Raw genomic sequence first — 111368 nt, forward strand, 5'->3', positions numbered from 1 at the left:
CTTTCTTTCTTTCTTTCTTTCTCCCTTTCCTTCCTTCCTTCCTTCCTTCCTTCCTTCCTTCCTTCCCTTCTTTCTTTCTTTCTTTCTTTCTTTCTTTCTTTCTTTCTTTCTTTCTTTTTCTTCTTTCTCTTTCAAGAGAGAATCTTTAGCAGGCTCCATGGCTCAGTGTGGAGCCTGACAAGGGGTTTAATCCCATTACCCTGGGATCATGACCTGAGCCAAAATCAGTAGTTGAACCCTCCACTGACTAAGCCACCCAAGGGTTTCTTTTTCTTCACATCCTTGCCAACACTTACTGTTTCTTGTCTTTTTTATTCTAGCCATACTGACAGGTGTAAGGTGATACCACATTGTGGTTTTGAGTTGCATTTCCCTAATGATTAGTGATGTTGAGGAACTTTTCAGGTACCTGTTGGTCATTTGTATGTCTTCTTTGGAGAAACATCTATTCAGATCCTCTGCCCATTTTAAGACTGGATTACTTGCTTTTTTTGCTATTGAGTTGTACAAGTTCCTTATATATTTTGGATGGTAAGCCTTTATCAGATAGATGGTTTGCAAATATTTTCTCTCATTCCATAGGTTGATTTTTCATTTCGTTGATTATTTCTTTTGCTAGGCAGAAGCTTCCAATGTGATGTGCTGGTCTATTTTTGCTTTTGTTGTTTGTGCTTTGGGTGACATATCCAAAAAAATCATTCCCAAGACCAGTGTCAAGGGGCTTTTTTCCTCCGTTTTCTTCCAAGAGTTTTATCATTTCAGGTCTTACATTTTAATTAATTAATTAATTAATTAATTAATACAAGTTTTTTTATTTATTTTGATAGAGACAGAGACACACACAGAGAGAAACCACATGCAAGTGGGGCAGGGGCAGAGAGGGGGAGAGAGAGAGAATCCCAAGCAGGCTCCTCACCGACACAGGTGTTGAACTCACGAACCATGAGACCATAACCTGGGTGGAAGTTAAGAGTCAGACATTCAGCTGACTGAGTCACCCAGGTGCCCCTCTGGTCTTACATTTAAGTCCTTAATTCATTTTAAGTAAACTGGCTTTGTCCTGTTCTTCCATTTGGGACAGATTCCTCTGTCCTCTCATTTTGTCTAAGTCTCTGTGCCTGTGTCTGTGTGTTAGGAGAGTCAGCTGTGTCTCCTCCTCTTGAGGGTAATGGCTTTATGAACAGGCGGTCCTGCGGTGCCCTGCTGTGTAGTGTCCCCTTGTTCCCCAGAGTGTGGCACTTCTGGGAACGTCTCCGATGTGTGCTCTGTGTGCTAGCGGATCCTGGCTGCTTTATCCTTCAGGCCGGTTGTCTGCAGAGGCTCTCCGCCTGTTGTGGGCAGTGTTTGTTTCCTGGCCGGAAGGTGGCACGGCGTAGCGAGGTGCGCTCCGGTCTGCTTGCGAAGTGAGACCTGCTGCCGCCACCCGAACCGAGGCCTCGCAAAACTCCTGGGTCAGGAGATGTGGCGTTGGCAGGGGTTTGGGCCAGTCTTCTGGGGGGAGGGGCCGATGTACTGGGACTGAGGGAAGAGTTGCTGGGAAGCGTGGTTCTTCGGGAGTGCAGAGCAGGGAGTGTGCGGGGCTTGATGTAGGCAAGTTAGGTGCATAGTGATGTCAGTGCTGCGCTGGTTCCCTTAGGTGGCTCTGTGTTTCTGGAAGGGTGGGGGAGGGAAATGGCTCCGGCCAGTTCCCTTGTTCTCGGCGGGGTCTCTCCGTGAATGCTGCCTTTCTGGGATGTGCTCTGAGATGAGCAAACGACCTTTCCGCACTGTATGTCCATAGGCGGTTTGTCTACCTTTCCTCCAAGAGCGGCCCCAGTGTCCTCTGATTTCTCCCAGAGCCAGACATGCTGACTCCAGTCTGTAAGCCTGGCTGGTTGCGAGAACACAAAACTTGGGTCCTCTTGCTTTCCAAGCGAATTGCTACGGGCAGTCATTTACCCCAATGTGCCCCCCCTGTGTGCTGATTTGTCTCTTCCCTTCTCCGCATCCTTGGCAGTTCCCTTCCTGCAGCCCAAGCTGTGTCTCCACGCTTCCTCTTCCATGTGGCCTCTTCTCTGCCTTTACTTGTGGTGTTTGCTCTGCCAGTCTTCAGATCAATTTCTGGGATATTTAGGATGATTTGGTAGTCATCTATTCTATTCGTGGGACAAGGTGAGCTTAGGGTCCTTCTACTCTGCCATTATCTTCCCCTCCAATCCTAGCACCAGTTTGTTTCGAATACTATAGATTTCTGATATAGTTTTAAATCAGGAAGTGTAATGACTCCAGCTTTGTTATTCTCAAGATTGCTTTTGGGCAGCCTGGGTAGCTTAGTCGGTTGAGTGTCCAATTCTCGATCTTGTCTCAGGTCATGGTCCCCGGGTCCCAAGGTCCCAGGGTTCCAGGGTAGTAGGATCAAGCCTTGCATTGTCAGGCTCAACGCTGAGCCTGGAGCCTGAGTTTCTCTCTCTCTCTCTCCCTCTCCCCAGTTCTGTCTGTGCATGCTCTCTCTCTCTCTCTCTCTCTCTCCCTCTCAAAAAAAAAAAAAAAAAAAAAAAAAAGCTTTGGCTATTTAAGGACTTTTGTGGTTTCATATGAATTTTAGGGTTTATTTTTCTATTTCTATGAAAAAAGTACCACTGGATTTTTGGTAGAGATTGCGTTGAGTCTATAGATTACTTTGGATAATATGAACATTTTGACAGTATTAATTCTTCTGATCCATAAATTTGAGATATCTTTCTACTTATTTGTGCCTTCTTCAGTTTTTTTATTAATGTCTTATATTTTCTACATGTACAGAACTTTCACCTCCTCAGTTAAATTTATTCTTGGGGTGCCTGGGTGGCTCAGTCAGTTAGGCATCCGACTTCGGCTCAGGTCATGGTCTCATGGTTTGTGAATTCGAGCCCCGTGTCAGGCTCTGTGCTGACAACTCAGACCCTGGAGCCTGCTAAGGATTCTGTGTCTCCCTCTCTCTCTGTCCCTCCCCCGCTCATGCTCTATCTCTGCCTCTGAAAAATAAAGAAACACTGAAAAAAATTTTTAATTTATTCTTAAGTATTTTATTGTTTTAGTTTTTAAATATTTATTTATTTTTGAGAGAGAGAGAGACAGCAGGAGTTGGGGAGGGGCAGAGAGGAGAAGGAGACACAGAATCCAAAGCAGGCTCCAGGCTCTGAGCCCTCAGCACAGAGCCCAAGAAGGGGCTCGAACTCACGAACTGCAAGATCATGGCCTGAGCTGAAGTCGGATGCCTGACTGAGAGCCACGCAGCCACCCCAGTGTTTTACTGGTTTTAATGCAATGTAGTATAAATGGGAATTTTAAAAGTTTCTTTTTCAGATAGTTTGCTGTTTGAAGTGTCTATAAGGCAGGACTGACACTGACCCTTCATGGTCACTTCAGGGGGAGACAGACAGAAACGAGAGGGAAGATAGAGACTAGAACCATGTATTTAAAGACAAGTAGTCATTAATAATAGAAAGAAAATGGAATCTAATTTGGAATATTTCAAAACCCTGGCTTTCATGTGTCTCTAAATTGGTATTCATCTTGGGGCGCCTGGGTGGCTCAGTCGGTTAAGCAGCCGACTTCGGCTCAGGTCATGATCTCGCGGTCCGTGAGTTCAAGCCCCGCGTCGGGCTCTGGGCTGACAGCTCGGATCCTGGAGCCTGTTTCGGATTCTGTGTCTCCCTCTCTCTGACCCTCCCCTGTTCATGCTCTGTCTCTCCCTGTCTCAAAAATAAATAAAACGTTAAAAAAAAAATTAAAAAAAATTGGTATTCATCTTTACGTACGCTTTCTGTAGACTATGACTATATAGTGTAATAAAATGGATTATTTACATAAGAATTTGTTTGATGTAGACTAAAACTGAAATTGGGCATGCTGGTTTTCCCTTGTGTCCGTAGCAATCAGAACCTCCAGAGGCAACCACAAAGTGTTCCAAACCTAAATAAGAACTCTGCTCTGTGCATGCGTATGTGTGCTTACTGTGCGTGTTTGCTGTGGGAATGAGAGAAGCATGCAGGGAATATTTTAACCTGTAGAAACAAGTTTCCTAGCGTATTCCTAACAAGGCTCTGATGCGATATTTGTGGAAGATCTAATCCTGACCTTGCCAGTACTCACCAGTGTTGACAGATTGAAAGCTTCCTAGGTGCCAGGTACTATATTAAATGTAGAGATATGATATTTAGCAAAACGGAGTTCCTGTCCTCAGGTTATATCGTCTGTGCACATCAGAGAGATTTCCAGATGAATGTAGATGTGAATCTATATCCTGGGCCTTCCAGTGCTAACTAACTACTCCACGGTGCAGACTAAATTTAACATTCACTGTTCTACTTACTCGTGACTGTTTATATGGGTCTATTTTAACGAAAATTATAGACAATAAAACACAGAGGCAGCCCCTCATTTTTTCTGAACAACTCGCCTTTCCTATCAAGGGAGAGTTCATCTGGATTCGTTCCACGGAGAGCTCGTTAGTGTTGGCATCTTATTTCTTCTACCAGATGTGGTTACTATTTTCATTTTATTCCAGGTAGCAGAGTACCAAACTAAAATTGCTAATGCTAAGTTCAGAGAAGTCCTGGGAAGAACTGACTGCAAGAGAACAAGAACAAAGAGGGAAAGGTAGGCAGTTTCATGACCTCTTTCTATTGGACATTGGTGGAGGAAATGCAGAAGAGAGTTGACATTCTGAACCTTTATTGTCAGAACTTTGCTCTAAACTCCAGGAAGCCTTTCTGACTACTCTTAGATCTAGCATTACAGCAGCTGTTCTCGAAGTACGGTCTCTGGACCGGGAAATCAGCCTCACCTTAGAACTTGTTCAAAATGCAAATTCTCGGGGGCGCCTGGGTGACTCAGTCGGTTCAGCGTCCGACTTCGGCTCAGGTCATGATCTCACGGTTGGTGGGTTCCAGCCCCGCGTCGGGCTCTGGGCTGACAGCTCAGAGCCTGGAGCCTGCTTCAGATTCTGTGTCTCCCTCTCTCTCTGCCCCTCCCCCACTCGTGCTCTGTCTCCCTCTGTCTCAAAAATAAATAAACATTTTTTTAAAAAATGCAAATTCTCGGGCACCTAGGTGGCTCAGTTGGTTAAACATCCGACTTCAGCTCAGGTCATGAGCTCACGGTTCTTGAGTTTGAGCCCTGCGTCACGCTCTATGTTGACAGCTCAGAGCCTGGAGACTGTCTTCAGACTCTGTCTCCCTCTCTCTCTGTCCCTCCCCTGGTTGTGCTGTATCTCTCTCTCTCTCTCAAAAATAAATAAAATATTAACAAAAAAATGTTAAAAAATGCAAATTCTCAGGCCCCACCAGAGACCAAGGAGTCAGAAACTCTGGGACAGGGTCCCAACAAACATTTTGCCATGTCTCTCTTATTAATAAATCAATTGAGACAGAAGATAGATTCTTCAGGGATTCCTGGATGTCTCAGTCGGTAGAGCGTGTGACTCTTGACCTCAGTGTTGTGAATTCCAGCCCCAGGTTGGGTGTGGAGCCTATTTAAAAAAAAATAAAAGGTGGATCCTTCTTCCTGGATCCTAACTTCCTTCTTCCTGAGGTTAGCTATAGGAAAGAGTGAATGGTGCCATTAATCATAAAATTATACCAAGCAAACAGGGAAGGAACATTGAAAGAGTTTGGAGAGCAGAAGCAGAGGGAATTAATTTGGAGGTACTTAACCGATGCACAAAATGGGGGTGCCTGAGTGGCTTAGTCAGTTAAGCGTCGACTTCGGCCCAGGTCATGGTTTCGGTTTGTGAGTTCGAGCCCCACCTTGCACTCTGTGCTCACAGCTCCGAGCCTGGAGCCTGCTTCAGATTCTGCGTCTCCCTCTCTCTCTGCTCCTCCCCCGCTCACATTCTGTCTCTCTCTCTCCCTCAAAATAAATAAACATTAAAAAAAATTTTTTCTTGGGGCGCCTGGGTGGCGCAGTCGGTTAAGCGTCCGACTTCAGCCGAGTCACGATCTCGCGGTCCGGGAGTTCGAGCCCCGCGTCAGGCTCTGGGCTGATGGCTCAGAGCCTGGAGCCTGTTTCCGATTCTGTGTCTCCTTCTCTTTCTCTGCCCTTGCCCCGTTCATGCTCTGTCTCTCTCTGTCCCAAAAATAAATAAACGTTGAAAAAAAATTAAAAAAAAAATTTTTTTTTTTGATGTCTTTTATATTTATTTGATCCCGTTTCCAGAGATCTTCATTTATTTGGGCAGTTTCTGTCTGGTATCTTATGAGAGGAGTTAGCAAACTTTCTAGAAATGATCAGAGAGTAAATCATGAGGGTTTGCAAGACAAATGGTCTCTTGGAATTCCTCAAGTCTATCATGGTAGCACAGGAGCAAATGAGTGTTACCGTGCTCCAACAAAACTTTATTTACAAAACCTGTGGGGGGCGGGATTTAACCTGCAGGCTATATAGTTTGTCACCCCTGTCATATCTGCTGCTGTAAGACTCCCTTTAATATTGCCAGTAGCACAGGTCTGGCACGCACCTTTGGTTTCTCTGAAAAAGTCTTTTTTTCCCCTTCCTTGACAAGACGTTTTTGTTGGCTAACAGAATACTGGATTTTGTGGGTTTTTTTTTTTTTTTTTCCTTTCCTTTCAGTATTTTGAAGACGCCAAGTCATTGTCTTCTGGCTAACATTGCTTCTCATGAAGTTCGCTGTAACTCTCACCTTTGCTTTTCTATATATGATGAGTTTTTTATTCCTCTGGCCCTCTTCAAGACTTCTTTTTTTTTTTTTTTAATGTTTTTATTTATTTTTGAAGGAGAGAGAGAGAGAGAGAGACAGAACATGAGCGGGGGAGGAGCAGAGAGAGAGAGGGAAGCCCGGAATCCGAAGCAGGCTCCAGGCTCTGAGCTGTCAGCACAGAGCCCGACGTGGGGCTGGAACTCACAGACCGTGAGATCGTGACCCTAGAAAGGGACGCATCTCTTCTCGGGCAGTTTATCACGGCGGATGAAGTCATGCTAGTTAAAAGATGGGGTGGATTTAGGGTTTGCTCTTGCCAAGGTTATTTTCAGTGCACCAGAGGCTTTGGACTCCTCTCAGGATGCCTGATGCTTAGGGTCGGGTCTGGAATGCTGGAGACCTCGGTGTTTATTCACCACTTTCTCCTCTCGGCCTTCCCCATACACGTTATAGGTGCCACAGAGCTGGTCTCTCTCCGTATTTTGCCCCTCTGCCGGTGGTGGACTGCTTCTACTCATTATGTTTTTGCTTCGAGTGCTGGTGACAGGGTTCAGTGGCTCTGTTGATAGGTAGTTGATATGCCTGGGCCCTGGAGGGTGAGATTTTCTTAGGATTCCTGCCTCTACTCCCAACCAAACTCTCCTTTGTATCTGTGGCAGGTCTTGTGTGGAAAAGATTTTCCTGCTGTTCTTTCAGTCTTAGGAAACTTCTGAGAGCATTGGTATAGCCTTCTGGGCTGAGGTCTGTTTCTTTTCCCTCCCTCTGGGGTAGGTTTCTTCTTCTTCTTCTCCTTCTCCTTCTCCTTCCTCTATCCATCCCCTGACAACTACGGGTATTTACCTGTGCACCAGAAGGGGCAACGGTATTTACTGCTTCTACCCAGAGGCTTAAGCTTTTTTTTTTTTTAATTTTTTTTTTAACGTTTATTTATTTTTTTTATTTTTTTATTTTTTTTTTTATAAAAAAAATTTTTTTTTCAACGTTTATTTATTTTTGGGACAGAGAGAGACAGAGCATGAACGGGGGAGGGGCAGAGAGAGAGGGAGACACAGAATCGGAAACAGGCTCCATCAGCCCAGAGCCTGACGCGGGGCTCGAACTCACGGACCGCGAGATCGTGACCTGGCTGAAGTCGGACGCTTCACCGACTGCGCCACCCAGGCGCCCCATAACGTTTATTTATTTTTGAGACAGAGAGAGACAGAGCATGAACGGGGGAGGGGCAGAGAGAGAGGGAGACACAGAATCGGAAACAGGCTCCAGGCTCTGAGCCATCAGCCCAGAGCCCGACGCGGGGCTCGAACTCACGGACCGCGAGATCGTGACCTGAGCCGAAGTTGGACGCTTAACCGACTGAGCCACCCAGGCGCCCCTGAGGCTTAAGCTTTTCTAAAAGGACTCTGGGCAGCTGGGGCTTTTCCTATGGAATAGATAATACTGGTCTCTCTGTCTACACTACTAAGGGAAGCTCTTTTCGGTCTTATTCTGTATCCATTCTTTCTTGTGAGCACTTGGTAAAGGTCACGGAAAAGACCTTTGAGGACAGAACTGTAAGTGAATATAAGCCCCCCCTTGTGGCACACAGAGCGTCCTTGTAGTTACTCTAGTCCACGCTAGACTTTTAGTAAATCATTGAAATTTTAGCTGCGTTCGTACTGGCTTGCGTGAGGGCCCAAACACCTCCCATGTTCTGGCATAGATGAGACCATTCAACACTCAGTCTCCTCTCCGGAGGAGCTGTGCCTCCTTGGATTTCAGGCTACTTAGTTGACCAGCAACCTTGGCTTGGCTCTTAGGTTCAACTTTTTGGTTCAAGAAAGCTTGGCATTTTGGACTTCATCTGGCTTTTTCTCACTATCAGGTAGGGAAAAATGCTCTTTTCAGGGTTTTTTTTTTACATCCTAAATGGAAATGACACTTCCTTCATGTTGTTTTGTAGCATGTTCCCCCTTCCCTCCCTGCCGTTCAACTGGCATTGCAAACAGTTCCCCTTGTCATGAAAATATTGTTATTTTTTTAAAGTTTATGTATTTATTTTGAGAGAAACAGAGAGAGTGCGGGTGGGGGAAGGGCAGAGAGAGGGAGAGAGAGAGAGGATCCCAAGCAGGCTCCATGCTGTCAGCACAGAGCCCAGCGCGGGGTTGGAACCCAAGAAACCGCGAGATCACGACCGGAGCCAAAACCAAGAGTCGGACACTTAATCGACCGAACCGCCCAGGTGCCCCATGAGAAGATTATTTGTAGCGGCTGTTTATTGTTGTTTTATATTAATCTAGCAATTGTTTCAACCAAATTAAAACGATGGGGCACTGTAATAGACCTAACATTTGATTTTCCCGGCATCTTTACCCTGACATAGCGGTGGAAGAGAACTTCCTTTGGTCAATGCCACATGTCTCTTTGGGGTTGCTTCATCCTGCTGGCCTTTGGGTGGTAAGAAGGACCCAGGTCCTCCCCCTCGTAGTATTTTGGCTACAATGATTGATTCAGAGGTGAGCGTGTGAGAGAACGAGGAACAAAATCCTTCTTCAGAAATTTCCCTAACGGAGATGAAAAATTTCTGTCTCTTGGGATCATAGAGCTGGAAGGATTCTCCCTCTTCTCCACTGCTTGAAGGAAATCCTGTGTGTGGCGGGACTGAGAGATTGGGAGAAGCGAGTCCTGGCAGCATCAGTTCTCTGACTTCGGGCCATGACATGTTCAGTTTCTCTGGTTCCTTCAGTTCTCTGTGTGTGATCCACCCCAGTTACCAACAATCCTGTTTTGTTTAAGTTGGTTTGATTTGGGTTGTTCAGTGCTCCAGAAAGTATCCCTACTGATTTATGCTGTAGGCGGCATTCAAGTCTTGCCATTTTAGGGGTGGCCGGGTGGCTCAGTAGGTTAAGCATCTGACTTCCGCTCAGGTCATAATCTTGCCGCCTGTGAGTTCAAGCCCCACATTGGGCTCGGCACTGGTGGTATGGAGTCTGCTTGGGATTTTCTCTCTCTCTCTCTCTCTCTCTCTGTCCCTCCTCTACTTGCGCTCTCTCTCTCTCAAAATAAATACACTTAAAAAATTTTTTTTAAAGTCTTGCCATTATAAAGAACACTGTGAAGCAAATTAGTAACTACATCTTTTGCATACATGCATGCTTTCTGTCCGCATTAAGAAACATTTCCAAAGTAGGAATTGCTGAGTCATAGAACACGCAGATCTGAAAGGCTTTTGATGTGTGTGAAATTGCCTTCAGAAAGGTTGTCCATTTATACTTTTGTAAGGAGTGTATATGTCCCTATTTCCTTACAGTCACGGGAATACTGAGTATTATTATTTTTTTAAATTCCCAAGTAGATAGACTGCTTTTCTATACCTGTGTATAGAACACCCATACCTGTGTTCCCAAATAATGTCAAAGATCAAACATGGACGGAAATTTGGAATGACACCAGAAAAAAAGGGAGGAGTCCAAAATTTGTTCCAAGAGCATTACCACTATGAATACTCAGCCCTGGGTTTTCCCCCAGAACAGGTATTACGAACTGGCTGAGCCAGTATGAATATTTCAGGGAGAAATAAACTTGAGGAAGTGACAGAGGTCCTACCCTGGGTTACCACCTTAGCCTGGGGCTCCAGTAGATTATTGGCTGGAGCATTAATAAAAACTCCACACCCTGTGGGGTTAATATATATGCTATAGCGGGGACCCAGATTTCTGGTTCCTGCTCTTGAGGAGTCTGTCTCACCCGCAAAGATGTGGGCTCGACTCCTTCTAGGAATATTGGCCCTGTCACCAGCCATTGCAGAAAAATCTCTCCCGTAAGTGCTCGGTGTCAGAGGTGAGGTAGGGCAGGTGGCTTCTTTGTCTATTTTTCTCAAATGTTAATATGTGGGAGAAGAGATAACCTTTGACTTATTTTAATTTCCTTCTCATCTGTTCCTTCTTTGGTTTCATTTCTCCTTTACCCAGAGAGAAAGGCTGAGGCATCAAAAGGGAGCCTTAGGAAAGATAATGTTAAAAAAAAAAAAAAAAGATAATGTTAAAATACAATAGAGTCCTAATACCCTGTTCTCTGTAATAGAATTAATTTCCTTCTTGGTACCCTAGGCATAGGTTCTCAGTGATGGTCTCCTAGTGATTGTGGGAGGTTTAAGGCTATGCACTGAGTTATTTGTTACTCATCTGTTTCTCCATTATAGAAAATAAGATTCCTAAAGGCAAGGGCTCAGTCTGCTTAATTCGCTGCTATATGCTGAGTTCTTACGAGAGAGCTTAAGTTTTCAGTGACTGAATATATCATCACTGCCCTGAAACCCTTATATTTCCTTAATAGAAACTACCTGGTGACCTTACCAGCCCAGCTTAACTTCCCCTCTACCCAGAAAGTTTGTCTGGATCTGAGCCCTGGGAACCATGATGTAAAATTCACTATTACTCTGGAGACCAAAGACAAGACCCAGAAGTTGCTAGAAACCTCTGGGTTGAAGAAGAGACACTTCCATTGCACCTCCTTTCTGGTAAGCACAGATTCAACCCTGAATCTGCTTCCTTCCTTTCTTATCCTTCTTTGGAGACACTTGGCGCAATCTGATTGTAAGTACGATTTCTGTTGCCTTACTTTTGCCACGGTCTTTAAACTTATCTCCCCTAAACGTACACTCAGCTCCTGGCCATAACTCATTCACCATTTCCTTGACCTTGGATTTCTTCCTTTAGTTTTTGACCTTAACCTCTGAATACTGTTTCCCTTCTTTTTCCGGGCAATGTGTCTTACGGCCCTAACTTTGCTACCCGCATCTAACTCAGCTCTTTCCTTCCACCCTCCCACTCTGGGGTTGAGACCAGTTGATTCATTCCCCAACATCCTGCTCCTCCAGAGCCCCTTTCTCTTGTCCAGGTACCACCTCCTGCTGGTGGCACAGAAGAAGTGGCTACAATCTGGGTGTCGGGAACTGGAAATAGCATCAATTTTGTGGAGAAGAAAAAGGTTCTGATTCAGAGGCAGGAGAACGGCCTCTTTATACAAACTGACAAGCCCATCTACAACCCGGGGCACAAAGGTAAGAGGCATACATAGGGGATTCGACAAAAGACTGGAGAAACCACCGCACATATTCCATAAAGAGGGGCTTTGTGGTTTGGGGGTAGGCCTATGGGGCAGGAGGGAGAAAGTTCTGGAGGGATGAAGCGTGACAAGTGTGGAATGCCTGCTGTGTTACGGAAGCAGAGAAAAGTGGGTGGAGTTGCGCGCGCGCGCGCGTGTGTGTGTGTGTGTGTGTGTGTGTGTGTCTGAAACAAAAGTATACATTTTCCGGGAATGGCGTTTGATCAGTGTAGCTGGGCTGCTGTGTCTCATGGCCAGCTGCTTGTCTATGAATAAGAAAGCATCAAAAGCAGTTGGCTTAAGCTCCTGATATTTGTACTTTGTGCCTTCTTCCCTAGAAGGGCATTCCATTATGATGTTTCCAAGTCAGGGGCTTTTATCTGTCTGTCAGTTTAGGTTGTTTGTTGTGTTTGTTTGTTTGTTTGTTTGTTTTTTAAAAGTAAACCCTGACCAGGTTTTGCTGACTCAGAAGTGGGGGGGGGGGTGCGGCAGGGAGTGGAAAGAGTGGAAGAAAGACTGGAGAGGGGGAAATCCCTTTGCCAATGATGCCTATTCTATTCTAGTGCATTTCCGCATCGTCACCCTGAACAGCAGCTTTCTTCCCGTGAATGACAAGGTGAGAATTCAGTTGGGAAGAGGGAAGGGGAGAGGGGTAGGGCAGACCGAGATAGAGCAGGGAGAAGGAGAAGAGATTCTTCCTAAGAGCGTGAAGAGGTGAAGTCCTCTGAGGAGCAGAATGCTTGTGCTAGCCTCAGGGCACAGGTCGAAAGCCTGCCAGTCCCCAGCAGCCGAAAAACAGCCAGAGGTGCCAGTTCTTAAGCTGATAGCTGCGAACATCCGTTAGGTTAATATGCCTGAGACGTGCTTGTATCCACTGCCCGTTTTAAATGTTTTCCACGTTATTTTATTTTTTATTTTTTAAAAATTTTTGAGAGAGGGGGCGCCTGGGTGGCGCAGTCGGTGAAGCGTCCGACTTCAGCCAGGTCACGATCTCGCGGTCCGGGAGTTCGAGCCCCGCGTCAGGCTCTGGGCTGATGGCTCAGAGCCTGGAGCCTGTTTCCCATTCTGTGTCTCCCTCTCTCTCTGCCCCTCCCCCATTCATGCTCTGTCTCTCTCTGTCCCAAAAATAAATAAACGTTGAAAAAAAAAGAAAAAAAATTTTTTTTGAGAGAGAGAGAGCATGCGAGTGCCCGTGGGGGAGAGCAGCAGGGTGGGAGGGGGAGAGAGAGAGAGAGAGAGAGGGAGAGACTTCCAAGAATCTCAGGCTCATGACCTGAGCCCAAATCAAGTGATGGATGTTCAATTGACTGAGCCCCCCCAGGAGCCCCTCCACTGTCGTTTTAAGAGTTTCTACAGGGGTGCTGGGTGGCTCGGTAGGTTGAGCGTCTGACTCGATTTCGGCTCAGGTCATGATTCCAGGGTTGTGGGATCGAGCCTCACATCAGGCTCCGCGTGCTGATGGTGGAGACTGCTTGGGATTCTCTCTCTTTGTCTCTTTCTGCCCGCCCCCCCCCCTTGTTCGCGTGTGCGCATGCACACTCTCTCTTCCTCTCTCAAATATAAACAAACAAACAAACAAATAAATAACACAGAAGAGTTTTTGAAAACTTCAAGATTTTCTCTCCAGGGGTGATACCACATGACTTTGCAGTTCAAAAATTAGAAATAGTTCAGGAGGGGATGCCTGAGTGGCTCAGGCGGTTGAACATCCGACTGAGGCTCAGGTAGTGATCTCATGGTTCGTGGGTATGAGCCCTACATCGGGCTCTGTGCTGACAGCTCAGAGCCTGGAGCCTCTTCAGATTCTGTGTCTCCCTCTCTCTCTGCCTCTCCCCCGCTTGCACTCTGTCTCTGTCAAATAAACACTGGAAAAAAAAAAGAAATAATTCAGGAGTATTCCTAACAAAAATTAGAAATAAGAATATCCAATCCCACCATCTTTTTTTTTTTTTTTTTTTTTTTTTACTACAAGGCAAGGTGATTTATAAAGTAGGCAATTCTCCGAAGGCTACATTACGTGCCTAAGGTAAAAAAATGTGGTAACACTTGGCAATTACTTAAAGGTTCCTTAAACAACTCAGTCCCTGGAATCATAAGCCTTTTGATAGGTTTGATCTCAATTTAGGGCTTGTGTCATTTTTATATTTCTGAAACACTTACCTCACCTCTCAGACATTTCTGCTGCTTTCTTTGCCCTTCATTCACAGCCCATGATACATGATGTGTCATGAAGCTTTTAAAGATAATCATAGGGCAGCATTATTGTTATTTCCATCTCCGCTTCTCAGAGTTTCTTTCCTCTCCGTGCAGTGAAGCTATGAGCTTTTTTTTTTTTTTAACCATTATCCTCATATTTCATTTTTAGGCTCTTTTCACTTTTTTTATTTTTTAATTTTTAATTAAAAAAATTTTTTTTCACTTATATCCAAGTTAGTTAGCATATAGTGCAACAGTGATTTCAGGAGTAGATTCCTTAATGCCCTTTACCCATTGAGACCATCCCCCCACCCACAACCCCTCCAGTAACCCTCCGTTTGTTCTCCATATTCAAGAGTCTCTTCTGTTTTGTCCCCCTCCCTGTTTTTACATGATTTTTGTTTCCCTTCCCTTGTGTTCATCTGTTTTGTATCTTAAAGTCCTCATATGAGTGAAGCCATATGATATTTGTCTTTCTCTAATTTCCCTTAGCATAATGCCCTCCAGTTCCGTCCACGTAGTTGCAAATGGCAAGATTTCATTCTTTTTGATGGCTGAGTAATACTCCATTGTATATATTTATCACATCTTCTTTATCCATTCATCCATCCATGGACATTTGGGCTCTTTCCAGACTTTGGCTATTGTTGATAGTGCTGCTATAAACATGGGGGTGCATGTATCCCTTCGAAACAGCACCCCCATATCCCTTGGATAAATCCCTAGTAGTGCAATTGCTGGATGGTAGAAGCTATGAGCTTGTTGATGAGTAGCTTCCTCTGCCATTACTTTCTTTCCCATTTGGAATTCTTTTTAGCTTCTCCTTCCTGTCACCTGTATCCTTTCTGTGTCAATCGGGTTTAATATTGACTAGTTATTTCTTAACAGACTGTTAATTCCAGAGCAGAGAGGAAAGGCTAGGGGAAAATGTGACCACAGCCAAGTATTATTTTAGACTCCACTGGCCCCTGAAGGTGCCTGAAGGTTAAGGGTCCCATTAACTACCCTTCTTCTATGATCTCTCCTCTGCTCAAATTAGACCCCATTACTGAGAGTTGTTCTGATTTCCATAGTTATTCTCTCTTTCTATCTTAAAATTACTCCTTCTCCCCTACACCATTTCTTTAGCCAGCCCCCTACTCCAAGTTCCAAATTTGAAACTCCTGTTTGAAACACTGAAATCAACTAAAGGAATTTTACTAAGAAACTGAGGGACAAAAATTGTGAAGTTAAGCGACTGAAGTATACTTGAGATTAACCGAGCTTATCTACTTTGGTGGCAACACCCATTTATCCAGAAACCTCAGCCTACTTCCAGGGGGAAACGCTGTCTTCTTACTTGAACACTTGTTTTCCAGAGCCTGCTTCTAAGTAATTGGTGTTCTTCCCGCCTCTTGACTCTCCGTGTGAGGAAAGTACTTTGTTATCTGAGAAGTGTTCTTTTTCTCTAATTTGTAGCCATCCATAGTAATTTCATTTTTGTCTCCTTATTGTCTGTATAGCTCTGGTTTGTGAAAGTCTCAAGCCTCTCCTTTGACCCCGAAGGGGAATGGAATGTGCCACCTCAAAATGGGCCACTGTGGCATGTGGATTGTTTTGAACTGCGGGTAATCAAGAGCCAGCATACTCAGGAAACTTTTTTTTTTTTTTTTTTACCTCTCTCTTAACTGACTTAGAGAACTGAAATAGGAGGCCTGGCCCAGTTACCAGATATAACTTTTTTTATCTAAAGGATTTATCTGGGGGCACCTCGGTAGCTCAGTCGGTTGAGCGTGTCGACTCTTGATTTCGGTACAGGTCATGATCCCAGGGTCAAGGAATCGAGCCCCAAGTCAGGCTCCATATTGAGCCTGGAGACTGATTAAGATTCTCTCTCTGTCTCCTTCTGCCCGTCTCCCCCTGCTCCTGTGCTCTCTCGCACATGTTCTCTCTCTCTCAAAAAAAAAAAAAAAAAATTTATCTACATGGTAAGGCAAAGATTTGATTACCAACCATTTGTTCTTCTGCTCTCCCTGTGACTTGCCCGGTGTCCCTTTGAAACCCCAGGCACCTTTGCCATTCCTTAGCTCAGGATGGTGCAGAAGCCTCAATCGCCTGACTGCCTTGGGGTCTCATTGTCTTTGCGGGGCTCCCAAATGCCAGTAATCAAATGTTTTTCTCCTGCTAATCTGTCTTTGGATTACTAGACTAGCCAAAGAAACTAGAAGGGGGAAATTTTTCTGTCCCTCTAATCCTTACCTCTCATTTTTTTGGTTTTTCTGAAGAACTGCCATGATCCTTGATATCCAGGCTGACAGCTGCCTTGACACGATGTGGTGCTTGGCCCAAGAATCAAAGGCAAACACCACCTTGACTTCATTTCCGTTTCCTTCCAAGTGAGATGCAGACCTTGAACCCTCTCTGAGACCGCACATCTAAATTCCAGCTTTCAATCCCATTTAGTTTTTAAGTGTATGTAATACTACTTGGAATGCCCTGAACTTAATAGGTGTGCAGTCTTTAATCAGAGTTTTATTTTTATTTATTTATTTTTTTCCCAACGTTTATTTATTTTTGGGACAGAGAGAGACAGAGCATGAACGGGGGAGGGGCAGAGAGAGAGAGGGAGACACAGAATCGGAAACAGGCTCCAGGCTCCGAGCCATCAGCCCAGAGCCCGACGCGGGGCTCGAACTCACGGACCGCGAGATCGTGACCTGGCTGAAGTCGGACGCTTAACCGACTGCGCCACCCAGGCACCCCCTTAATCAGAGTTTTAATTGCATTAACGTTCATGTATGTATGTATGTATGTATTTCACATTTATTGATTTTGAGAAATGTACGAGCACATGAGCAGAGGAGGTGCAGAGAGAGAGAGAGGGAGAGAGAGAATCCCAGGCAGGCTCCACGCTCAGCACGGAGCCCGACTCTGGGCTTGACCCTAGGATCCTGTGATCACGACCTGGTGTAAATCATGAGCCGGATGCTCAACCGAATGAGCCACGCAGGCGCCCCTGCGTGTATCTCTTAAAAAGCATATCTCAGGGGCACCTGGCTGGCTCAGTCTGTAGGTCATGCGACTCTTGATCTCGGGGATGTGAGTTTGAGCCCCATGATGCGTGTACAGATTGCTTGAAATCGTTAGGGGTGCCTGTGTGGCTCAACTGGTTAAGCGTCCAACTCTTGATTTTGGCTCGGGTCATGATCTCACGGTTGGTGAGATCGAGCCCCATGTCCAGCTCCGCACTGACAAGGCAGAGTGTGCTTGGGATTCTCTCTCTCCCTCTCTCGCTGCCCCTTTCCCCTGTGTGGGCGCGTGCACACACACACTCTCTCTCAAAATAACTAAAGAAACCATAAAAAAATTTTTTTTAATCTTAAAAAGAAAAGAAAAAGTACATCTTAAATAATCATGATCTCATTATCAAACCTAAGGAAATTAATAAGAATCATTTACTATCATGTAACACCTGTCTTAAGTTAGGGTTTTTTCAAATGGCTGATTTTTTTTTTTCAAACTAGGATCTGATTAAATTCATGCATTACATTTGATTGTTATATCTTTCAAATCTCTCATAATTTAAAATAATCTTATTTTTTCATTGTCACCTTATATATTTTTTAGGAGAGAGAGTGAGAGACGTGATCAGGCTAAATGACTTGTAGAATGTCCCCATTCCAGAAAATGACATTGACTTTTGAGGAAGCCTACTTGTCTTATAGAATATTCAACGTTCTTTATTTTTTATTAAAAAAAATTTTTTTTTAACGTTTATTTATTTTTGAGACAGAGAGAGAGAGCATGGACAGGGGAGGGTCAGAGAAAGAGGGAGGCACAGAATCTGAAACAGGCTACAGGCTGTGAGCTGTCAGCACAGAGCCCGATGCGGGGCTCGAACTCACGGACCGCGAGATCATGACCTGAGCCCAAGTCGGCCGCTTAACCGACTGAGCCACCCAGGCGCCCCTCAACGTTCTTTTTTAAAAAAACTGTTTAGGGGCCCCTGGGTGGCGCAGTCGGTTAAGCGTCCGACTTCAGCCAGGTCACGATCTCGCGCTCCGTGAGTTCGAGCCCCGCGTCGGGCTCTGGGCTGCCGGCTCGGAGCCTGGAGCCTGTTTCCGATTCTGTGTCTCCCTCTCTCTCTGCCCCTCCCCCGTTCATGCTCTGTCTCTCTCTGTCCCAAAAATAAATAAACGTTGAAAAAATAAATAAATAAATAAATAAATAAATAAACTGTTTATTTATTGTGAGAGACAATGAGAAGGGCAGAGAGAGGGGGAGAAAGAGAATCCCAAGCAGTCTCCATGCCCAACACAGGACTCTGATCCCCACCAACCATGAGATCATGACCTGAGCTGAAACCAAGGGTCAGACCCTCACCTGACTGAGCCGCCCACGTGCTCCAAAATATCTGACATTCTTCATTCATCTGATTATGTCTTTCTTTGTAGTCTAACTTGCTCCCCTATGTTCTGGAAGTAGTTCTGAGGTCTTCATTAGATTTAAACTGAACCTTTTTGGCTAAAATATTTATCAGGAAATGCTGTGAACACCCAATGTATCTCTTCGGAAGATACCTAATGTCAGATTGTCCCGTTATTAGTGATGATGAGTTTGATTACTTATTTAAGGTGGTGATAGCCTAATTTCTCCAGGTAAACGTATGTCTTCTGTTTAAAATTTTTTAAATTTTATTTATTTATTTATTTATTTATTTATTTATTTAAATGTGAGCTGCATGCCCAACCTGTGGCTTGAATTCATGACCTCAAGGTCAAGAGTCGCATGCTGTACTGACCGAGCCAGCCAGGCACCCCTGTCTTTTTTTTTTTTTTTTTTAATTAGCAAGTAATTTTGGTGACACTTTGACACTTAGCCCAATAACCTGTTCACCATGAACTTAGTGGTTTTAGCGTCCATTTTCTTGAAGAAACTATACATGGTCCTTTGATGGAACTCTTTTAAACAAAGTATTTTTTAGCGGTACTTGGGTGAGTCAATTGGTTAAGCGGCTGACTTCAGGTCATTATCTTGCGGTTCCTGGGTTTGAGCCCCACTTCAGGCTCTCTGCTGTCAGCACGGAGCCTGCTTCGGATCCTCTGCCTGCCTCTCTCTCTGCCCCTCCCCTGCTCATGCTGTCTTTCTCATTCTCTTTCTCTCTCTCTCTCTCAAAAATAAATAAACCATTAAAAAAATTAAAAATTAAAATTTTTTTTAATGGTTTATTTATTTTTGAGACAGAGCATGAGCAGGGGAGGGGCAGAGACAGAGTGAGACACAGAATCGGAAGCAGGCTCCAGGCTCTGAGCTGTCAACACGGAGCCTGACGTGGGGCTCGAACTCACGAACAGCGAGATCATGACCTGAGCCGAAGTCGGACGCTCAACCGACTGAACCACCCAGGCGCCCCAACATTAAACATTTTTTTAAACAAAGCATTTAAAAAAATTTTTTTTCAATGTTTATTTATTTTTGAGAAACAGAGAGAGACAGAGCATGGGCAGGGGAGGGGCAGAGAGAGGAGGAGACACAGAATCTGAAGCAGGCTCCAGGCTCCCAGCTGTCAGCACAGAGCCTGACGCAGGGCTCCAACTCTTGAACCATGAGATTATGACCTGAGCCAAAGTCTGCACTTAACTGACTGAGCCACCCAGGCGCCCCCAATACTTTCTTTTAAGGCATGTGGTGTAGAGTTCAGTCCCAGACCACTAAGGGATGCAAAAGCATCAGAAGCTTCATTTCTTCCGTTTCTGGAGACTGGCAATCCCTTTGAGGAAATCTCTTCTCTCTCCTCCCCCAGCCAATAAGCTTTTGCTCATTGTTACCCTTATGGGGGCACCAAAGAGCCATTTAGAAAGGCTCAGAGAAAGACAGACCTTGTGAATTTCTTTTTTTTTTTTTTTAGAGAGAGGGCACAAGTGAGAGAGGGTGGAGAGACAGAATCCCATGAGGGGCAGAGAGAGGGAGAGAGAAGCAGGGCTCACCCGAAGTGGGGCTCAAACTCACCAACCGTAAGATCATGACCCGAGCCTCAGCCAGATAGATGCTTAACCGACTGAGCCACCCAGGTGCCCCCTCGTGAACCTTTTGCTTTCGGCCCATCCTTATTGCGTATCCTGCTTTAACCCACGTTGTCTGGTTTTCCTTTTCAGTACGCCATGGTGGAACTGCAGGTAGGTAGAAGTTTCCTTTCCTTTTCTGTCAGCTGTGGAAAAGGGGAGATGATTTCGGTGCTCAAACCCCAGGCCAGAAACCACTCTGAGATGTTGGCCCAGTGCCCAAGATGGAGTCCGCGGCCCAGCACCCACAATTCCCCCCAAGCCTTGCCTGCTCTCTGGCCTGTGCTCTCCCACCCTCTCAGGCCTGAACCTCTGTCGTTAAGGACACACTGCCCTGCGGCCACCAGCCTTCCCACTCTGATTCCCGTGACTTCTCTGCTCCGTGCGAGTTCCACCGGGCTCAGTTCTGTACTCCTCTTGTTGTCATGGCCGTTCTTGTAGACGCTCAGCGGTTGGCTAGGACGTGAATACCTGTGGGCAGTGCCGAGAAGGACAGGGACCAGAAAGTTGGAATATCTCATGGCATCGCCTCCATTGTTCTGTTACCTTATCTGTCAGGTAGCTTACGATAAATTCCCTCAGCATTACCCCTACATAGGCACCGAGAACAAACGACTCTCTGTAAAGGCCATCCTAAAGCCCACTTTCTGAAACTGACAGTAACACCTTAGAGGACTCGATCTGACTCTTTGAATCCACAAGGTTGGTTTTCTTCCCCAGTGGGGTCCGGCCCTATAGGAAAATTTATTTAGCAACAAGAAAACTATAAATGAAAACTTAGCCACAAAGAAAATTATGAATGAAACAGGGGGCCCTTCTTCCTGGATGCAGACCACGGAGGTCATGAATCCCAGGGAGTGGGATTCTTTACCTGCGCTCTGTGTCTCTACCTGCTTTTTGTAGCGCAGAGCGAGAGACGGGCAGGTACGTCACGAGGTTTCTTTTTAATGAACGCAGGACCCAAATAGCAACAGGATTGCCCAGTGGCTGGAAGTGATGCCGGAGCAAGGCATTGCGGACCTGTCCTTCCAACTGGCCCCAGAGGCGACGCTGGGCACCTATACCGTGGCAGTGGCTGGGGGCAAGACCTTTGGCACCTTCCTTGTGGAAGAATATGGTAGGTGGGAGAATCAGCAGGTCAGAGCGTTGGACAGAATCTTGCCCCCAAGTCAGCAAAGGTACAGTAAAATATGCTACGGGGAGGGATTCTTGATTCGTTTTTGAATCCTGGCTAAGCCAGCTAATAACGTTAGGAGCATTTTTGCCTTGCTCGTCCCCTCCCTTAACTTAATTCATTTAATTATCACTGTTTCTATATCCCTCTGTCTGCTGTCGGTAGGGGCCAAATCCTTTTTCTTGCCCATTTTTGTTTCCACTCTCCCCAGTGCTGCCTAAGTTTCAGGTGGATGTGGTGGAACCCAAGCAGTTGTCGACCGTGGAGGAGTCCTTCTTAGTGAAAATTTGTTGTAGGTGAGACTAGAGCTCTGGATCTGGTGGAGATTACAGCTATATGGAGAAGAGTGACAGGGGAGAGTGGTTATGGAGGCGGTGGTTAAGACTCGAGACATTTTATGCGGTCCAGAGCCGTGACTTCTCCCAGAACACATTTTCTTTTTTTGTTTTGTTTTGTTGGGGGGGGGGGTTGGGTTGTTTGTGTTTTGTTTTAGAAAGAGAGAGAGTGAGAGGGCACTCAAGCGGGGGAGGGGGGAGGAGACAGAGAGAGAGAGAGAGAGAGGGAGAGACTCTTAACCAGGGTCCACAGTCCACGCTCAGCACAGTGTCTGACATGGGGTTCGATCCCATGACCCTGGGATCATGATCTGAGCTGAAATCAAGAGTTGGACAGTCAACCGGCTGAGCTACCCAGGTGCCCCTACATTTTCTTTTTTTTTTTTTCTTATTTATTTATTTATTTTTGAGGGAGAAAGTGTGCATGAGCGGGGGAGGGGCAGAGAGAGAGAGAGGGAGGCAGACGATCCAAAGCAGGTTCAGCCCTGTCAGCAGCCAGTAAGCCCACCGTGGGACTCAGACTCACGAACGGTGAGATCATGGCCTGAGCGGAAGTCAGACGCTCCACTGACTATGCCACCCAGGTGCCCCTCAGCATTATTAGCTAGTGTCCGCTTTGGGCGGAACACAACAGTGAATCCGATGAGAAATCGGGGTAAGGAGAAAGAAAAGCATCGATCTCGGTCCTTCGGGTGGTGTTTGCTGTGTGGTGGCCGACACCCTAAGGCTTTGGGTAAAGCAGGGAAGTGGACCAGACCAGTGAAGGGTAGGACAGTCCGTGCTTCCAGAGGCTGGAGTACGGAAAAGACGGAAAAGTGGTGTCTCGGAAGAGGAGGGCTAGATCTCAAGTGGAATCTCCCAACCCTGACTTGTCATGCTTCTCTGGGTTAGGTACACCTACGGAAAGCCCATGCGAGGGGCAGCACAGGTATCCGTGTGTCAAAAGGCGTATACCCACCATTTTCCAGAGGCAGAATGGGAACAGCTACCCGACAGATGCAAGAACCTTTCTGGACAGGTGAGTAAAGGGGATGTAGCAAGGGAGACTTATTCCTGTGTCCGAAAGTAACTAAGCACCAATATACCGATACAGAAAAGTAGTAAAAACCCCAGAGTAGGAACCTTTTCACACAATCGTCGTCCCAGATCCAAAGCACAAGGCAGTCTTCTTTATTCTGAACAGGTGAAGTCTTTTAGAATCTGCCCTGGAGTCGAGAAATTACGCTAAATCCTTGCGAGGCACGATTTTCCTGCCCTGCAGTTGGTTCTTTCTCCCCCTTCTCCGATCTTGGAGCTTCAACGTTGCTTCATGATTATCTGTGTCGGAGGAGAGTTTTTCTTTCTTAAACGTGGCGAAACTAAAGTATGGAGATCAGAATTTCTGTCTACGGTATATTATCAAGTGGGAGTAGAAGTTAGGTGATTCATCCTCCCTTTCTCTCTCCCTGATTGCCTCACTAGACTGACAAGTCAGGATGCTTCTCAGCTTCCGTGGATATGTCCACCTTCAACCTCACTGGTTACACGTACAGCCACAGCATCAATATTGTGGCTACCATGGTGGAGGAAGGAACAGGTAAGTTGGACACTTCATTAAGAAAAGAGACAGGAGAAGGGCTGTCCTAGGAACAGAACCATCGACAGGGCTCAAGACCTACCCTCATTAGTGTTTGCGAACGAGTCTGTTCCTAGTTCACCGTCAAAGGGAAATGCCGGATTCCAATCTGTCATTCACTACCTATTTCCCCAAGAGTTGGGGGAGGAGGAGTTCGTTTGGGTCTTTGGCCGGAAATATGTTCAGTTTCATACGTCCAAGGTCGCACTGTCCTTTCAGGGATTTTACGTTACACACACCAGGCGTTTAGGTCATCAGACGTCTGGTTTCCCTCTTCAGGAGCAGAGGCCAATACCACTCAGGATATCTACATTTCTTCAGAAATGGGATCGATAACCTTTGAAGACACCAAAAATTTTTATTACCCCAATTTCCCCTTCACCGGGAAGGTATGTTGAAACCTGTCTCTACACCCAAAAGGTGCTTAACCATCCGCTGTTGCCTTCTTCCCGGAGACATATAATAATAGCTCATTTAACATGTTTTCTCAGTCCTTTACGTGTATTCGCCTGTCTAAGCCTCACAACGATCCAATGAGGTAGACGCTACTATTGGCCCCGTGTTACCGATGAGGAGACTGAGGCACAGAGAGGTTAAATGATTTTCCAAAAGTTATACAGCTAGTAAGTGGCACCTAGGATCAAACCCAGGCAGACTGCATCCAGAGTATATAGTCTTAATTCCTTGGGTTGTGCTGCCTTTAGTCTCCCATGAGATGTGCCTTGAATATTAATGTGACTTCGTTGCCTTTCCCAATGCCCGGGACTCGTACTCTAATGTCCAAATCTTTGAATTTTAGACCTGCACGGTATCTGGAGAAATCATCTAGTCTGGCTCCTCATCTAAGCAAGATTAAACGTGGCTTAACAGGGAGCCAATTATCGCTCCTTAAGCAGTTGCTTCAGAGATTTAAAAATTTCCTTTGTTGGAGTCTTCTTTCTGAAGACTCTCTAAAAAAAAAAAAATAATAATAATGTACAGAGAGGGGCGCCTGGGTGGCTTGGTCGATTAAGCGTCCGACTTCGGCTCAGGTCATGATCTCACGGTCCGTGAGTTCGAGCCCCGCGTCGGGCTCTGTGCCGACAGCTCAGAGCCTGGAGCCCGTTTCAGATTCTGTGTCTCCCTCTCTCTCTGCCCCTCCCCTGTTCATGCTCTGTCTCTCTCTGTCTCAAAAATAAACGTTAAAAAAAATTAAAAAAAAAATAATGTACAGAGAGCCTTGGAGGGGGGCAACCTGTGTAAATGAAGGGTCCTGAAGCTTCATTAGCTACGTGACAAATCTATTCCTGCTCCAGGCTGAGCTGCTTCTGTTTGCTTCTCACTTCCCCACAGATGTCAGGTTCCAATGCTTGAATCGCATCTACTTGTTTCTGGACTCTTTCGTGAAATGTATTCTTAGAGTTTCTTTTCTCACCTCACTTCACCTCATACTTGAACCGACTCCAGACCTAACCCTAACTCATGCCCTCATAACCTTCACCCTTTAGATAAGAGTTAGGGGCCATGACGGCTCCCCCCTCAAGAATCATTCAGCATTTCTGGTGATTTCTGGCATAAATGGAACCACCAACCAGACCCTAACTACTGACAACGATGGCCTTGCTCCCTTCGAGCTGGATACAGTCAGTTGGAATGGGAGAGATATTTCTCTGGAGGTAAGCACCGAAGAGGACACGCTTTCCGGTAAGGCTTCCCTGGAGGAAAACCTCAAACTTTTCCTGTTCTCTCCCCTCCTCCCTCACTTGTCATTCTGTCAGCATCATTCACCAGTCCTGCTTCCCAGTTGACAAAAACTTTTGTTGGTCTTTAATATCAACCGAATAAATTTTCCTTCAGGTAAACAATGTTATTTCTACTAATTCATCGTACGACTTATCCTCATCTCTACTTGATCCCATATTTAAAATCAGAGTAGGGGGGGGCGCCTGGGTGGCTCAGTCGGTTGAGCGGCCAACTTCGGCCCAGGTCACGAGCTCACGGTCCGTGAGTTCGAGCCCCGCGTCAGGCTCTGTGCTGACAGCTCGGAGCCTGGGGCCTGTTTCGGATTCTGTGTCTCCCTCTCTCTCTGCCCTCCCCTATTCATGCTCTGTCTCTCTCTGTCTCAAAAATAAATAAACGTTAAAATCAGAGTAGGGAGAGGGCACCTGGGTGGCTCAGTTGGTTGAGCATCCAAATTCGGCTCAGGTCACGATCTCAAGGTTTGTGAGTTCAAACCCCACGTCGGGCTCTCTGCTGTCAGTGTAGAGCCCGCTTCAGATCCTTTGTCCCCTTCTCTCTCTCTCTCTCTCTGCCCCTCCCCTGCTTGCTATCTCTCTCTCAATAATAAATAAACATGAAAAAATAAATAAAATAAAAGTAGAGTAGGGAGGACAAGATAATTCAGAGTCATTTTCTTCCCTCTATGTCCCTCCCTCCACCCGCTCTGAGGCCATTACTCATAAACATGGCAAAGAAGGAAACTGTGTTTTGGATAACTTCCAGGGAAGGCAACTCATACCAGTTATCAACTGTGACACGATGCTGCGCAACAAACAACCACAAAACTTTGGTATTATACAACCACAAGTGTGTCCCTCTGGGGGACTTCTTGTCCCTCTGGGGTAGTCAGGCAGCTCTGCTGGTCTTGAGGGGGGGGTGGTTCTTACATGCTGTGGCTCAACCGGCTGATGAAGGCCAGGCTCCCACGTCCCAGCAAACTAGTTCGGGTACATTCTTACAGCCACCACGGGGAGCGAGAGCAAAGGTCGACACGCAAGGGCTCTTCCAGGCCTCTCCCTCTCTTGCATATGCTCACATCCCGTTCCCGACAAGTCACATGGTGGGTCTGCAGTTAGACTAACAAACAGGGCAACACAAGACTATGTGGCAGAGGGCATTAATACCGGAGGGATGGATTGGGCCCATGAGTGCCATCGTTCACCATGCTGCTTAAGCAAACACATACAATTTGTGTGGTGGCTCATTTAAGTAATTGTTTATATAAGGCCTCACTCAGTCACTCTACTTAGAAATAATCTTCATTTTTTCCCCCTCTTTTTTTTTTTTATTTTTTATGTGAATTCTAGCTAGGTAACCTACAGTACAATATTGGTTTCAGGAGTAGAGTTTAGTGATTCATCACTTACAGACAATGCCCAGTGCTCATCCCAGCGAGTGCCCTCCTCAATGCCCATCACCCATTTAGCCCATCCTCTACTCACCTCCCTCCATCAACCCTCAGTTTGCTCCCTGTTGTTAAGAAGCTCTTATGGTTTGGGGCCCCCGGGTGGCTCAGTCGGTTAAGCGTCCGACTTTGGCTCAGGTCCTGATCTCACAGTTCGTGGGTTTGAGCCCCACGTCTGTCTCCGTGCTGACAGCTCAGAGCCTGGAACCTGCTTCGGATTCTGTGTCTCCCTCTCTCTCTGCCCCACCCCCACTCGCACTCTGCCTCTCTCTCTCTGAAAAATAAATAAACATTTAAAAAAATTAAAAAAAAAAGAAACTCTTATGGTTTGTTTCCCTCTCTCTCTCTTTTTTCCTTCCCCCCCTTCTCATATGTTCATCTCTTTCGTTCCTTAATAGAAATGATTATTTAAAAAAATTTTTTTAACGTTTATTAAAAAAAAATTTTTTTTAACGTTTATTTATTTATTTTTTTTTATTTTTAAAAAATTTTTTTTTGTTTGTTTGTTTCAACGTTTATTTATTTTTGGGACAGAGAGAGACAGAGCATGAACGGGGGAGGGGCAGAGAGAGAGGGAGACACAGAATCGGAAACAGGCTCCAGGCTCCGAGCCATCATCAGCCCAGAGCCCGACGCGGGGCTCGAACTCACGGACCGCGAGATCGTGACCTGGCTGAAGTCGGACGCTTAACCGACTGCGCCACCCAGGCGCCCCTAACGTTTATTTATTTTTGAGACAGAGAGAGACAGAGCATGAACAGGGGAGGGTCAGAGAGAGGGAGACACAGAATCTGAAACAGGCTCCAGGCTCCGAGCTGTCAGCACAGAGCCCGACGCGGGGCTCGAACTCACAGACTGTGAGATCATGACCTGAGCTGAAGTCGACTGCTTAACCGACTGAGCCACCCAGGCGCCCCTAGAAATGATTTTTTTTTTTTTAACGTTTTTTTTAATTTTTTATTTTTGAGACAGAGAGAGACAGAGCATGAACGGGGGAGGGGCAGAGAGAGAGGGAGACACAGAATCGGAAACAGGCTCCAGGCTCTGAGCCATCAGCCCAGAGCCTGACGCGGGGCTCGAACTCACGGACCGGAGATCGTGACCTGGCTGAAGTTGGACGCTTAACCGACTGCGCCACCCAGGCGCCCCTAGAAATGATTATTTTTAACCTTACTATCCTTTACACCTGGTTTTCTTATCCCTAGGATGTATTCTTTGATTTCTGTGTAATCTTAGTCATGCTTATCTACATCTCTTGCATCAGTCCGTGAAGGTTTATCACCCACAATTGAGCATCACTTGAAAACTATAATTTCACTCGTCTACATACCAAAGTGCTGCTGCACATAACCACTGTTACGGATTCCTCAATCATCCTTAGCTGGACCTCTAGTAAAACATCCACAGGCCATTCTTAGGCAGTGAAGATTGGAGAGAGATGGTTTTGAAAACCGTAAGAAGTCCATGGGGTTACTATGGTGGGGGCATGGGTTAAAGCCTTTTTCTTTCTCTTTTCTTAGGGCAGATTCCAAATGGAAGATCTGGTATATAAGCCAGAACAGGTGCCTCATTACTACCGGAACGACTATCTGCGCCTGCAGGCCTTCTACAACACAACTCGTAGCTTCCTTGGCATCCGCCAGCCAAACGGAGTCTTGGCATGTGGCCAGCCCCAGGAAGTGCTGGTGGATTATTACATTGATCCCGCTGATGCGATCCCTGCCCAGGAAGTCATCTTCTCCTACTATGTGAGACAGGGCAAGGAGGGCTGGGGAAAGTGCACGAGGGAAGGAAAGGAAATGAGGAGAGTGAGACGGAGAGGGTGATTTATGTCGAGAGACACAGTGCAAGTCACGTGGGTAATTTCAAAATGTTTAGAAGCCGTAGTTAAAAGAATGAAAGGAATAGGTCACACTAATTTAAAAAATACATTTTAGGGGCACCTGGCTGGCTCAGTCAGGGGAAGAGGCAGCTCTTGCTCTTAGGGTCATGAGTTCAAGCCCCACACTGGGTGTAGAGATTATATATATATAAAATATTATGTATATGTGTGTATGTAATATATGTATATATACATATACACACACATATATACATAATATATAATATATACATGTATGTAATATACATGTATGTATTATACATGTAATATACATGTAATATATGTGTGTGTATGTAATATATGTATATATACATATACACACACATATATACATAATATATAATATATACATGTATGTAATATACATGTATTACATATATATGTATATGTAATATACATAATACATAATATATACGTATATATAATATACATAATATATAATATATACATGTATGTATATATGTATATAATGTGTATGTGTATATATGTATATATGTATGTATGTGTATATGTATAATAATACATATATATGTATGTACACATATGTATGTATAATAATACATATATATGTATATATACACATATATACATAATATATAATACATACATATATGTATAATAATACATATATGTATATACACACATATATACATAATATATAATCATACATATATGCATAACAATACATATATGCATATATGCATAATATATAATACATACATATATGTATAATAATACATATCTATATGTGTATATATACAGAATATATAATACATACATATATGTACGTATATATGTGTATATACACACATATGTATATATACACACACACATACACACGTGTATACATGTATATATGTATACATTTAACCCAGTATATCCAACATATGATCGTGTCAACCTGAAATCAACACCAAAATTATTAATAGATATTTTACACTTCTTGTTGCAGCTGAGTTCCAAGTCTCTGAAACTCAAAGTGTGTATTTTCTAGTAGCCACCTTTCAAGGGCTCCAGCAGTCACATGTGGCTCGTGCTACTGTATTGCACAGTGTCGGTGTAAAGAATGGGGGTGGATGTGAAAAAAAAGAGATTTTAGAAAGGAGCCCAGGGAAACTGGGACGATAAAACGAAGAATTAAGGAGAACACGTTGCTGGTCAGGGCTGAATGGGAGCTGGGTGCGTGAACGGGGGAGAGGGTGCGGAGGGGCTGGGACTCAGGACAAATTTCATTCTGTGATTCATTGGTCAGTAATTTAAAAATAGATGATAAAGGTTAAAATTAACATTGATAGCAGCTTTGTGGTGTGAGTAAAATCACAACTTGTGGCTTGATAGGCGGCTTTACTGGTCACCTTGGTGATAGCGGGGAATTAGATTTGTGTAAAGCCCGGGTTTGCCGGGGCCCAGAGTCTCTATTCTCTTATCACCCTCTCCAAGTTTCTGAGGGATTTTCTCCCCATTGATTCATTTCAGTGTCTTCGCGCAGAAACAATCATCCTGACCAAACAGGATGAGGAGGGGTAGACAACATGAGGAGTCAGAGTGCTAACACGGGCACTGTCTTCGGGACAGGAGTGTGGGGACAGCCGGGCGGCGGGTGGATGGGCTGATCAGTGTGGAAGGGCTGAGGGCCAGCTGAGAGTCTGAAGAGCCGGCCCTAGAGCCCTTGAATACAGTCTGAGCTGACAGCCTGCTCAGAAACAGTTTCACTGAATTTGGTTTCAAGTGAGTGAACAGGGAGAGTTCGAGGAGGGGATTTCTCCCCCGAAGAGTCAAATGTCAGAAGGGCTCAAGGCAGTTTAAAGTGCACTTGTTTCCATTGAATTCTGAATCAAGCGATTAAAAAAAAAGTTATGAAGACGGATGGATTTTGGGTTAACTTCATGTTACAAGGAGTATAAGAGAATCAAACCTGGAGACCCTCAAGAATCGGTGGACAGCTCTCTATTGTGAAGAATGGCTTCTGTTCCGTTTGGCCCCGAAGTAATGATGACCTTTGTCTCCTCCCATCCTTGGCCGTGGTTCTCGGGAGCGCCTCCAAGAGGAAGGGTCATCAAGGCTCATGGTGCCATCCGACATTTGACAAACTGACGGATGCGGCATGAAGCACTGAGCCAGGCTCTGGAACTAAGAAAGGAGACTTTCCTTATGCAGAGAGGCAGGGATGCTCCACAAGTAGGGTCCCATAACTTCTGTGCGGTTGATGATTTTTTTTTTTTTCTTTTCTCTTTTTTAGGTAGTGGGGAAAGGGCGTTTGGAGATAGAGGGGCAGAAACACCTGAATTCTGAGAAGGAAGGTGAGTGTTTAGGCTTCCACTGAAAGATGAAAGGATATCTTCAACTTCCAGGAAGCTCTTGTTATCCCAGAAGCAACAGAGAAGAAGCAATGAGAGAATACCACTGATCACCACAGGGCAGGAGAATGGGGGGGGGGGGGGGCGCAGCTAGGGCAACGAGAGGCGTAGACTTGTGGTTGGAGGTCATGGGTAGACGAGCGCGCATTCTCATCCCTGTGTATCCCCTCTTCTTTTCCAGGAATGAAAGGCTCCTTCTCCATCTCCCTGACCTTCACTTCCAGACTAGCCCCTCATCCTTCTCTGGTGATCTATGCCATTTTTCCCAGCGGAGCGGTTATAGCCGACAAAATTCAGTTCTCAGTAGAGATGTGTTTTGACAATCAGGTAAAATGGCAGTTGAGGAAGGTGAAGAAAAGGTCTGGGCAGAGAGAGAGAGAGAGAGAGAGAGAGAGATCTTGTGTATGCTGGGGCTGGAGATCAGGCAGGGACAGAGGAATAGGAAGATAATAGGGAGGCGGATGTCATTATCGTATTTATATCTTCAGGATGTTTTGTTGAAATCGCTCTCTTTCTTTTTAGAAAGTCATGCCGGGGAAACTGTGTATTCTACCCAGGTCTTCTTTCTTTTTAGTTTCTGCCTCGTAAACTTCCTGTGTTATTCTGTGCCGTGCTGCTCGCTTTTTCCAGCTGTACCGCAAGGGCACTAGTTCTAAAAGGGCCAGACTTTAAAAAAAAAAAAAAAAAATCAGTATAAAAGCGAAGGAATGGGCCCCGATGCCAGAACTGGGGCATATTGGCAGATGAGGCAAATTATGTTGTTTCTCCCCGTCTCCGGGCTGACCTGATCCCCAAGTTATACTTTTCCCTTCCCCAGGTTTCCCTTGGCTTCTCACCTTCCCAGCAGCTTCCAGGAGCAGATGTGGAAATACAGCTGCAGGCAACTCCTGGGTCCCTGTGTGCCGTCCGGGCGGTGGATAAGAGTGTCTCACTGCTGAGGCCAGAGAGAGAGCTGAGCAACAATTCTGTGAGTAGTCTGCTACTGGGGCGGGAAGAGAAGACAGTGTGTGACTGCATTCGAACAAAAGATGGATTTCAGGGGGTGAGAAAGAAAGGCTGAGGGAAAGCCTTATGGTAGAAAAGCTGGTGGGGAAACAGAGGTAAACTGATGGCATGAAAGGCAGGGCTCACGTGGGCATAGAAGTAGGAAAGATGTAATAGGAGTTAAGGGTGACAGATTATTGAGGAAGGTGAGAAAGGGGGGGGGGGCCTGGGTGGCTCAGTCGGTTCAGTGTCTGACTCTTGATTTTGGCTCAGGTCACGATCTCGTGGTTCGTAAGTCCGAGCGCCCCGAGCTCTGTGCTGTCAGCACAGAGCCTGCTTGGAATCTTCTCTCTCTCTCTCTCTCTCTCTGCCCCTCCCCCATTCACATACATTTCTCTCTCTCTCAAAATAAAGAAATGAGCTTTAAAAAACCTTTAGAAAATGGTGAAAAAGGGGTCAAAACTGTAGAGGTAGGGGAGATTTTGTGATGCAGTAAATACAGGAAGATTTCGGGAGTAACGAAGAGAAATAACACGAGGGCGGTGAGCTGTGGCACCACAGTCCGAGAGAAGTTTCTCTACTGATTTCACTGTGTCAATAGTTTATTTCCTTTTCCCTTCCTGTTTCAGATCTATAGGATGTTCTCATTCTGGTATGGTCACTACCCCCATCAGGTGGCTGAATATGATGAGTGTCCAATGTCTGGCTTCTGGAACTCTCCACAAACCCTCTCGGTTATGTGGAGGCCTTGGTTCTCTGAACGTGTGGACCTTTTCCATTTTTTCCAGGTAGATGTTCTTACCCGTTTTGTTCTTGTAGAAACAATGGTGGTGGTGGGCGGAGGAAATTTCTTACCTAAAAAAAGCAGAGAGACTCATGTGGGCACTGAGGGGATAAAACCTTGGAAGAAACTCCTAATACGTGAGGTAGCCTCTCCTGGTCCTTATCCTGGGAGAAGGTACCCAACTGCCCAAGTGCATTGGAAGAGGGCCACCGTGAGAGGCTGTGTGCAGCCTCTTTCCATCATTATAAACAACACATGAGTAGAAGTTAAGTACTTTGTGAGTAGGAGTTGGGGACGCCGAGGCCTCAGTCTGACCGGAAGTCTCTGAAGTCAGGAACCATGTCTTGTTCATCTTTGTATTCTCTCTCATGACTGATCCTTCATAATACTCAATGGGTTTTTGTTGAATTGACTGAGCCGATATGGTTCCTGCCCTCAGACAGTTCAGGCTAAATCAAATAATGAGGGCACAGTGACTAACGTTTGGAAGAAGCATGAAATATATTTGACAATGAAATAAGTGGCTTACTATTCAGTGATAAAAAGAAGGATGAGATCTTGTCATTTGCGTCCACATGGGTGGATCTTGAGGGCGTTATGCTCAATGACATACGTCAGTCAGAGAAAGGCAGATACCATGTGATCTCACTTCTATGTGGAACCTAAACGACAAGAACAACAAGCTCATAGAATAATTTGGTGGCTGCCAGAGACAGTGGGCATGGGGTGTGCAAAATGAGTAAGGGTTGTCAAAAGGCACAGACATCTGGTTTAAAAGAAGTCCTGGGGATGTAACATATAGTATGGCGACCGCATGGCTAATAATATTGTATTACATATTTGAAAGTTGCTGAAAGAATAGATCTTGAAAGTTCTCATCGCAAGAAAAAAACATCTTTTTTGTACCCAGGTGTGGTGATGGATGTCAACTAGGCTTATTCTGGTGATCATTATGCAGAGTATATATTTAAAACATTGAAATTTTTAAAATTTCTGGCTGACGGAAGTGAACAAAACTTGGCGGCTGAGTGTTGGGGAATAAACACCTGTATCACAGTTAACAGGAAAAGAAGGCTTGGTTCAACCCTTTGAGGATAGACTGCCTAGGCAGTAGCCCACATAGTAAGGGAGGGGACCACTTTAACTCTTCGTCCTCCGGTTTCTTTGGTGCCTATCAGGACATGGGCCTGAAAATACTGTCCAATGCCCAGATTAAGAAGCCAGTAGATTGCAGTCACCAGTCTCTAAAGCACAGCATTGCGGTGGCGGAAGGTAAGCTACCTGTGTAGCTTAAATCGTGGAACTCCGGAAGTGCACTCTTTGCTTCCTGTTCCTGTTGCCTCCGGTCCGAGTGATAATGGCTTGCCGGTCATGGATGCAGGCAGCCAGATCTCTCTCTGGGGAGCACTTTTGAAGCTTGAAGCCCTTACCTATTCATCCCCTGGCCAAACCTCCTCATCTGTCACTTCCCCCTGATGGCCTTGAGACTAGTCGGTTCCTCGGTACTCCCTCCTCCTTGTCTCTGACTTGTTCTCCATTTCCCTCTAAATTTCTTGGTCGTAGTTCCTCTGCCTCAGCTTATCGTACAACAGAAGTCTTTGGGGAGAGCCCGCGTGGCTCAATTGGTTAAGCATTCGACTCTTGATATCGGCTCGGGTCATGATCTCAGGGTCGTGGGACTGAGCCTCACCTTGGGCTCCACATTGAACATGGAGCCTGCTTGAGATTCTCTCTCTCCCTCTGTCTCTCTTCCCCGCCCCTACTCGCACGTGTGAGAGGTCTCTCTCCCTCTCTCTCTCTCTCTCCCAAAAGTCTTCTGTTTTCCCAAATTCCCTTATTCTTGTTCTCCTCAGCAAATTATGGTAATCGTCTAGTGAGTTTTGAATCATCATCATCTTCATCACTTCAGTCAGAGGATCCTCAGATCCGCCAGTATTTCCCAGAGACTTGGCTCTGGGATCTGTTTCCTGTTGGGTAAGTGATGCCTCAAAGATATAGCAAGATTGTACCTTGTGGAGTCAGCAGCGAATTCAGAGTCAGATCATTTTTTTTTTTAATTTTTTGTTTTTTACATGTATTTATTTTTGAGAGACAGAAAGAGATGGAGCACAAGTCAGGGAGGGGCAGAGAGAGAAGGAGACAGAGAATCCAAAGCAGGCTCCAGGCTCTGAGCCATCAGCACAGAGCCCGACATGGAGCTCGAACTCACAAGCCATGAGATCATGACCTGATCCAAAGTCAGACTGAGCCAACCGACTGAGCCACCCAGGCACCCCAGAGATAATGTGTTTTTTTTTTTTTAAGACATGGATTTACTTATTTATTTTTAAAATTTATTATTTTTTTAAATTTTAATTTAGAGAGAAAGTGCAATGGGGCGCCTGGGTGGCGCAGTCGGCTAAGCGTCCGACTTCAGCCAGGTCACGATCTCGCGGTCTGTGAGTTCGAGCCCCGCGTCAGGCTCTGGGCTGATGGCTCGGAGCCTGGAGCCTGTTTCCGATTCTGTGTCTCCCTCTCTCTCTGCCCCTCCCCCATTCATGCTCTGTCTCTCTCTGTCCCAAAAATAAATAAACGTTGAAAAAAAAAAATAGAGAGAGAGTGCAAGCAGGAGAGGGGCAGAGGGCGAGAGGGAATCTTACGCAGGCTCCACGCTCAGCACAGAGCCCGGCCCGGGGCTCATGACAAGCTCATCTCAAGGCTCCTGTGTCCAAAAAGTACATGAAAAGATGCTCCATATCGCTAATCAGAGAAATGCAAGTGAGAACCCCGACGAGATCGCACCTCACAGATTCAGGGGCACTGGCTCTTTTAGATACGTGGGTCCACACGTGCCCACCTGCTCTTACCCCCTCCTCTACGCAGCCACCCCCTTCTCCCATATTTGTACATCCTCACTCCCCCCCGAAGGGTCACACTCTGAGGCTGGCATGTTCCTCAGTTCGGCTGCCTTTTTTACCTTCCCCCCACCTCCGTGACAACAACAAATGACTTCTGCAGGTGAACTGATAGCTTCCTCCACAGTGTTCTCCTTGTCCTGCTGTGTGTGCGTGCCTCACCTGGGTTCTGTGTTCTCACAGTAACTCAGGGAAGGAGGCTGTCCACGTCACGGTTCCTGACACTATCACCGAGTGGAAGGCCATGACTTTCTGCACCTCCCAGACTAGCGGCTTTGGTCTGTCACCCACTGTTGGACTGACTGCTTTCAAACCATTCTTTGTTGATCTGACTCTCCCTTACTCAGTAGTTCGAGGGGAATCTTTTCGCCTTACTGCCACCATCTTCAATTATCTAAAGGACTGCATCAGGGTAAGAGCCGAGATACGGGAATCTCTGACCCCGGGAAAGAGATGGGACGCGATTCCCCGTTTTCCTAAGCCTCTGTGCGTGGCTTCCTGTACTCAGACCCTTTATATTTCCTAAACATCTTTAGGTTCACACTCACCTGGCTAAATCCGATGAGTACCAGGTGGAATCGTGGACAGGTCCTCAGGACTCCAGCTGTCTCTGTGCTGATGAAGCAAAAAGCTATCACTGGAATATCACAGCTATCAAGTTGGGTAAGAGGAGGAGGGGGTGGAGGGAGCAAGAGAAGCATAGAGCAAAGCTCAGTCATTGAGAACGTTACCCTTTCCTCTCCTGCGTTCGCTTTGTTCTTGCTTTTTCCTTTTATTTGCCTCTATTTTTGCCCTCTAAGCCTATGCCATCAATAAATAAGCAAATGCTCTTTGATCGACGACCAGAAAGTTGGGGCGCCTGGGTGGCGCAGTCGGTTAAGCGTCCGACTTCAGCCAGGTCACGATCTCGCGGTCCGGGAGTTCGAGCCCCGCGTCGGGCTCTGGGCTGATGGCTCAGAGCCTGGAGCCTGTTTCCGATTCTGTGTCTCCCTCTCTCTCTGCCCCTCCCCCGTTCATGCTCTGTCTCTCTCTGTCCCAAAAATAAATAAAAAACAAAAAAAAAAAAAAAAAAAAAAAAAAACAAAAAACAAAAAATGTTGATCGATGACCAAAAAGTTATCCAAACGAGACTATTTTGAGTGCGTAAAGGGGAGCTTTTGATATTTATGGCAGGACAAGGGCTATAGAGTCTTGTTATTAATCAAGTACTTACTAAGGGCCAGCCTCTGTTCTAACTGCTTGACCTGTACGAATTCATCTAACCGTCACAATAGCCCTAAGAGATGTCATTTGCTCTTAAGATAAGATCCTGACGACTTAAAGTATGGTCTTCTGATGTATTAGTTACCTAATACATTAGTTATCTAATACCTATCTGATACAACCACCCTGAAAACTCAGAGGCTTAAAAGAATAAACATTTCTCATCACCCAGTTTCCGTGGGCCAGTAATCTAGGTACTGTTTAGCAGGGTGCCTCTGTCTCAAGGTCTCTCATCAAATACCAATCAAATCGTTACCCAGGGCTATGTTTTCATTTGGAGACTTGACTAGAGGAGGATCCGCTTCCAAGCTCCTCCCAAAGCCTCTGTCCCACACAGGCTGCGGTTCTTGGCCTCAGCTATGGGCTGGTGGCCTCCCTCAGTTTCTTGTCACATGAATCTGTCCACCGGGCTGCCTCATGACAGGACAGCTGGCCACCTGCAGAGTAAGGGGCCCAAGAGAAAGAGTGCCCCTGAGATAGGAGCTATAGTCTTTTGTAACTTAATCTCAGAAGTGGCATCTCATTGCTTCTGTCCTATCCTCCTCTTTGGAAGCCAGTCACTTAATCCAGCCCACGCTTTGAGAGGAACTGACACAGCAGTATGAATACCGGGATGCAGAGATAATTGGGGACCCTTAGAGGCGGCCTACCACACTGGACCCGCATTATTGACATCACCCGGAAATTTGTGAGAAATGTGATATAGGCCCCACCCCAGATCTACTTAGTTTGTGTCGTAACAAGATCCACTGGTCTTTGAACGCCATTAAGTTTAAGAAGCACTGGTCTGGAGGGGAAGAGACCTCCTTGGACCTCCGGCAACAGGGCTGATGCCTTCCTTTCTCCTTCTTTCTTGTCAGGTCATGTAAACTTTACTGTTACTACCAAGATTCTGGACAGCGATGAACTCTGTGGGAGGCAGAAGGGGTTTGTTCCAGAAAAGGGCCAAAGTGACACACTCATCAAACCAGTTCTGGTCAAGGTGAGTTTTCTGCAGGCTTAGCTTCACGAGGTAGAGACAGCAGGCACCCCGGGGGTGCTCTGTGTGTGTCTAGCCGTACGGTTGGTCTCCCACGGCTGTCTGACTCCAAGTGCAGTCAGGTAGCTCATTTGCCTTCTTCTGTGACCCCTTTCTGCCCTTAATCATTTGCCTACCCCATACCAATGCTCTCTGACAGTGCCTAGTACAGCGCCGGGTATAGACCCTCAACGAATGTTAGTTTCTCTTATTAAAAATCTCTACTATCAGCATTTGCTGCTTTTTTTTATCCCCTCAGGAACCCCATTGCCAATCATGCCTCTTAGAAGTGTCCTAAACTTGCCCTTAGTTCTAGCCCTTGCACAGAAAGAATTTTACTGGTAGCTCCATCCCCGTGTTGAAATGGAGTTCTCAGGGTGCCCGGGTGGCTCAGTCGGTGAAGCGTCCCACTCTTGACGTTGGCTCAGGTCATGATTTCACAGTTTGTGAGTTCGAGCTCCACATCGGGCTCTGAGCTGGCAGTGTGGAGCCTACTTGGGATTCTCTCTCTCCCTCTTTCTCTGCCCCTCCCTGGCTCATGCGCTCTCTCTCTCTCTCTCTCAAAATAAATAAATAAGCATTAAAAAAATTAAAAAAAGGAAAGAAAAGAAAAGAAATGGAGTTCTCCTGAGCTTCAAGGAGAAGCTCTGTTTTCTCTTGTTGGGAGAAACCCTGGGGGCACAGGGAGGGGCTTTTCTCCCCATTTCCCATCCACTTCCTGTTCCTTCAGGGCCACCTGCCCTGACATTCACCTTCATTGTTTTCACCCTATGTCTCTCTTCATGTCAGCCTGAAGGAGTCCTCGTGGAGAAGACACACAGCTCATTGCTTTGCCCAAAAGGTGGGTGAGTGCAGAGAGGGGTTGGTACTGAGAATTCCCGTAGCCAATGGGAGACTTTCTTGGGCCAAAGGAGGAATATAAAGGACAGGAAAGGGTAGGAGAGTCTAAGGGTGCTGTCCCTAATAGGACCAATTAGCTGAGAGACAGGATGAAGAAAAAATGTACAACACAATTGTGTGTTGTTGTTTTTTTTAAGTTTATTTTCAGCAAAGAGCACTATGAATAGGTTAAAAGAAATTTGCCTCCATCCCAGAGCAAGGACCGGGTACAGACAACCGTGGATTATAGAAAGGTTTTCTATGGTTTGGACTTGAACTCCCACTGTTTTGACCTTCTATGCTTTCCCCTTTTCTCTGCCTCTCACAGGACAAGTGGTTTCAGAATCCATTTCCTTGGAGCTCCCTGTGGATGTGGTTCCTGATTCAGCCAAGGCTTATGTTGCGGCTCTGGGTAAATAGCCAGAGATTCTTGCTCAAAAGGACAAAAAAAAAAATGGGGCTGAAAGTTGCTGAAAGTGTGGAGTGGGTTGGGGCATGTGGACCTATCCGAGGGAAGATGTGTTAAATTAGAAGGGACAGAAGAAGAGCTTATTCTATGTAGTGGGCAAATACAGCCTCTAGATAACAGTACATGTGGGATTAGATGTCTATGGTAGTTAAAAACAGAAAGGAGCCTGGATAGGAAGAAGTTAAAGGTCAGGGAAGCTTCATATGCGTTTAGGTTCAGGTGGTCTATAAACTGAGTGGAGGAGAGACATAATGTTTGTAGCAACCTTTAAAAAAATGAGGAATTTATCTAGTTGAGTATAGCTGAGGGGAAATAACACCATATTTACACAGACAGGACACTTCTCTGGGCAAGGAGAGGGATTGAGTAGAAAAGCATGAGGTTGACAATCATATCAAACCAGGTTGGGATCCCAGTTCTGCCATTTAATAGCCACATGACCTTGGATAAGTAAACAATTCCGATCCTTCCCCCCCTCCCCCCCTTTCTGCGAGACTGTGATGATAACCCACCCCTCTGGATTGGTGTAAAAATGAAATATAGGGGCGCCTGGGTGGCGCAGTCGGTTAAGCGTCCGACTTCAGCCAGGTCACGATCTCGCCGTCCGGGAGTTCGAGCCCCGCGTCAGGCTCTGGGCTGATGGCTCGGAGCCTGGAGCCTGTTTCCGATTCTGTGTCTCCCTCTCTCTCTGCCCCTCTCCCGTTCATGCTCTGTCTCTCTCTGTCCCAAAAATAAATAAAAAAACGTTGAAAAAAAATTAAATATAAAGTTTCCACCACAATATCTAGCATATACTAGGAGCCCTGTGTATGTTAGATCATTTCTTTACTCTGATCCCCTACTAAGATCCTTTCCAGGATAAAATTTCTCTATTTTGACTGTAGTTGAGTCAGACCTCTAGTGTAACACTCACTTTTATTGTAGGATGTAGCTCACTGTCTATGTCTGTCTTTCACGCTGCATTGTGGGCTCCTTGAGGACAAGGGTGACCCCCCCCCTTTTTTTTTGAAAGAGAGAGAGAGAGAGAGAAAGAGAGAGAGAGCATGCAAGGCAGAGAGAGAGGGAGAGAAAGAATCCCAAGTAGGCTTTGGCTGTCAGCATGGAACACGATGTGGGGCTCCATCTAAGGAACTGTGAGATCGTGACCTGAGCTGAAATCAAGAGTCGGACGTCTAATGGACTGAGCCACCCAGGCGCCCCACCTCTTTTTTTATTTGATTCTAGCACAGTTATTGCCACATAGTTGACATTCAGTATGTATTTATAGATTTGAATTGAACTTAATGGCTAAAAGTGCAGATGTTAATGGGTCACTTAGATCAGGCTTACGGGTGTATAAAATATATGGCTAGGTCAGTAGGTATAACTTGGAAAAGGGGATCAGGATTGTGTTCGCTTTGGCAGGAACATGGTGAGTTGGAGGACAATGCATTTATACGCAGGGGAGGAACTTAGAGATTGAGTCTAAGTATTGTAGGTTTTGTTATGTTACTCACCAGCCCGTGACGTGTCTTCTTACAACCCTCCACGCCCTTAGGTAACCCATGTACTTCTTCTCTGTGTGCTCCAGCACCTTGTGTGCACCCAAAATGATCGCACTGTATTATAATTGTTCATAATGAATTCTATTTGTAATGTTTTGTAATTGTTTGCCCCTCGGATTATGATCTTTTGAGATAAAGACTGTACTTGACTTACTGTCTCCCAGGCCACAGCATAGGTACTCAACTAAATGATAGCTGATACGTGTTTGTTAAATGAATGACAATATGGGGCGCCTGGGTGGCTCAGTCGGTTGAGTGTCCGACTTTGGCTCAGGTCATGATCTCGCGGTCTGGAGTTCGAGCCCCGCGTCGGGCTCTGTGCTGACAGCTCGGAGCCTGGAGTCTGCTTCGGATTCTGTGTCTCCCTCTCTCTCTGCCCCTCCCCCACTCATGCTCTGTCTCTCTCTCTCTCTCTCTGTCTCTCTCTGTCCAAAATTAATAAACTGTAAAAAAAAATTAAATGAATGACAATAAATCAGAAGGCTTCTTTCTTCTCTCTACCATCACTCTCTCTCTTCTTTTGGATCTCAGGAGACATTATGGGCACAGCCCTCCAGAACCTAGACAATCTGGTACAGATGCCAAGGGGCTGTGGGGAGCAGAACATGGTATTGTTTGCTCCCATAATCTACGTCTTGCAGTATCTGAAGAGGGCAAGGCTGCTGACTGAGGAAATCAGGTCTCGGGCAGTGGGTTTCCTGGAGCTCGGTGAGTTGGTTCAATTTTTCTTCTTGAACGCATTCTCTAGGGGCTATGATAGGCTAATAAGATATAGGGAGGTTCCCTCCAAAGTGGCCCACGTCCCTGAAAGTCTTGAAAGCCATGTTTTTTTGAAGTTGGTCCTGTGATCTAACCCCGTATCTGGCTTCCCAGGGTACCAGAAGGAGCTACTGTACAAACACAGCAATGGCTCATACAGTGCCTTTGGGGAGCAGGATGAAAATGGAAACACCTGGTAATATTGCCCAATTCTCAGTGGATCCCAGAGCGTCATTTCTGGGCCTGTGGAACTATTCCTTTCTACCTCTTCCCTCAACCCCATTCCTTCTTACATCCGTCCTCTACTCCTTTAATACTGATTATTTCAGCCTCGTGGAGGGTCAAGCCCCTCACCCTTCTCCTTGAACTTGTGCCTCCCCCGTTCTTGTCCCCATTAATACCCATTCATACGTCCCTTTTCTAGGCTCCTATGGCATTGTGTTTCCTCAATCCCCTTCTGGAACCATACGCCAGAGTAAATGACGGAACTGTTGCACCCTCACTGGGGAATCCCCCCCTTCACGCCACATGTCTCTCTTTACCCACGTAGGTTGACAGCGTTTGTCACCAAGTGCTTTGGCCAAGCTCAGGAATTCATCTTCATTGATGAGAAGAATATCCAGGATGCTCTCAAGTGGATGGCGGAAAACCAGCTCCCCAGCGGCTGCTATGCCAATGTGGGAAAGCTCTTACACACAGCTATGAAGGTGCAAATCCACCCCAGGGCTCTCAGCCCATCACCACATCTGGGAGGAGCTTGCACCTCTGACTGAGCAGAATCAAAAGGGCATAGGCCTGGGAGTCAGTGTTCTTCAGGTCTGAGCCCTGGCTCTGGGTGACCCCGGTCAATGTACTCAACCAGTCTGAGCCACAGCTTCCACGTCTGTAGAAAACGAGAACATGTACTAGCACAAGGCTCTCAACTTGTGGTCCTCAGATCAGCAGCAGCAGCAGCACCTGAGAACTTGTTAGAAATACAAATTCCAGTTCCTACCCCGCCTACTCTGAGAAACTCTGGAGGGCGTGGGCCAGAAATTTGTATTTCTAACAAGCCCTCGAGGTGATTCCGATATTCCCGAAGGCGTGAGCAAACCACTGGACTAGACGTTCGCTGCGTCTTTTACTAGCTCCCTGAATCGGAAGCGAAGCCACTTTCTCTGGTGACGACCCATAGGCAGTCCAGTGTTTTCTGTAAGAGGTTCACTCTGTGCCACGCACTGTTCCGAGCACTTCGTTTATTTGATATTATTTAATGTTTACAGCCAATTAATCAGCTAGGTGCCGGTATACCACTATCACTCCCATTTTACAGATGTAGGTGCAGAGATTAAGTAAACCGCCCAAGGTGAATGATAATTAGTGGTAGGACTCTGTTTTGAACCATAGCCGCTGGACTCCATTCACTACATTGCCTGTACCCCTCCCAAACACAGGCTGAGGTGTTGATGCTTCAGGAGAATTTGTTCAATTCGGAATATACCCAGTGAAGGAAAGATGTGTATGGACGTCGCTAGGGAAATCATTTACATTGCCATTCTGGGGCCTCAATTAAAACATTTTGAGTATTAAACAAAAAAAAAAAGTCTCTGTATAGGATTCACTAGTACATTCCTTATGCCAGATTTTATCAGTGTCTCCAAATCTCTGTCCCCTTATACACTGAAATACACGTGGCAGTAGCACAAGCCAGGGCTTGACTTGGACAAGATGGCGGAGATGTTTCCTCTTCCTGCCCACCAGCCCCGGCCAGGCTCTTAAGAAGCCCATCACCTGTCTACGTAGCAAGCTTTAGTGATTTGGTGCAGGAGCTCCATAATTAAACTCCCTGGGTTTAACTCCTGCTGCTTATTAGCTGTGTAATCTCCAGCAAGCCATTTAGCCTTTTAAGGGTTTATTTTCTTATCTCCCGAATGAGGAGAGCGATTGTGATTAGCTATTTTTAAAAACTTGCTAATATCTTTCCATGAAAGGCATTAAATGGGGTGGGTGCCATCTGATCTCCCCCCTGGAGAAGAGGCTGGACCTTTTTTTTTTTTTTTTTAAATTTATTTTCTTTATTTTGAGGCAGAGAGTGAGCACGAAGGGGAGGGGGTGGTGCAGAGAGAGGGGGAGAGAGAAAATCCCAAGCTGTCGGCCCAGACTTGGGGTCTGGTCCGTGAGCTCGTGATCTGAACTGAAATCAAGAGTCAGACGCTAACCAACTGAGCCACCCAGGCGCCCCCGGGGCCTTCTGCTTCTTGAGAGGATGTCTGTTTGAGGAGGCTCAGATTCAGGAAGAACCCGAGAATAAGAGATTTTTCTCCATATCCCTTCCCCTGTGATTGTCTGTATGCTTGTTTAAATAATCCACCCATTCAGAGGGGATACTTTTTTGCAATCTGCGCACGAGCCATACAACGCGCTGTGCTGCCTGTGGCCCTGACCTCGTCTCCCTGCATCCTCTAGGGTGGCGTTGATGATGAGACTTCCCTGACTGCATACATCACAGCCGCGTTGCTGGAGATGAGCAAAACCATACAGGTGCGTGTCTCTAGGGCCTCCTCTGTCTATCCTTCCTATTATGCCTACTTCTAGAGACATTGCACCTACCGTTCACCCCTGTAGACTCAAAAAAGGATACGATGACTTCCTTATCACTTCCCGTTTTCAAAGGAATGCCTTATAAACTCAGTTCTTCATTGTACCTTTTAGGACCCGATGGTGAGTCGGGGCCTACGGTGCCTCAGGAGTTCTGTTTCCTCCACTAACAGCCTCTACACACAGGCCCTACTAGCTTATACTTTCTCTCTGGCTGGGGAGATGGACATCAGAAACACTCTTCTTGAAAAGTTAGACCAGCAGGCTATCATCACAGGTATGTTGGCCATGTTAGGAGTGTTTTGTCGAAATTGTGGAAATGCGCTGTGAGTTATCTGTGATTGTTCCTAGTCCCCGTAGTCCCACATATATTCAGTCTTAGAGAGGATTCCTTTTAGCACAAGGTGTGAAGTCATTAGGTCACTGTTGAGGGTTTTATAAGAAAGCCCATGGAAGTCCTTAAAAGGCGTTGTTATATTTTTAACACAAAGAGAAAACAAACGGTGGGAGCTAGTCAAAGGACCCCTTGGTGTTGTAGAATCCCCCCTTTTGCCCGTCTTTGACAATTCTTTGCTATGAGTTCACTGAGGTTGACGGGATAAGAGAGACTTCTCAAGGTCCTTTAAAAATTTTATGGACTGGGGTGCCTGGGTGGCGCAGTCGGTTAAGCGTCCGACTTCAGCCAGGTCACGATCTCGCGGTCCGGGAGTTCGAGCCCCGTGTCAGGCTCTGGGCTGAGGGCTCAGAGCCTGGAGCCTGTTTCTGATTCTGTGTCTCCCTCTCTCTCTGCCCCTCCCCCGTTCATGCTCTGTCTCTCTCTGTCCCAAAAAAAATAAATAAACGTTGAAAAAAAAAAAAAAAACAAAAAACAAAAAAACTTTGTGGACATAATCTCTACACCCAATGTGGGGCTCGAACCCATGACCCCGAGACGAAGAGTCTCATGCTCTTCTGGTTGAGCCAACCAGGCACCCTAAAAACTTTTGGATGTATTTGGAATACTATTTGATGTTCTAACAAGCATTTTATTGGTCTAGCTGTGGGGTTAAAATCAGACTTCCAGGTAAAAGCTTAATCTTGGCCTTCATTTGTATGAATGCCATTACTAAGTTGTCCTCTCCTGGGTTCTGGGTAGTTCTTTGACTGGTACATAAGCGACTCTAGTCATGAAATGAGTGTCTCAGACCGTGGGTTGCACATACCTGTTCCAGTGTATATTGATTTAATGAGATTATCTCTTCTCCATTATCTTGCATTGCCGGCTCACATGATTTCTCTTATGTTTTTCCAATTAGATTGCCTCCTGTGGGCTATTTATTATCTTTAAATGGATAATTAATTAAACTTCTAGATTTCACTCTTCTTTTTTTTTAATTTAATTTTTTTTTAATTTACATCCAAATTAGTTAGCATACAGTGCAACAATGATTTCAGGAATCGATTTCTTAGTGCCCCTTACCCATTTAGCCCTTCCCCCCTCCCACAACCCCTCCCATAACCCTCAGTTTGTTCTCCATATTTATGAGTCTCTTCTGTTTTGTCCCGCTCCCTGTTTTTTATATTATTTTTGCCCCCCTTCCCTTATGTTCATCTGTTTTGTCTCAAAGTCCTCGTATGAGTGAAGTCATATGATTTTTGTCTTTCTCTGACTGACTAATTTCACTTAGCGTAATACCTTCCAGTTCCATCCACGTGGTGGCAAATGGCAAGATTTCGTTCTTTTTGATGGCTGAGTAATACTCCATTGTATATAAATACTACATCTTCTTTATCCATTCATCCCTCGATGGACATTTGGGCTCTTTCCATACTTTGGCTATTGTTGATAGTGCTGCTATAATCATGGGGGTGCATGTGTCCCTTCGAAACAGCACCCCTGTATCCCTTGGATAAATGCCTAGTAGTATAATTGCTGGGTCCCAGGGTAGTTCTATTTTTACTTTTTTGAGGAAGCTCCATCCTGTTTTCCAGAGTGGCTGCACCAGATTGCATTCCCATAGCTTTCATTCTTTTTATTTCCATTTGCTCATCCCTTTCTTTGAGTTGTCTGTCATCTTGGTTGTCCTAGAGTTCTGTTTTAGTCTCATATTCTATTTGCTCACCCTCATTAGCATTTTTCTATGATTTCTCAGAGTTCTTACGCATATCCTTTCATTTTTATTCTTAAAATGTTAAACTGTTGATTAGGCAAAATAAAGGCTAAAAAATTAACAAAATTCTACACGCCAAAAACATGCCCCCAAACACATAAGATTCTTGTAAGTTTCTACTTACCTATCTCCACTGGCATTAGAATTGATAAATTAACAAGAGTGGTTTTCATGTGATTGCTGGAGGCATTTGTTGACACTCTCAGCTTCACCTTGAGGAATTATGGATGGCTCTACACACACACACACACACACACACACACACACACACGTATACACACACATCCCTGTGTAAACATAATGGCCAATACACCCGAAGATTCTGAGAAATATTTTTTTTCTAACTCATGATTAATTTTTGGCTGGTGCTTGCTCTGCTCTGAGGTGTAGCATTTACACATTGAATGTGGGAAATCATCTCCTTCTAAGACCTTCCTGATTATGCTTCTTTCTCCACAGGAGAGTCCATTCACTGGAGCCAAAAGCCTACTCGGTCCCAGGATGCCAGACCTTGGTCTGAGCCTGAGGCTGTAGATGTGGAACTTACAGCATATATCTTATTAGCCCAGCTTAGCAAAGCCAGCCTGACTCAAAAGGAAATAGCCAAGGCCACTGCCATAGTGGCTTGGTTGGCCAAGCAACGCAACGCATATGGGGGCTTCTCTTCTACTCAGGTAAATAACCCACTCTCCAACCTCGACTTATCAGGTAGTATTAGGTCCTGTGTGGAGAGAGGACAAAACAACAAACAAAAACAAGACAAAAAACTATTGCTCTTGACTTCTAGGTCAAGAGACGTATAATTCTATAGGGAGGGAGGAAAAACGTGTGAAAAATATATAGGGTTCATAACAACGGGTCATATGAACACATAAATAGTACTATATGTACTTAATTCTCTTCCTTTGTAGAGTATGAAACATAATGGAATAAAGAGAAACATAAGATCAGTGTTTTATGTGTGAATAGGACATATATAATTACGGCTAAATTATACATTAACAGATTAGAAAGCCAATTATGGAGTCAGAAACATAAAAGCAAGATTTTACAGGTATACTTCCTTCTATTGCAGGTATTGGGAAGCTAGTAAGATATAAAGTTTCTACTTTAAAAAGTTCACAAACTAGCTCTTTCCGCCATCTTTTCGTGCCACCGTAACGGTGCACATGAATGTCCTGGCAGAGGCTCTCAAGAGCATTGACAATGCTGAAAAGAGAAGCAAACACCAGGTTCTTATTGGGTCGTGCTCCAAAGTCATCGTCTGATTTCTAACTGTGATACTGAAGCATGGTTGCATTGGCGAATTTGAAATCATCGATGCTCACAGAGCTGGGAAAATTATTGGAAACCTCACAGGGCGGAGGGGGGGAGGCTAAACAAGTGTGGAGTGATCAGCCCCAGGTTTGATGTACAGCTCAAAGGTCTAGAAAAATGGCAGAATAATCTGCTCCCCTCCTGCCAGTTGGTTTCATTGTACTGACAACCTCAGGTGGCATCATGGACCATGAGGAAGCAGGATGAAAACACACAGGAGGGAAAATCCCGGGAATTCTTTTCCTAGGGATAGAATATGCTCATGCAAATAAAATGCCTCACTGGACTCTTAAAAAAAAAAAAAAGTTCACAAACTAGAAGTAAAGTTAGGAAAAGCTCTATAACAACAGAGCAGGATTTGGTTATACCAGAAAGAAACAAAAGATACAAAATAGTGCACTTAAAAAGGGAAAGAGAGCTTACAACAACTTGAAGGATAAGAAAAGTCTTCAGGGGAGTAGCGTTTGAGGTAGATCTAAAAGCATAGGCAGAGGCACCTGACAGGATCAGTTGGTAGAGCATGTGACTCTTGGTCTTGGAGTCGTGAGTTCAAGCCCCATGTTGGGTGTCGAACCTACGTACAAACAAACAAATAAATAAAAGGATATGTAACATTTGGAGGGACAACTATTACAAGGAAGGAGAAATGGCATGAGCAGAGACAACAGTTTGCAAAAGTATAGAATGACTGTCGGGAAAAACTGGGTTAGCCAATGCATAACGGGACCTCAGTTTAGAAAGTTCGGACAGGTTTATACCATGGAGGCCCTTGTGTATCAGACTCAAGATTTTGCCCATTCTGAGAAGCTATTAATTTTTTTAACTTTGTGTCAGAAAGATTAACCTGTTACTTACTGTTACTCAGTGTAGGGGATGGTTCTGAGGAGAGAGACACTGGATTTGAAGAGATAGGACACTCTTTCATTTGTCTAGGTTAAGGGTAAGGAGAACTTGAATTTGGTGGCAGTTGGGAAAAAGATGTAAAATCGCATGATATATTCAAATAGTATCATAAAAATCGTCTTAGATGATTATACAGAGACTATTCATTCATTCATTTGTGCTGCAAATGTTATCAAATACATACCATATCTGACTCACTGATCATACAAAATACTCAAAAAAACATATCTCTTGTCTTTGTAAAGATTGTATTCTGACTCGTTGAAATTAGGGCCAGTTTCGTTGAGGGTATAACATGTAAATTAGACCTGGAAAAAGAATATATTTTAACTGATGAAGTATCTGGTAAAGACGTTAAGAGCACTGAAACTGAATAAGGTAATGCCTTAATAGGAATTTAAAAAAAATTATATGGCACTGGGGCACCTGGGTGGCTCAGTCACTTGGGTGTCTGACTTTTGATTTTGGCTCAGGTCATGACCCCAGGGTCGTGAGATTGAGCCCCGCATCGGACTCTGCACTGAATGTGGAGCCTGCTTGAGATTCTCTCTCTCTCTCTCTCTCTCTCTCTGCTCCTCCCCTGATTGCACTCTCTCTTTCTAAATAAATAAATAAATAAATAAATAAATAAATTATATGGTACTATCCTTCCTTCCTTCAAGGAAATTCTTGGCCAAAGATCAGGAAGGACTTCTTTCTTGCTGAGCCCTAAATAATTATGATACACAATTTCAGAAAGCTGTGAGTGAAATATTTAGAACTCTCAGCGACAGACACATGTCAGAATTGTTTTTTAATAAAATCCTTGGTTATTACAAGAAGGCACATGTCACCCACAGTGGCTTTTCAGCCAGTGATGAGGTCTCGTTTCTTGAATTGTTTCCACATATCGGAGCAATAAGGACCTTTTGGGATCAAGTTCACGGAGAGTAGATAAAAAGTTGTGTGTAGATAGTCAAGCTGCATAGGAATCACTTGTTCGCAGCTTCCCCAGAGTGGGTGAACTGACTTCCTATTTTTTCAAAAAAAATTTTTTTTGGGGCGCCTGGGTGGCGCAGTCGGTTAAGCGTCCGACTTCAGCCAGGTCACGATCTCGCGGTCCGTGAGTTCGAGCCCCGCATCAGGCTCTGGGCTGATGGCTCAGAGCCTGGAGCCTGTTTCCGATTCTGTGTCTCCCTCTCTCTCTGCCCGTCCCCCGTTCATGCTCTGTCTCTCTCTGTCCCAAAAATAAATAAACGTTGAAAAAAAAAAAATTAAAAAAAAAAATTTTTTTTTTAATATTTATTTTTTAAGAGACAGAGTGCAAGTGGGGAAGGGGCAGAGAGCGAGAGGGAGACACAGAATTCGAAGCAGGCTCCAGGCTCGGAGCGGTCAGCACAGAGCCCGACGCGGGGCTTGAACCCACCAGCCGTGAGATCATGACCTGAGCCGAAGTCGGACGCTTCACCGACTGAGCCACCCAGGGTTTTATACAACAGTATGATGTCTAAATACAGCTGTTCTTTTGCATTTGGGATAGGAAGATGTGGGGTTCCCTTTTTCTGTAGATACTGTACAAAGTGTCGAGCATGTAGATATTCTCATAGCAGTAAAATATAGCAATTTGCTGGACATCTCGTTCTGTTTTTTCTTTCCTCTAGTTGTCACTTATATAAATCATATTTTCAGAATGGAAAAGTTCTGATGCCTTGCCTTCTTGGTGGCAGCTTATCTATCTTCTATCCAAGTGAAGAAAAGATGGTCACATGGCACAGTGGCGAAGAAGCCTTAGTTCGCAAGGAAGGGCACCCTGATATCCTCTCCAGCTGTGCCATAGAAGATCATCACAGAGCTAAATGACTTTGAAGAATGTGCAATTTTTAGGGCTATTATGTTACTGCTATTTCCTCTCCAAATAAGGAAACTGTAAAATATATACTGAACAGTTACCCACTTGCTTCTAACTATAGCCCATTCTGAAGCTAGGTTTGGTTGAAGACGAATATGAGATGAACCCGATAACCTATAGATGTGTCATAACAACTTGATGACAATTTTCTAGACAGGCAAGATATGATTTCTATGTCGGTTTCCCCGGCATTGATGAACGTGGCTCTTACATACTTAGAAGAGGCGTCATCAGCGGGGCGCCTGGGTGGCTCAGTCGGTTAGGCGGCCGACTTCGGCTCAGGTCATGATCTCGCGGTCCGTGAGTTCGAGCCCCGCGTCGGGCTCTGTGCTGACAGCTCGGAGCCTGGAGCCTGTTTCGGATTCTGTGTCTCCCTCTCTCTGACCCTCTCCCATTCATGCTCTGTCTCTCTCTGTCTCAAAAATAAATAAACGTTAAAAAAAAAATTGTAGAAAAAAAAAAGAAGAGGCGTCATCCACACTAGTGAACAGCCAGACACGTAGGTTATCGGGTTATTTGAAGTTAATTCCAGTGGCTCACAAAATGTAAGCATATGCCCCACCGTTTTCTTCAGGATACTGTAGTTGCCCTCCAAGCTCTTGCCAAATACGCCACCACTGCCTATGTGCCATCTGAGGAAGTCAACCTGGCTGTGAAATCCAGTGAGAATTTCCAGCGTGCTTTCAACATTCAGGCTGCCAACCGGTTGGTATTTCAGCAGGAGACTCTACCTAATATCCCTGGAGCGTATACCTTGGAGGCCTCGGGCCAGGGCTGTGCCTACGTGCAGGTAAGCAGAGATCCAGGAGAAAGAACCAGCACGCATTGGGAAGGAGAGCCTGCGGGCGTCTTTGCCTCCAGTCGAACCTCCTGTCTCATTTGTGAAGAGAGTAGTTTGAGCTGTGCAATAGTTAAAGTTCTTCCCAGCTCTGATTTGGTTGTCTATTTCCTCCTGCTAGACGGTGCTGAAATACAACATCCCCCCTCCTAAATTTGCGGATACCTTTAGTCTTAGTGTGGAAGTGGGAAAAGATACATGTGAGCAAGTTACTTCACCTCGATCCTTGGTGCTTACTATCCACACCAGGTGAGAAAAGCTGAGCTGGTGGGGGCGGGGGGGCACCCGGATCATAGAAGCTGAGGTGTGTGTGGGTGTGTGTGCGCGCGCGCGCGCACGTTGGGGCTACAGAGTCTGCTAAGAGTGAAAATAACGGGTTGACACAGATGTACCTCTTTCTGCCCTTAGTTATGGGGGGAGTCACAGCTCTTCCAATATGGCCATTGTAGAAGTGAAGATGCTTTCTGGGTTCAGTCCCATGGAGGGCACCAATCAGTTAGTAAGTCTGTTCTTTCTTCTTCATTTAACAAGCTCTAAAGGGACATAACATGATCCCTAAAAAGCTGGTGAAATGGGCTTCATGGTATATCTATCTATCTATCTATCTATCATCTATCTATCTATCTATGCATGTATATATACAACTCATAATTACATTATTTCAATGGGCTGCAAAAGTGCATCAGATGTGTTAAATGGAAACTGGAATCATCTTGGTTCCTTTGTCTTACCTTTTCCACAGTATATATTGTTTCCTTGATCATGACAGAGCTTTGGTATAGTACCCTAGGGGATAGGGAAGGCTCTGGATCTTAGTCTGTTTTATTTTCCCCCTTTCTCATTTAGCTTCTCCAACAACCACTGGTGAAGAAGGTTGAATCTGGAACTGACGTACTGAACATTTACTTGGAAGAGGTAGGTGTTCAGAAACTGAACCCAAGAGCTTGATTCCTTATGTAGCTTTGCAACTTCCCTTTTAATCTGTATATACTGGTGTCACATGCACAGGGATGAGGGAACTGAGAGAATGGGTCTGAAGCCATGAGGTGAATTCTACCTCCATGTTGTTTACTATAAAATATTCTTATTCACCTCCAGGGCAGTACTAACAGATACATCATGCTAGCCATCTATGTCATTTATTTATTTATTTATTTATTTTATTTATTTATTTTAATTTTTTTTTCGACGTTTATTTATTTTTGGGACAGAGAGAGACAGAGCATGAACGGGGGAGGGGCAGAGAGAGAGGGAGACACAGAATCGGAAACAGGCTCCAGGCTCTGAGCCATCAGCCCAGAGCCCGACGCGGGGCTCGAACTCACGGACCGCGAGATCAGTGACCTGGCTGAAGTCGGACGCTTCACCGACTGCGCCACCCAGGCGCCCCGTGTCATTTATTTTTTAAGTTTATTTATTTATTTTGAGAGGGGGTAGGGGCAAAGAGAGAGGGAGAGAGAACCCCAAGCAAGCTCCGCCCTGTCGGCGTAGAGCCCGATGTGGGGCTCGATCCCAAGAACCATGAGCTCGTGACCTGAGCCGAAATCGAGAGTCGGACACTTAACCAACGAATCCACCCAGGCTCCCCGCTATCTATGTCATTTAAAAATGTGTCGGCCAGGATGTGACTATTTTAAAATAAGGTGGTCAGGAAAGGCCTCTCTGAGATGATGTTACCTGATCAGAGACCTGAAGGAAGAGAGAAAAACACTAGGAAGCAAAGAGCCTTTAAAAAAAAAAGAAAGATTCTGGGGCGCCTGGGTGGCGCAGTCGGTTAAGCGTCCGACTTCAGCCAGGTCACCATCTCGCGGTCCGCGAGTTCGAGCCCCGCGTCAGGCTCTGGGCGGATGGCTCAGAGCCTGGAGCCTGTTTCCGATTCTGTGTCTCCCTCTCTCTCTGCCCCTCCCCCGCTCATGCTCTGTCTCTCTCTGTCCCAAAAATAAATAAACGTTGAAAAAAAAAATTTTTTTTAAAAATAAAAAAAAAGAAAGATTCTGTTCCTTTGGCCACTTCAATTAATTTAGTGGAGGAACCATGGGTTAGAGTAGACCAAGAATGGAGGGGACGTTGTCACAAGAAGGCCAGGAAGCCGTAAGATCCTAAGAAGGAAGAGTCAGGAAGTCGGCAGAAGCCAACATCTTGAAGACTGGCCTAGGGCAAGAAGGGACAGGTAGAAGGGTTTCAGGAGATTTGGGTGAAGACAAGAGTCTTTTAATCTCCGCATTACAGAGAGAGTTATTTTCTCTTGAGTTTTGATATGATGTTTTGTCTTTCTTCTCCACAGCTGAATAAGACGACTCAGGCCTTTACCTTCACCATCAGCCAACGTATGTTGGTCACTAACCTGAAACCAGCAACCATCACGGTCTATGACTACTACCTCCCAGGTGAGGGCTGAGCTCTATTGTATCTCCCAATGTAGTTCTACCTCGCCCTTCATGCTATCTCCCCTAATTTTACAGATACTCTTTCCCAAGCAAGTAGCATATAATTACATTATTTGACCTCCCAAGACATTGCATTTTAACTGTATGTCATTTTTAAAAGTCTTCTGCACTAGCGATGTTTTACGACGGTCCACAGACCAAAAGGACAAGAGGGACCCTTGTTCTTTAAGGCCTGACTATTCTTAATGTTTTTGCTGCGATTAAGAATTTACCACAACAGTAGTGTTTGGAACTTTCCCGTAATTCGGAATATGCTCATAATATGCCCATCGCGTCTAGGGGTCCTCTGAATAGGGTTAAAGCGGTAGCTTTTATGAAGTACTTTCTCTTTGAATGCATGAGGGCCCTTATGTAATAATATATGTCCTTTCATCTTACAGGTGAACAGGCAACAATTCAATACTCTGATCCTTGTGAATGAGGTAAGGATGAGCTTTTGCGGTAGGGTGATCGTATTCAAAAGTTAAGGGACCTTCTCCTGAGTTACTGTTATCACCTTTGGGGAGCTAGTTTTTGATAGAAAGTGGGCTTTCCTTTTTTCTTTCTTTTTTTTTTTTTTTTAACCTTAAATCCTTTTTTCTTCTTGAAGTAAGCTTTACATCCATCGTGGGGCTCAAACTCACGACCCTGAGATCAAGAGTCACATGCTCTACTGACCGAGCCAGCCACATACCCCCTTTTTTTGGTCCTAAACTCTTTTTTTTTAAACTTTTTTTCGTGTTTATTTTTATTTTTGAGAGAGACAGAGACAGAATGCGAGTGGGTTAGGGGCAGAGAGCGAGGGAGACACAGAATCTGAAGCAGGCTCCAGGCTCTGAGCTGTCAGCACAGAGCCCGACGTGGGGCTCGAACTCACGGACCCAGAGATCATGACCTGAGCCGAAGTCAGACGCTTAACCCACTGAGCCACCCAGGCACCCCGGTCCTGAACTCTTAAAGAAAGAATCATAATCTTAGGTCACACCAGAAAAAGTTAATAGTGGCATTTGTGGGAGGGGTTCTATGTGGTTTTTAAAAACAAGATTTTCTTCTGATTGAAATTGATGAATTTTTTAAATTATTTTTACATTCTACATCTTTGTTACACAAAAATACTAAGGGAAAAGTAAAGATTATCTGATCCTGCTCCTCTGAGATAACACTATTAATAATCTCATTGCGCATTCAGGAGATTTTCTTGTAGGTAGGAAAAAGCTGAGGGAGCCCCTGGATGGCTCGATCGGTAGAGCATGTGACTCTTGATCTCCAGGTTGGGAGTTTAAACTCACCTTGGGTGTAGAGATAACTTTATTTATTTATTTATTTATTATTTTTTTTAATGTTTATTTTTGAGACAGAGCATGAGTGGGGGAGGGGCAGAGAGAGAGGGGGACACAGAATCTGAAACAGGCTCCAGGCTCAGCCCAGAGTCCGACGTGGGGCTCGAACTCACAAACCGTGAGATCATGACCTGAGCCGAAGTCGGAAACTTAACCGGCTGAGCCACCCAGGTGCCCCTAGAGAAAACTTAAAAAAAAAAAAAAAAAACAATTAAACAAATAAATAGATAGGAAAAACTCTTTTACATTCATGAAGGCTTTCTGAGTATAATGATGTCTTCTTTCCCCCCGCCCCCCCCCTCCTCTCCCAGGATAGAAGTTGGAAAGAGACTAATTTAATCCCCTGTGACATTACTGGACAACATTCTTCTGCCTCTTAAAGCAAAACTCATTCAATCAACTAATTTGATTTCTCTGATTGACTACTGAGTGTGTAACAGATGAGCAGGCGTGAACCTCAGCTACTTTCTTCCACTTCACAGATGCATAGGTGCCGGAATAAAGGGTTGGGGCGGGGGGATGGGCTCGGAATTATCACCCCAGGGAAGAATTACCTGGAAAAGACCCCTGGGGGAGGAGATGTGATTTAGCCACAGGGGGGACTCTCCAGAGAAGATTTGGAAGTAGAGGGGGATCCAGGGAAGATAAAAATGTCTTTCCGGAGGTTAAATCTAAGGGGAGATGTAATTTAGCGCTTTGGGAGTAGATGAAAAAAAGTTTTTTCCTTGAAAAGAAAACCCGTGTCCTTGACTCTGTGCGTCTTGCTATGGCTCCCAAAGGTTTTGTTGAAAGATAATAATCATCCTTTAACCAGAACTCGTATTTTGGCTTCCTCTTTAAACCTTTTGACCCAGACACGTCAGAGAATCGTCTTGCCAATTCTGGGAGGGGTCAGAGAGTCCCAATTAAGGGATTGTGTTCAGCCAGCTGTCACTGCAGGGCAAAATAGTGATTGATAACAAGAGAAGTGGCTGGCCAGGATTCCCTATCTCTGCGCTTCTCCTTCAGGATTCCCCCAGCCTCTTCCGCTAGGGGATACCTATCTTTGTGTAAGCTGTTTCTGGAAGCAATGTTTTTGTTTTAGAAACGGGTCTGGAGGCAAAAGTATGGGGGGGGAAAGAGATGAATAGTACTTAAACAGAGAAGATCATCTAGGCAACCACACCTTTTCACCCTGGATAATTCACACTCTGATCTCGCTCCTCTGGACTGTAAATTTTGACCAGAAGAGCCAGGGGAAAGTAAGTTCACGATGTAGAGATATTTCCATAAGCCCAGGGCCATATTTGCAAAAATTGTTCATTTCCTGTCTCCCCCACCCTAGACTCTGCCCTGGACCTCCTAGGAGTTCCCAAAGTGAGAGAACATGGGGAACATACCCAAAGGAGGTCATCCCCAAGCCTGCCTTACCTCTCAGGTATCATGGAAATTAAAGAAAAGAGGGCACTCATGAACGCTCCCCCCACTCCTGAACCCTCTACCCTGTTACATTTGGCTCTGTGACTCCTCTCAGAACCCCCCCCCCCCCCTTTTTGCAATGGAGGGAGATAGTGATCCTCAGGACTTAAGAAGTTATATCTGGGGGTGCCTGAGTGGCTCAGTCGGTTAAGTGTCCGACTTTGGCTCAGGTCATGATCTCACGGTTCGTGAGTTCGAGCCCTGCATAGGACTCTGGGCTGACAGCTCAGAGCCTGGAGCCCGCTTCACATTCTGTGTCTCCCTCTGTCTGCCCCTCCGCTGCTTACACTGTCTCTCGCATTGTCTCAAAAACATATAAACATTTAAAAAAAAGTTTTAAAGAAGTTATATCTGGATAGAGTATTTTAAATGAATGTTTGAAATGAATAGAGTTTCTGTATTCATTGTATCTTTTGGGCTTCAGATTGAAGGCAAAGAATATTCTTTTTTATGTAAAATAGTTTTTTTAACGCTTATTTTTGAGAAAAAGAGACAGTGAGTGGGAGGGGCAGAGAGAGAGGGAGACACAGAATCAGAAACGTAAACATTTCTGCATATCGAAGAAGCAAGGCGATTGTGAGGATTAAGTGACATGTCATATTATAGTGCTTATAGTAGGGACTCAATACATGCATTTGTTATATGCCAGGCACTTTACCAGTTCTGGGAATGCAAAAATAAGTAAAATGAAGTTTCTGTCCTCAAGTTGTTCACAGACTGGTGGAGGGAGAAAATAAATAAATCAACAGTTACAATACAGTGTGAGAAAGAAAGAAAGAAAGAAAGAGAGGGGGCGGGGCGCCTGGGTGGTTCCCTCGGTTAAGCTAAGGTTAAGCTAAGCATCCAGCTTTGGCTCAGTTGATCATGATCTCGCAGTCTGTGAATTCAAGCCCTGTGTTGCATTGTGTGCTGACAGCTCAGAGCCTGGAGCCTGCTTCTGATTCTGTCTCCCTCTCTCTCTGCTCCTCCCCCACTCGTGCTCTCTCTCTCTCTCTCTCTCTCTCAAAAATAAACATTAAAAAATTTTTAAGAAAGAAAGAGAAAGAAGGGAGGAGAGGGAGAGGTAGAAAATACAAAAAGCTATGGGATTACATAGGAGAGGCACCTTCCCAGACTGAAGTGAAGGAGTGGTCAGAATGGCTTTTCCAGGTTGATGCCTGAGCTGGATGAACAATGAGAAAATGAAAGAGGAAGCAAGTTTGGGCAAAGTGAGCTACAAATGAAAGACAAAGAGGTAAAAGAAATCATGGGTATTTCATCCAAGTAGTTCAATGTAACTCATGGATTGTGTGTGTGTGTGTGTGTGTGTGTTTAAAAGTGAGTTGAGGGGCGCCTGGGTGGCTCAGTCGGTTGAGTGTCTGACTTCAGCTCAGGTCATGGTCTCACGGTTCATGGGTTCAAGCCCCGCATCAGGCTCTGTGCTTCACAGCTCAGAGCCTGGAGCCTGCTTTGGATTCTATGTCTCCCTCTCTGTCTGCCCCTCCCCTGCTTGTGCTCTGTCTCTTTCTGCCTCTCAAAAATAAATAAATGTAAAAAAAAAAAAAGTAGTAATTAAAAAAGAAATTAAAAAAGAAAAAGAAAAGTGAGTTGAGAAAGTAGAGAGAAGTTAGATCCTGACTCGCTTTTTCAGAAGAGCAAGGTGCCTGGCCGGCCCGGTCAGAGCATGTGCAGCTCTTGATCTCGGAGTTGTGGGTTTGAGCCCCGCGTTGGGTGTAGAGATTACTTAAATAAATACACTTAAAAAAAAAAAAGAAGAAGAAAGAAAGATCATTCCAGCATCAGACTGAAGAATGGAGAAGAGAAGGGTGAAGCTGGAGTTCTCAAAGTCATGTAGGAAACTGCTGTGGTAATCTGGACATGCGCTGGGGAACTGGCAGCGGGAGTTAGGAGGAAGGGGCGTAGGTAGAAGTTACTCTGCGGGGGAGATCGCATCAGAACTTGGTGATGTCAGAGACAAAATGCACCAGACAACTGAGGTGATGTTATTCAGGCTATTGCAATAGAGGACATGTTTATTAACGAAGAATGTCTCATAGAAAAGGAAAGGGAACTGAGGTTTTATGGAGGTAGGAAAACACAGGGCCCCAATCTTACTGGAGTCATGAACCAGTGTAGAGACGGGTCTTTTCATGGAATACATGAGAACAGGATGGAACACAAAAGGTGACGGGGGTTTGGAAAACAACAAAAAAAATGGGGGTATTTCTTAACTGACCTGTTTTCCAGAAACAAAGAGGTCTGGTGAAACTCACCATTGTCAGTGACTAATTGGATGTAAGACAAAAGAGTCCGGGAAGAATCTGGGAAAACTGCCAGGACCCTAGACTGTAGAATTTGTAAGAGAGGAAAACCTTTTCCTCTAACTTCTTTTTTTTTTTTAATGCTTCTTATGTGATTTTTTAAAAAATATTGGTTTTTGAGGGAGGGGAGGGGCAGAGAGAGGGAGACAGAGAATCCGAAGCAAGCTCTGTGCCGGCAGTGCAAAGCCCGATGCGGGGCTCGAACCCACGAACCGTGAGATCATGACCTGACCTGAGCCGAAGTCGGACACTCCACTTGACTGAACCATCCAGGTTCCCCCCCTTTTCCTCTAACTTCTTATATTCTGTGCCTGGGGACTGGGAATTAAATTGGCAAAAGACAAATTAACAGGAGAAAAGATCTATTTGTATGCACCTGGTCACTTTACAGGAAGAAAGCAAAAGCCCTAAGAGTCAGTTAGGTCTGGGGGCTCACCATTTTAACAAAGGGCAATATGTTATAGAGAAGTTACAAAACAAAGGAAAAGGTCTTTGGTCTTCTTGGGGCAATAACACTGTGGGAAGGTAAATATAGGGGGAGAGGAGTGAAAGATTAAGGTTATTTTAGTAAGGTTTGTTATGCAGACTTGTTTATGCTGACTTTCCGTGTCCTGTGATCAAGATCGCTTTCCTGGTATGGGAGAGGGGAGGGGAGACAGTCTCACAAGAGAAAATTAACGCCCTGCTTTCAGGCAGAAAAGAAGGCAGAGAGTTCCTCCTGTGTCTGCCTCCCAGATATGCCTTTGGTCTTCCAACCTTACCCTTACTTCTCCAGGAACACCAAACTGCATTTAGTTCCCTATTTCGACTATGCTCCCTGATCATTTAAAAAAAATTTTTTTTTTAATGTTTATTTTTGAGACAGAGAGAGACAGAGCATGAACGGGGGAGGGGCAGAGAGAGAGGGGGAGACACAGAACCGGAAGCAGGCTCCAGGCTCTGAACCATCAGCCCAGAGCCCCACGCGGGGCTCGAACTCACTGACCGGACCGCGAGATCGTGACCTGAGCTGAAGTCGGACGCTTAACCGACTGAACCACCCAGGCGCCCCTCCCTGATCATTTTAATATATGCTTTTTATGCTGCTTGCAAAGCCTTTCCATCTCTTCTGCCTGGAGGTTTTCCACTGGTCCTGTAAGATGGCCTTCGAGAGGTGTTTTCTAATCTAGTCAGGAATCTTCCACAAGAATTCCTCTCCACTCCTGTAGCACTCTCCGCTGAGGACTTATCAAACTGGGTTCACATTTTTCTGTTAATACCTCCTCTGCCCCACCAGCACGTAAGATCCTTGAGGGCTTCTAACCTGACGGTATACACGTCGAATACCTCTCCAGTATCCATTCTCTTTTTCTTCACTAAGGAAAAGCATAATTGTCACGTGCCCAACTGAAATACTCACCTTCTCAGAATTACTTACAGTTCGGGGAGGCTCTGTGGCAGAATTCTAGCCAAAAAAAAAAAAAAGGTAACTGGAAGTCTCTGGAAATAAATCCCTTCTGAAGGAGATGACAGAACCTCACAAAGGGATAGCTTTTGGCCTTTCCTTCTTCTTTTTTTTTTTTTATTTTATTTTTAATTTTATTTTAAAATTTTTTTTTCAACATTTTTATTTATTTTTGGGACAGAGAGAGACAGAGCATGAACGGGGGAGGGGCAGAGAGAGAGGGAGACACAGAATCGGAAACAGGCTCCAGGCTCTGAGCCATCAGCCCAGAGCCTGACGCGGCGGGGCTCGAACTCATGGACCGCAAGATCGTAACCTGGCTGAAGTCAGACGCTCAACCGACTGCGCCACCCAGGCGCCCCAGCCTTTCCTTCTTCTTCTTGACTTGAACGACGACGAGGATCCTGGAGGAAAAGCATCCTTTTGCAGCCATGCAGGTAAAAGCTGTATGTTGAAGATGAGAGAGCAGAGAGACGAAAGGAGTTTGGCTGCTTGACGACATCATAGATCTGTCCTTGACTTTGGGCCCTTGGACATTTGGGATAGGCAATGAGAATAATACATGGTTTACTTTTGCTTTTGCTTTTTAAAAACGTTTTATTCAAGTATAATAAACATAGAAACAACACCAGTTTCTAAAAGCACAGATTATATTTGCCCATATAAAAACAAGAACATGGGGCGCCCGGCCGGCTCAGTCATGGAGCATGTATGTGACTCTTCATCTCAGGGTTGTGAGTTTGAGCCCCACATTGGGTACGGAGATTACTTAAAAAAAAAAAAAAAAGAATATATAAGAATACAAATGGTTGCTGCTGGCTTGTTTCCCTCAACAAAATGTTTATAGGTATTCATTGATATTATTTTGTATAGCTATAGATCATTCATACTCATTGCGACATTGTTTTCCATTGTATAAGTATACCTCAGTTTATTTCTCTATTGTACAATTGCTGAGAAATGACGTAATTTCACATTTTGTTACTTGGAATAGCATTGCTATGAATATTCGAATACATATCTTTTGGTGAACATATTGTACGCCTTTATATTGGATATATTCCTAGGGGTATAGAGGGTATAGGGTATAGGGTATAGGGGTATAGGGTATAACACACGTTTTACTTGAGTAGATGCTCTGAAACCTTTTCCAAAGTGTTTGGACCAATTTACACTCTCAAGAGCGGCGTATGAAAGTTTCAGTTACTCTTCATCTTTGCCAACATTTTGGTGTTTCCTGACTTGTTTGTTTTAGCCATTGTGGTAGATGTATACTGTCATTTCATTGGTTTTCAATTGGTATTTTCTTGATAACTAATAAAGTTGAGTACTTTGAAAAAAGCTTATGGGCCTCGTGGATATTCTTTTTTGTAAAAAAAGCAGCTTTATTGGGGTGCCTGGGAAGCTCAGTTGGTTAAGTGTCCCACTCTTGATTTCAGCTCAGGTCATGATCTCAGGCTTTGTGCGTCTGAGCCCCACATTGGGCTCTGCTCTGACAGTGCAGAGCCTGCTTGGGATTATATCTATTTCCCTCTCGCTCCGCCCTTCCCCCATTCTCTCTCTCTCTCTCTCTCTCAAAATAAATAAACTTTTAAACACTTTTAAAAAAATTTAAAAACAGCTTTATTGGGATATAATTCGCATATCATACAATTCACCCATTGAAAGCATATGATTCAATAGTTTTTAGTATATGCTGATATATGCAACCATCACCACAGTCAACTTGAGAATATTTCCATCATCTCAAAAGAAACCCCATATCCTTTAGCTCCCTACACCCCTTGCCCAGCCCTGAGCAACCACGAATCTACTGTCTATTTCTACAGATTTTCTTATTCCGAACTTTCATATGAACGTAATCACAATATGTGAACTTTTGTGACTGGCTTCTTTCCTTTAGGATAATGCTTTCAGGATTTATCCATATTGTAGTATAAACCAGCACTTCATTCCTTTTTATGGTCAGATAACACTTCTATGACCTGATAATATGGTCGGATATCAACTGTGGCTAAACCACATTTTGTTTATCCCTTTGTCCACTCGTGGATATTTAGGTTGTCGCTACCTTTTTGCTATGATGAATAATGCCGCTATAAACACTCAGGTACAAGTTGTTGAGGGGATGTATGTTTTCAGTTCTCTTGGGTGCATACCCAGGAGCGGAATTCCTGGGTTATAGTGTAACTCTGTGTTTAATTATTGGAAGAATGGCTTGACTGTTTTCCAGAGTGGTGACACCCTTGTGTATTCCCGCCAGCCGTGTATGAAGGTTCTTCCTTCTCCACATCCCCATCAATTGTTGTTGTTAATCTGATTTTCTGATTCTGGCCACTCTAGCTGGATATATCGGGTGTCCTTGTTTACAGAGTGTTCAAGTCTTTTGTCTGTTTTTCTATTGGGTTGTCTTCTTTTTGGAATTCTTTATATATCTGAAATCGGAGGCCTTTGTTAGATGTATGTACTGCAAATGTCTTCTTTCAGTCTGTGGGTTGTGTTCTCACTCATTAAAATAGTGTCTTTTTGCGAACAAATGTTCTTAATTTTAATACAGTTTCGGTGAGTGCTTTTAGGTTCTGGTTTTTTTGTTGTTGTTTAATTTTTTACTATGTGTCTTATGTGTAATTTTTTTTTTTTTTTTTGAGAGAATATTTGTGTGAGAGCCGGGGAGGGGCCAAGGGAAAAGGAGAGAGAGAATCTTTTTTTTTTTTAATTTTGTTTATGTTTATTTATTTTTGAGAGAGAGACAGAGCACAAACAGGGGAGGTACAGAGAGAGGGAGACACAGAATCTGAAGCAAGCTCCAGGCTCTGAGCGGTCAGCACAGAGCCCGACTCACGAACTGTGAGATCATGACCTGAGCCGAAGTCGGATGCTTAACTGACTGAGCCACCCAGGCACCCCAAAAGAGTGAGAGAATCTTTAAAAAAAAATTTTTTTAATGTTTATTTATTTTTGAGAGAGAGACAGAGCACGAGTAGGGGAGGGACAGAGAGAGAGGGAGACACAGAATCCAAAGCAGGCTCCAGGCTCCAAGCTGTCAGCATAGAGCCAGATGCGGGGCTCGAACTGATGAACTGTGAGATCATGACCTAAGCCGAAGTCGGACGCTTAACTGACTGAGCCACCCAGGTGCCCCAAGAAGAGAGAGAGAATCTTTTTTTTTTTTTTTCAACTTTTTAAATTTATTTTTGGGACAGAGAGAGACAGAGCATGAACGGGCGAGGGGCAGAGAGAGAGGGAGACACAGAATCGGAAACAGGCTCCAGGCTCCGAGCCATCAGCCCAGAGCCTGACGCGGGGCTTGAACTCACGGACCAGGAGATCGTGACCTGGCTGAAGTCGGACGCTTAACCGACTGCGCCACCCAGGCGCCCCGAGAGAGAGAATCTTAAACAGGCTCCATGCCCAACACGACGGGACTCAATCTCACCACCATGAAATCATGACCTGAGCCGAAATCAAGAGTTGAACACTTAACTGACTGAGCTACCCAGGCGCCCCTTATATTCTATTTAAGAAATCTTTGGGGCGCCTGGGTGGCGCAGTCGGTTAAGCGTCCGACTTCAGCCAGGTCACGATCTCGCAGTCCATGAGTTTGAGCCCTGCGTCAGGCTCTGGGCTGATGGCTCAGAGCCTGGAGCCTGTTTCCGAATCTGTGTCTCCCTCTCTCTCTGCCCCTCCCCCATTCATGCTCTGTCTCTCTCTGTCCCAAAAATAAATAAACGTTGGAAGAAATCTTTGCTCCAGGTCACAAAAGTGTTTTCCTTTCTAAAAGCTTTTTTGTTTCAGCTTTCACACACACACACACACACACACACACAATTTTTTAAAAGTAATCTCTACACCCCACTTGGGTCTCATGCTTACAATCTTGACATAAGAGTTACATATTTTGCAACTGAGCCAGGTGCCCCCCCCCGCAACTTTCATATTTGACATACAATCCACTTGGAGTTAATTTTTGCAAATGGTATGAAGTAGGGGACAAGCTACATTGTTTCCCCTTATGGATATCCAACTGTCTCCTCATCATCTACTGAAAGACCATTCTTTACTACATTGTAGTGTGTGGTTTTATCATAAACTAGGTAACCATACTGGTGAGGGTTTATTTCTGTGTTCTGTTTGTTTCACTGTTGTGTTTGCCTATCCTCATAATAATACCCCCCCCCACACACACACTAGTTTTATTTATAATAGTTTTATACATATCATTTATTATATATATGATATCTGCTGGTATAGTTTTCTAGTCGTGTGATTTTTCCTTAAGATAGACTTGGGGGCGCCTGGGTGGCTCAGTCAGTTAAGCCTCTGACTTTTGATTTGGGCTCAGGTCTTGATGTCAAGGTTTACGGGACTGAGCCGTGCATGAGGCTCTGTGCTGACAGTATGGAGCGTGCTTGGGATTCTCTCTCTCCCTCTGCCCCTCTCTCCTGCTCATGTGCTCTCTCTCTCTCTGTCAAAAAAATAAATTTGAAAAAATAGCATAGTATAATATGGTGGTATAATATAACATATAATATTATAGTATTATAATATATTATAATATTAAATATATAATATATTATACACTACTATATAATATATATTATATTATACCACCATATTGTGTGGTAATATGTATTATAATATATATAACATTACAATATATATTTATTAGCTATCATATGAACAGAATTATACATTATTATATATATCATATTAATATGATTATACATTACGACATTAATTATAAGTAATAGCAATTAATGTATTAATTGATGTATATACAATATGCCTACATATAATACTATAATAGTGTTTTATAGTATTAAAATAATACTATACTACTATACTATTACTAAAATAATATAATATTACTATTTAATAGTATTAAAATAATAAATTTAATGCTATATTTAATAATATAGTATTCAAATAATATTTAATACTATATTTAGCAATATAGTATTAAAATAATAAAATTGTTATTAGGACTATGGAATTGGATGGCTTTGTATGAGGAGCAATAGATATTTCGGAGAGGGGGTTTACACTGTTCAGCTTTTCCATAGGCAGTTGGCAAATGATTATTTAGTCTCTAAGACATTTCAAAACCCTCACTGTGGCTGTGTCTGCAGTCCTAAACCATGATCCTTAACCAATCTTAAACCCCTACGTTGAAAGACTCCCCCACTTAAACCAGACCTCCAAACCACATAAATATCCCGACTTAGCCCTCCCCTCCCAAACTCTACTAAGGAGGTATGCTGACACCCTCTCACCTGTTGAGGGTGATTAATAAGCAATTAAATGCTACATATGAAAATCTGGGGGCCTCTTGGCCAGATATAAAAATTCTCAACTTCTGCAACCACAGTGCAGGAAAATCTCAAGACCAGGCTCAACATTTTGTTACAAGAGGAACAGCTCCAGGGGCACCTGGGTGGCTCAGTTGGTTAAGTGCAGACTTCAGCTCAGGTCACATCTCACAGTTGGTGAGTTTGAGCCCCGTGTTGGGCTCTGTGCTGACAGCTCAGAGCCTGAAGCCTGGTTCGGATTCTGTGTCTCCCTCTCTCTCTCTGCCTCTCCCTTGCTCACAATCTGTCTCCCTTTGTGTCTCAAAAGATAAATAAATGTTAAAAAAAATGATAATAATTGTGCACTTTAAACATGTGTGGTTAATTGTCCTAATTTTACCTTAAAGCCATTTTAAAATGTAGTCAATAAATATTAGTTATTATTGTGAGGAGAGAACCTGAACCCTTCTTTCTAGGAATCAACATTTCCAGGCCCATTTAAGTCCTCTGTCCCATAACCGAGGCTGTCCTATGAACCCCGTGCCTTCTTTCCGCATCCAGGAGAAAGGGTGGAGGCAGCTTTTACCTAGGCGAGAAAGTGACACCTGCTGGCCGGAGAGGAAAGTACACATGGTGTCTTTTGCTGAACGCGTTTAGATTTTACTTCTTTTCTTCAAAAAAATCATTTATTTTGGAATAAACAAGACATACTGATGTAAAATTCAAGGGTGCAAAAAAAAAACCCACCTTCTACGTCTCTTCTCTCACTTCCCTCCTCAAGAGTAGCTATTATTAGTTTTGTTAAATGCTAACTCCCTGAAAGAACCTTAGTAGTGTCTGGGAGGGGAGGGCTAAGTCAGGATGTTTATGTGGTTCTGGGGTCTGGTTTAAGTGCGGGAGTCTTTCAACGTAGGGGTTTCATTAAGATTGGTTAAGGAACATGGTTTAGGACTGTAGACGCAGCCACGGTGAGGGTTTTGAAATGTCTTAGAGACTAAATAATGGCTTGCCAACTGCCTATGGAAAAGCTGAGCAGTTTAAAATGGTTTTTCTGGGTGTTCCTGAATTACACACCACAATTATTTGCAACTTTTATTTTCTGGGCAAGTATTTCCTGGAATACTAAATTCATATTAACGAAGACAGTGCAATAGTAAAGTCAAGTTCATGTAGACGGTGTGGGTGTAGATGGTTCTTTGTTTCTCGTCTATCTTTTCAAAATATTCTGTGCATATTCGGTCATACATGCATATATACATTTACAAAATGTCACCTTTAAAAAAAAAGTTAAGAGGGGCGCCTGGGTGGCTCAGTCGGTTAAGCATCCGACTTCGGCTCAGGTCATGATCTCAACGCGTCGTGGGTTCAAGCCCCGCATCGGGCTCTGTGCTGCCAGCTCAGAGCCTGGAGCCTGCTTCGGGTTCTGTGTCTCCTCTCTCTGCCTCTTCCCTCTGTCTCTCTCTCTCTCAAAAATAAATAAACGTTAAAAAAAATTTTTTTAAGGTAAGGAAAAAGGTGTCATCTTTTATCTTCTAACACTCGTTGCAGAAATACAGAAACTAGGTATAAGATACTCCTTAAATATTAGCTATCCAACAGCGTTCGCTCTGTAGTTCCGTGTGATGTACTGTTTTCAGAGTATGCATGGGTTTGGTTTTTTTCGTTTTTATGTTTTTTTTTCCTCTTGCGTTGAATGGAATTACTGTTTGCAGTATTCTACTGGCATTTTCCTCCTTAACAATTTATGTAACAGATTATGGTTTTGGCAAAACCAGTGGGGCACGTTTTCTCTTATTCCTAGTTTCTTCTTTTCCGTCTTAAATTTTTTTTTTAACGTTTATTTATTTTTGAGACAGAGAGAGACAGAGCATGAACGGGGGAGGGTCACAGAGAGAGGGAGACACAGAATCGGAAACAGGCTCCAGGCTCTGAGCCGTCAGCCCAGAGCCCGACGCGGGGCTCGAACCCACGGACCGCGAGATCGTGACCTGAGCCGAAGTCGGACGCTTAACCGGCCAAGCCACCCAGGCGCCCCGTTCTTTTCCGTCTTCAAGTGCAGTTACAAGGCTGTGCGCCAGGGGAGAGAAAGAATCATTCCATGGCACTGAGATATGAAGGCACCTGCAGAGATGTTTGTCAAATACATGTTCTCTGGGCATCTACTCGCTTCCAGGTACTGTGCTAGGCACCGGATGAATATGACGACTACACTCTCGCCCTAACAGGGCTTAGGGCTTAATGAGGAAGATCAACACTGAGCATATAGTTATGAGTGGAATGAACATAACAAAGAGCGAGAGGTATGGGGGGGCCTCACCTAATCTCGGGACCAAAGTGAAGATTCCCAGAACCGATGCTTGTGCTGCATGCACAGGGATAAGCAGGAAAGATAGAGGTATGGGGTGACGAGTGTGGGGAATGTTCCACATAGAGGAAACAGTGTTCGCATTCTCTGGAGACTGAGGTTATTGTTATCTTTTTTTTTTTTTTTTTTTTAGTTTCCCTGTTTTCTGTGTCCAGCCGTTTGTTCAACCATCTTGCGATCTCCTTTCCAAATATCTTGCGTAGGTATGCACACATAGATTTCCCGAGTTAGAAGTCATTATCCTGGGGGTGCCTGGCTGGCTTGGTCAGAAAAGCATATGACTGTTTTTTGGTTTTTTTTTTTTTTTAAGTATTTATTTATTTATTTATTTATTTTGATAGAAAGAGAGATAGGGGAGGAGCAGAGAGAGAGGGAGAAAGAGAGAATCTCAAGCAGGCTCATGAACCGTGAGATCGTGACCCAAGCTGAAAGGGAAGAGTCGGATGCTTAACCAACTGAGCCACCCAGTTGAGTCACCCCGGAAGAGCATGTGACTTTTGATCTTGGGCTCTTGAGTTGGACCCCCACATGGGGTGTAGAGATCGCTTAAATAAAACCAAAAAAAAAAAAAAGGCATCAACTTGAATACATAAGAATCTGTTCTGTGACTAATGTCCCTCCTCAGCGCAAGCGTCTCATGTTAGTGATCTTAAGGGAAAGACAATCCTGTACTACTGTTTAGTTTTTAGGAGATGCAATGAAAATCACTTTCTGAATCCTGTATACAGTTCAAGAACTGGCCACCGCTGGCAGAAGACGGAGCTCTAATTTCTTGGAACTGAAAATGTCTTTAGAAATCTCCTCATATGATCTCTTTAACTGAAAAATGAGGAAACTGAGGCCCAAGGTACAGAATCCTTTATGATACTCAAGACAAGCAGCCAGAGGAGACCTGAGAAGTTGGACAGGTTATAATCTCACAGAAAATGCTGTGAGATTTACATGCTGGTATATTTCCCCAACAATTAGCCTCGTGTGGTGTGTGGAAGATGGAGATGATTTTACGTAAGGCATAAGGGAGTGACTGGGTGGTTCAGTCGGTTAAGCGTCCGACTTTGGCTCAGGTCATGATCTCACAGTTCATGAGATCGAGCCCCGTGTCGGGCCCTGTGCTGACAGCTTAGAGCCTGGAACCTGCTTCAAATTCTATGTCTCCCTCTTGTTCTGCTCCTCCCCCGCTCATGCTCTGTCTCTGTCTCTCTCTATCAAAAATAAGTGTTAAAGTTTTTTTAATTAAAAAAAAAAGATTAAATGGATAATAAGTAAAAAACATCTAACATAGTTCATGTAAACGACTGTTGAGGTTGTCATTTGGTCAGTTGGATCAAGAGACAGGATTCTTTTTTTTTTTAAGTTTATTTATTTATTTTGAGAGAGACAGAGACAACGAATGTGGGGGAGGGACAGAGAGACAGGGAGAGAAAGACAATCCCAAGCAGGCTTCTCACTGTCAGCACAGGGCCCTATGTGGGGCTGCAAGATCATGACCTGAGCCGAAACCAAGAGTCAGATGCTTAACGCACTGAGCCACGCAGGCGCCCCATCAAGAGATCAAGAGATAGGATTTTTTTTTTTTTAAGTTTATTTATTTTTGAGACAGAGAGAGACAGAGCATGAACGGGGGAGGGGCAGAGAGAGAGGGAGACACAGAATCAGAAGCAGGCTCCAGGCTCTGAGCCATCAGCCCAGAGCCCGACGCGGGGCTCGAACTCACGGACCGCAAGATCGTGACCTGAGCTGAAGTCGGACGCTTAACTGACTGAGCCACCCAGCCGCCCCGACATAGGATTTTTTAAAAAAAATAAATGTTTATTCATTTTTGAGAGAGTGTGAGTGGGGGAGGGGCAGAGAGAGGGGGACAGAAAATCTGAAACGGGCTCTGTACTGACAGCATTAAGCCTGATGCAGGCCTCAAATTCACGAACTGTGAGATCATGACCTGAGTTGAAGTCGGATGGGCAACCGACTGAGTCACCCAGGCGCCCCAAGAGATAGGATCGTTCAAGAGTTTCCCTCCGATTCCTTCATATTCTGATCAAACCCCACTCCAGACATCATTTGTCCCTTTCTCATAGGAAGGACAACTCTTTGGACACCAGACTGGGGGGGGGGGGGACATCGGTACCCTTGAGTATGCAAAATCTTAGAGTCCTTATCACAGCCTGCTTTACACTCTAGTCGTTAATATTAACAATTACAATATTTTTTTTGATGCTTACAAGGACAATCAGCGCGTTATCTGAATTCTGCTCGTCACTCAGTTTTCACAACTGTGAAAGGGAGGTGAATCTCTCCTTTCACAGATAAGGAAAATGAGACTTACAGAGGTTCTGTTACACGACCATGTGAGTGGCAGAGATGGCTAGTAGCAGTCAAAATCTGAACCCAGATCTCAAAGTTCATGTTCTTAACTGAAACACCAGATTTAAATAATACATATACCTGACGTTGTTTCCCAACTGTATTAAGTTCCTTGAAAGGAATCAATTTTGGGGCACCTGGGTGGCTCAGTCGGTTAAGCATTCGACTTTGGCCCAGGTCATGATCTCGGGGTTCGTGAGTTCAAGCCCCACATCGGGCTCTGTGCTGACAGCTTCAGAGCCTGGCACCTGCTTCGGATTCCGTGTCTCCCTCTCTCTCTGCCCCTTCCCTGCTTGCACTCTGTCTCTCTCTCAAAAATAAACATTAAGGGGCGCCTGGGTGGCTCAGTCAGTTAAGCGTCCGACTTCAGCTCAGGTCACGATCTCGCGGTCCGGGAGTTCGAGCCCCGCGTCGGGCTCTGGGCTGATGGCTCAGAGCCTGGAGCCTGCTTCCGATTCTGTGTCCCCCTCTCTCTCTCTGCCCCTCCCCTGTTCATGCTCTGTCTCTCTCTGTCTCAAAAATAAATAAACATTAAAAAAAATTTAAAAATAAACATTAAAGAAAATTAAAAAGCAAAGGAATCAATATTTTTGTTCGCCTCAGTATGTCCATAACGTTTAGCACAATACCTTGAACAAAGCAAATAATAAATCATGGGCAGTATCTATTAATCCTTTAGAGGTTGTTATATTTGTGCAAAGAAGTACAGATCCAGGTATATGAATTCAGGTTTCATGAGGGATGCATTTGAACGTCATCAGAATAGACCACTACAAAATATGCCACTTTGGCCTAAGAATTATTTTGAGCTGATGGCCGTTCAGAAACAGCTGATGCAGAGCGCCTGGGTGGCTCAGTTGGTTAAGTGTCCCAGTCTTGATTTTGGCTCAGGTCATGATCTCATGTTTGTCAGGTTGAGCCCTGAGTCGGGCTCTGCATTGGCAGCATGAAGCCTGCTTGGGAATCTCTCAATCTCAATCTCTCTCTCTCCCTCTCTCTCTCAGTAAACAAACTTAAAATAAAAAGGAAAGAAACAGCAGATGCCAGAAAATCTCTCCCCTCTCCCTATCTGCCTAAAATTAGGGCATCAATTTCCCTTTGTGAAGGTGTCCTCCTCCCCTCTCCCATACCAGGAAAAGGACAATAGACTTTTAATCACTGGACACCGTAAGAGGGGTACAGCACCGAGATGGGTCTGCACAAACAAACCTGACTAAAGTAACCCTTATTCGCCATTAGTTTCCCCCGTACGTTTACCTTCTCACAATTTACCACTCCTAGAAACTCAAGCCCTTTTTTTCCTTTCTTTTATCCTTTCTTCGCAAATTAATCGCCCTTTGGGGCATCTGGGTGGCTCCGTCGGTGAAGCATCCGACTTCCTCTCAGGTCTTGATCTCACTGTTCCTGAGTTCGAGCCCCGCGTCGGGCTCTGTGCTGACAGCTCGGAGCCTGGAGCCTGCTTCCGATTCTGTGTCTCCCTCTCTCTCTGCCCCCCCCCCCCCTCTCTCTCTCAAAAATAAATAAAACATTTAAAAAAAACCCACAAAAAACAACACCCCCCCCCCCCCCAATTAACTGCCCTTTGTTAAAATGATATACAAACTCACAGGTCTAACTGCTTTGAGGAATTTTCAATTCTTTTCTGCGAGCCCCGTCCCCCGTGTGCACCTGAAAAAAACATTTTCTGCTGTTAGTCTGTCTTCAGTTAGTCTATCCACAGGCCCCAGTGACAGAACTTCATAGAGTACATGTTTAAAAGTTCAAAAATGAGACTACCTTGATGATAGATAGTAAAATAATCACCTTTGCCAAGACTCTCAAGCTGTTAGGCTACAGAAGCCATAGCCGCTTCGGGCCACTGTTGTTGCTTTCTCTACTTGAGTTATCATTGCAAATCGTTCTCGGTACAAAAATGAAAGAACCATGAGTAATCACGTGACATCATAGTCGGTGGCTTCAAAAAACTTAAACTTCTCTTTTTTTAAGCACTTTTTAAAATGTTTTTTATTTATTTTTGAGACAGAGCATGAGCAGGGGAGGGGCAGAGAGAGAGGGAGCCACAGAATCAGAAGCAGGCTCCAAGCTCTGAGCCGTCAGCCCAGAGCCCGACGCGGGGCTCGAACTCACAGACTGTGAGATCGTGACCTGAGCCGAAGTCGGATGCTTAACCCGCTGAGCCACCCAGGTGCCCCAAAACTTCTCTTTACTTACAGTTTAAACCTTTTGGGAAAATGGTTGAATCTAGCATAAAGTGGAGCATTACTAAAGCTAAACACACCTAGATACTTCTTAGGGGCAACACTTTCAAATGTCCCACGAACAGTCTTGATGCTAGAATCCACCAGTCTTGCTTTGTCGTTCCATAATTTTGGTTTATGTGCAGAAAGCTCATTTATGGTCGAATAATCGATTTCTAACCCTAACCATCGTCTTGTAAATATATGATGTTGCTGTCAGTTCAGCGTTAATGTATTGCGACAAACAAAAAACATCAAACGTGTGTATTCAATTGATCATAGATCATCTCTCTATGGGAATTATAGCTTATCTTTAGTTAACAAGTGTCCATAGGAGAAATGTATGTTTTCTGTGTGTGTGTGTGTGTGTGTGTGTGTGTATTAATGGATGTGCATACGGATGGTTGGAAAGGCAGAAAGAATAAATTTGAAAGATAGAAAAAGACAACTATAAAATTACAAGGCTTAGATAAGAAGTCATCAAAAGCACAGGTTTTTAACCATTTTATTGCCACATTATGAATGAGGTGACATTTTCACACGCCATCCCTACCCTGACTTATCTCTATAAAGGGACCCAGGAATATGCCCAATTCTGGCATTAGACATTAATGTACCCACTTAAGAAAATACAGGGGCAGGGCACCTGGGTGGCTCAGTCAGTTAAGCATCTGACTCTGGTTTTGGCTCAGGTCATGATCTCACGGTTTTGTGAGTTTGAGCCTTGCATTGGGCTCTGCATGGGCAGCGCAGAGCCTGCTTGGGATTCTCTCTCTCTCCTGCTCTCTCTCTGTCCCTCCCCCACCTGCACTGTCTCTGTCTCTCCCAAACTAAATAAATAAACTTAAAAAAAAAAAAAGAAAGAGAAAAAGAAAACACAGGGGCAAAAAAGCAAAAAAAAAAAAAAAAAAAAAAAAAAGAAAGAGAAAGAAAAAAGAAAATACAAGAGTGCCTAGCTGGCTCAGCTGTAGAGTGTGTGACTCTTGAACTTGGGGTTTTGAATTAGAGCCCCATGTTGGATGTAGGGATTACTTTAAAAAATAAAATAAAATCGTAAAGAAGAAGGGAAAGAAAATAGAGACAACTTCTATGGATAGCAATTTTGCTATAGTTACTGAAATACCAAACATATGTGTATTTTGACCTACCAGTGACACTTTAAAAAAAATTTTTTTTAAGTTTATTTATTTTTGAGACAGAGAGAGACAGAGCATGAATGGGGGGTGGGGGGGGGAGTGGGCAGAGAGAGGGAGACACAGAATCTGAAACAGGCTCCAGGCTCCGAGCTGTCAGCACAGAGCCCGATGTGGGGCTTGAACTCAAGGACCGTGAGATCATGATCTGAGCCGAAGTCGGACGCTTAACCGACCAAGCCACCCAAGCGCCCCTACCAGTGACACTTTAAGGAACTTCTTTTACAGTTATGACTGCATCTGTGTGCACTGATACACGTTTAAGGATATTGTGATTATGCAATGGTACAAATAACAAAAATGTTCATCAGTATGTCTATATTGTATAATAACAAAAGTGTCCATTCAATATCTCTACACAAGGGAATACTGTGCAATTGTTAAAAAAGAATATGGCAGCTCTACATATTCTCTTACAGGATAATCGCTAAAGTCTATTTTTATGTCAAAAAGCTTGGAGGTGGGGCACCTGGGTGGCTCAGTCAGTTAAGCGTCTGATCTCGGCTTGGGTCATGATCTCACGGTTTGTGGGTTCGAGCCCCGCGTCAGGCTCTGTGATGACAGCTAGGAGCCTGGAGTCTGCTTTGGATTTTGTGTCTCCTTCTCTCTCTGTCCCTCCCCCACTCGTGCTCTGTCTCTGTCTCTGTCTCTCAAAAAAATAAACATTAAAAAAAAAAAAAAGCTTGGAGGCACTTACGTTTTCTTTCTTTTTCTTATATCCTACATCCGTTATGTCAATAAATCTGGTTGGCTTTAGCTTCAAAAGATATTCAGGGGCACCTGGCTGGCTCAGTCAGTAGAGAAAATGACTGTTGACCTTGAAGTCATAAGTTGAAGCCCCACATTTGGGTGTAGAGCTTACTTTTAAAAAAGTACACACACACACACACACACACACATACTTTTTAATATCTATATCTTCAGTATCTGACCACTTCTCATCATTTTTACTGTTATCACTCTGGTCTATTGCAAATGCCTCCTAATGGATCTACCAGCTTCTATCTTTGTCTCCCATGCCTATTCTCTTAAAAACATTTTTTAAAAATATTTATTTATTTTTGAAAGAGAGAGACAGAGTGTGAGCAGGGGAGGGCAGAGAGAGAGGGAGACACAGAATCCGAAGCAGGCTCCAGGCTGTCAGCACAGAGCCCCATGCGGGGGTTGAACTCACAAATCGTGGGATCATGACTTGAGCCGAAGTCGGATGCTTAACCAACTGAGCCACCCAGGTGCCCCTCTCATGCCTATTCTTTTTTTTTTAATTTTTTTTTTCAACGTTTATTTATTTTTGGGACAGAGAGAGACAGAGCATGAATGGGGGAGGGGCAGAGAGAGAGGGAGACACAGAATCGGAAACAGGCTCCGGGCTCCGAGCCATCAGCCCAGAGCCCGATGCGGGGCTCGAACTCCCGACCGCGAGATCGTGACCTGGCTGAAGTCGGACGCTCAACCGACTGAGCCACCCAGGTGCCCCCAAAATTTAAAAATTTTAAAAAATACTATTTTTGATTGCTGATGCCTACTTTGGTCACATGGCAGCTTTCTCCATTAAAGTTAAACGTTTTTCCCTTTCCATACTGTAATCTTGGGAAGGAAGTACTATGTGAAGTGCACACGTAAGGAGTGAGAAGTTATTCTCCACTTCCTTAAAGGTGGAGTATGTACAGAAATTATTTGGAATTTTTTTTTATTTTTTTTTAACGTTTTTATTTATTTTTGAGACGCAGACAGAGCATGAATGGGGGAGGGGCAGAGACAGAAGGAGACACAGAATCGGAAACAGGCTCCGGGCTCTGAGCCATCAGCCCAGAGCCGGACGCGGGGCTCGAACTCATGGACCGCGAGATGGTGACCTGGCTGAAGTCGGACGCTTAACCGACTGCGCCACCCAGGCGCCCCAATTTTGATTATATATTATATATATATTATAAATGTTCATATATATTATAAATGTCCTGATATAATTTTGACAAGGGAGCCTTCATAAGGAAATGAAGACCCAAAGGAATGGTTACACCTGAGGATTTTTATGCCAGGTGGGATGACAAGCTGACCGTCGCGGAGAAATATGATATGTCTGAGAGTATGATGTAATTGTAGTAAACCGGAGGGAACTCAGTAAGTCCTGTTCAGATTCCTCACAGCATCCCTTTGTCTTTGGAGATAGGGGTGTTCCTTTCCTTCAGGTATAGGGAAGGTGCCTCTGCCATGAGGCTTCTAACACCTATTTCAAGGAAGAAGGCTCAGGAGAAGGTCTGAATGACATTCTTGTTTCTGTAGATCTAACTCCTTCAGCTGAAAATAATCAATATGGCAAGGCGCCATTTTGGGGTAGTGCGCCCTGAACCCCATCGTTCTTCTAACACACTGGCGCATAATCCTTGTGCCTGGAGCCGGTATACGCATGACTGCCTCTGTCACTCCCTCCGGATCCCTTCTTAACGGCCACCTTGTCTATGAGGTATTCCCTCACAACTCTCCTTACATTCTAAGCCCCGCCCCCTAATTCTCCCAACCCCTTTCCATGAAAAATGTTTTCTCCGTTGCCCTAGTCATCATATGACATTCTACAGATTGTGGATTGTACTCATTTGTTGATCGCTCTTCTCCCCCGCGAGAATGCAAGTTCCACGAGGGTAAGAATTTTTGTCCATTTTGTCTACCGATGGATGTCCGTGACAGAAGAAAATGGCTATTAAGTGGCTGTCTCAGAGTAGGCCCTCAAACTATTTTTGGTGCATACTGAATATGTGGATGAATTAGATGTCAGTATGAACTAAAGAGAGCCGTCAAGGATAATTCTAAGGCGTGTTGTCTAGATAAGTGGGATTGCCATTTTCTCAGCTGGGGAAGGCTAAGCAGAGCAGATTGGCTGTCATTACTGGTCGTCTGTCACACACGCCTCTAGAATGCAGTCAGGAAGGAGACTCGGGGGCGCCTCAGTTGGCTAAGCATTTGACTTCGGCTCAGGTCATGATCTCACAGTTCACGAATTCCAACCCCGCGTTGGGTTCTCTGCTGTCAGCGTAGAGCCCGCTTCAGATCCTCTGTCCTCCTCTCTCTTTGCCTCTCCCTCGCTGGTGCTCTTTCTCTCAAAAATAAATAAAACTTAAAAAGAAAAAAAAAAAAAAAAGAAGGAAACTCAGGCAGAGTGCTCTGACAGGGAGATCTATGTCCCCTGATTCTGGTAACTCTAACAATTTCTTTACTCAGATTTATAGATGTCAAAAAAAATTACCCAAAAGTTAGAAATGTGTCCTTTCAGTGTAGGACTAGGTTTGCGCCTTTGATTGATTTCCTCTTGACTGGGTTACTTTACAACTCAAGAGGCACAGATAGACTCAAAGATGCAAATGCTCCCTGTCTGGGTGGTGGAAAAGATAATCCTTTTTTTTTTTTTAAGGTTTTATTTATTGAAGTACTCTCTATACCCAATATGGGGCTCGAACTCATGACCCCCGAGATCAAGAGTCACTCGCTCCACTGACTGAGCCAGCCAGGTGCTCCTAGAAAAGATAATCAATCCTTAAGGTTACGGTTGGTGGTTCAGAAGGACATCAACCAGTTTTGTATCCAACCCAGCAATCTTTTCTAGCATTCCTGTATTAAATTGACTGTAAACATTGAGCATCTCAAATGCACTTTGAGCTGATTTTAATGTCTCAGTGGTTCTCTCGTTACTTAACAAGTTATATAAAACGTTTGACACGTGTTCATTTTATATTTGCATAAGAGTTATGATTCTACCTTTTTTAAAAATTTTTTTTCAACGTTTATTTATTTTTGGGACAGAGAGAGACAGAGCATGAACAGGGGAGGGGCAGAGAGAGAGGGAGACACAGAATCGGAAACAGGCTCCAGGCTCAGCCATCAGCCCAGAGCCTGACACGGGGCTGGAACTCACAGACTGCGAGATCGCGACCTGGCTGAAGCCAGACGCCCAACCGACTGCACCACCCAGGCGCCCCTCCTTTTAACCATTTTTAAGTGCAATTCTGTGGCATTAGGTACATTCCCAATATATAGCCCTTTGTTTTTAACAAATAAGTTGACAGGTGTTCATTTGAGACACTGTGAACATCCCCCAACAACTTTTTAGTATCTAATGATTTTTGTTGGATATAATTATTAATCACATCATTATCATATGATAAATTTATGAGGTTGCTTTTATGAACATTCCCCTTTACAGATGTGGAAATTTGGGCACAGAGAGTTTGAGCAATTGCTCAATGTAAGTAACTTACTGAGTGGAACTGGGTGTTGAACCACATCTGACTTTAACGTTCAAAGCATTATTTATAGCAAGTATGGCACACTATGGCTTATGGACCAAATCTTACACCTCTTTTTGTAATAAAGTCTTATTGGGACACAACCATGCCCATTTGTTTACATATTATCTGTGGCTGCTTTCACACTAAAATGCCAGGGTTGTGTAGTCATGACAGACTACATAGCCTGCAAGTCCTAAAATATTTACTCTCTAGCACTTTACAGAAAAAGTTTGCTGACCTCTGTTTTTAAATTTTTTTTTTTTAATATTTATTTTTGAGAGAGAGAGAGAGTGTGTGAGTAGGGGAGGGGCAGAAAGAGATGGAGACACAGAATCTGAAGCAGGCTCCAGGCTCTGAGCCGTCAGCCCAGAGCCCGACGCGGGGCTCGAACTCCCGGACCTCGAGATCGTGACCTGGCTGAAGTCGGACGCTTAACCGACTGCGCCACCCAGGCGCCCCATGATTCTACCTTTTTGAAAATTATCCTTTACTATCATTTTCACAGACCTGCAAAGCCACCACTCAAAATGATCCCTGGGCACTTTATTCACTGATTAGCCCAAGCGCGTGATACAATAGATTCTCTTGTTGTTAGCAAAGAGGTAATGAAGTTGGCAGTCGGCTGGACTTTAGGCAGCAGAAAAGGTCTACCGTTAGCCACCGCATTTGACATACTGGTTAGTGGGTGTTAGTTCTCTACTGCTGCTGTAACAATTTACCACAGCTTAGTGGTTTAAAGCAACACAAATTCATTACCTCCCAGTTCTATAGAGCAAAGTGTGATATGCGTCTCACTGGGTGAAAACGGAGGTGTCATAGGGCTGTCTTTTCTGGAGGCTGTGGAAGAAGATCCGTTGCCTTGTTTTTTCCCCAACTTCTAGAGGCTTCCTGCATTGCTCAGTTCACGGTCCCCCTTCCATCTTCAGAGCCAGCAATGGCAGGATGAGTCCTCTGTCTGTTCTGCCTGTCTCTTCTACCTCCCGCTTACGCGTTTAAGGACCCTTGTTATTTGGGTCATTCAGATAATAGAGAACATTCAGATAATAGAGAATGATCTCCTTATTGTTAGGTCAACTGATTAGCAAGTTCAATTCCATCTGCAACTTTAATGTCCTTTTGCCATAGCATAACACATTCACAGGTGTCACGGACGAGGACATCTCTGGGATCATTATCTGCTTACCATTGGCAGAAGGGAGAAAACAATTTAGGGAAATAATACATACATCTCTCTTCTTTATTTTTGTGCTGAGACATCTCCCCAGTATCTTTGTGGATCAGAGCTGTATCCCTGGTTAACAAAGGCAAAGCGGGTCTTCCACTGTATGTATTTACAGTAGCAAATGCCAAGTATCTTCATGCAAACATTTATGTGTGTTAAGCATTTTATTTATTTATAACATGCATGTATTTTAATTTAAATCTTAGCTAACATACAGTGCAATAATGGTTTCAGGAGTAGAATTCAGTGATTCATCACTTACATACGACACGCTAAGCATTTTATTTATTTATTTAATGTTTATTGTTGAGAGACAGAGAGAGACAGAGCATGAGCGGGGAAGGGGCAGAGAGAGGAAGACAGAATCTGAAACAGGCTCCAGGCTCTGAGCTGTCAGCACAGATCCCGACGCGGGGCTTGAACTCACAAACTGCGAGATCCTGACCTGAGGTGAAGTCGGACGCTCAACTGACTGAGCCACCCAGGCGTCCCACGCTAAGTGTTTTAAATAGATCTTTTGCACTACTTTATTTTTGTGTAAAAGATGTGATGAAGTCAGACAGACCTGAATTTAAATTCCATATACGTATACATATATATATATATACTTTTTTTTTTTAACATTTATTTATTTTTTGAGAGACAGAGACAGAGCCTGAGCAGAGGAGGTGCAGAGAGAGGGAGACACAGAATCGGAAGCAGGCTCCAGTCTCTGAGCTGTCAGCCCAGAGCCCGCCGACGCGGGGCTTGAACCCACGAACTGTGAGATCGTGACCTGAGCTGAAGTTGGTCGCTTAACCAACTGAGCCACCCAGGCACCCCTGAATTTAAATTCTAACTCTATTACCTACTATCTTCATGAACACTGAGCAATTTTCGTCACCTTCCTGAGCATTAATTTCCTCACCTGTCAGTTAAAGATTAATAGGAGGTAGCAAAAAAAGGTTTTTGAGAGGGTTGGACACAATGTATATGAAGCCATGAACAGAGGCTCTAGAGTATATTTTATTTTATTTTATTTTATTTTATTTTATTTTATTTATTACTTTTTTTAAATCCCCTGCCCCTTCTAAGTATATTTTAAATCACTTTTTCCTTTTAGACTTCTTCCCAGGGGGATTAGCTCTCTTGGCCTAGGGTACATAACCCCAAAAGGAAATAAATCTAGTGCTTATTGTCAACATGGATTTGTACCCAAATCCTAGAAAAGTAGACCAAAAGGCACACTGGAAGCCCCAAAGGAAGTAATTTTTTTTTTAAGTAATCTCTACACCCAACTTGGGGCTCTAACTCACAACCCTGAGATCAAGAGTCACAAGCTCTTCTGACTGAGCAGCCAGGCAGCCCCCCAAGGAGGTAAATCTTGTACATAGGGAAGGGAATACTGTTTTCATATAAAATGTTAGTAATAAAGGGGATCAGAATATGCCAACACAAAATATACCACATTGGCATAAAGATTATTTGGAGCTGAAGGCAATTGAGAATTAACAGATGCCCTACAAGTTTTCCGCCTAAGATCCCTTCTGCACCCAAATTTATCATTCCTGAAAGCCCAAACCCTCTTTCATTTATTTATTACAAATTAAAAAAAATTTTTTTTTAACATTTATTTATTTTTGAGACAGAGAGAGACAGAGCATGAACGGGGGAGGGTCAGAGAGAGAGGGAGACACAGAATCTGAAACAGGCTCCAGGCTCTGAGCTGTCGGCACAGAGCCCGACGTGGGGCTCGAACTCACGTACCGCGAGATGATGACCTGAGCCGAAGTCGGACGCCCAACCAACTGAGCCACCCAGGCGCCCCTTATTACAAATTTTTTAAATGTTTATTTATTTTTGAGAGAGGGAGAGACAGAGCGTGAGCTGGGGAGGGGCAGAGAGAGAGGGAGACAGAGGATGCAAAGCGTGCTCTGTGCTAACAGCAGAGAGCCCAATGCGGGGCTCAAACCCATGAACCAACCGGGAGATCATGACCTGAGCTGAAGTCAGGTAAGTTCTTAACCGACTGAGCCACCCAGGCACCCCTCTTTCATTAAGAAGGGTATAGAAGCTCCTGAGTCTAACAGCTCCTTTGAGTTTTACTTCTTTTCTGTGAACTCTCATACAAATAAATATTAATAAAACTTTGTGCCTTTCCTCCTGTTTATCTTTTGTTGGTTTAATGCATGGACCCCCATTAAGAGAGTAAACATTTTTCCTCCTCAACAGTAAATTCATTAAAGTCATTAGCATACAAACTCAATAACTCAATTGTGAGTTAATAAAGATGTGATGTATGCTGCATAAAAAGAGCAGTGATTTAGATGCATCTGATGATGGCAAAAATATGCTGGAAACTAATAATAATAGATCATACTTTTAAATTTGTACTCTAAAGAAAGGAAGTAGGGTGGGGGTACTAGAGGAAAAAGTTTTCTTTAACCCTTTTAGGGGCCCTTGGCTGAGCCTAAAAATTAAATCGACAAAGACAGATTAACAGGAGAAGAGCACACAGGTTGTTTAAAAATGATCAGAGGGGGCTTGTGGGTGGTGGCTCAGTCGGTTGAATGTCTGACTTCGGCTCAGGTCATGATCTCACAGTTCATGGGTTCGAGCTCCATGTCGGGCTTTGGGCTGACAGCCTGGAGGAGGCTGCTTCGGGTTCTGTGTCTTCTTCTCTCTCTGCCCCTCCCCAACTTGCACTCTATCTTTCTGTCTCCCCAAAATAAACATTTAAAAAATTAAAAAGAATGAAAGAACAAGGAAGTAAGTATAGAGCCCAGAGTTGGTTTGGTGTTTGGGGATTGGCTGATTGGACGTCCTGAGTTTTTGGCCTAGTGAGGCATTTACAGGGACATGAAATTTACCTAAATTTCAATCTGCTGACCCAACATCCCGGGCAGAAGAGACTCCATCTTGCCTAGAGATTTCTTTCAACAAAATTTATTTCCTTAATATAATTTCGATGTGACACGGGAGCCTTCATCAGAAAATGAAGATCCGGGGCGCCTGGGTGGCTCAGTCGGTTAAGCGTCCGACTTCAGCTCAGGTCACGATCTCACGGTCCGTGAGTTCGAGCCCCGCGTCGGGCTCTGGGCTGATGGCTCAGAGCCTGGAGCCTGCTTCTGATTCTGTGTCTCCCTCTCTCTCTGACCCTCCCCCGTTCATGCTCTGTCTCTCTCTGTCTCAAAAATAAATAAACGTTAAAAAAAAAATTAAAAAAAAAAAAAAGAAAATGAAGATCCAAGGAAATAGAACAGTGTCTTTATGCTAGATTTGATCAAGAGTGAACAGTTGTAGAGGAATAGCATAAGGAGTGTGAGGTAATTGTTATAACTTGGGAGAAATTAAAAAAAAATTTTTTTTTAATGTTTTATTTATTTTTGAGACAGAGAGAGAGACAGAGCATGAGCAGGGGAGGGGCAGAGAGAGAGGGAGACACAGAATCAGAAGCAGGCTCCAGGCTCTGAGCTGTCAGCACATAGCCCGAGGCGGGGCTCGAACTCACGAACGTGAGATCATGACCTGAGCCGAAGTCGGATGGTCAACCGACTGAGCCACCCAGGCGTCCCCAACTTGGGAGAAATTTAACAAGGCTTGTTCTTGGTGTCCTTTGTCCTCAGATAAGGATGCTCCTTTTGGCCCAGGGCACCTCTCACATGAGGGTTTTACCACCTGTTTTAGAGAAGGAAAAGGGAAGGAGGAGTTTAGAATGACTTTCCCGCTTCCTCCATTTTTCTCAAACTCCTTCCGTTTGAAAACTCAGTGTATCAAGGTGCTATATTTTGGGGCAGTGTGGGTACTGGTGGTGAGGAATAAGAGATATTTTTATCTTTTCATTGCGTATATTTTTTTTCCGTTGGGAGAAGGGCAACCATCTAGGAAATTAATTCAGTTAACCAATATCTATCGGACATCTTCTTTTTGGTAGGGATTATGAAATGTCCCTCTTTTACATTCAACTTTCAGCCTCCAGTTTTCTCCAATTAAAGCTGAGGAGCTTGGATAATTTTATTTTATTTATTTAAATTTTTTTTTAACGTTTTATTTATTTATTTTTAAAAATTTTTTTTTCAACGTTTTTTTTTATTTATTTTTGGGACAGAGAGAGACAAAGCATGAACGGGGGAGGGGCAGAGAGAGAGAGGGAGACACAGAATCGGAAACAGGCTCCAGGCTCCGAGCCATCAGCCCAGAGCCTGACGCGGGGCTCGAACTCACGGACCACGAGATCGTGACCTGGCTGAAGTCGGACGCTTAACCGACTGCGCCACCCAGGCGCCCCAACGTTTTATTTATTTTTGAGACAGGGAGAGACAGAGCATGAACGGGGGAGGGGCAGAGAGAGAGGGAGACACAGAATCTGAAACAGGCTCCAGGCTCCGAGCTGTCAGCACGGAGCCCGACGCGGGGCTCGAACTCACAAACAGTGAGATCGTGACCTGAGCCGAAGTCGGACGCTTAACCGACTGAGCCACCCAGGCGCCCCGCTTGGATAATTTTAAAGTTCTTTTTTGTTTTATAAATCTCAGAGCCCATAAATTCTTTTAACCTTCATTTCATCTTCTCCCCATTCGACTGTACTTATTGTTATTTTTTTGGCTGTAGGTCACCAAGGACCATTTCTTTTTTCACTTAGTAACACTTCCTGCAGGTTAAAAAGTCACATGTGACATGGTAACAGCCTTCCTCTCTGCCTTATGATCTTTTTTTTTTTTTCCCTTTTCAAATTTTCACTTAAATTCTACTCAGTTAACCTGTAATGTAACACTGGTTTCAGGAGTAGAATTTAGTGATTCATCACTTACGTAGAACACCCAGTGCTCAACACCAGTGCCCTCCTCCATAGGCAGCACCCGTCTAGCCCATCCCCCCCTTTCCCTCCCATCAACCCTCACCTCCCAAGTAGACCTTAAAGTGGCATACAGAATGGTGGCGGGCTGGGAGGGGGGGTGTGATGTGTATGTGGTGGTTCACATCTGCAAGAGGTGGTGTTTAGAGTAAAAGTTACGATTCCCTTTTCCCCGTACTTCCTCCAGTCCACGTTTGCATAGAAGCTGAGCAAACGGGCTTCCTTGCCTGGTGGCTTGCAAATAGATACATTCCAATGAGGCTAACACCTCCAGGGTTAAGGGCCTTCTCTTCCCCCACAATTCATGGCTGCAAAGCTGGGTTTAGAAGGGTTGGAGGATGCTTAGTCTATGTTCAGTTGATATGCAAAATTAAATCGGCCTGCCTACTATTCTGTTGGCTTTAAGTTGTTGCCAAAGAGGTGAGTGAGTGCCTTTCACAACCTGATCTTCCTTATTTAGGTGAGTTTTCTGGGGGGGAGGGCGTCTGCTTCGACACGACAGATAGAACGCATTTCCTTTTCACCTGTTTAGGCTAATGACTTGCAGTGTTATGCAGAGTAAAGAAATTATTCAGCCTCTATTCAGGAGAACTGTTTGGGTCGAAGAAGAAAACACTAATTCCAGCAGAATCATTAAATGAAAATGAGAAAGCTTAGCAAAATAATAAAAAAAAAAAAAAAAAAAAAAAAAAAAAAAGAAGAGCCCGTTAAGGATTTTCTAGGGATTAACAGATTGTTTTGCTCCCTTTAGGTGGAGACAAATTCTTCAGTACCGGTTCCCAAGTGGACTTAGTCCATGCGGATGGTTTTCATATGGATGGAGGTTTTCCTTAATACTTCACTTTATCATTAATACATTTCTTCTTCTTTTTTTTTTTAACCCTGAAATTTCCTTTGGAACATTGCTTAGACCCGCGCCTCGGGAAGACTGGTCCGTCTCAGAGGGAAATGAAGTTGAAAACAATTGTTGTGAAATATGGGGTACAAGCCTTCACATCAGAAGATGAAACTTCTGGCTCATAATCAATAACACATGGGCTGCGCTAGAGTATTCCCAGGCTAGATTTATAGCATTCCCCCAAATTACACATCATCACTACCTTGTTCCCTAAGATCTTCGAAATGCGTAACTTTTAGGAGACGTAGGGGCTGGTGACCAGGAATACAAAACCTCTTTAGAGGCGGAATGCATCGATAAGCAGTAGGGGTGATTGTGTTTCACCTCCACCGGTGAACATACTTGGGATATATCACAGGCCTTCTTTAGACACTTAACGGCACCGGTTCTCCCACGGAACCCACGGGAGCACGTGAGTAACGTTTCTTGACCCGAACGTCGTATCAGCTGAAAATTGTCTACGGATACCTCTTTTTCATTGGTGCCAGGAGACTCCGTTCAGGCTCAATATATCCACTGTTAAGCCTCCGCAAGAAAGCTTTAAACTTCTTTGACACGCCAACAATCTAAGTTTGAATTAAATGACTAATGCTTCACCTAGTTTCTACCACTAGTGCTCAGCCAGCATCTTTTCAATTCATCCTCAGCCAAAGCCTGTCAACCATCCTGGCAACACACCCTTTCACCTCCCCACACCTCACGTCTTTGCTTTTCCAGTCCTTTGGCTGCCCTCTGGTTCCTTCCCTCACATAACTTGTCTGGCTGGTTCCTAGAAGCCTGGCAGAGATTCGTCTCTGACATAAATCTGGCTACCACGGATCAAGAGCCGGAGTCCAAACCCTCCCTGAGCGCAGATCGAAATGGATCTCATTTATAAACAAAGAGAACACCTCTATTTTTTTTTTTTTCTCGAAAAACAAATCATGCACTGGCTTTCAAAGGCGAGAATTAAGAGCGGGTGGACAGAGAGAAGGACAGACTAGACCAGAGGCTGGGGAAAAACGAGGAGGTAAAAATTGTTCCTGGATGAAGAGAACCCGAGAGAAGGCAGGAGCCTTCGTTATCTATCCACCAGGGGTCCCCCAGCCTGCTGTAAAGGTAAACGAGGGCAGTTATCTTTGTTCTGTGCCCTGAAGTAACCCAAGTTCCCAAAACGGGAGGTGGCACATAGTAGGTGCTCGATTAATATTTGCCGAATGTTCCCAAGGCTAAGAGGATTAAAAGCCGACCAACTGCTCTCATAAATAAAATGGCAAAGGCCACTGCCTCATCAAATGTGTGGCATCCCCAAATACAGCCCCATTGTTCTCTTCTCTTCATACCCTCTCTTTATGCCTCATCCCTGATTTTTGTCGTTCTTTTGCATACACACTTGCACCCAAGAACACACGCGCGCGCAAAATCCCTGAAATGACAGACTTAAATGTGTTGTTCAAAGCAAGTCTTATTGGGTTGCCGCTTTTAAATGAATGTCTAGTCCTAATGGGTTCAGTTTCTGGGCAGCATTCTTTCCCGCCTTCTCGGAGTTGAGGTGAGGATTTAACAATCAGCGTTCTCTCTCCAGTGCCTCAATCTTTTTCTTTCCCGTTCTCTCCTCTCCTCGGCTCTATTTCCTTCCCCAGTCTGTCGTTTCTCTCGGGTGGCTGCCTCGCTTTCTCCCTCTTTGCCTGTTCGCCCCTTTGATCCTTTCTTTCTATCCCTTATTCCCAGAAGCTCCAGAAAATACCTCCTTTTTTCCCCCCTTTGCACGTCACTTCCCTCCCTTCTCCCATCTCCTTCTCCTTGTCGGTGAGAGTGAGTTCCCCACTAGAGGCCAGCACTTTCTCAGTTTCGTCCCTCCAACCGGCGCGCAGAACTCGGAGAGAAAGAAGGGAAAAAAAGAGGAGAAAGAGAGAGCGGGGGGGGGGGGGGGGGGGGGGGGGGACAACAACCCCGGGGCCTAGAGCGCAGAGGCCCGGGAGCGGCGTCGTCATGGCAACGGGCGCCGGCAGGAAACGAGGGACGCGCGGGAGGGAGGAGGGGTGGGAGGAGGGCGCCGAGGGGAGGGGAGGGACGGGGGAGGGGTCCGGCTGCCCCGGAAGCACCTCCCCGCCAGCCCCCTCCTCCAGCCCGGCCCGCAGCCCCCGGCCTGCAGCCCCCACCCTCTCGGCCCGGCAGGAAGTGACAGGCCCGGAGCGAGCCCCGGAGGCCTGGCAGAGCCGCGGCCGGGCCCGCACCCGGAGCGGCGGGAGGGGCGGGGAGCCGCGGCCGCGCCGGGCACCTCCCACCCCGCCCTCGGCGCCCCCGCCCCTCCAGGAAGGGGAGGAGGCGAGGGGAGCCCGCCGCGGAGGCCGAGCGAGCCCCCCGCCCGGCCCGGCGACTGGGGACCCCGGCACATGAGGTGGACGCCCCCCGGGAGCACTTCGGTGCGGAGCCGGGCGCGAAGGTAACCGGGCGGCCGCGGGCTGGGGAGGGGCAGGACCTCTGGGGGCTTGGCTGCGCGGGGATGTTTCTTCAGCCACCTCCGTCTGTGTAACGCCCCAGGTACCTCCCCCAGTTTCTTTCCCTGCCTACCTCTAGCGCTGAGCTCTGCGGTCCTCCGGCTCTGTCTGTCCAAGTCTTCTTGCTATTCATCGCGCTGCGCTTCACGCCGTCTGTCCGTCACCCTAGTTGCTTCTGACTGCTCATTTTCTCATTCATTTTTCCTTCTCTGACTTTGGTTCTCCCATCCAAGCCTGCTGTCTAGTAATCTCCCTGCTTTGGATGGTCCGCTTGGTGCCTGGGTCTCCCAGTTCCTTGACTTCTGTCTGTCCCTCTCCTGCTTGGCTCCCTGCTATCAGTAGGCACGTCTCCCCGCTCACTTGGGTCAGTTCACGCCTGGCACCGCTCTATCCGCCCCTTTCCCTCGGTGTCTTTGATTCCTCTTTGGAACCTCATTTTCATCAGGGTTCTGTGTACAGCGAGGACCCGTGGGCGCTTACTTATCCCTGTTCTTCAGACCACTTCCATTTCTTTGGCACAGTCTTCTCCCAACCACCCCCTTCTCCTGCCGCCCTTCCTATGCCCGGTACTTTCTACAAGACGGAGTTTTATGTTTAGGGAAATTTATTCCCTCCAACTCTTGGCTCAGTGGGCCCAGGATCCGGGCCACTTCACTATCCTTTTCTAGCTCCCCGCCAGAGGTCCGTCCTAAACCGACCCAACCCAATCCAGTCCATACACACCCAACTGCTACGGTTCAGGGTGACCACAGTTGAGCTATTGTGGGGACCTCCGTGGCTCAGCTTCTTGCTCTTTTCTCTTCTGGCATGATTCCGAAAATGTAAATTCACGGTGCCTCCCAAACTTTTTGTTGTTTTCATTTTCTCTACTTAATTTTGCAGTCCCAACATTGATCACAGATGAACAGATTTACGTGGCTGAGATCCAGGAATCCCACTCTTGATGTCAGTTTCTCCTGATTTTATTCCCTAAGCTGGTCCCTTTCCATCTCTGTGTTCCTCTCACACTCTGAAAAAAAATATTACTCCGACTTCCATTTTAGGATCCTGAGGTTTATTAGCACTTCTCCCAATGAATGTAGGAATTAATGTATCCTTCAGCTCGTAAAGGGGACTCCTGTCTCTGAGTCCAGTGAACTAAGTCCATTGATCTCTATATACAACTCTGCCATGCTGCCTCTAATCCTTACCCACTTTTTTTTTCTTCACATGCTGATAATGAGGATTCATGGGTCTGTATCTGTTGAGTGCTTTGATATTTTGACGAAAGATGTGGGAGAAGGTAACCGGAGTTGAGGCTGATAGGGTTTCCCCTGGGTGCTTCTTGGGTTATATCCATGTTTGCAGTGACATTTGCCACACCTACAGAGATGGGTAGAGTACTTGGGGGATGATGATGCGATCAGATGATGCCCCGAATGGAATACTGAGAAATCTCCCTAACTCTGTTTCCGGGGCCAAACGGTTAGATTTTGTCTACCTTGTTGTGTTTTGGATGTAATCATTATGATCAGTCCATTTTAATAAAACTGTTGACAGGCCTTAGCAGAAATTCTGGTTTGATGTTTACATTCCTAAACCAAATAGTGCTTTGCTGACCTAACATTTCTAGTGGCCCCGTGCCTCAGAGGTAGAGAATATAGTGTCCAGGCTTAACAAAAGAGAGAGAGAGAAAAAAAAAAAAAAAGAATGAACCAAAAAAAGCCATATGGTCATTTAGTGCTGTTTGGAGGCCTATTTCTTATTTCTCATCTCCTGTCTCGTTGCTTGGTTCTTAGCACTGTTTTCATGTCTGTTTGCAAATTTTATCGTAGACCTCCCCGCCCCCCCCCGCGGTGTAAATTCTGACTGCTTAATTAAGTGCACCAAAAAGTTGAATCTTACTTTCTTGAAGATTTTCATTGCTGTGTATTTAATCTCTTTAATACGTGGGAGTCCATTTGTGAAAATGATACAGTACATTCAACTGTGAAGATTTTTCTACAAATGGGGAAACTGAGGTATAAGCAGGGAAAGTGACATGCCCAGTGTGTGATTAATAGTAGCCTGAGTCGGAACCAGGAAGCTATTTGGGCTGTAGCCCAGTTCTACCTGCTGGTTTGTTTGTTTGTTTCGAGTTTTATTTATTTAAGTAATTTCTGCACCCATCCTTAAGCTCCGAACTCATGGCTTGACTCATGACTCAAGAGTCTGCATGGTCTTCTGAGTGAGCCAGCCAGGGGCCCCTCTGCCTTCCAAGTTTTCTGACCTTCCATGATGCACTTAACATATCTGTATCTCAAGCCCCTCCTCCATAAAATGAGGACAATGAATACTCAAACCCAATGACACTGCCTTAAGCACAGATTTTTTTGTTTGTTTGAGGAGGTAGCATGTGTTCATGTAAAAGACCTGATACTTCCTAGCACAACTTTAACCTCAGAAAACCTCCTTTCTGCAGTGATAATATGGGGATAATCCTGTTTACCTTAAAGCTCTGTGAAAAATAATGGAGATGAAGAGCTAGTCAGTGAGAGGAGGCACCTGGCGGCTTCTCAGTGCCTGGTGACCATTGTTAAGATGATGCTGATAATGACGTTGAGGATCCAGACAAAAAGGAGATAACTGTTAAGTGGCTTGCGGGAATGTAAGGTAGCCTTAGCCTTAGGAGTCTTGAATTCTAGCCATTTGCTAGTTAGTGACAGTCCCAAGGGACTATGTGAAGGTTTCTTTTGAGACACTGCGTAGCTTCAAACGATGGTAGGGGGAACATATGGTTGTGTGTGTTGTAGATTTGGTAATTCTCAAAAACCCAAGGAATCATGGCTACTGGAAAGAAGAGGAAGAGTCTTAGATAGCTTGAATAATAACAAGAAATAATAGTGTGAGATCCGGTGTAAATTTCAATCCTTTGCTACTTTCCTCTAGGTCTTGAGTTAGAGCGCCGGCTTTGGGGACCCTGGACCAGTATCATGGAGACGGAGAGTGAGCAGAACTCTAACTCCACCAATGGGAGCTCCAGCTCTGGGAGCAGCTCTCGGCCCCAGATAGCTCAGATGTCGCTGTATGAACGGCAAGCAGTGCAGGTGAGGCTCAACTCGGAGGGGCTGTGATCTGTGAGTCTGGGCTTGGGGTAGGCACGGGTGCTGGGGGAGAATTGCTCTTAGCTCCTTTTCAGCAAACCGGGGCAGTTGGATCAGGTGACGACTAATGCCCCTTCCAGCCCTGAGAATCTTAGGGGCTTATAACAGTGTGACCAAGCAACCAGAGAATGAAATTCAGTCTTTAAACCATGGATTTGTATATCATTCAGTTCATGTAGCTAGATTCTGACTACCCACTTCTCTTTGTGGATTGTCAGGTTTTTAATATTTGGCCTTTCTTGTCAATCACCCTGAGTAATGGAAGTTTGAGACTCAGAGTTTTATTTTTTGATAAATAGTAGAATTCCATATTTAAAAAAAATCTGCTTGGGAACGGGGCATTTTACTTAAAATAGCTTGGTTGCTAGAATAACTATGCACATCATAAGAATAGTTCTAATTATTAAAGAATAAGAATACGGTAATATCCTAAAGTCAATACTAAAACTGCATTACCAGTATCATCCTTATAATGCCAGCTGTTGGAAAATTGTACTAATAGAATCTTTCACAAGCCCCTGTTTGCTCTCTTTTTCATCATTTTCAACTGCTTGGGGCTCTCTCACCGTTATGGTATCCCTAGCATATGGTCTTTTATTTTTTTGTTCTCTTTAGTTTTTCTTATTTTTGTTTTATTTATTTATTTATTTATTTATTTATTTATTTATTTATTTATTTAAGTTTATTTATTTTGAGAGAGAGAGGGTGGGAGAGAACTGGGGAGGGGCAGAGAGAGAGAGAGGGAGGGAGGGAGGGAGGGAATCCCAAGCAGGCTCTGCGCTGCCCGTGCAGAGCCCGATGCGGGGCTGCGTCTCACGAACCGTGAGATCGTGACCTGAGCCGAAACCAAGAGTCAGATGTTCAGCCCACTGAGCCACCCAGGTGCCCCTTTGTTTATTTATTTTTTTTCAATAAGCTCCACACCCAATCTGGGGCTTGAACTCGCAACCCTGAGACCAAGAGTTGCATGCTCTATACCTACTGAGCCAGCCTGATGCCTCTTCTTTTCTTTTCATTGTTTTCAACTTGTCCAGCCCTCGCTCTTTTCCTTACTACATCGCATGCTTCTCCACATTCCATTCTGGGAATTAAGAGTTCATGTGAGTTACACTGCTTTGCTTGTCTTTACCTACAAGACTAGAGCACGACAGAATTAATTGTTTCTCTGTTTTTTGAAACAGAGTGTGTGACTTCCTAGTTCTCCTGTAAAAAGGGGCAACTCCGATGGTTGTTGATTTCGCCACACTCCCCCCTCTTCTTTTGTTTCTCTCTTCCTTAAACCTCCCTTTCCGAGGATCGCAGTCATTTGCATAGAATAGGAGTTCCCAGCGATTCTTTTCTGAGTGGGTTGGGTTGATCCTCTCTTTTTCCTCTTAGGCTCTGCAGGCACTGCAGCGTCAGCCCAACGCGGCTCAGTATTTCCACCAGTTCATGCTCCAGCAGCAGCTCAGCAATGCCCAGCTGCATAGCCTGGCCGCCGTCCAGCAGGTGAGAGGTCAGCAGCCGGCTGGCCCAAGAGGGAGGGGGTAGGCGCTCCAGGTGGGTAGGGGCGTACCGCCTCCTCCACTAAGTCCGGCTGGCAACAGTGTCTTTTCTGCCTCCTGCCCTCCTGGAGGAGGACGAAGGGATCTCAGTCTCTGGGGTTGCAGTAGGAGCTGGGAGATAGAATGGCTGTGTTCTCGAACTGCGCTGTCCCATATGGCGGCCACCAGCCGTGTGTAGCTAGTGAGCCCTTGACAACAGGACTAGTCCAAATGGTAACATTATGGATCGCAAGGTCTTCGCGTGGAAAAAAAAAGTAAACTGTCTGAGTGGTTTGTTTCTCTTGGTTATACGTTGAAATGAGAGATACCGGCTTAAGTAAAATCAAAGCTTATTTTGTTTCTTTTCGCTTTTCGAAAAGCGTGCGTCCTAGAAAGTTATATATGTGGCTCGCCTTATATTTGTGTGGGATGGCCGCGGACCAGACCTGCGAGTGACTCGATACGATCTGATCACAGGTTCTTCCGCCTAAGAGAAAGTGGGAGGAGGAGGAGGAGGAGGAGGAGGAGGACAGATTACCGGATCTCCGCCCCCCCCCCCCCCCCCCCGCCCCAGGGGGAGTTACGGGGGAGTTACTAGGCTAGCAGATGTGGTAATGCCAGCGTTATTGGGATAGTGAATATACTCTTCCTTGCTCCGTGGTAGTCTCTGGGTTCTTACCCGAAGTCTCGATTCCATTTTGTGCTGGCGCTTAGAAGATTCCGAGTCTTCTCCTTCGTTGTCTCTGCTCTTTCTTGTTTCCTTTCCCCTCTAACAGGCCACGATCGCTGCCAGTCGGCAGGCCAGCTCCCCAAACAGCACCACACAGCAGCAGACTACCACCACCCAGGCCTCAGTGAGTACTGCCTCCTCCCACCAAGTGGCACCCTGTCCTGGGTCTTCTCTGGGGTAAACAGCTTTGGGCAGCCAGTCGGAGAGTGCTTATTGAGCCATCAATAGTATTCACCGCTCTGACGTAGAGAATGTCAGTAAAAGGGAAATAACTGACTTGAATCTATATAGGACCCTTAAGGAGGAGGTCTGAGAGAGGAGGAAGAAAATCCCCGGGGGGAGAAGAGGAGATAACAAAGGGAAGGGACCGATCTCTGGACCCTTTCCTGAGACGTGAAGTCTGCTTCATTCTTGTTCCTCTCCCCTCCCAGCCGTTAATGCCAGTGGGTAGGGACTGGTTTCTTTACTTCGGTAATACCCCTACAGTAGCTGGGATGACGGTTATGGATGGGAAGGTGTTATTCATCCCCCCCCCCCCCACCCCGGTTCTGAAAATGAGATATTCTGCTCTTGACTGTGTCACCCTGAATTTGTCCGTGGTGTATGTTTCCTTTGACCCCCGCCCAAAGCCTTAGCCTGGTTCCTCTCTGTACCACGCAGATCAATCTGGCCACCACGTCGGCCGCCCAGCTCATCAGCCGATCGCAGAGTGTGAGCTCTCCCAGTGCTACCACTTTGACCCAATCTGTGCTACTGGGGAACACCACCTCCCCACCTCTCAACCAGTCTCAGGCCCAGATGTATCTACGGGTAAGCCACCAACACGACCACCATCGTTCCGGGGCATAACTGTGAGTGGCCCTGGCAAACAAAGACTTGAGTGAAAGCTATTTTACTTAACTACGGTTACCCCGATATGTTAAGACACACTGATCTGCCTCCTAGGCCTTACTTATGTGTAGAATTGATGCTCAGTATCCACGGGTAGCCTGCAGATTACATCGAGATCCTAAGTTAGATGTTCGCCTTAACCTTTGACTCAAGGAGCGTCACGTATAGTCCAGTCGTTAAACCTGTGGCTCAAGTACACAAACCAAGTGTTATCTCTTAGCCTGTCTACCTACTATATACATAAATACTTGTTCTGAAGTCCTCATTGTCTCAACGTCTTTGATGTTTGACTCTTTGATATCAATCTGTAGTTTTATGTACATTCTAGGTTTCCTTCTGGATGACTCATCGCATATGGAGAATAAGGGTCTCCTGGGTTGGTGTGGAAAGGGGCAGGGCTTAGCAGTTTCGTATCTTCTGTTTATTTTGTCTTGTGGTCCTTCCCTTCCGTTTCTTCTGTCTTTCTTCTTTCCCTCTTGTCCTCTTTCCTTTGCTCTTCCTCTTCCTCCTCTCCTTGCCAGCCACAGCTGGGAAACCTATTGCAGGTAAACCGGACCCTGGGCCGGAATGTGCCTCTAGCCTCCCAGCTCATCCTGATGCCTAACGGGGCGGTGGCTGCAGTCCAGCAGGAGGTGCCATCGGCTCAGTCTCCGGGAGTCCATGCAGATGCAGATCAGGTCAGTGGCAACCACTTGACCTGGGGATGGGCACTGGGGAGGATGAAGGGAACGACCACAGACCAGGGCCTGCCCTGCTACCCCATTACTACTTCTCAGGATTCTTTTTTCCTCCCCTTTTCTTAGTTTCTATAGAACTTGAATCCCTTATAGGCGATGAGTTACTCGAGTTAGGAAGGGAAGTAGAGTTGACTGAAAACAGCCCTGTGGATCTGGGAAGCCTGTTCTCATCCCAGGGTAGATTTCCTTACATTCTTTTAGCCCTCTGTGGCTCAGTTTTATTCAGGAAGTCTTAATTCTCTTTCTTTGCAGTATTCTCTTCAGGATAAGGGAATCCTGCAGTTAGCTAGATGTGAAGCCAGCCTGGCTGAGTTGCTGAAAGAACGTTTGATTCCTTCTCTTCATGAGTTACGGTAGCTGCCCACTTTCGGCAGTGTGTTTCCACTCGCTGTGTGCCCAGTACAGTCTTCCTCACCCTTGCTCCCCGTGCCTTATCCCCAAAATACGTATATTTATTTCGAGCACGAAGCTTTTGCTTCTTATGGATGGAATGCCCACTGGGATCTCACAATCACTTTTTTCTTTCTCTTAGTTTGTCAGCAAGTAAATAGTGAGCTTGAGCTCTTTCTACTGATGTGCTCAGAAATATACTAGAGACTTTGGAAGATTGGAAAGCAATACAAGTCAAGTCTTCAAAGATCTTAGAGAACAAAGAAGTGCGAAGTAGATGGTACTAACTTGGAGGGACGCATGAGTTTAGAGAAGAGTTGGCCGCATTCCTTCTCGGGGACTCTGGGGATACCTGAGTAGATTCTTAAAGGATGGATAGGATTTGATTCAGAGCAAGAAGAAAACTGAGAGAGAACAGGATGTGTAAAGGCATAACTCCTGTATGTGCCTGAGTTGGGGATGAGTGGATAAAGTGGAGACAACAGACCTGATGGCAGAAAAGGTCAATGGCAGGGAGAAGTCTGAAAAGTACCTTCATAGGTAGCAGGGGTCATGGCTGGCTGTTGAACAGCAGATTAATAGGGTAAGGACAGTATTTTGGAAAGAATTTTCTAGGAACATGTACCTGGAGAAGAAAGAGAAATTAAGGAACCTAGGAAGAGGGGCGCCTGGGTGGCTCAGTCGGTTAGGCGTCCGACTTCGGCTCAGGTGAGGATCTTACGGTCCGTGAGTTCGAGCCCCACGTCGGGCTCTGTGCTGACAGCGTGGAGCCTGCTTCGGATTCTGTGTCTCCCTCTCTCTCTGACCCTCCCCCGTTCATGGTCTGTCTCTCTCTGTCTCAAAAATAAGTAAACATTAAAAAAAAAAAATTAAGAAAAAAAAGGAACCTAGGAAGAGATTCTTGGGAGTCATTTAGTCACTAGGGTAAGACCTTTGTTTTAGACTATGGTAACAGCAGGGGGGTCCGAGGCTGAGGTTGTGACTTCGTATCCAGTTCTTTCATTTATCCGTCTATTTATTCATCAGATATTTGAGTGTCAGTATGTGGGGGGACAGAGTAGTGGTTGAAGACGTGAATCTGATATTTGGGTCAGAATGCAAGTCCGTGACTTACTGTGTGACCCAGGCAAATGACCTAATACGTTTTTGCCAGTTTCTTCTTCCATAAAATAGCCGTTGTTAAATACCTACCTCAGGTTGTGTTGAGGGTTTAAATGAGTTGTCGGTGTAAGTGCTCGAGCAGTGCCTGGACGCGGAGAGTGTTGAGACTGTTGGCTGTCATTACTGTGTATCAGATATCCCCTGCCTTGTATGCCCAAGAAGATCATGAACACTGGACTGTTAGGGATCGCAAATCACTGAAGCACCAGACATTATCAACAAAGAATCACCTGGATGGTTTAATAAATAATTGCTTCATGAGAAAAGTACCGAGTGCTCCGCAAACACAGGAAGAGACCTAATTTAGCCTTGGGATTGGGGTGGAAAACCACCCTTGAGGGAGGTGTCTACCTGGAAGGAGAGTGGTGAAGACATGGGACACCTCATGTCCCAAGACCCTTTAAATCCAAAGAGGAGGGAAGGAGCTTTATACACGGGAGGAATTAAAAAAGATGGTGGGGACAGTGTTTGGGGGTTTTGGCTTTCTGCGAAGGGCGAGAGGGCGCTGTGGACGGATTTGAAATTCGGAAGTGACGTGGAGCGATTCGAGGTTTGTTCATTTGTGTGTTTCGAGATTACGTTGGCTCCTCGCTGGAGAATAGACGGAAGTGGTGTCGGTGCGAATATAAGGAGAACGACAGCGTTAGAACAGTCGGGGGGAAAGGTGGTGCCTGGATCGGGCAGTAACAAGGGAGAGGGACAGAAACGAATAGATTGGAGAAAAACTTGGAAGATCTCTGAAAACGGAGAACTGGTCCCGTGGATGGGGGAGTCGAGGGAATCCCAGAGATGGGGTCTGACACTGCAGTGAGGTGGCTGCTCCTGCTACTTGGGGGATGAAGAATGTTGGAGAAGGGGATTGAGGGTGAAGTTCACCCTTTTGGATATGCCGACTTCGGATGTGTTTGTGAGTCACTGGGTCACGAGGTCAGCAGTTTTACATATCTGGTGCCGGAGCTTGGAGGGGAGGTCTGTGAGTTGGAGATAAACGTTCAGGAGTAGTAGGCACATAGAACATTTGGGATTGCTTGGGGAAAGGTATGGGTTGACAAGAGGAAAGCGTTCAAAGATGGAGCCCTGAGGGTTAGGACAGTGCCTTAGAAAATGGAGCCGGTCACGGTCGAGTAGAGGGTGATGGACTGGCAAAGGGGACTAGGAGAGAGTGGCAGAGAAATAAGAAAATTTGGATTGTGTGGTGTCATTAAGACGGGAGCACAATGTTGGAGGAAGTGGTGAGAAGTCCTCTGTCAAATGCAGTAGAGAGGGCAAGAAAGAATCACTAATAGGGATCGAGAACCATTTCAGTGGAGTTGGTGGGGGGTGGAGGTCAAAGTAGTATGACTTGAGGGATGGCTGGATAGTGAGAACAGGCACAGCGCATGTGAACAGTTACTGCCGGGTTGCAGTAACAGGAAAGGAAGATGAAGCCGGGGTTGGGACAGTGGGGTTCGGTTGTGACGGGAGGCAACCGTTAGTGGAAAGGTTGAAGAGACTGGAAGGAATTGATAGACTAATCTTGAGAAGGATGAGGGGTGGGGCCCTGACTGTGGGATTTGATAGGAGGGAGGAAGGGAGAGCAGGGAAAAAGGAAGTGGTGGGTGTTTATGAGGGGGATGTATAGGTGTGGTGATGGAGCTCATGGAGGGTGCTCGTAATGGTTTTATTGTCTCTGCAGGGGTGATGAGGAAGAGGGGGACGAGCAAGTGGTTCTGAGGTGTATAGGGAGACTAGGAGAGTTTTATTTATTTATTATTTATTTATTTATTTTTGAATTTTTTTTCTAACATTTATTTATTTTTGAGAGACAGAGAGAGCACAAGCAGGGGAGGAGCAGAGAGAGAGAGAGAGGGGGACACAGAATCCAAAGCAGGCTCCAGGCTCTGAGCTGTCAGCACAGAGCCCGACGTGGGGCTCGAACTCCCGGACCGCGAGATCATGACCTGAGCTGAAGTCAGCCACTTAACCAACTGCACCACCCAGGCACCCCAGACCAGGACAGTTTTAAACAACCGTTATGGAAAGCTGATTAGCAAAAAACTGTAGACTTGCCAAATCGTATTAAGTGCCCCAGCACCCAATCCTGATGATTCTTCTAAATCTCTTAAAATCTATCACTTCTTTACTGCTTGCCTGCACTCAGGTTCTTATTATTTTTTACCTGAATTACTATACTAATTTTCTAATTGGTCTCTTGACTTCAGCCTTATCTACCTCTAAGCATCTTCCGTATTACTATCAGAATAAGGTTTTTTTTTGAGAGAGAGAGCGCATGCATGTGCGTGGGGGAGGGGCAGAGGGAGAGAGGGAGAGAGAATCTTAAGCAGGCTCCTTGCACAGCATGGAGCTTGACGCGGGACTCTATCTCATGACGCTGAGATCATGACCTGAGCTGAAATCAACGAATAGGATGCTTAACCGACTGAACCACCCAGGTGCCCCCAGAATGAGTTTTTTTTTTTTTTCAAGTTTATTTACTTTGAGATTGATTTATTTTGCACAAACAGGTGAGGGGCAGATAGAAGGAGAGACAGAATCCCAAGCAGGCTTCGTGCCATCAGCACAGAGCCCAGTGCGGGGCTTGAACTCATGAACTGTGAGATCATGACCTGAGCTGAGATCAAGAGTCAGTCGTTTAACCTACTGAGCCACCCAGGTGCCCCAGAATAAGTTTTTTAAATAAGAAAATATGTGTTGTTACTAACATTATTTTGAATTGTACTCCTGGTGTATCAGATTTGATAAATCACAATCCTTGGTTCATGATATCCTGTCAGCAACGGTCCATTCATGGTCCACTTTTATGTATTTATTCAGTATGTTTTCATGATGTAATAAGCAATCCCCAGTTCCACCCACTGCCTGCCCCTACCCATGGTCACAATCATTCTGATTCCTAGGTCCATCCTTCCCTGTGTCCCTTTTCTTAATAGTTTTATTGTGCTTACATTTCTCAGAAGTACTTGTTATTATGGAAAATTTCACACTTCTGGAAAAATAGTAAAAACACATGAAGCCCTATGTACCTACCAACCAGCTGCAACATTTGTCAACACATGGCCATCCTAACCAGGCCCCTTCCCTCCACCTGTGGATTATTTAGAAGCAAATTCCAGATACCATATTTGATAATATATAATATATATTTATATATATATAATATATATTTATATATATATATCAGATATATAATATACATACATATTTGAGATATATATATATCATATATATATATATTTACTTTGTAATTAAATTTAGAAAGTCTTTGGGTTGTATATAATTTTGGGGGAATACTTGTCCAGATCCGTCCATACTGTTGCATGCTGTTGTGTTTTATTAATATTGATTTCTATGTAGCATTCCGTTGTGTGAATGTACAACAGTTCATTCATCTTCTCTTCTGATAACGGTCATTTGGGTTGTGTCCAGGCTTTTGTTACCTGTGAAGAGTGCTGCTGTGAACATTCTTAGACATCAGCAAGAGTTTCTCCTGCGGAATTCCTGGATTAGGGGCTGTGTGAATGGGCAACTTGCTTTTTTATTTATTTATTTCCTTCCCAATTTTTACTTAAATTCTGGTTAGTTTTAACATATAGTGTAATACTGGGTTCAGGAGTTGAAGAATGTTCAACTACAGGATATGATGCCAGACTGTTTTCCAAAGTGTTTGTATTGACTTATGCTTCTATCAGCACCATTTATTTTATTTTTTTAGTTTTAAATTTTGTTTTTACGTTTATTCATTTTTGAGAGACAGAGAGACAGAACACAAGCGGGGGAGGGGCAGAGAGAGAGGGAGACGCAGAATCCGAAGCAGGCTCCAGGCTCTGAGCTGTCCGCCCAGAGCCCGACGCGGGGCTCGACCCCACGAACCGCGAGATCGTGACCTGAGCCGAAGTCGGACGCTCAACCGAATGAGCCAGCCAGGCGCCCCATGTCGGCACCATTTAAAAGAATGGTTTCAACAGTAGATCTGTGTCTGTGTGTTCTGCTTAATACTCTTCAATGGCTTCCTGTAATCTGTTAGGTGCTCATCGCTCCTCTCTTCGTATTTTGGAGTACTTACTATGTCAGGCACTGTGCTAGGTGCTAGAAATGGAACAGTGGAGGAGACAGAGCAACTTTGTTTGCGAATCGAAGTTCAGACTCCCCTAATTTTAATATACCAAGCCCTTCATGATCTGATACCTTTCTACCTCGCCAGCCTGAGCCTACTGTCCTAGCTTCGTTTCTTGTCCCTCCCTCTAACTCCCCCCGCACATAACGAAATATTTATAATTTCCAGAAATGCTGTGCTCTTTCTTGGCTTGATGGTTTTCCAGATGTTGTTACCTATATCTTCAAACCTCTGCCTTCACTCTTATCTGTCGAGTCTCAGGTCAAACAAAAGACTGTTTTAGGAAGTCTTCTCTGATCTCCCTGGTCTGACTCAGTCTCCCTCCTCTGTGTTCCCATGGCAGTTTGTGCATATCTCTGCATAGTATCCTATGGCTACTGGTGATTTTCTGGTCTTTTCTGGTGGAAAGTACTCATTAAGAGGAGGGATCGTGTGTCTTTCGTCCCTGCGTTTCCAGTATCCAACGTAGTACCTGAAGCAGAGTAGGTATTTGGTAGATGTTGAAGGAATGAATGGAGAGCAAAGGGAAAATCTGAGACATTTTGGAGGAATAAATGAGTGAACTTGCTGATGGGTTTGCTAGTGGATGAAGGAAACCGAAAATCAAATGTGATTCGAGTCCCTCCCTGAGTGACTGGAAGGACTTTCGTGTATGTAATTGACAAGGTGGGGGGTATGAGTTTTGAGGGGGGCTGGGGAATATCGGTGGCTATCCTCACTGCTACTGAATCGTCATAGAAATCTTGACCTTAGTCCCTCCTGTTCCCCCCTTTTCAGTATATCTCTTTCTTCTTATCTTTCAGGTGCAGAATTTGGCAGTGAGGAACCAACAGGCCTCAGCCCAAGGACCCCAAATGCAAGGCTCTACTCAGAAGGCCGTTCCTCCTGGAGCCTCCCCTGTGTCTAGCCTCTCCCAGGCCTCTAGCCAGGCCCTAGCTGTGGCTCAGGCATCCTCTGGGGCTTCAGGCCAGTCCCTGAACCTCAGTCAAGCTGGTGGAGGCAGCGGAAGTAGCATCCCAGGGTCCATGGGTCCAGGTGGAGGTGGCCAGGCACCTGGGGGCTTGGGTCAGTTGCCTTCCTCAGGAATGGGTGGTGGTGGGAGCTGTCCCAGGAAGGGCACAGGAGTGGTGCAGCCCTTGCCTGCAGCCCAGACAGTGACTGTGAGTCAGGGAAGCCAGACGGAAGCAGAAAGTGCAGCGGCCAAGAAGGCAGAAGCAGATGGGGCTGGTCAGCAGAACGTGGGCATGAACCTGACACGGACAGCTACACCTGCTCCCAGCCAGACCCTTATTAGCTCAGGTAAGCTTGTCACCTCTCGTAACGGCATCATTCTCTCAGAACTTGTTTGAAATCTTCAGAGTACGTTTCTTTGCCTTTTTTCCTGCTTCTCTTGGTCCTGGAGTAGTGGAAGGGAAGAAAATCGCATCAGCCTCGATCATATTCGTCCAGGGAGAGAGGGGGACTGGTAATAGAGCTAGATCGCGCCCTGTTTTCCACCAGTCAGCAATCAGTTTACAGACAATTGCTTCGTTCCCGTCTTAGGCCCTGAGTTTACCCACCCTGCCCATTCATTTGCCCCGTTCTTACTGAATTGCCTCCTGTGTTGTAGGAGGTGTTAGGGCTGTGTCTTTTTTTTTAAGTTTATTTATTTTGAGAGAGAGAGAGTGAGAGTGCTAGCAGGGGAGGGGCAGAGAGAGGGGGAGAAAGAGGATCCCAAGCAGGCTCCGCGCTGGCAGCGCAGAGCCCGACTTAGGGCTCGTTTGCGAACCGTGAGATCACGACCTGAAACCTGAAACCGAAATCAAGAGTTGGACGCTTAACCGACTGAGCCACCCAGGTGCTTCAGGGATGCATCTTTGAAAAACAGAGGCCTTGTCCTCGTGGAGCTCAGGATTTAGCTTAAGGGATGACTTCTCCTCTCACTGCTCAATGATGATTAGTTGGACCAGCCAGGGTAGAGCGGAGCACTTCGGACTAGCAAGCAGAGCACAGTTTAATATAGTCACCTTGTGATCATCTGTATCAATGATAAGGGTAAAAAAAGAATAAATAATATTAACCCCAAATGGTTTATACTTCTTTTATTTTATTTTTTATTTTTTTTATTTTTTTCATTTTTTAAAAGATATTTGAGATAGCGCGACAGCAGGGGCATGCGAGTGGGGGAGGGGCGGAGAGAGAATCCCAAGCAGGCTCTGCCCGGCGTGGGGTTCGATCTCATGACAGTGAGAGCACGATCTGAGCCGGTATCAAGGGTCGGAGGCTTAACTGAGCCACCCGGGTGCCCCTGTACTTGCTTTTAGACTGTGGTTAGATAGAGTTAGATGTGTGCACCTTACTTGGTAAGGTTTATGTTTGCCTGCCGTGTTTCTAGCACTTTGGTCGTTGCTGTGTTGGGATGATTTACTTACAAAAAGTTAGGAGTTAATTATCGGCTGTATTACTAATACCTAGGTATTTACGTACCATAGCGCTTCTATTTCTAAAGGGCTTTTGTCTCACATGCGCTCTCTGGACAATCTGGGAGAATATTGGGGGGGGGGGGGTGGGATTGTCAGCTCCACTTGCAGGGGAGGAACCTGGGTAAAGTCAGAGATGATAGCTGCGACTCTTAAAGACCCCCACAGGTGGTGACCTAAACTGATGAGTCTGGAAAACCGAGGCATTCACCGGAAAATGTTAGTATCTTTACCTCTGAGGACCTTCGTTCTTTCAGCCACTATTACGTCTTTCTCATGTGCCGGGCACTGGGCTGGGCTCTAGGGATGTAAAAAAGTGAAGAAAGCGGGGACTCAACCCTTGAGGAGTCCAGTCCAGTCGCACAGAAGGTGGGCCAGCCGTTCTCCTTTGCTGGGTCCCACTAGCAGGATTTAGCATAGCAAAGGGAATAGAAGTTCGATGGATACAAGAACTTACCGAGGGCTCTCGAGTTCTTTCCTTGAGGTCCTTCATTTCTAGACAGAGGTGGTAATGCCTGCCTCAGACGAAAGAGCGTCTCTCGGGTCCGCCGCAGGTTAGATTTGCAGTCGCCGCGCGCTACCAAGGGCGAGCGCGCTTCGGAAGGGTGGTTTTACTCTTGGTCGGTAACGAGGGTGATTTTCTGCTCCTCCCCTCCGTCCCGTTCGGGCGGTTCCTGCAGCCACCTACACGCAGATCCAGCCCCACTCCCTGATCCAGCAGCAGCAGCAGATCCACCTCCAGCAGAAACAGGTGGTGATCCAGCAGCAGATCGCCATCCACCACCAGCAGCAGTTCCAGCACCGCCAGTCCCAGCTCCTTCACACCGCCACGCACCTCCAGTTGGCCCAGCAGCAGCAGCAACAGCAGCAGCCGCCGCCGCCGCCGCCCCCGCCGCCGCCCCCGCCGCCCCCGCCGCCGGCCACGACTCTCACTGCCCCTCAGCCGCCGCAGGTCCCGCCTACTCAGCAGGTCCCGCCTTCCCAGTCCCAGCAGCAAGCCCAGACCCTGGTGGTTCAGCCCATGCTTCAGTCTTCACCCTTGTCCCTCCCGCCCGACCCGACCCCCAAGCCGCCCATCCCCATCCAGTCCAAGCCGCCGGGAGCACCTATCAAGCCTCCTCAGTTAGGGGCTGCGAAGATGGCGGCCACCCAGCAACCACCACCCCATATCCCCGTGCAAGTCGTGGGCACCCGGCAGCCGGGGACAGCCCAGGCGCAGGCCCTGGGGTTGGCACAGCTGGCGGCCGCCGTACCTACTTCCCGGGGGATGCCCAGCACAGCGCAGCCTGGTCAGGCCCACTTGGCCTCCTCGCCACCTTCGTCCCAGGCTCCTGGCGCGCCGCAGGAGTGCCCTCCCGCCTTGGCCTCCGGGATGACCCTTGCTCCTGTGCAGGGGACGGCGCACGTGGTAAAGGGTGGGGCTACCACCTCCTCACCTGTCGTAGCCCAGGTACCTGCCGCCTTCTACATGCAGTCCGTGCACCTGCCGGTGAGTGCCATCTGATGGTTTTGAGGGCACGGTCACCTTCCAGTGGGCCTGGGGCTCAGTGGAAACAGAGCTTAACTTAGGAGGGGAATGAAGAGAAGAAGGGAGCCTGGGTGGCTCAGTGGGTTGAGCATCCGACTCTTGTTTCGGCTCGGGTCACAATCCTCGGGTTGTGGGATCGAGCCCGGTGACGGGCTCTGCACTGAGCATGGAGCCTGCTTGGGACCCTCTCCCTCCCTCGCTCTGCCCCCCGACCCCACTCGCACTCGCGCTCTCTCTCTCTCTTAAAAAAAAAAAGTTGGAAAAGTTAAGATACTGACATTTATCATTTAACCTTAACTTCTTCATTGGAAGCCCCATCTCCCAATACAGCCACACTGGGGTTAGGACTTATGAATTGGGAAGGAGGAGACCACAAACATTCAGTCCATAACAAATCCATAATTCATACGTGTGAGTGAGTGAGCGCGCGTGTGTGAATAAGTTACTGCATCAGTTGCTCTGTTAATCATCGTCTTGTTTCATCGGTGACCATTGTTTGTTACAAACCCTAGAACTGAAAAAGATAATAGTGTTTGCTTCTTTTGTAAGGGAGACATTAATAGAAGGTTAAGGTACTGGTACTTATTCGTTCCTTTTGTAAGAGAGAGACATTAATGTATGTAATTGTACTTCATACTCCTGAGTTTGCTCTTGAATTCATTCTGGGTTTTTGGATCTCTGCTAAGTTAGATCAAGATAGCCTTGATCACTTAAATGGATCTTTGGAAAAACAGTAGTTCTCGGTTGGGCCAGAGTGGAGCCAGGGTTCTGAGGTCTAGGTCAGGGCTACATGTGACGTTTTCTTTTGTCCTGATGTAGAAGATATACTTCTTGGGAATGAGCAGGAATCTTAGTGTACCGTGGGGAGTATACCAATTGGGGAATGTGGAAATGAGAACATTTTCGCTGGTATTATGGGAGTAATGGAGGTTCTTTATGCTCCTTCACTCATATATCTTGATTTCTTTCCTGTTCTTCACTTGATAGAGCAAACCCCAGACGTTGGCTGTCAAACGGAAGGCAGAATCTGAGGAGGAGAGAGACGATGTCTCCACATTGGGTTCAATGCTTCCTGCCAAGGCATCTCCAGCAGCAGAGAGCCCAAAGGCCCTGGAGGAGAAGAGCAGTCTTGGAGGTGAGTAACTGACTTGTGCAGTGCAGAGATGAGAGAAATGTTCGGAGCGGGCCGAAAGATAAATCTGGTTCAGGAGAATACGGGAATACGGGCCTGAACTTGGATGAATGAGTGGATCCGAAAACGGACACCAGGGTGAATGCTCAGAGGTGAACGTGTATCATTGTGGAAGATCACACTGGCTTGGCGAACACATGGACCAGTTATGTCATCCCCGGTCTGCTCCTTAGTCTGTGTTTGTTTTCCAGAGAAAGCTGAACCAGTGACCGGTGTGAATGCTAATACTCCAAGCAGTGAACTAGTAGCCTTGGCTCCTGCCCCGTCAGCACCCCCTCCTACGCTAGCCATGGTGTCCAGACAGATGGGTGACTCAAAACCCCCACAGGCCATCGTGAAGCCCCAGATTCTCACCCACATCATTGAAGGCTTCGTTATCCAGGAAGGAGCAGAGCCTTTCCCGGTGAGGGCAGGGCCATAAGGTGGGACTTTCAAGTGGAGACGTGGTCTGATTACTTACTGTCTTTCCAAAGTCCGCTAAAATCAACGGTCTCAGAACTGTTTCATTGTTAGAGAATGGTCCAGTTCTGTTGTGCGCATAGTGAGTTGTGAAGGAAAAGAAGGAAGGGAAGTGGGAAGATTATGTGTAGACCAGAAAAAATGGCAATGTTGGGAGAGGAGAAGAGAAGGAAAAAGCTGTTCATGTTTAGCTCCACAAACTGGGTTGTATGAGAACGAAGAGACGTGTGGTGGAGAGGTTAAGGGACTTTTTCTAGGTTGCCAGCCCTTGCAGAACCAGGACCAGAATGCCGGTGTTCTGCGACTTTGGAAGGCAGAGGACGGCCGAGGTAGAAACCTGTCTCCCAGGGGCTTATGGGAGAAGAGCCAGTTAGGCACTCCTGATTGTCCTCTTGAACAGGTTGCTCTGCACCAGGGTTGGGTTAACTCAGAGAACCAGGCAGAGACGGCTGAGGAACGCTGGGGAAAGCTATCGAGAAGCAGAAGGGAGTCGGGCTGACTTCCCTGTACACTTTGTCTGGCACAGGTGGGTTGTTCTCAGTTACTGAAAGAGTCTGAGAAGCCGCTGCAGACCGGCCTCCCGACGGGGCTGAATGAGAATCAGTCAGGTGGCCCCTTGGGAGGGGACAGCCCATCGGCTGGTGAGTATTAATTTAGAGACCCATCTGGGGAAGGAGGCTCACGGAGATGTGTTTGACTCGGCGTAAAATAGTAATTATTTAAGGTGGGAATTATGTGAAGTCCATTCACACACAGCAACTATATTAAATACCAGAATGTGTAGAATCACACGAAAGGAGTTGCAGAGGATTAGGGTAGTTTTTTCCAGCTAACCTCTTGAATTATTTACTGTAAGGATATATTTTTCAAAAGATCTCAAAGAGGAGACTTCTCCGACTTTGGCTCAGGTCATGAGCTCATGGTTTGTGAGCTCAAGCCCCGTGTGGGGCTCTGTGCTGACGGCTCAGAGCCTGGAGCTGCTTCAGATTCTGTGTCTCCCTCTCTCTCTGCCCCATCCCGGCTTGTACTCTCTCTCTCTCTCTCTGTCTCTTGCTCTCTGTCTCTCAGAAATAAATAATAAAAACATTAAAAAAAAATAAAATAGGATACTTATTTTTGTAAAAAAAAATTTGACGTTTACTTTTGAGAGACATAGAGAGCGTGAGCGTGGAGTGGGGGAAGGGCAGAGAGAGAGAGGGAGAGAGAGGATCTGAAGCAGGCTCTGCACTGATAGCAGGGAGCCCGATGTGGGGCTCGAACTCCGGAACCGTGAGGTCGTGACCTGAGCTGAAGTGGGACGCTTAACCGACTGAGTCACCCAGGCACCCCTAGTTCTCCTTAGTCTAGATTTTATAATGTACATTAAGGACTCTGTTTACATTTCCCCCACGGCTTTTGTAAACTGTTGTTGGGAGAGGGATCTTGTATCTTTGTAGTTAGTAATTAGTTCCTCTGTCCTGCTCGCTAATGCAGTCTTATCTGAGATCTGAGAGTATGAATTAGGATAAAGTTCGTCTTCGGGGCACCTGGGTGGCTCAGTTGGTTAAGCGTCCGACTCTTGGTTTAGGCTCAGGTCTTGATCACACGGTTCCTGAGTTCGAGCCCCGAATCGGGCTGCGCGCCGGTGGCGTGGAGCTCGCGTGGGATTCTCCCTCTCCTCTCTCTCTGCTTCTCCCCCGCTCTTAAGCGCACTCTCTTTCTCAAAATAAATAAAGAAACGTTAAAAAAAACATTACAAGGGAAAAAAGGCCAAAGCTAGTCATCGAAAACGGAAACAGTCGGCCTGAAGTCTGAAGCCCAGGGACGTTCCTGAGGGACACACCTTTATGGTTTTGGATTCTGAACTTCAGGTTGTAGGGATTCTGACTTAGGTCACGTAGCTCCGTGGGGGGCAAACCCTGAGAGTGATTTGATTAGTCCACTGTGGGCCGCACGACGGCCTGAGCGGCAGCGGAACCGGTGACCGCTCTCCAGCGAGGCCTTGTTTTCCAGAGCTGGATAAGAAGGCGAATCTCCTGAAGTGTGAGTACTGCGGGAAGTATGCTCCCGCAGAGCAGTTTCGCGGCTCCAAGAGGTTCTGCTCCATGACTTGCGCTAAGAGGTACCACGGGCACCCCTTCCTCACCTTCTGCACCCGTTCCTCCGTCTAACAGGGCGCCCCCCCCTTCCTTCCCTGGGATCATCTCACAGCTGATCGTTCAATGAGTCTCCTTGCCTGTCTGCTGGCCCGTTCGTCCCCGAGTCGGTTCTTAAGACACCGATTCACGTTTAGCGAAAGGTAGCAGGGTAGTGTTTGTAGCACCTTTGACGTCCGGCGCGTGCCCTGACCTGTAGGTATAACGTGAGCTGTAGTCACCAGTTCCGGCTGAAGAGGAAAAAAATGAAAGAGTTCCAAGAAGCCAACTATGCTCGTGTTCGTCGGCGTGGACCCCGCCGTAGCTCCTCCGACATCGCCCGCGCCAAGATCCAGGGCAAGCGCCACCGGGTGAGCTGCCGGTGCAGAGCCGGCTCCCTTTCAAGTGGTCCTTTTTCCTTGGTCCTCCCCTACCGGGCGATTCCTTTGCCCAGGTGAAAGACAGCAGGAGACCAGAACTCATTTTCGTATTGATTGCATCACTTGAAATTCCAAGAGATCCTGACCTCTGGTCTCCTTTCACCTGATGACTGTTTCACGTATCCGTTAATCTTGACATTACATTTGGGAAAACCCAAATTGTTGGAAGAAGGGAGAATCGAGGAATGATAGCATATACTTGAAAGCGACTTGAGAGTGGGCTAGTGACTGGGCATTTGCAAACCAAGCGCGGTTTTTTCACTCGCGGTGATGCTAGGTTTTCCTCTCTGCCCAATTATTGGCTCAAACCCCAATGGCTGGGGAGGGCAGGGGGACACCTCACGCCCCGTATTCATGATCTCACTGCTTTGGGATTCTCTCCTTAGGGTCAAGAGGACTCTAGCAGGGGTTCGGATAATTCCAGTTACGATGAAGCACTCTCTCCGACATCTCCTGGGCCTTTATCTGTGAGAACTGGGCATGGAGAACGTGACCTGGGGACCCCCAATACGGTACCACCGACGCCAGAATTACATGGCATCAACCCTGTGTTCCTGTCCAGCAATCCGAGCCGCTGGAGCGTAGAAGAGGTGTATGAGTTCATCGCTTCTCTACAAGGTACTGAGGATCTATCCGGCAGAACCCGGATCCCATACAGGTTGAGTTTCCTTAGGTCGCCCAGTGTGGGCCTTCATGACAGGGAACGTGACTGACTCTTAAGCAGTAGGGACTGAAGTACAGTATGATGAAGGCTCTACTCTTGATCGTTGCCCAAGTTACTTGTCCACAGCCTGGTTTCTTAATTTCCTTCTGGATTGATTGTCCTCAACTGTGTCAGCAGTCTTGCAGTGTTTGATTTTCACCTTCATGTTTCTTACCGATAATTTTTGGATAAAGTGTATTTTTTTGTGTGTGACTGTGATACCTGTCACGGATGGTAAGACTTTTTCCCACTAAAGGGACTGGGAAATAAGGGGCCGTTGTTAACTCCACGCTCTTCAAGGCAGGATTGTTTATAAGCTACTCTGGAAAAAGGATGGGTTTCTCCAGAAAACAAAATCACTGTACCCGTTTTGCCATTTGTGTGAATTATGGGTCCTGAAGCAAAACTGCCACAAAGGCTCCGAACTTTGTTTTTTGCTATTATGAAAGAAAACAGGTCGATCTTGCTCCTTCCTTTTCCTCCTTGCTCAGGCTATTTGAATGAAGTTATTTCTATGATTGGACAACTTTGTCATTCTTCTTTTATCTCGGCTTTTTTAAATGTTCATATTTGGGAGAGAAAGAGAAAGAGAGCGTGCAGATGGTGGACAGGCAGCGAGGGGGGAGAGGATCCTAAGCGGTTTCCGTGCTGTGTATGCAGAGTCACATGGGGGGCTTGAACTCACGAACTGCGAGATCATGACCTGAGCTGAAGTCGCGAAGTCTGATGCTCAACCGACAGCCAGCCAGGGGCCCCAAGGCTTTTTGTTTTCATATTTATTTTTTTTTTACTTAAAAAATTTTTAATGTTTATTTTGGAGAGAGACAGAGCATGGGCAGGGGAGGGGCAGAGGGAGAGGGAGACACAGGACCTGAAGCAGGGCTTGAACCCACGGACCGTGAGATCATGACCTGAGCCCAAGTCGGATGCTTAACCGACGGAGCCACCCAGGCGCCCGTTTTCATCTTTAGTTTCTCCCTCGTATCCTCGGGTGCCCCCATGGGGTTTCTCATGTGTATTCCCCCCATTTCCTTCTAGGCTGCCAAGAGATTGCAGAGGAGTTCCGTTCCCAGGAGATTGATGGACAGGCCCTTTTATTACTTAAAGAGGAACATCTCATGAGTGCCATGAACATCAAGTTGGGCCCTGCCCTCAAGATCTGCGCCAAGATAAACGTCCTCAAGGAGACCTAAGGTGGCCCTCTCGCACACACGAGCCGAAGGCGGACACTCTCCACTGTCCAGGTTATAACCTGGTAGCAGCAGACTTTACAGGGAAGAAAGAGCTGTTCCAATTACCTGAATCTTCTGGAGAGGGCATTACCGAGACAGGGAAGAAAAGTGCAAGAATTGGTTGCTGGTGCTACATGGCGGCAGCTGTGACATTTTCTCCGGGTTCTACCTTCATTTTTAAAAGTTACGGTTCTCGCTTTTCTCACTTCCCCTGATCCAATCTTTATAAAAAGAGGCAGTCTAGAGAAGTAGGACTGCTCCGCCTTATCCTGGAGTGGAGTACATAGCCAGGGCCTCAGCTCTCCGGGAGGAGGAACAGACCGTGTGGAACCGTAAGGAAGTGGGCGGAACGCGGGTGCGCCTCCGCAGCGGGAGAGCGAGGTGGGGTTTTTCTAGCTGGCGTGACACGAGCGGCAAGATCTGGCGGCCCCTCTCTTCCCTCTGGACCGCCTGGCCGTGGCCCGGGGTCTTTGTCGTCGCTCCCTCGGTACTGAACGTTTTCTCCTGCGTTCCTGGCAGGGTCACCAGCCCGCGCAGAGACTCGGTCGGCGTCATTCTGATCCGCTGCAGGGGCTAAAAAGTGTTGGGCACGCGTGTGGCCGTCATTCGTTCCGCATCCCCGTGCTCCCTTCAGTCTATCTGTGTGTCTTCTACCCTCCCTTTCTTTTCAGTTCCAACTCTGCTCTGTCCTATAGCTTTATTCAAACAGGAGTGTGTGGGGCTGAGGTCAGGAGTGTAAGTACCTGCCTTAGGCGCTATTCCTTATACAACAAAAATATTAAATATTTTTTTCCTCCTCAGTAAAAGGATAAAAATTGGTCTCAGTTGTCTCTTACTCCATTCCAGTGTCTCTACCCTCTTTCATACAAAAGACTAGGGAAAGTCGTTTGTTTGTTTTTTTAATCTTTTAAGTGTTTTTGTACAAAAGAATGTAGTTTCCTTTTTTTTTTTTTTTTGCATTTTTAAAACACCAGGTGTGGGGGAGGGATGCGAACAAATGACAAAAAAGATGTTTTTATAACATTATTTCCCCTGTTTTAGAAAGAAGAAAAAAAATCATTCCAAAAGTATTGAAAAGTCCAAAGATGAAATAATTTCATTTTCTTCCCTAAAGGCTATAAAAGGCCCCTGCCTGTTGACTCCGTCCTCTTGTGTCCAGTGGAGCCATGTTACTCTTCACTGGCCCAAGTTCACTATCACAGAAAGATCGGGCCAGGCTTGTGGGCCCATGGCCTAAACAAGAAAGGAAGCATCAGAGGATTCCAAACCTCCCCCCACGGAACTGCTGTGGGCAAGAAGGTCCTTCCCTGAGCCAGAAGGGACAAGCGCGGCAGCATTCCACACCCAGAGCACAGGATGGCAGAGCCCTAGATGTCCCACCTCTGCTTTCATTCCCTTTCCAGAAGATTTTGGGGGGTAGGGTCGGGTGGGGGAAGGTCGACATGCCTGCGAAGAAAGTGCAACATACTTAGAAATACCAGTAGAGGGAAACATCTTAGAAGAAAAGCTCTACTAGCTTTTACTGCAAGTGGGAGAAGAAAGCCACTGAGGACATCCCACTACAGGTAAACAGACTTCCTTTTCTGGAACCCCTGTAGCACATGGGGTCTGATTCACTTTCCCTTTTCAACAGACTAGACTTCCAGCCACATGGGG

At 45.6% G+C, this 111368-nt stretch overlaps 3 protein-coding genes and 1 pseudogene across 7 annotated transcripts; all 4 read left to right on the plus strand.

The window, feature by feature from the left end:
* Positions 1-10410: 10410 nt before the first annotated feature.
* LOC122473576 (alpha-2-macroglobulin-like protein 1) lies at positions 10411-20774 on the plus strand. Its single transcript, XM_043564245.1, has 5 exons — positions 10411-10475; positions 10991-11174; positions 11555-11717; positions 12325-12377; positions 20092-20774. Exons 1-5 carry the CDS (start codon positions 10411-10413, stop codon positions 20437-20439), a joined length of 813 nt encoding a protein of 270 aa, XP_043420180.1. The 3' UTR covers positions 20440-20774.
* Positions 20775-20913: 139 nt separating this feature from the next.
* A2ML1 (alpha-2-macroglobulin like 1) lies at positions 20914-55373 on the plus strand. The gene is made up of 31 exons (XM_043561814.1): positions 20914-21115; positions 21384-21468; positions 22399-22525; positions 22969-23083; positions 23402-23511; positions 24610-24777; positions 27806-28033; positions 30407-30467; positions 30706-30851; positions 31342-31491; positions 32138-32296; positions 33471-33564; positions 34146-34266; positions 35370-35598; positions 35723-35849; positions 37310-37431; positions 38257-38308; positions 38675-38758; positions 40891-41067; positions 41233-41314; positions 41669-41825; positions 43564-43638; positions 43810-43972; positions 46305-46519; positions 50528-50743; positions 50913-51040; positions 51200-51290; positions 51638-51706; positions 53076-53178; positions 53619-53660; positions 54869-55373. Exons 1-30 carry the CDS (start codon positions 20995-20997, stop codon positions 53657-53659), a joined length of 3816 nt encoding a protein of 1271 aa, XP_043417749.1. The 5' UTR covers positions 20914-20994; the 3' UTR covers position 53660; positions 54869-55373.
* LOC122472364 lies at positions 46547-48040 on the plus strand (annotated as a pseudogene).
* Positions 55374-86712: 31339 nt separating the features above from the next.
* On the plus strand, positions 86713-110532 carry PHC1 (polyhomeotic homolog 1). 5 transcript variants are annotated; one of them, XM_043563449.1, is made up of 16 exons: positions 86738-86862; positions 89825-89982; positions 91417-91527; positions 92339-92416; positions 92953-93102; positions 93705-93860; positions 100389-100650; positions 100732-100884; positions 102725-103533; positions 104560-104707; positions 104956-105167; positions 105750-105864; positions 107216-107324; positions 107558-107708; positions 108164-108395; positions 109519-110532. In XM_043563449.1, the coding sequence occupies exons 2-16, from the start codon at positions 89869-89871 to the stop codon at positions 109671-109673; spliced, it is 2955 nt and encodes a 984-aa protein (XP_043419384.1). In that variant the 5' UTR covers positions 86738-86862; positions 89825-89868; the 3' UTR covers positions 109674-110532. The 5 variants fall into 5 exon arrangements, with proteins under 5 accessions (XP_043419382.1, XP_043419381.1, XP_043419386.1 ...); XM_043563450.1 differs by having other exon boundaries at positions 93729-93860; XM_043563447.1 differs by having other exon boundaries at positions 86713-86862; positions 93729-93860; positions 100389-100884.
* The last annotated feature ends 836 nt before the right edge of the window (positions 110533-111368 follow it).

The sequence above is a fragment of the Prionailurus bengalensis genome, chromosome B4, assembly GCF_016509475.1.
Source record: "Prionailurus bengalensis isolate Pbe53 chromosome B4, Fcat_Pben_1.1_paternal_pri, whole genome shotgun sequence".
Taxonomy (NCBI): domain Eukaryota; kingdom Metazoa; phylum Chordata; class Mammalia; order Carnivora; family Felidae; genus Prionailurus; species Prionailurus bengalensis.

Excerpts from the sequence above, each read along its gene's own strand:
- LOC122473576 (XM_043564245.1), top strand. The coding sequence starts at position 10,411 with ATGTGGGCTCGACTCCTTCTAGGAATATTGGCCCTGTCACCAGCCATT. Across the intron at positions 10,476-10,990 it reads ATTGCAGAAAAATCTCTCCC|AAACTACCTGGTGACCTTAC; the intron begins GTAAGTGCTCGG and ends TTTCCTTAATAG. Across the intron at positions 11,175-11,554 it reads TCCATTGCACCTCCTTTCTG|GTACCACCTCCTGCTGGTGG; the intron begins GTAAGCACAGAT and ends TCTCTTGTCCAG.
- A2ML1 (XM_043561814.1), top strand. The coding sequence starts at position 20,995 with ATGCCGGAGCAAGGCATTGCGGACCTGTCCTTCCAACTGGCCCCAGAG. Across the intron at positions 32,297-33,470 it reads ACCTTTTCCATTTTTTCCAG|GACATGGGCCTGAAAATACT; the intron begins GTAGATGTTCTT and ends GGTGCCTATCAG. Across the intron at positions 46,520-50,527 it reads GGGGCTTCTCTTCTACTCAG|GATACTGTAGTTGCCCTCCA; the intron begins GTAAATAACCCA and ends CGTTTTCTTCAG.
- PHC1 (XM_043563446.1), top strand. The coding sequence starts at position 89,869 with ATGGAGACGGAGAGTGAGCAGAACTCTAACTCCACCAATGGGAGCTCC. Across the intron at positions 103,534-104,559 it reads TGCAGTCCGTGCACCTGCCG|AGCAAACCCCAGACGTTGGC; the intron begins GTGAGTGCCATC and ends TTCACTTGATAG. Across the intron at positions 107,325-107,557 it reads TCCATGACTTGCGCTAAGAG|GTATAACGTGAGCTGTAGTC; the intron begins GTACCACGGGCA and ends CCTGACCTGTAG.